At 40.6% G+C, this 132985-nt stretch overlaps 1 protein-coding gene across 2 annotated transcripts; it reads left to right on the forward strand.

Annotated features, from left to right (window-relative positions):
• Positions 1–54465: 54465 nt before the first annotated feature.
• LOC131258157 (E3 ubiquitin-protein ligase UPL1) lies at positions 54466–118299 on the forward strand. 2 transcript variants are annotated; one of them, XM_058259269.1, is made up of 16 exons: positions 54466–54703; positions 82038–82133; positions 82275–82481; positions 82583–90661; positions 91135–91452; positions 100713–100914; positions 101011–101300; positions 101393–101685; positions 106978–108109; positions 108210–108356; positions 108458–108538; positions 108806–109031; positions 109167–109306; positions 111194–111300; positions 111432–111602; positions 117866–118299. In XM_058259269.1, exons 1-15 carry the CDS (start codon positions 54671–54673, stop codon positions 111532–111534), a joined length of 11454 nt encoding a protein of 3817 aa, XP_058115252.1. In that variant the 5' UTR covers positions 54466–54670; the 3' UTR covers positions 111535–111602; positions 117866–118299. The 2 variants fall into 2 exon arrangements, with proteins under 2 accessions (XP_058115252.1, XP_058115253.1); XM_058259270.1 differs by having other exon boundaries at positions 82586–90661.
• Positions 118300–132985: the final 14686 nt, after the last annotated feature.

A 132985-nucleotide genomic window follows, 5' to 3' on the forward strand; every position in this document is an offset into this window, starting at 1 on the left:
TTGCTTGATCAGTGTGGTTTTAGGTATATGCTCTATCCAAAATTGGACCCGAAATTTGGATGGTATAGATAGCTGTACATCGTGCCACGTATGAGAAGTAGGAGTGACCACCGCTTTTAAAATGGTGTAGAACGAACATCAGAACCTACAGAGTGTCCGACCTAGCCCGCGTTTCATCAAGCCTCTCGTGGGTCAGATATGGGGCCATCTACTCGAGGCCACGCCCATGTTAATGTCGAGGTATGCGCAAGCCCAGCCAGAAAGTGAAACCTAAGCTGAAGCCCCTGCCGAGGTGACTATGCTCTTCCACGTTGGATTGCATGAGGCCCATTAGACCGATATGGACACACGCACGTGTTTATTGAGCATTGTTGAGTTGATCATCTGATCTATGCTTTTACACACATGCAATGAGGTGATTACTCCATTCATATGATGATGATGTATACATGTCTTTTATTTGGCGAGCACGATGGGGTGTTGGCATGGGTGGCAATGCATTGGATTCAAGAAGGATTGGGATCATCTCGAGCTTGAGCCATTTAATAAAAGGGCTAAGAAGTTCAGTATGAATTTAGCCCCAACACAGTTCCCCTTTGGCCCACCGGAGCCACTTAAGATCCATCAAGCCCTTGCTTGCGTGATTTGACCATTTACTCAACTTAAGTTTTAAAATGAAATATGCCCTCTCTAAGTTAGTTAAGTGGATACCTATGCACATACAGGATGTTTCAAAACAAAATAATATTTACTACATTTGAGCCTTTCAATCGAGGTGTTTCTCTCGTTTCTTTTTTAGTGATTCCTCTCCTTTTACACATTGCACGTGTTGCAGAAAACATTTACGAAGCTAAAATACAAAAGAAAATGGTTGAACAAAAATTAAAATGGTCAAACCAAAACAATAGATCTTTATTCTTCACTAAAAATAAGAGAAAGATAAAATACATGGCTTCCCTCTTTCCCACTCATACAATGAATTTCACACCAAGAAAATACTCAAAAGAATTAATACAATGAAATAATACTCTCTCTGCAAAGTGCTCTTACTATATAAACCACATACACATGAGAGAGTATACAGCAAAGACTTATAAAAACTATGCTTCACCTACTGTACGTATATACACGAACAAGAGAGAGAGAGAGAGAGAGAGAGAGAGAGAGAGAGACATATAAGAGGTGAGGAGATAGAAGGAGATAAGAGAGATATATTCTCACTAGGAGACGTTCCCACGTGAACATCTTCACTGCTACAACATTCTCCCGCTTGAATACTAGTTTCTCTAATACTGCGAAAAACATTCAAAATAACAACTGTCTAGATGTCATTAATCGTTAGGTAACAACATGCCCAAGAAAAGTCATGCACCAAACAAACTTCTCCCTTACAATAGGCTTTGTCAGCATGTCCGGTACATTGTCGCTGGTGTAAATTTTATGCAAGGAGATCTAACCATATTCCACTACGTCAAAATACAAAGTGATACCGAACATCAATGTGCTTTGCCCGAGCATAAAATACTGCATTTTTATCAAAGTGTAATGCACTCTAACTATCACAGTAAATCACCACCACTTTTTACTTCAATTTCAATTTTTCTAGTAACATCTTCAACCAAATATTTTCTTACATACTTGTGTAGCTGACATGTACTTTGTCTCTGTAATAAATAATGTCACCGATGACTACAGCCTCTACAGCCAAATAATCACATTATTGACCAAATAAAAAAAATCACATGTAGTAAATCTTCTCTTATCATGATTTCATACGTAATTTACATCCACAAAACCAACCAATTTTAAACTTCGACCGCTATAACAATTAGCCACCTCAAAAGTACCCTTCAAATAACGAATGATTCACTTCACAACAGTCTAATGATCTATTCTTAAATTGAACATATATTTACTAAATACTCCTACTTATTGCACAATGTTCGGTCTGGTGCACACCATGGCAAACATAAGGCTTTCTGGAATTGTGTGGTGGGATACCACAATTATATGCGAAAGATTGGTGAACTAATGAATGAATGAATGAATAACTATATCACAGAGATTAACGCGTACACATCTCGTGTCTGGTGAATTCAGCCTTACACAAGAGCATAGGTCCTACATAAGAACCTATCAAGTTTGGGTTATAAACTCTTACCCTTAATCATAAATAATGAAAGAGAGTATAGACTCATACATGACACTTACTTGTCAAATTGAGCTCGATTGATGCGTTATTCTTGAATTGCTTCTTCAAAACTCTCACATGCTTAATATATGCTCCTCAAATGCTCCCCCGATCGTTGATGTCAATGCTTGCCAGTGCTTCAGCTCAAAGATCAAGCATCTTGCATGTGATGTTCCATTTAAGGTGATCAAGGTAATGGGAGGGTGGTGAAATCTCATATAACTAATGAGATAATTAAACTTCTAAGGGATTCACCTTGATGGACACTTTAAAAGTTGATAGGCACTAAAATTTACCAATAGAATCGATGTCATGCCCCAAATCCGAAAATCAGATTCACAGGAATCCCGATCACCGAATCCAGTGCCAACAGCCTCCATAGTACCCTATTCTCGGCTCCTAGCATCCATACGCCAGATTCCGATCCTGGGATCCTACAATGAGATTTTTTTTTTTTACATTTAACTCGTAATAAGCATAACCACAAGATTACCCAATTCACAAAGGCAACATTATCATCACATATCCACTAATATAATCATTTGAATACAATGCTGAAATGAAAATACATCAATCGAAAATCAAGCTTCAGAAGACCGCTGCACTGTTGCAACCTAACATCACCTACATGCATCTATCGTGCATAAGCTTATAGAAATCTTAGAGGGTGGTGTAAGTGTGTGCACAAGGTAAGTACCAAGTATTCAATACAATGTCATCATCATACAATACGAAAAATACTAGTAATCTATAATCGTACAATATCGGAATGAGCAGAAATACTGACGAGATCATGAATTATACGATAACAGAGTAAGCGAAAATACAGACAAGTTCATTAGTCAATCAATATCAGAATACGCAATATAGGACAACTATGCAAATGATGAGTCATAAAGAGCCAAATATCAGATGCCAATGATGCGATGTAATATGCAATTCCTAATGAGTTCACAAATAGCGTCAACCGTATCTGCACCATATAAATGCAGAAACACAGTAACCCAAAATGTCATATGCCACGAACGTAATGCAATATTTGGTGTGACTAGAATGACCATGCTGGAGTGTGAAGTCGGGATGATAGTACGTAGTATCGCAGGCTACGGGATCTATCACAAGGGAATTCTATCCAAACCAGTCCCACACCTAAATTTGGATAGTTATACTCGATGTGGTAAACTCCTGATCTTAGGTTAGTCGCGTGTCCCAACCGAAATCCTGCCCATTGCGAAGGTACACGTAACAAATAGTTGCGCACCACCGGCCCGAGTGGATAGTGAATGAATGAATGAATGAGTATGCAACTCCTGCTCAATAAGTCCACATATCAGTATTGTTCATCTCTGGAATCATCACCGGGGTTTAGTACACTCCAAATGGCACTACCGCGCTCCCAGCCGCATAGTCCAAGTGAGCGTAAGAAACCTCACTATCTGCCTGACCAATAGTCTGCCAATACCTATTTGGTATGTCGATAGCGGACCCATTTACGAGCTAGTCAAACTCAGCCTAGCAATGCCCCCTACGCTCGAGCGGGTAAGGCCACACCCCCTCCCAACCGACCACGACACAGTGGGAGACGCGGCCTCCTGGTATTCGGCACTCGGGCGCTCATGTGTCCACTCGATCTCAATGTTGGGGCGTCTCCTGGCCATGGAGGTTTAGGAATTTTCACCTAGGGATATTTATGGCGCTCGTATACTAAAACCAATCATTTTCGGTGTCTCATCCGGCCATCCACGATATGCCTGTGGAGGCTATGGCCCTGATATCGCTAGGGCGTACAGTAGTCATATCACAAAATGCGTGATACATGAGTCATACAATCCAGTCATACATCAATCTACGCATGTCGTGCCCTCATATGAAATAACCTCCGCCTATCAGGAAGTCTCATATCAACCTACCCACTGACATATGCAATGGTCAATCATATCTCATAACAAACATACAGATGATGCGTATGGGCATGTATCATGGTGCTATGCTATCACATACTCATAATCAGTATCAATAACCGACATTGATAATCGGCCTCGACTTAACCAACATTGCATCCAAGAAATGACTTACATAGAGCCTAACATATAGTAGACCCATGACCTCATGCAAAGGCAAAATATATAACACCATGGGCCTCACTCAAGAGCTTAATACATCACGATGGGCCTTTCACATGGGCCTAACATACATCACTATATATGAGCCTCATCACGTAGGCCTCATATACATCACATTGGACCTTAAACACGGGCTAAATGTACATCACAATGGGCCTCAAATATACGCCGCATATACATCACATTGGGCCTCGACAATCAGCCTTTATCGACAATCGGAATCGGCAAATCAGTCACATCAATCAGAATCGGCAATCGGCCACGACAATTAGAATCAATCGATAATCAGAATCGGCAAATCGATCATGTTAATCGGAAACGATAATTGGTCATGACAATTGGAATCGGCAAATCGGTCACGTCAATCGAAATCGACAATCGGTCATGACAATCGGAATTGATTGATAATCGGAATCGGCAAATCAGTCATGTCAACCAAAATTGGCCTCGATACTCGACCTCGACAATCGGAATCGGCCTCAAGGGGGGTTCATAGATGGTTGGCCGATAATGGTCCAAGCAATATCAATAGGGCCTATTCATTTGGGTTAACCCACTAAAGAATGATGAGAATGGGCCTAACTAGGCCTAAGGGAAGGTCACAATGTGGACTTATCATTTAACTATCATTGCCCATCAATGTGGTCCTTTAACCAACATTGCTCCCAAGGAGTGGCCCACGTAGGGCCAAATAGATAGTGGGCCCACATCCTCACACAAGGGCCTAGTATAGATCATCATGGGCCTCACTCAAGGGCTTAGTACAATCACAATGGGCCTCACTCATGGGCCACATATACATTAAGTGGGCCGCATCAATGGGCCGCAATAATAGGCCTTATATACATCACGTCGAGCCTAATCATATGGGCCTTATACACATTAAGTCGGGCCTAATCATATGGGTCTTATATATAACACATCGGGCCTCGCCAAATGGGTTGGAAATATATCACAATGGGCCACAACATATGGGCCGGAAATACGTTACAATGGGCCTCGACCCATGGGCCGAAAATACATCTCAGTGGGCCTTACCAAATGGGCTACAAACACATCATAATGGGCCATAACCATGGGCCTCCAACATATCATAACAGGCCATAACCATCGGCCTCAAACATATCATAACGGCCATAACCATGGGCCTCACATACATCATATAGGCCGCAATACGCGAGCTTTAGATACATCACAATGGGCCCCAACACTTGGGCTGGGTATACATCTTATTAGGCCTCGAATATAAGCCATATATACATCACATTGGGCCACGCATATGGGCCTCAAATGGGCTTCAACCACACCAAAAAAATCACTTCACTAGTTGCAAGTGTAACATGTATATCGCTGTACACTATCATTCTACGGGGCACATGGCACCAGTGATGATCAGCACTGTCTAACATTATCCATGAAAAATCAGCACCTACCAGACAAATTCCAGCACCGTCCAAACACTATGGACGGTGTGGATAGAATACATACATCTAGGTGGGGTCCACAGCACCGTCCAAAGGTGGTCTAGCACTATCCAGACACTCTAGACGGTGTGGATCACAAAACATACATCATCAGGGTCCTATGGAGGGACGATGTGGGTACAACGCATACCACAAGGTGGGCCCACACAAAACTTGTTGATGTCAGTCAGCAGTGGGACCCACCGTCCTGAAAATCAGATGGATGGTAGGGATATAATAAGTGCACCAACCTGGGCCCTACCCGTCCAGAACGGACGGATGACATAGATAAAGCAAATACCTCATGGTGGGGTCCACACATGTGGCCCACCAAATGAAATGGACGGGCGGTTTAGATTTCCCACGTTCAGGGCAAAGGCCCCACCATCCAGAGTACATGTACCGTGGATATATATGTTATATACAACATGGTGGGTTCTCACATGGGGCCCACCATAATATACTTTATATTATACATATATACACATACCATATATTATATTATATAAATTATAATATTATTATATTACTTATAACAACACGTCCTGCCTCTGCACGTTGTAATATAATATTATTATATTATTACTTGTATAAGTCCAGCCTCTGGACGTTGCCAATGGATGGCTTGGATATGGTGGGACCCACTGTCCTGATGGGTGTGGGTATAAGAATACATACATCATAATGGGCAACCTGCCTGTCCCAAACGGTGGACAGTGTGGATAATACATTCATCAAGTGGGCCACAGCACCGTACAAACTCTGTCCAGCACTGACCAAACATGTCCAGCATTGACCAAACATGTCTAGCACGGTCCAAACATCTAGATGGTGTGGATGAAACAAATACATCACGGTGTGACCCACATAGCAAAACAGGTGGACGGCTTGGAGATCCTATGCACCAAATGGGAGCCACAGAACTTGTTGACATCAAGTACAACAGTTATGCCAGCTGGTGCGAGGTACTCCAGCGGACCCAGCCTCCCGCCGTCTAGAGGTTGGACGATGAGGATGCAACACAGCCATCGTGGTGGGGTCACACGTGTGGTCCACCATAACGTCTATTCTCCATCCAATCTGTTAACAAGGTCACGAAGAACTGGATTAAGATGAAAAACAAATTTCATAAAGATCCAAAATCCCTCTAACCCAAAAAGGGGTTTTAACGGTAAACGTTCACTCTCATGCTGTTAATGGTGTGGACCACCTGAGTGACATTAACGGTAGATTTTTGGGGTAATCTCATGCCCAAAGGGGACCCATCAAATGTAAGGTGTGGATACTCCACATGCATCAATGTGAGGGCCTGAGGTGGGGCCCACTCTCCCTACTCGTTTACATGCATTAGGACGCTGCTGGCTGCAGCGTCCTCTGGACTCTAGCAACAGTAGCGTCAGTTATGTATTTTTTTTGTTTTTCGGGAGATTTTTGTAGGTGGGGCCCACATCCAGAGGATCCACTCCGTTGATTGGGTTCTCCGGCTCGTGACGGGTCTAACAAGCCTTATATTCAACATTTTTTTTATGCACAACAACATCATGGTGGGCCCTAATAGTTATTCACTATTACAATAAAGGTTTTGATGGTGTGGCCTACTGGAGATTTGGATTGGCTCCTTTTTCTGGCTCAACGCCTAAAATAAGTTGGGAAATGGGATGGGCGGTGTGGATCAAATACATACATCATGGTGGGGTCCACGTGATCAGGCTTTCAGAACATGTAACCTTAATACTTCAGCAATAACTGCCGGGTGGTAGACAAGCCAATCCCCTTTTGCGATCAAGGTGGGTCTACACGTGTGGCGCACCTCATGGTGGATTAAGATGATATTTGCATTTTCCATTCGTCCAGGGACACTGGATGTCAGGTGGACGGACAGCCTTGGATGGGGCACGCCATCAAGGTGGGTCCTATGGTTAGAGGGCATGGATGTAACACATGTTGGTGGGCCACACATACACACAAACCAGGTGGGCCATAAACCTCATCATCAACGTGAAAATGAAGGAGAGAGGAAGAACGTGTGAAGGGGAGGGATCCCCCACTATGGGCCTTCCCTAAACAATGCATACATTAATATGGGTCCCACCATAAGTGGGCCCTCAAATCATCAAAATCACATAAAACAAACCTTGAAGAGCACCCACCTTAGATCTTCTTGAACTTTTTCTCCCATCAATGCGTATTAGAGATCAAATGGATGAACCTCAACGGTTGAGATCGACTTAGGATGGTGAAGATGGGAGATAGGAAGGTGGGCCACAAAAGCTCTATCCATGGAGCTTGCTTGGACGTTGGATCTCATGAGGTTTGCTTGGAAATGAGAGAGAGAGAGAGAGAGAGAGAGAGAGAGAGAGAAGTGGTGAGGTGGAGTGATGGGATGAGATGGTATGGTGTTTGTTGACTTGAGGTAAGAAATGAATGAGATGGGTATGGGTTATGAAAGAGAGAGTTGACTTGGGGAATGGGAGAGGGATGGACTTGGTAAGGTTGTGTACTTGACATTTATTGAAGGATTGATGTGACCTATCGTAGAGATTCTCTCAGAATTCGCAACGCGCGACGTTTCATCGAAAAAATACGCGGGCCCACATCTCCTGGCCCGGGTATCAGATCGATTGGCGAGTCGCGGCGTTGAAACTGCGATGACGACGCGATCGCTAGGGTACAAGTTTCAAGTCGAGTCGATTCCGATATGCAAGACTCAACTTAGGATCACGTGCAAACATTGGATACAGGTCGAGGGTCATCGAAATTTGACCAGGAGGACCGTGGAAGCCTACGGAATGGTACGGGTTAGGATACGAGTCTCACAATCGATGCCTAAACTCTAAAAAGGGCATGAGATCATGATATTATTATAGAAGAGTTTGGAATGCTCATTATAGCAAGAAATCACTAAGAAGATAGCATATATCTCATTATGATAGAGCATAAGAGGTTCGGTTGAGCTTGGGATACATTAGGGTCTCTAAAATATCAAATTTCACAATTTTTCCAAAGATCTGATGCAATATATATACATATATATATATAAACAAAAAAGGCTCCAATGGAGGCTAAAATAGTCCAGTGAACTCACCGAACTATTATGTTCGTGTTCGATCGCTCAAGAGAAATCAAAGATTCGAACTCGTGCCTCGAGCACATGAACTCCATAAAATTTGTTTTAAAAGCTTATTGGGCAGTTTTCACCTAGTTTGGTAGATCAACTCGATCGATCAAGCTTTGCTCGAGCACACTGATGAGTCTGCTGGTTTGGCCAATTTATTTTTCAACAGCTCGAGACCTCTATAGACTATCTTATCATGTTCTAATTAAGTTTATAAGGCTAAGAGATGATCAGTCAAGGTTTTCCTATTAATGAAATGATCATCTAGAAGTTCAATGGTTATTTTGAGTCAATGTTAAAGTCACCAAGGCACCTCATATACACGTTATTTACTTCCTTATGCTCCTATCTTCATGTGTTTTGGTATTCAACTTACATGGGCTTAACCGATTCCCTGACATACAAACGCACGTGATTGACAAAAAATATGCACAAACAAGTGCACTAACACTCCTTACCTTTGATGAATATGGTTAGGTGTGTTAATGGCTAAGCTCGAGCCTGCAAAATCAAAATTTTAAACAAGGCCGACTCGAAACAGTTCAAAATTTGGGTCAAGATCAACCAACCCCATGCTTGGCTTGTTGACAGCTCTAAATATGGTACCTAAGATGCATCTGTCTTCTCTGCTTTTATGTTAAGACATTGATCTGTAGACAACTTATAACTAATAAGGAATAAACTACTAATTAAGTTAGAATTATGTATGGTGAATCAGCACAAAACTCTTTCAAAATAATCCTTACAGGTTATCTAGACTTTCCTATTCTTCCTATCTCCAAGTATGGTCATCCCAATAATTTGATTAATGGCACCCAAATCCTTCATATAAAATTCCATAATCAAACAAGCTTTTAATGTTGCAATAGTATTTCTATTAGTATATGCAACCAACATGTTGTCTACATATAAGAACAAGATAATAAAGCCACCATTACCATAGTTACGAACATAGGCACAATGGTCTGCATCAAATATATAAAAATTTAAACTTACAATGAAGGAATCAAACTGCTTATACTAACATCTTGGTGCTTGCTTTAAACCATAAAGCAATCTGTCAGTCAATAAAATATTTTCTTAATATTTTCCTCAATAAATCCTTTAGGTTGAGCTGTATAAAATTTTTCATTAAAATTTTTATGCGAAAAGATAGCTTTTACATCCAACTACTTAAGCTCTAAGTCAAGCATTGATATCATACTTAACACAATATAAATAGTACTAAAACAGACAATCAAAGAGAATTTCATTAAAGCTAATACCTGATTTTTTAACATACATTTTTACTACTAATCAAGCTTTGTATCTTTCAATATTCCCATTAGTATTATTTTTTAGTTTGTAAACTCATATGTAATTAATAGCCATCCGCCCTTTAGATAATTCAATCAATTCTCAAGTCTTATTCTTATGCAGAGCTTCAATTTTCTCCTTCATAGACACTATTCATTAGCTATTATCTACAAATTCACATACCTCTTGGTGTGAACAAGCCTTGTGCTCTTCTATCACACAATCATAAGTAGTAACATAATCATTGAGCTAAACAGAAAGTCTTGTAACTCTCTTCTATCAACTTTTATCACTTTGAGTTTCATCACCCGGTATCTCATTTGTATGCTCTTCATTAGCTTTATCTTTAACGATATCATCAACTTACTGATTATCTGAATTAGTGGGATGATTTTAAACATCATTTAAATATTACAATTCAATTATCTATCGTGACTCTCAGCTCAGTAATTCTATGTCTTTCTTTAACGAATTTGTATAAAAAATCACATATTGGCTAATTACTAACGTATGGGTAGTAGGTCCCACAACTTATACTTATTTTATTTCATTTGTATAGCTAAGAAAAATATACTTTCTCGACCTCACATCCAACTTAGTCATTTACTCTTTAGAAATATATAAACAAGCATCACAACCAAAACTACGAATATACGAATAATTAATAAAAAAATTTAGACCATACCTCTTCAGGGATCTTGCAATTAAGTGTAATCCATATTAATGGCTTTTGCCTAAAAATAGTACTTGAACTAGCCGAGCTAAACATGCTCCTAGCACGATTTATAAATATATGATTCATAAGTTTTGCAACTCCGTTCTTCTGTGGAGTACCGATGACTATGTAATGCCTCTCAGTGTTATGCTCATTACAAAAATCATTAAATTATCTTGAAGTATATTATCCTCTGTTATCAGTTCTCAAACACCTTTTTTTTTTTTTCATTTTGATTTTCAATATATACTTTAAAGTTAATAAAACAAGTAAAAGCATCACTTTTCCCTCTTAACATGTAAACTCATACCTTCTCGGAGAAATCGGTAATAAAGGAAATAAAGTACTTAGAAACTTTCAATAATTTGATCGGAGCTTCTCAAGTATTAAAATGAATTAAATTTAAAATATTATTACTTGTAATAATAGATGAAGGAAAGTGAACTTTATAAAGCTTTTCAAATAAGCAATCTCCTACAAAAATTTAAATTAATAGACTTTAAAATATAAAGTAGATTTCAATCAAGAAGTACTTTTAGTCCTTACTTGCTCATGTAGGTTAACCACCTATATCAGATTGTTGCAAAGTCTGTCACAATGGCACAACAATAATAACATCGCCAACCACAGTATCTCCAATAAAACGGTATAAAATTGCCCATTAACTCTCCTTTTGCCACCTCCTTTAACAACTTTCAATCAACTATTTTCACCATAAATTTTATAGTCATCTTCATTGAACTTTCGCAATGACAAATGACTCATTCACATGTTCAGTATGTGCTGCACGCCAAAATCATGTGTGATACTTTGACATCTCTGGTCCCTACAATTTTACATATATTACATCACCCATGTAAATTATGTTGTCATCACATGATTGATACATGCAAAAACAATTTCTATATTTCATGTAAGTGTTTTAAGTAGCATACGCTACAATGGGGTAGTGTGTAGCCCTGATAGCGTATGCTACCACATACACTTCTTGTAAATACTTTGGAAATGATGGTGACTAAATTACATCACACATGATAGTATGTTAGGTTAATCTGGACCATCCAAAATGTGGTCCTTATCATTGATAGATCATACCTCGATTATTAAAGCCATCAGACAAAGCAACTACTCTTTTTAAAAAATAAAAGCCGAAGGGTTTTCAAAAACCCTACTCGACTCTAACATCATCCAACCTGTTGAAAGGGTCCCATGGACCTGATTATAGGGAGAACCCAAGTGGGCCACATATCAGAAAACAATGACCAAACCTCTGCCATTGAAACCTATCCAAATGCCCATTGTAATGTATGCGTTTGATCCATGCCATCTATCTGTCCTTCTGGTGATGGACCATAGAGATGTCCATGACAAATCCACGTTGTTCATTTATTTTGACAAACCTCAATACGACAGAATTTCAAAATTTAAATAGATCTAAATTTCAGGTGGGCCACACCGATAGGCAGTGGGGACAGAAATGTCCACCGTTGAAGCATGTGCAAGGTCTTGTTGCATCATAATAATAAAAAGAAAAAAAGAAAGAAGAAAATAGAGGGGAAAAAAAGAGCAGAGGGGATTGAATGCTTTCCATTCAAAACTTTCTTGGTCACACCGTGGTGCATGTGTAGCCCACCCAGGTGCATGTGTTGTATACCCACATCACCCATCTGCTTTCCAACCATTTGAGAAGTGGGCCTACCACGTCGGTAGGCTCCACTTTATAATATGTCATAAACCCATGTCGTTCATTAGTTGATCCATATAATTTTAGGGCATGGTCACAAAAATGAGTTAGATCCAAATCCTAGATAGACTACGCCACAGGAAATAATATTGATTGAATGTCCACCCTTAAAAACTTCATGGAGCTGCAGTAATGTTTGTGAGAAATCCATCTATTTATCCATTTTAACTGATCATGGCCCACATAATGTACTTGTTTTCCTAGCCATCCATTTATTTTGTTAGATCAGTTTTTGAGTGTGTGATTGTGTGACTAACCGTATGTTTATTGCTACCTAAACAATTGTCATGGGACCCATTGTAATGCTTATTCCTCATCTAGCTATGTGAATTGGTAGAAACCGTGAGGGCCACCATACCATAGGACTTTAGAATTTTGGGTGGCTCACCTAGCCGTGTGAATTGTTGGAAGTTGTGTGGGTCACCACGCCATGGGAGTTCATGATTTTTGCTGCTCACCTAACTATGTGAAATTGCGACAATTTTGTGACCACTGTCCAGTTGGATTTATAATAATTGGGGCCCTTAATCATGTGATCATTAATAGGAATATAGCCACTAAATTTGGCAAAACTGTGTTGAATGTGTGGCCATAAATCAGGTGATCATTGGTGACATGGATAACCCTAAATCATGTGGATAAGTGCGGAATGTGTGGCCCAAGTCATATGATCATGTGGCCCTTAGGCAACTGCCAAACTATGTGAACTTATGATATACAAGGATCTCTAATCACGTGATCGTATGATGATTGGATGACCTCTAAACCAAGTGAACTTGAGATGTATGTGCTGCACTAGACCATGTGAAATTGTGCGGCATGTGTGGTCCACCATCGAATGATCATGAGATGTGGGTTCAGCCCTAAATAGTGGGGGACTACGTTGCAGCCCCTAATTGAATAATTATATGACATGTGGATTGCCATTGTCTATGTGGGAACATAACTGGAGTGTGACCCTAAGTCGTAGGTTTGTGTGATGTGTTTACTCTTTGAAATGTTTTCGATTATAACATGTGTGGACACTTGTTATGTGAGGATGCATTGGAATAAATGGGTATGACTAATGCAATGTAGTGATTTGTGTCTGACCCCTTAATCATGAGTTCATGTTGCATAAATATGGCTACCTAATCATGCTCAATGGTGATGTGTATGTAGCCATCTAACCGTACAATTGTGAAATGCACACAAAGCCACCTAACCATATGAAATCAAGTGGCATTGGTGGCTATCCAACGGTGTGGCCTTGTGCTTATGGACATAGACATGGCCACTTAAATCATGTACAATCAGGTTCTATTAGTTGAATTGTGGTGAAAGGTTGGGTTACACAACCTAATGATATCAAGATCCTTGATTTGGTGCGATGTGATTTCTAAACTATAAGTGGCGTGATGAAATGTAACCCTTGACCTCTTAATCAAGTGACACCGTATCTGAGCCATTAGCCATGTGAAGTGTGAGGCAGTTGTAGTATACAACTTAGTACAATATAGTGTAGCCTTGTATAGTGGTGAGAGTTGTGATTGTGTAACTATGCTTGAATGCTTTGAAATGCGGTCACTTGACAATGATAATAATTGTATCTCTACTAAACTATGTGAAATTGTGTCACTGGGCACGGGAAAGTTTAATAAAACGGCTATGTGAGATATGTAGTACGAAGAAGTAACATGTGATCTTGAATTCTTAATTATGGCAAGTACAATGGCACTATGTGGCCACTTGGCCTTATGATCTTATGATAGTGGAGTGACCATGGGATCGTGCAGACCTAAGATAATCGTGGGGTCATCCGAACTTATGGACAATGCTAATTACGTAGCCTCTTGGGTATGTAAACTTAAAATGTGTGTTTAATTGATGGCTAGACCCATATGGTTAATAGCATTGGGCTTGGTGTGGACTCTACTGATGTATTCATAAGAGCATTAGAGCGGGCACATTAGCTTTAAAGCTCATCTTGAGTGGATGCCTTGTGGGCACATTAGCCTTAAACCCCACCTTGAGTGGATACCTTATATGCTCATTAGTTGTAGACCTATTGGGCCATCGATGGACCTCTTTATGTCAAGTGTGTAAGATTTCATGTGATGTACATATTGGGCCATGAATTGGGCCTTGGCATTAGTGTGTTTAAGCCATCGAATAAATCGATTGTGGTGATCACTTGGGCCATTTAATAAGCCAAAAGGATGGGATGTAGCTTTTCATACTTATTTTGACCGAGTCCTGCTGCGACCAATCAAAGTAGGTTACGTGTGATATTTACAGGCACGCATGCTGCGCCCAGGAATTTTCCTTTAGATATGTACGGCGATGCCTCGGAAAGTGGAGCCACAACGTATCAGTTGTTGCCGTGTATCACTAGAGCGGTCGAGAGGAAGAACGACCAAGGTCAAATGATCATATGATAGATGATAGGCGATCGAGCTCGCACAGTGGCATGACAAGTGGCTTGAGGGTAGTAAATGAAGCAGAACGTGGGAAGCATTTAGAATTGTAATGGAGAGCGGTTACAATAACCGTCAGAACATGGGAAGGATCCAGAATGCCTGGATCAGAGCTATAAATAGCATTACAAATCAAGATGAAAAACAATTGTCGCATACAAACCCAATCAAACCAAAACCTATCTTTCAATTACCAATTAATTTACATTCCATAGTGTAATATTTTACTTTTCCTGTCAAGTAAATTACATTTCTTAGTATAATCATTTACCTTTCAGCATGCTATTTACATTCCGTAGTATAATCTTTAGTAGTAATCAAGTAGTTAGTATTTTTTAGCTGTAATTTGAGTTCATGCTCGTACGCTAGATTTAGTTCATCATTTGGAAAGGTGTTGTAGCTGCTCTTCATGACCGACTGTAAGAATCTCTTTTTCATTTTCATTTTCTGTATTGAAAAGTCATTTCGTACAAAAGGTAAAGGAGTTACCCATCATCAGAGGATGAACCTCACCCTCTGAAAATCGCCCGATCCAATTTACACATCGAGTGAGTTGCTGAATAAGTGACCGATCTCCTTAGATCTCGGTCATACACTACGTGCCTACCTACCTCGACACTTGGGGTCATTGTTTTTCAGTTCGAATTGGAGCCGCAAATCTAATTCTGGCACGCCCACATAGTTATGTGAGAAAACAATGATGAATAATTTTCTGGCACGCTCGGTGGGACTCTATCTATTAACTACCAGTTTGAATTTTGCCAAAATATATAGAAGAGAAGCGCTCGTATTGTCGTGGTCGAACCCTTAACACCGACCACTCCACCTCCAGGGGAGGATGTGCCATTTCATGCATCTCCTGAGGCGTCAAATATGAATACTAACCTGACCAAAGATCAGGATGGGTCATTCATGTCCTGAGCCGTACTCCCGGATAAAGCATTAGTAGTGCTTCGAGATGTTCAAATGAGCATCCAGATGGTATATGAATATGGAAGAGCTCAAGTCGAGCAATTTTATATCCAGGCCGATAGCACGAATCGCTACATGGCCAGTCAGACTGAAGCCATGCAGAGATTGTTGGCTATAATAATGGAATAAATACTGTTGGCACCGCAACACAATGTTAATGGAAGCTTGGTCGGCAATACAATTTTATTACCACCTATGCCACCTTTACAATGTAACCCACCATCGATTCCTCCTCCAAAGGTCAAGAATGTGCCACCTCCTATAGAAGTCAGGCAACCTGAGTGGGAGGTTAGGAATTTTGCACCTGAAAATAGAAATCATGGACCACCAGTTGGATTCAATCCACAGCAGGGCCTCAAATTTCCTAATAATCTTAACTGATTTGGTCTAGATCATCCACCAACTGTAGAACCTCAACAGGTCGACCGTGACTAGATAATATAACTTGTTCAAGAAGTTGCTAGCCAAGTCCTCGACCGTAACACCATCCATGTGTATCATAAACCCTACCTCGAATCGGTAGATCAACAACATCCACTGCCAAGAAATTATCGACCGAATTTTTCCCTATTCTCGGGCAAGCCTAGTCAATCGATTATTGAACATGTCGGGCATTGCACGATGCAGTGTGGCGAACTTGCCAACAATGATTATCATAAGTTACAGTTATTAGGTCACTCATTGATGGTTGTGGCCTTCACCCGGTATTCAAACCTACTACTAGATTCAGTACACACTTGGCAGGAGTTAGAAGAGAAATTCCATGCTCAATTCTTCTCCAAAAACAGGGAGATAACCATGGTCGATCCCGCACGATTCCAACAACTTTATGGGGAATCATGCAAGAGTTATATTGTGCGATTCAAGCTGGCGAAGAGCCACTGTAAAGTAGTCATGACCGATGTTGAATTTGTATAGCTCGCACAAGAAGGACTGGAATACAAGATCGGCAAAAAGTTCATAGGTACGGAGTTTGTTGATCTATATAACCAACTAAAAATGTTTCTCGCTATGAGGAACTCCTACAGGAAGGGGCTTAACAAATGAATTCGTCGTTGGGAATGTACTATAACGACCCTAATTACGAAATTGCAATTGTCGAAGTAGTGGCTAAGAAGCCACTAGTATGGCTAGCATTAGTCAAAGTGGATTCGATCGCCTCGACCACAAAAAAGGTTCAGAAGGTGTATACCTTTGATATCACCTGAACTGAAAAAATATTTTATATCTTGTTGGTTGGAAATTTTATTAAAGTTCTTAGCAATCATAAGGTATCTCCGGCTGATTACTTACATAGAATCGAGTGCTGCAAATGTCATGGAACTCGGTCCCACAACTAATAAATGTGTTGTTTTCTGGAACGTTGTTTAGGACCATATCGACCGTGGGCTACTGAAGTTCCCGGAAAAGGATAAGGAGGCAATGCTGATCGACATTGATCCATTTTCAGCTAATATGGAAGTGAACATGGTCACCGCCAATCTGAGAAATCGAAGATTAATCTCTGCTCAAATGATCAGCGAAGAATGTCCGGCCGACCCATGCGAGGGCATTATTGGATTCCTTATCCTCAAGATGATCGGTCTATCACCATCAGAATAAGACATCAAGGTCCTCGAGTTTGTGACCAATGTATTGGGGGCCTTGTACAAAACCTTAGGATCTAGCCTCCCAAAAACACCAGAATTATGGGATAATAAAGCAATGAAATAAATCAAAGCACAAACCACACAACAGGAGAGATTTTTACATGAAAAACCCTCAAAGAAGTAAAAACCACAGGACGAGTACCTCTTGGACGGCTGTCTGTCCCTAGATGACCTCCTCACCCGTGGCTTAACAGGTAAATTAGGTGGGGGCTGCTCCCTCGGTCCATCTTCTGTAAGAACTCCCTCATCCTCCGCACCTTACTGTACTCCCCCGTCATCAGGCACCACAGGAGGAATAACCGGGTCCATGTCCTCTAACTCACCTGAACTAGGCTGGTTCTTCTCTGGCTTACCAATGTCTTCTATATACTGATTTTCAAAGAATACCACATCTTTGCTCCCGACGAGCTTCTTCTCAGTCAAATTCCACAATCTGTAACCGAACTTTTCATCACCGTATCTCAAGAACACACACTATCTGATTTTCATATCGAGCTTGGACCTCTCGTCCTTTGGTACGTGAACGGATGCCCTGCATTCAAACACCCTGAGATGACTGTACGATGGATCCTACCTAGTTTACACCTTCTCAGGTACTTCTCCATTCAACGGGGCTGATGGAGACCTGTTTATCAGATACACCGCCGTGTGCATTGCTTCTCCTCAGAACATCTTGGGCAACTTCGCATGGAATAACATGCATCTGATTCTTTCAACAATGGTGCGATTCATTCGCTCGGCCATACCATTATGCTGTGGGGTCTTGGGAACCGTCTGTTCATGCCGTATACCCTGGGACTTAAAATACTTATGAAAGTCATCAATGTATTCACCACCATTATCAGTGTAGATGCACTTTAATGATCTACTTGTCTCTCTCTCGACCATAGCATGAAACAATTTAAACACACCAAAGACCTCGTCCTTGGATTTCAAAGCATAAACCCAGACCCTTCTAGATGCATCATTTATAAAAGTGACAAAATATAGTGCCCCACCCAAGGTTTTTGTCCTTATAGGACCACAAACATCAGAATAAACCAAACCTAATGCACGTACTTTATTAATATGAGAAGCAGTTTTAACAAATGAAACTCTATACTTTTTACTTGATAAATAATCAATACAAGTTTTAAGAGGTATACCTGTCACGTCTAGAAGGAGCCACTTCCTCGCTAGTACCTGAAGCCATTTTCACTCATGTGGCTTAGATGCCAGTACCGCATGTCAATAGCTGAATCTTCTACTACTTTCAACCCACCCTTACACATACTGACACTTTCTTTGTAAAAGGGTGCAACACTTCTTTTCTCTGGCCGCGATCAATGAACATTTGATGAGCTTCCAGCGCCCACCAACAAATCGGCTTTCATAGCCATCATCATTTAACCTTTCTATCGACATCAAGTTGAGGTGAAGGTTTGGGATATGCCTACATCCCTAAGAACCAATGTGCAGCCTACATCGGTCTTCACATAAATATCACCGACCCCTACGATCTTCGATATACCAGAATTTTCCATCTTCACGGTCCCAAAGTCACCTGACTTGTAGCTTGTGAAGAAGTCCCTGCGTGGAGTCGCATGAAACGAGGCTCCTGAGTTTATCACCCAGTCGGTCTCCTGACCCGTAGCCGTGAGACAAACATCATGATCTGCTGAAAGAATAATCACAACGTCGCCATCTGAAGTGACTATAGTGGAATCTGATTCATCTTCATTCTCCTTTTCTTTTCCTTTCTCATCGTTTTTATTCTTACGACATTCATGCTTATCGTGGCCTTTCTTTCCACAATTCCAGCATTCAACATCCTTCCTGGTACTTGACTTACCTCTTGATCTATCTTTGGCCTTCCCGCCTTTTTTGTTCTTTCCTCTCCCCCGTTCTTGTGTCACAAGGGCCTCTTGCTGAGTAGACCTCTGAGACTTCCTCATTGTCTCCTCATTGAAGAGACAGCTAGTTACCTGTTCCATAGATACCATTCTGTCTGGTGCGGAATTACTTAGAGACACCAACAATGTCTCACAACTGTTAAGCAATGAGCTAAACAATAGTAAAACCTATAATTCATCATCCAAGACCATATTCATAGTAGAGAGCTGGTTCAATATATGTTAACTTCATTCATGTGCTCAGCCACAGAACCACCATCTTTGAACTTGAGATTCACAAGTCGTCTTATCAGAAAAATCTTATTGTCGGCTATCTTCCTCTCATACAACCCTTGCAATTTCAGTCATAGGCTAGTAACTGAGGTCTCCATAGACACATGGTGGAATACGAAATCGTCCAATCATTGTTTAATAAACTCCACCGCCTTACGGTCCAATTTCTTCCAATCATCATCTGTCATATCCTTTGACTTTGCTGATATACCTTGAATTGGAGAATACAAGTCCTTACAGTAAAGTAAGTCCTCCATCTTAGCCTTCCATATGGTCCAGTTCGAACCATTGAGACTGATCATCCTTAATGAACCACCTTCCATAATTCAGAACCGATCCCACTCCGTTCAATGAACTTAGCTTTAATACCACTTTGTTGGGAGCCTTGCACAAAACCTTATCATTTAGCCTCCCAAAAACACCATAATTATGGGATAATAAAGAATTGAAATAAATTAAAGCACAAACCACACAACACAAGAGATTTTTACGTGGAAAACCCTCAAAGAGGTAAAAACCATGGGACCTCGTCTAGATCAACAATCCACTATGAAGTAGAACGTTATAACCGATCACAAGCACACACCGCTTGAATCAAACTTCTTCACTCACACATGAGTGGATGAACAATAAGAGAATAAAAGAAAACGGAAAAATCTCATCGATTACGAGGACGTTGAAGAGCTGAGATGTTGAGTGCACAGTAGATCACCTCTGAGAGCATAACCTCCCTTCCACAAGCTTACTCTCTTTCTTTCTCTCTTTCTCTCACACCTTTGATAGCCCTAAACCCTTTAGCAAATCCTTGTAAAGCTTTAAGAAACCCTCGTCCGTTACCTAGAACAGCCCTAAGTACCCATATTTATAGATTTGGAAACCTCTTTCCACACCTATATGAAAACCGTCTCAAATTTACGCAGTCCGCACAAAATCCGGAACGAATCTGCATAAGCTTAACTGGTTGAGCAAAGTCCTCGACCAGTCGAGCACCACAGAAAAAATCCAACTAAGCTCACTGGAGTTTGAGTCGAGCCAGTCCACGACTGGTCGACTACCACCTTCGATTAGTCGAGTGAGGCTCTCAACTGGTCGAGCCTGAGGAGAAAACTCCATCACGATGCACTCGAGAAATGACATTCCGATCGGGGAATGCCCCCAAGAAGGGAAGGAAGGATTACAATAACGATTATTGACTGATACAATCGGCCTTTGATCAATCTTCGTGATAGGGACCACCCTTGTCAAGGATGATCAAACCTCCTACCATACAAGAGGGGATATGGAAACGAGTCATCCATCCAAAGTTTCCAGGGATACCGAAATCTTTGACAAAGACCTAAAAACACCGGTGGCAAAGATAGAAAACTGTTGTAAAAGGAGAAATGGAAGGGGAATGGACACTCCCTTGACCAGAAGCAAAAATGCCCTGCCCTTTTTGGAATGTTCCCATTCTCGATGAAAAATTAACAGTAAACGCAGTTGAAGTTGTACTACCAGTTGCGATAAAGAAAGACCCGGATGCCCTCAACAATACGGCTCGATTGGGGGACTTCAAAGAGGAAGATAGTTGCAGCAACTTGTCAGAATATCTCAGCGAAGACTGCTTGCCGACAGAGGAATGGCTACCCAACGAATTTGTGTCAACCATTGACACTCTGAAGAGTTCTTCGCTTATTGATCTCTTGGCCAAACCCACGGCTAATGAATACCTTAGTCAAATCAAAGAAATCAAATCTAAAACACTAGGGGGGTAAAGTTCAAGTGGTAAAATTGTGTTTGGTTCATTGTTGTCAGTAACATTTTATTGTAATATGGTTTTCACATAGACGTCCAGCTTTCAGGCAAGGCCCACTTAACCAAACACAATGCCTAAAGATGTAGAAGAATATGTTCCTCCAATAATCATACAACATGCGTCTTTCCCGTTTGAAGAAGGCAAGAAAAATAAAGTTAAGATTGCAAAAACATCACATATCAACATGGTCACTGTTGCGGCCGGGGGTGCATCTAAAAGGGTGATTATCGACAAACTCACCAACGACCTGATACAACACCTTAAGCCCTTATACATATCGGCTCATCTGGATGGATGTCCTGTTACCAGAATTTTGGTTGATAATGGGGCTACAGTGAATTTGTTACCAAGGAGAATGATGGTCAAATTGGGGAAGACCACGACTGATCTAATCCCATCGGAAGTGATCATTAACAATTTTGTCGGCCACATCACGAACACATGCAGTGTCTTACTGATCGATCTGACCATGAGTACCAAGACAGTTCTAGCACCGTTTTTTGTAGTAGATACTTCGTCAAGGTATAATGCGTTATTGGGAAGAGACTGGATTCATTCTTTTGCATGCATCCCATCTTCTGTCCACCAGTTTGTGATTTTTTGGAACCAGGACAAAGTCGAGCTAGTCTTAGCCGACAATAAACCTTTCTTGGCTACATTGAATGCCAATGAAGCTTATTACTATGGCGAAGAAATAAGACCTATTGGATTCACAGGGAGAAATAAGCTCGAACGCTCTATGGAGATCACGATAAAAAAGAACCCAGACAACATTGTGCAAGTTATTCCGCAAGTTAGTCAGCCAATGACACTCGGCCGAAGGACATTGTCCTTCATCAGTCGGCCTCTCATTGTATCATTGAAGAGGTTCCATGATCAAGACATTAGTGAATGAAATAAGTGGAGCCGAATTCACGGCCAGAATAAAAAGGCTTGAAGAGAGCCCGAAGGAAACTGATCAAGATTGTTTTATGAATTTGGCCGAGTTAAAAGAATCGACTAAGGGAGATAGTTTCGAGTTTGAAGAAGCATTAAAAAAAGAAGAAGATATTTGACCACAGGTCTAAGACTAGCTAGTCAAGATCAACCTGGGGACGGATCATGACCTGAAGCCAACGTTCATAAGCAACTTGTTGCGACCACTTGAGAAGGAGAAGTTAACAAAGTGACTTTTGGAGTTCATCGACTACTTTGCATGGGATTACCATGAAATTTTAGAGTTGGATAGATTCCTAGTTGAGCATAGATAACATGAAAGAAGGTTATAGTCCATACAAGTAGCCACCTAGGTGGATGACGACCAAAGTCACCTTTAAGATCAAAGGAGGAGATTGAGCGACTACTAAAAGACAGTTTCATCCGACCAATCAAATATGTGGAATGGATCTCAAATGTGGTTCCGGTGATAAAAAATAATGGTAAGTTAAGGGTATTTATCGACTTTAGAAATCTAAACCTAGCTACACTAAAGGATGAATACCCCATGCCGGTGGCCGATCGGGCTACTGAACATGGGATTGTGTCTTTTTTGGATGGACATTCTAGATATAATCATATCTATACAGCATTAGACGATGTGGAAAATGACATTTAGATGTCCAGGGCCTTTGGAAACTTATTGTTGGGTAGTGATGCCCTTCAGATTAAATAATACAGGGACCACATACCTAAGGGCAATGAATGCTATTTTCCATGATATGATCAGCCACTTTATAGAGGTCTATACGGATGATATGGTAGTTAAGTCGACCAATGCAAATGAGCACCTGACCCACTTGCGCAAGTCCTTTGAATGGATAAGTCTCCATAAATTGAAAATGAACTATTTGAAACGTGCTTTTGGGGTCTTGGCCAGTAATTTCTTGAGATTCTTGATACATCAAAGAGGAATTGAAGTCGATCAAAATAAGGCTTATGCCATGATTAATGCGTAACTGCCAAGAAACAAGGATGAACTACAAAAATTCTTGGGCCACATCAATTTCTTGAGGATGTTTATATCTAACTGTGCCGACAAGACTAATATCTTCTCTCCACTATTGAAGTTGAAATAGGGAATCAAATTTGTTTGGGAAGTGGAGCACCAGCTGTCTTTTGATAGAATCAAGGAATATTTAATGAAGTCGCCCTTGTTGATGCCTCCTATCAAAGGTCTATTACTCAAGCTATATGTCGCAGCCTCAATAGAGTCGATCGAAGCTCTTTTAGCACAAGATGATGACATGTGAAAGGAGCGGGCAGTTTATTACTTGACTCAAACGCTGCTCGATGCCGAAAGATGATATTCGACCATGAAGAAATTATGCTTGTCATTGCATTTCACGTCCATTAAGTTGAGGCATTATTTATTGGTCAAGAGAGTAAATGTAATAACAACTATTGATTTAGTGAAATATATGGTAAATTGGCCAATTTTAAGTAGCCGAATTGGTAAATGGGTAGTGAATTTGTCTAAGTGTAATTTACATTACGTGTCACATAAAGTAGTGAAAGGTCGAGCCAAACTGACTTCTTAGCCGACCATCCTTCGGATCATGAGGAGCAAAATCTCCAAAGTATCCTAGATCTGTATTATGTGAAACTCATGCCATGGAAATTAAATTTTGATGGATTAAGGACACATGATATGTATGGGGCCAGAGTCATTTTGATCGCCCCTAATGGGAATCATCGGGATTTTGCATTCCAACTAGAGTTCGAATGTACTAACAATCAAGCTGAATATGATGCTATGATAATTGGCCTATAATTGTTATTGGAACTATAAGCGAAAAATGTAACAGTTATTAGATATTCACAGTTGGTGATAAATCAAATGGCAGGATTATTTAAGTGCCCCAGACCATCTTTATAACCATACTATGCCTTAGCGGTCCAGTTACTCGACCAATTCGAAGAGGTTGAATTGATGTATGTTATTAGGGAAGATAACACGAATGCCAATGAAATGACACAGTTAGATGCGGGACTTAAAGTCTTGAGAGGATCGACCGGTCGGACGATCGTCGTCTAAAGGAAATCCTTACCTTCTATATTTCAAAGAGAGAATGCAATAAAAATGTGCCAAATAGAAAGTTGAGGAGTATGATTCGAGGGCTCCTCTCATAGGCTATTTGCAAAGCCCACGTACCAAGACCAACAGGAGTATACGAAGGTTGGCCGTAAATTATGTGATGGTCGATAGTGAACTATATCGAAAAGGAGCCGACGGAGTTTTACTTTGCTGCTTATCAAAGAAAGAAGCTATGTTAGTCATGGAAGGGGTCCATGAAGGGATTTGTGGGCCCACCAAGCTAGGAGAAATTTGAAGCTCACACTCAGATGTTACGGCTATTTTTGGCCGAGAATGATGGCTGATTACATTCAGTACGCAAAGGGCAGTGAGACATGCCAAAGGAATGGACTGATCCAACATGTGTTTGCGACCGAAATACATCCTGTAATAAGGCTATGGCCGTTTCGAGCATGGATGATCGATATGATCGAGTAGATTCACCCACCCTTAACTCGCATGTATCCATTCATCATCGTAGCGACCGATTACTTTATCAATTGGGTGGAGGAAAAGCCTATGAGGAAAATCGATCATACAGAAATCATTGGTTTCATTGAAACAAATATTATCAATCATTTTGGGATACCAAAGTCCATTACTATGGACCGAGGTACGGATTTCTCGCCCAAGGAAGTACGGGCAATGCAGATAGATATGACATCAAAATTTTGGATTTGAACCTGTATTATGCTCAGGCTAACGGCCAGGCTGAGGCTAGCAATAAGGTAATCAAGAATATCCTAAGGAAAATTATTTGAGAATAACATACCAACTGTTTGAGGCTCTATGGGCTTACAGAATGTCATCTCGTACCGGTATTGGGGTTATTCTATTTGCATTAACTTATGGACACGATACAGTCCCACCTCTAAAAATTGCGGTCTCATCACTGTGAACTGCATATCAGGCTTAGTTAACCCCTTCGAAGTTCATAGAGGCAATCTTGGTTGAGCCGAGGAGTTGTGCGAGGTCTGTATTAGAGCTCTGGACTCGATCATTGCCAACAAAGCAGCCATAGCGCAAGCATATAACAAAAGAGTAAAAGGAAAGTCTTTCGGGGTAGGCGATATGGTCTGGAAACTGGTACTGCCGTAAGAAATGGTTACCCACTTCGGAAGGGTCATATGTTATCGACCAAATCCTTAAGGGAGGAGCTTATGTCCTTAGGGATATGGATGAGAAGACTGCAAGGGCTCCTATAAACAGCCGCTTCTTGAAATGTCACTTCCCTTCACTGTGGGAACTCATCAGGGATCGAGCCGAGCCAAGTTAGTAAAATAAATAGTTGGTTTGAATAAAAGCTTTGAAACAAGGGCTAGTTGAGTGCATGATAAGTGAAATAAATACAAAGGTAAAGATAAGATTTGGCAAATTGAACGGTCGAGCTATAAGTTGGCCGACTTTAGCTCTTCGAATCTTTTTGTGGTTGACGCTTTTGCCTCCTTTAGCAACTTTCGTCTCTCGGTCTACAAAGTGTGCTAGCTCATGAGCTCTGTAGAGGAGTAGTCAATCCATGCAAGACGCTGGTTGAAGGCCACGTAGTCTAAATCGGCTGACTTCTTTTCGGCTTCACTGGATTCTGTATGGTCCTGATAAAGTGCCATCTGAGACTCGATGAACGAGACCAACTCCTCATTTTCTATTTGATCACGGCCCAGGTAAAGCCGATAGGTCTCTACCAAGTCAGTAGACAGATTGTTGCACGCAATATTCAACACCTGTAACATCTCCCCATTAAAGTTATGTTCGCAAGTCCAGTGCAGTCTGTTCTTCCAATCCGCTTCATGATAGGCTAATAGAGCTCTACATTCAATGCTAAGAGTTGATAGACGTGATAAAGAACCAATGCATTACTTAAGCTCTCTGCCAGCCTCAAAGTATTCTTATCCAAGTTACCGGAGTTCTGAAAGAATATTTAAGATCTCCTGGGGAGGCCAGTGATCTTCGAGATGATCACTCGTATTCCTTAGGAAGGGATAGTGGTCACGCAAAAATGAAGAGTGTGAGAAGGAGTCGAGCCCTTTTATGAATATTTCTTCCATGATTTTAATTGGCATATAAAAGAAATCCATGAAGGTCGAAGTAGTGGTGGCCAAAGTTTTGGTTTGAGTTTGGCCAAGGTGCATTTTAAAATATAAGGTATGCTTTTATAGATAGGAAATTCACCAATTAATGCACATAGGGTGTAGTGTGACGGTTGAGTACTTGAGACTAAAGGTCGTTGCAACGAACCGTTTCCAGGATAGTGAGGAATGTAGCAAAATAAGTGGGATTTCCTCAAAAGAAGCGGCGTCATCAGTATGGCCGAGGTATGACTCGTATAGATAAGGGATGACTAAGTACTGCATGTCCGTACTAAAATACAAAGGGCAAGCCAACAACTAAGGTACTTTCAAAGTCAAATGGCACTGCTGAAGGAAAAGTATGCCATTTCTCATAAGTTTTTATTTGTTTTTTAGTTTATTTATTCATCGCCTTGCTTGCCATCGACCGCATTGCAACAAAAGGAAAATAAAAACAGAAAGGTAAAAAATAGTCAAGTAGCCTAAATTTTCATCCTCTCAAACTCTTCGAGGAGGGCCTACATCCCCACTTCACCATTTTCTTGGATAGAGCCCAGCTAGGCCCTTTTTCGATGACGAGTAACAAGAGATGGAGTAGCTTATCGACATGAAAGGCGGTCGAAGAATACTTCACCCTCAGCAGCTTTCTTGGCACTGCAACTTGCCTTTGACCGTGCCTGATATAAGGCAATCTGTCCATCGAGGAATGCGAGGTCGTCTGGGGCACCCATCTCCTTGGCAAAGTAAGTAGAATCTCGTTCATCTAATTCCTCCATTAGCCCAGCTCGGTAAGACTGTAGCATCCTCAGCATGGTCCGATTGAATTGATGTGTTTGGACACATTGCAGTATCTTATACAAAGCTAATTCTTGTTTGTTGCTCATCAACGAAGAATCCTCTTTGGCCGCAGCTTGCTGCTAAGGTATTCCAAATTTACCTAATTGGTAAAAGTTAGTTCGCAATACCAATTGCCCATGGCATATAAGCGCTTCAGCTTTTGGACAAGATTCTTGAGCGTAGAGTCTGATTCGGTCGTAGATGAAGCGGTTATTGTGAAACCATTGGCATTAAATAACATGTTAGAATGTGAGTATTCCTTAAAGCCCCATTCAAAGATTTCCTTCAAATAGGACTTGACACATGCGATAAGGGCGGAAAGACTGGAAGCCATTGAGACAGTGAGAAAATGACGATGTGGAATTTGAATAGGCATTGGACAGTGTTTAAATGGGCATTCTTCACATATGATCTGGTGTAATCGTGCTGATAATAACATCATACGTTCCTAGTAATTAGGAACGTGGGGTTCGTTAGGGCAGGAAATTCGGAAATCAACCATGTTTTTTGAAATTTATAGTAAAGTCAGCAGGCGAGGCATGTGAAATAACAGAAAGAAAAAGTAGAGAAACAATGAGGGACAAAATGGCTCAAAGGTTGTTCGTATAATAAGAGTTATTACAATCAAAACTCAATAGTCAAAAATCGCTTCAACAAGTCCTTTGCCATTTCCAAGTTTGCCTTCACCGCTTGCAGCGAAGCTTCTTTCTTGGCCCCAGACTGAAGAAGTCGACTGAAATTCGTCATTTGGGAATGCACAATAGTGGCCAATTGTCGAACTTCCTTATTATATTAAAGGTGTTCTGCATGTTTCTCAGTGTACTCTTGCTTCAGCGTAGTCAGCTTTGCCTCCAAGGCCATAATCCTAACTTCCAGATTTTCTAGCTCCACTTTGGAAGTTTTCATCGCATTATTCTTGGCCTCAAGTTCATGGGCAGCCTATGCATAAATCCTTCTGAACACAATCGTGGATTGTTCAGTCTCAAGACGACTAATGATAATACCGGCGTGGTAACAAGTTTTAAGTAGTCCTTGGAATTCCTAGAGGATAGGCACCTTGCTGGCTAAAGCAGGATCCATCCAAGAGAAGATGCGATATAGTTTGACTAATCAGTCGAGTGTCTCGACCGATTCGATGTCAAGAGACCTCTCCAAACCCTTACGCAAGAGAACTTGGAGTTCAACTCTTACATCTTACAGACTATTGGAGGGAGAAGGAGATTCAGCCATAATTGCCTCCTCAACTAGGACCTTTAGGAAGGAAGAAATGATATCGTCCATGAGAGAAAGATCTTCGCTAGTAGGGACATGAGTAGTGTCAACCGGAATCATCTCCGTAATCTCGAACATCATAGGCTCTGCAGGGTTAGTTGGAGTAGTCTCGATAACTTCATCCGCAAAAGGTTCAGTAGTTTCAGCCGAAACCGTTGCAACGACTTTATCTGTAGTGGGCTCGATAGTCTCGGCTGAAGCCACTTCAATGAACTCAACTACGGTGCATGCAATCTTCTCCACCTCGGCCACAGTCCTTTTGGTCTTGACCATCATCTCAACCACCTCTTTGGTGGCCGCAACCTCAGGTTCAGTCAAGGTTGAGATCTCCTCGAGCAAATACTTTGTTTTAAAATATGTTTCGAAAGCAGATATGGCATCGGCCGAAGATGTAATTGACAGTTGACGAGGCCTAATAGATGATGGCATCACTCAATTTGCTATTATTGGAGGTAGTTTAAGAGGACCGACATGTTGGAATGAGAGAACATGAGTTTTAAGGGTTGATCGGAGAGATCTCTCAAATCCGAGATCTTCTTTGGAGCTATCTTTTATTGTCGAGCAGGTGCTAGAGCTTCCAAATCCTCCATCGTGACCTCTTGGCTCACTGGGACTGCAGCCTCGGTCGTGGGAGCTAGACCAGAAGGGGTAGCGGCCGATCTGGTTTTAGGCGTACTCGCCGCCTTCATGACAGAAGAAGCTAACCACAGAGCAACAGTTCTCTTCTTACTCTTCACCTTTAACTAGGATGTACTTTCAAAAGTGACTAGTCATGGGCCACTACGCATGTACTATATGTACTTTCTCTGGTGGTTGGTCTTGTTTTTGTGAGATTGGTCATTACGCATTAGGGGTGTACAACGAGTCGAAATGAGTCGAGCTGGCCTCAGCCCTACTCGGCTCGGTCAGCAGACACACCCAGCTTGTGTTCGGCTCGACTCGGTGACCGAGCCACCATATCCAGCTCGAATCGAATCGGTCAGCAAATCGGACCAGTTCGAGCCGAGTTCATGTTTGAGTTTTCGAGCCGAGTTTGAGTTATAGTTTTCGAGTTTTCGAGTTATTGAATTTGAGTTTGAATTTAATTTTTGAGATGAGATCAAGTTCGATGTTGGAACTCGAAAGTTTCGAGTTAAAATTATAACTGTACATAACATTTAATAACATAATAAAGCAGAAAATAAAAAATAAATTATAAACTGAATACTAATTACTATTATAGAAGAGATTCATTTGCCGAGCTCTAATTGCTATTCAATTTTTCATATACGTACTCGTCCACCTCTCCCGAATCGGAAAGTGGAGATAGCTTTTTTTATTATCCTCTTATATAGTTTGAACTATATTTTTCAAACTTTCTTTGTGAAAAGATTTATATATAGTTTCCAACACCCTGTAAAATGCACCAAGTTCTTGGATGATTTGTTACTCTTCTTCTTTTTATTTATGCAGCTTGAACATGTTTCGACATCATGTTGTTTTGGAGGACATCGTTGATGTGTAGAAGCCTTTTCCATTCTACGCTTTAAGGCGAGTTGAAATTGTTCTTCTTCCAATACTAATAATCCAGCTTCTTCCTTTGCCTTAGAAAGTTTTGATGGGGGAGTGGAAGGTTTTTTATTCGAATCAGTAAGTGCTAGAAAAAGAAGTTGTATTTCATTTAGAGCTTTAGGACACGGTTTTGCATCTCCACCCCGACATAATAAGCTTAACCTAAGTCAGTTAGTTTTGTTAACAAACTTGGCCTCACACAAATGACACAAAATTTTCAATTTTCCTGACTTTGGAGAATGGACTAAAAAACCATAATCCCAAACGTCAGTCGATAGTTCACTTGAAGACATATGTACATATTGTGTTGAAAAAATTAGTATTTTAACAATAATGAGATATGGAAACAGATGATAGAATAAAATATTTATATGAGATATAAAAGTAATAATGAAAATGACATATAAAAGCAACAATAAAATGTGACATAAAACAAAAGCATTATATGAAAAAAAAAACCATTGATGCATTGCACTTATAGCATCCATCAACATAACATAAAATAAAAAAGTACACATTACATCATTTTCATATTTAAATAAATTAACAAGAAATGTTAACATAATTTCATTCATGTTGCTATTATTACATGTGCTGCGTCTTTAAACTCAATCTTATCCTCATCTTCCTCATTAGTATCGAAACTATTACCTCCCAAACTCGAACACAACTAATCTTGGGTACAAATTAATACTTCAACTATATTTGGTGCAAGGGAGCTTCGAGTCTTGCTCATGACCCTACTCCCTGTGTTAAAAGCATATTCTGATGCTACCATTGAAATAAAAATTGACAATATATCTTCTGTCACTGCCGATAGTGTAAGGTATATTCACTAACTTTCATTTTCTACCACTCAAAAACATGGAAGTTTAAATACTGTCATATTGTGATTGACTATTTAAAATACAAGTCTAGCTCTGATTCTTTCTTTTCAGTGTTTTTATTTTCTTTTGCTAAGAAAGACATATATTCATCGTTGAGCATAATGTCAGAGCTTGTAATAACATGAGATCTAACTTCTTTATCACTTGGCATAGATCATGTGGTTATGTACTTATTGTACAATGCTTTGATTACGTCACGAACCTTAGAGGTTTTAGTTACTGCCTTTTCATCAAAATGAATCTTCATAAAGATGAACTTAACGTAGCTCATCTTGCACCGAGGATCAAGAACAACAGCTGAGGACATTAACAAATTGCATTCATCCCAGTACTTATCAAACTTCATTTGCATACCAAGTGTCATAAGTTACACAAAATCTTGACCTTCACTGACACTTTTTCTTAGGGCTTCCTTGATATTCCAAATAGTTGGAAGAAACATGTTTGTTGTGGGAAACTTATTTTCAAAAAATATCTTCATGCAGTCATAAAAAACCTTTAAAAACTTGTGAACTTTTTTTACTTTCATCCAATCTTCTTCAGTGGGCAACCAATCATATATTCTATCACGCATTGGATATTCCGAAAATGCAATTTTCAATTTCACGGTCGAATTCAACATTTCAAAAGTCGAATTTCAATATGTGTATTTATCTAATTTTAACATTTTTGGAGACTTCACATTCAAACATTGGACTATATAATTCTATATACTCAATCTTGAAGGTGAGCCCCTTATGTACTTTACACTCCCCTTGATAGTTTGGTCAATTATTTTCAGCCCTTCTTGTACAATTAGGTTTAGTATGTGGGCACAATATAGAACTTGAAATATTTTTTCTTCAAACAATAAATTGTCGGTTGCCTTGAACTTGTTATATAAGAGTGATATTATATTATCATTTTTTGAAGCATTATTTAAAGTTAATGAAGAGACTTTATTTTTAATACCTTAATCTCGTATATAGTTATAAATGCAATCTGAAATAACTAAACTGGTATAGAAAGGTGAACGGTGGTAGAAGTTTAATAATCTCTTATAAAATTTCTAATTTTTAGTTAATGAAATGTATCTATTTATTTAATTAGATGTCGTTTATAAATTAAAAGTCAAACTTACCTTTGAGACCAACGTCAAAACTGCTTTCAGTTTCATTTTCTCATTTGTGTACATTTTCATGCAATCCCTCTTCACAGTAACATGAAAGACCTTCTTAATATGAAGATTAATGAATTTATTATATCTCATGCAAACTTTACTTTCTATCATTTTAAATGGTTGTTCATTAATGATAAAAAAATTTGCATATCACTCATTCAACTTCTCTTTTTCAAACTTATAAGTGGAGAGTTTACCTTGAGTAGTATCTCCTTAAGACTTTATAAACGATATCAACTATTGGGCTGGAAGTGTAATTCTTAATCTTTTCGAACAACTTTATCTATATTTATTTAAATGAATAGTCGACTCCCCAGAATTTTTATTATACAGAGCTTTGCAGTGCACACATTTGATCGTAGCCACATCATTGACTATAATTTCTTCAAAATCATCCCACACAACTAACCATTTATTTCCTTTACTTGCAGTTGCAGCTGAAGACCCCTCTCCCTCAATAATAAGAGGAGATGTGGCTGAAGCACTGGTATCAGGGGTAGTTGTGATTTCATTCTCACTTGCCATCTCTAAATAATTAAGTGTAAAAATATGAAACTAACTTTTAGGCACTTATTAACACAAGTGGTGCATCGTGTGTGTATAAATGTCCTTTAAATTTTTAACAATTTTGTAAGTGTTTAAATTAGTTACACATTCAATGTTGAATAGATTATGATGCTTTCATTATTCAATTTAAATGTCACGCTAAAATTTCAGCAGCATTTCTCCTTATCCCTCCACAGTATATTAATTTGTATTTGATTCTCATGTCAACTATCTATACAAAGTGTGGATATTTGATGAAGAAATAAATGCAAGAAATATATCCAAAGATAATTAGGAGAGACGAACCGAAACAAGCATGTGCATTTAAATTAGAATAAATGAAAACATTGTTATCTATCCAGCATTGAACTGTCCAAAAATGGACAATTTGATTATTTCTGTGTATTAAAAAAAATACACTGAATTTATGTCTAGTAACATAGAAATTATCAAATAGGCAGCTGATTATCTTACACCACAACAATAAAACATTTTAAAAAATAATGTTACTGATTAAATAATAAGAAATTGACAATAGTCATAACATTAATTAAATTAACAATAACATTAATATTAAAAACTAACATTAATAATAACAAATTAGCAATAACAATAAAATGAACATTACTATACTATGAAGATTGGGCAACATTTAAAATCAAATAATTGTAAATGATAACTAGTCTAACAATAACATTAAGTCATATAATTACCAATTTAATATTAATTTAATATATATATAATAATATTTATATATTATAATATATTTATTATCCATGATTCAACCATCCAACTAAACCAATCATCCATCCATCCATCTAACCAAACCAATCATCTATCCATCCATCCATCCATCCATTAATCCATCCAACCAATCATCCATCCATCCATATATTTATATGTAATATATAAATATAATTATATAATATATGTTTTAATGTTTGGAATTTTATATTTAATAAGTAATATGTAATTAATTAATTATGTATATTATAATATATAAATATAATATTACAACTTACAAGTGTCAAGTGGTGTGTTTTTGTTCATTGGTATTTTTATTACTATATAATAATATAACATCTAATATTTATTGTTTTTATTGCTATATAGTAATATAATATATAGTATTTACTGTTTAGAATTTTCTTAATTCATAAATAATATATAATATATTTTTATTTATTATTTTTATATATAATATATTTATATATATTTATAATATATAAATAATATTAATAAATTATAATGCTATAAAAATTAGGTTCGATTTGAGTGCTTACTGGTGGGTAGGGCAGATCAGGGTGAGGTGACGGCTGGATTGGTGAGTGGCAGCCGGAGGAGGGCGAGCAGCAAACGGCCGGGTAGGGCAGGAGGAGGGCGAGCAGGAGAGCAACAGACGGCCTGGCAGGGCATGAACCACCGGATAGCGCAGGGCGATGGACGGGCAACCGAGCAGGGCGACGGTGATGGGCAAGCACCAAGTCGAGCAGAGAGAGAGAGAGAGAGAGAGAGAGAGAGAGAGAGGTTATAGGATCGTCGGTCGCACATGCTGGGTTGTTTTCAAACAAAAGAAAAAGGGTATCGTAGATTTAAGGTTTTTTTTTTATACTACCTGACCGAGTCGAGCCGAGTTAAATCGAGTTCGAGCTATATATTGAACCGAGTTGAGTCGAGCTCGGGCCAGCTTGAACTTGGCTCGAAAATTTTTTCGAGCTTTAAAAACTAGCTCGACTCTGATCGAACTCAGTTTCGAGCTGAGCCGAATTGAGCTTTTTCTAGCCGAGTCGAGCGAGTTGATCGAGTTAGCTCAGTTCGTGTACACCCCTACTACACACGTCTGGGATGTACTTTCGCTGGTGATTGCCACATGCATGGGGTTTACCTAAAAGCCAATTGAATGAGCATCCCTAATTAATATGTACTTATACATTAATGCATTTTATAAGACTGCATCGTGTATTCTTTTAAATGCCTTATTGTTTAAAACTATGCTTGATTAATGCGGCGGTATGAAATCTTGAGGGAAATTCACACTGAACTAGCTACTCATTCATTTAATATATAACCGTACAAGTAATGCAGGTGGCTTAAATGATATTCATAATCAGATTGATGAGGAGCAGGGTACGATTGTCAGGGATGCATGGTTATATTTGCCTAGAGAAGCTGCGTGATTTTACAGCTCAAGACTAGTGGTAATTTACTTTGTTTCGCATGCTATATTATTTTATTTTGTAATTGTAAGTATTGAGACATTGGTTTATATAAGCCATCTGGGCAGCCACTTGTATATTTTGGATGTATATGAAATTTCCTTTATGCTTGATTTGTAAATTTTTCGCTAAGCTTCTAATTCTGAAAAATGAAAAAAAAAACCCTAAAATTTGACTATCTTTAAAGGTTAACACTCGGGTTTTTGGAGAATGAGCCACATACTCAGGTTCCGAAAACTAAGGCGTTAAAAGATTGATGACGGTCTCCAAAGTAGGGCTGGTGAAGACCTTGTTGCTTTGATGTAGATAGGTATGGGTCGGGCTATGACCGATGGGTAGCTCGAGATAAATTGCTAGTTTCGAGTGTGGAATAATAAAAACAGAGTTTACTCCAAGTAGTGATAGTCGATAAATTTTAGGTGAATATCGACAGTTTTATAGCCAATTGCAGAGGAGTGAGATGCCAAAAAAAGCTCTGTCAGATACAAGCTGCAATGGACAACAAAATCACCATTGTTGATGATAATGGTGCAAAGGCAATTGTAGAGATGGGTTCTGCTACAACTATCCATGTATGACACCATCCAACATTTCAACAATGGGGCTAGTTCAATTTTAACAACAAAGTTGGACAAAACTTAGATTCTTATAGTAGTTGGGGATGGGTTTGGTAGAAGTTGGCGCTAAAGGGAACGGGTCCGAATTTTTGCATTGAAATTGTGGGGGGAAATGTCTCAAATCACTTACTGCAAATTAATGCGTGACATACTGGGTGTCACGCCCCGAACTCGGAGACCAGACTCATAGAGTTCCCGATCACCAAATCCGGCGCGATAGCCTCCGTAGTACCCTATTCTTGGCTCCCAGCGCTAATACGCCAGATTCCGATCCTGGGATCCTATAAGGAGGATTTGTAAGTAAATTTTTTTTTTTTTAACATAACCACAGGTGCACCCAATTCATAAAGGCAACATCATCATCACATATCCACTAATAGTAAATCATTGATTACAATGTTGGAAGACAATACGTGCATATAACAAAATCCCTACAAAGCTCGGCTGCACGCTCCTGCTCTTGCTCAGCTACGACTGTCCAAGTGTCGCCTGCACGCATTTATCGTGCATAAGCTTATAGAAAGCTTAGAGGGTGGTGTAAGTGTGTGTGCAAGATAAGTGCCAAGCACACAGATAACGGAGTAAGCGAAAATACTAGCAAGTCTGTAGAAATATTACAACAACATTCAGGATATGCAATGCAAATACATAATAAGCAATACCATGAACTAAGAAAGTAATGTAGATCAACTAAACAAATGCAGAAACATAGTAAGCCAAATATTAATCACCAATAATACAATACAATATGTAACACCTAACGAGCCACGAATACCATCGGCCTCATCTAGGCCATGCAAAAATATAGAAAACCAAATGCTATGTGCTGAGGATAGATCATATGATATCAGAGTATGTAATGCGGATGACTGAGCTGTAGTGTGTAATCGAGAGGATAACGAATAATATTGCAAGCAATGGGGGCCCATCACAAAAGGTCTTCTATCCAAACCAGTCCCATACCTAAATTTGGATATCTAGACTCAATGTGGTAAACTCCTGATCTCAGGTTGGTTGCGCGCCCAACCGAAATCCTAGTCATTGCAAAGATACACATAATGATTTGGTTGCGCATCACCAGCCTAAGTATATAGTGAATGAATGAATAAATGGATCAAGAGCTAAGTATGCAACTCCTATTAGCAAGTCTGCATGTGACCGCCACAGTGTTAGATGTGGGGTAAGGTTCCACCTTACTGTATGCACAGTAACCTACCAGCACAGTAGCCTGCCAACTACTGGTAGCTCGCCCAGGCCCTTAGGCCCCGCCCACATCAGCGTCCGCCCACGTGTGTAATAGTGACGAGTTATCACAATATCAAAACCGTACATCTCAGGGATCACCACCGGGGTCTAGTACACTACCAGCTAACTACTGCTCTCCAAGCCACACAGCCTAGCGAGTGTAAAAGACCTCACTACCCGCCTATGGACAGCCAATCACCAAAAGGCTCGACGGTAGCAGACCCATTTACGAGCTGGTCAAACTCAGCCTAGTTGTGCCCCCTCACTCAGGCGGGTAAGGCCACACCCCCTCCCAACCGACCACGTTACAGTGGGAGACGCGGCCTAAGGGTCAAGGCACTAGGGCGCCTATGTTTTCCACTCGGTCTTGGCGTTGGGGCGTCTCCTGGTACCATGGAGGTTTAGGGGCTTTCACCCAAGGACATCCTAAGTGCCCTAAATGCTCGATAACATTTCTGGTGTCCCAACTAGCCATCCACGACATGCCTGTGGAGGCCATGGCCTTGATGTCGCTAGGGCATACGGTGGTCATATTGCAAAGTGCTGAGATATATACGACATATCATCCAGTCGTGCAATAATCCGCCCAATGACATGTGCTATGATCACTCCTCATAATATGCATACATATAACGCGTATGACATGTAACATGAAGCTATGTATGATTATCGAACTTAACAATGATCGATCACACAATCACAATGTGCCTCTCACATCACAATGGGCCTCACACAAACATATCGAGTTCGCGCCCTGGGCCTCATACAATCATAATGGGCTCACATAGTCACGATGGGCCTCATACAATCACAATGGGCCTCATGCTCATATATTCGCAATAGACCTCATACCATCAGAACACCATAGTCTTCACACATAGCAATGGACCTCACATTATCACAACACAAAGGTCCTCACACAAGCAATGGGCCTCATACCATCATAAGGGGCCTAATCTCATGGGCCTCATGCGAACATAATGTTATGTTAACACATACCCAGTGCGTATACTAACATAGTCGGAATCAATAATTGGCCTATATACGGCGGGGTCCCTAGGAGGACAGAAGATCTAATTCGTAACATGAGGATCGGTCCTCAACGGTGGATATACCAATTCTAATACCACCTATCCTACCATCTATAGTGATGATGTAGTGGCTTCACAATAAGGGTCGATCTAGACGGCCTACTCATGAGCCAGATAATGGGCTTCCAGGTTTGTGTACTTCTACAAAAATCAATGGAGACCCAAAGAATTGGGATAGCCCAATAAGGTGAGATGGATCATACTAATAATAGTGGGGGCCCATCCGTTTGGGCTAGCCCACTAAGGAGGGAATGAGAACGGGCCTAATCAATGGGCCCTAGGGAGGATCACAGGATGGACATTTAACCACCATTGCTCTTGCAATGTAGACGTTCAACCATCATTGCTCCCAAGACATGGCCCATAGAATCTATCTCATGATGGGGCCCAAGGTTTATACTAACCAAGAGAATGATTAGGCAAACATAATTATAGTGGATTTACACATTACAATGGCCTCATCACATGGGCCTCTCGTATATCACATTGGGCCTTAACAAGGGTCATAAATACATCATATCAGGCCTCTCTCAAGGGCCATAAACATATCATATTGGGCCTCCCACAAGGGCCATAAACATATCATGTTGGGCCTCATAGAAGGGTCATAAACATATCATGTTAGGCCTCATACAAGTTTCTCATGAGACAACCCATGGCCCACACAAGAGCTGAAAAATTAATGGGCATCATCCACAATATTTTACATGCCATGTTGGGCTCCAAGTAATGGCCCAAGGCCTAAATACATCAAAATGGGCTACATGAGGGGCAACATCTGGCCTAAAAACATCATGGCCAAGGAGAACATCCTACCCATGCATTATGTTATACTTCATCGGCAACCCGCATGCCCCAATTAAATAGCCAAGGTGTAACCAACATCCACCAACGTGTGCTTTACAATTCCACCCAAAACTAGGCAAGTTGGGTGGGCAGCAAAGATTCAGTCATATATATCATATTGGGCCTTATGGGGCGGTCCACAAAATCCAACAAAATAGATGGGCAGCATGTGCAACACATACATCATAACATGCCCTCATGGGGCAGCCCGTGGCCCAGAAAACAAAGAGACAGTGTGTTTCCAATACACACATCCAAGGGGGCCTCACAACTGTACCATGGGTAGCCGATCGTACAACAAATAAGGCCCTTGCACATCATAAATGAGCCTCACCAAGAGTGGCCAGCGTGGATATGGTATATGTACAATGTTGTACGACCCATTTGGAATATGGAATTTAACTCGTAATGGGGTCTACGGCCCATACACAATCTAAATAAAAAAGATGGACAGCATGAGCATTCTACTTATATATGGTGGGCCTCACAAGGTGGCCCACTGCCCCCAAATTGATGAATAGTGTGGATATAACATATACATTATATTGGGCCTCATAAGACAGCCCATGGCCCAGGAAAAATGGATAGACAGGGCACGTATAGCACATACATCATGGTGGGCCTCGCAGTGCAGCCCATGGTGGGCGCTCAATCATCATTGCCCCTTGGTGTGGTTCACTTGGGATTTAGATATGCTTCTCAATGGGGGCCCACGGCCGTGCAATGGCGGGAAAAAAATAGGTGGATAATGTATACACAACACACACATCATGGTAAGGCCTGAGACTTAAAATCAAGTCAATCTGTGGCTTATGTGGGCCACACCATGCACACATGTTGAGAGGTTACCTTCCATTAAAGCATCCATAATCAGTTGTTGGGCCCACCGAGCCGTGGTTCACAAATCCAATCCATCCAATAAGTGTGTCCCACTTGGTTAAGGGGTTTGACAGAGTTTCAGATGCATCCAAATTCAGGTGGGCACTAGCGAGTGCATTTATGAGTGTTAACATGTCATCACACGATTTCAAATGGTGTGGGCCACCTGAGTTCCATGTACGGCTAATTCTCAGGACATCCCAATAACAAAAGGGGACCCATCAAATGGACGGTGTGGATGCTCGACATACATCATGGTGGGCCTGTGGCTGAGACCCACAGTCCCAGCCCATTATTACAAGCAGCAGGACGTTGCAGCTCCTCTGGACGCTGGCAGCCGCGTCAACATTTTATTATTATTATTATTTTTTTGTACTTATGGTTTTTCATAGGTGGAGCCCACATCAGGTGGATCCACTCCATTGGTTGGGTTCTCCGGCTTGTGACGGGTCTAACAAGCCTCATATTCAATATTTTTTTGGCATACAAAAACATCACAGTGGGCCCTGACAATTCGTCACTAATAAAAACAGTTTACTTGATGATGTGGCCCACCAGAGATTTGGATTGACTTCATCCTTCGGCTCAACGTCTAAAATAAGCTGGGAAGTTGGATAAACGGTTTGGATGTAACACATACATCAAGGTGGCCCACCATCCAAGCAATGGACAGTGGATACAACACTTACATCGTGCAGGGGCCCAAAACTTGCTGGCTTCAACATACCAACTATATAGCTGGTGTGAGATACGTCCAGCCAATCTGCTTCCATCCCAAGGTGGGTCCACACGTGTGGCCCACCAGTCCAGTAGAATGGATGTAACACATTATCATAGTGGGCTCGCTGGACAACGCCCAGCTGCTGGACCTGGCCCATTTTGGGTGCCTATCACATGGACGGTCTGGGTAAAATACATAGCCATGGTGGGTCCCACTTACACATGGATCATCCCGCAGGTGGCCGATCCCAAACATCCCAAATCAGGTGGGCCCCCACGTTCAGGATGTGGTCGGCATGGATGTAAAACTGCATACATCAGGTGAGTCCCAGCAGCTGCTGGACGTCAATCCTCACTGTCTACCATGGTGTAATCCGTTAGAGCTTTGGACCTTCCTTTGCTGTATAAAGGATGGATGGTGTGGGTTTTTCACACGTGTCATTCAAAGGGGGCTACAAAAACGGATGGCAGCATGGATAACATGCATGGACGGCCACGGTGACTCCAGGAAGGTTTCAACGGTAGGTTTCATTTTTCCCAAGGTTAGGGTCGTTGGATGGTAAAACAGACATCAAGGTGGGCCGTATGTTTCAATGGTCAGGGCTCCCTGAGCACTCAAAACGGATGGACGGCGCGGATTTCCCACATGTCAGTGGGCTACACCATCCCACATACTGGACATGGAAATAAAACACATGCATAAAGGTGGGTGTCCCTCCAGCTACTGGATGGTGTCCAGCAACGTCCCACGAATTGTCCAAATACAACATATGGAAGTGGGGTCCACGTCCAGAAATGGGCAGCATGGATGTAGTACAAACATCAAGGTGGTCCCGCGTCCAAGCAATGGACAGCGTGGGGACCACGTGTGCAGGTGGGTTCCACCGTCCAGAAATGTTGGACGGTGTGGAAATATACATCTAGTGGATCCCACGCTAATGGGTGAAATACATAAATCAAGGTGGGTCCAGGTAGTGGCCCACTAGTCAGCTGGGAATCCAGCTGCTATTTGTGTTTTTTCCCCTTTACGTCCAGGCCTATCCAGACGGACAACCAGGTGGGCCATCTGGACAGTCAGCAAGGCAGGCCCCATTCGATAGTCGGACGACGTGGATGTCAAGATCTACAAAAGGGCGGGCCACCAGCTTGGACACAAGTTGATATTAGTATTTTCCCGGTGTCCAGGCCTGTCCCAAAGTAGACAACAAGGTGGATAAATGCATCATGGTTGGCCTATTGGCCCTAGACGGTCTGGATGTGCTGTGCACATCAGGTGGGCCACACATCATAAAAAAATAATAAATAAATAAAAAATAGAGATCCATGAAAGAAATAAGTTCTAAGAAGCACCCACCTTAAGGCTCTAGATCTCCTTCTTCTTCCACACTTGGGTTCTATGGCCTTCTAAGATCCTTTCCAATGGTGGAGATGGGGTTCTAAGGGCTAGATTCGAAGGGATAGATAGTGGAATGTGGCTGAATTTTTGATGAGTTTCTCTCTCTAGCTTGGGATGTTCATGGCTTCTCTTGCTAGGGGAGATGAAAATGAAGAGAGAGGGAGAGAGATAAGAAAGAGAGATGTGTAATAATGGCTTTGTAAGAGCCTAGGGAAGAGAAGAAAGCATGCTTGTACTTATTACATGTAAGGCATGCTCATAGGGATGATGTCATCAATCTAGTCTAGATGGGTTAGGTTATAGGTAGCTCTCATGGGAAACGCTGAACCTAGGGTGGGTTCACCTAGGAAAATGTGCACGAGCATAAGGTGGGCCCCACATCAAGATCAATGGTCTCAATGATGTGCGGCCTACAACTTTTGATCTATAACTCGGATTGACGCATGAGACGCGGCGTTGGAACCGCGGTGATGATGCGGTCGCTATGACACAAGTTTCGGGTCGGATCGGATCAGGTTTACAAGATGAAACTTAAGGATAATCGCAAATAAAATTTATAGGTGGCAGGTTGCCGGAATTCGACCGGTAGGACCGCAGGACCTAACGGAATAGAACAGATACCGGGTTAAGGGTCTGACACTGGGTGTTTGTAAAGGATGGTGCCAATGACCGACAACAACTGTCTATTAGGATGTCAAATGTATAGAGTCGGTGAGTTTTGAGTAACGTTAAATATGGTGATAACGCAATAGTTTTGGGGATCGCCAAATTTGGGGATGGAGATTGAAAAAAATATATATAAAAAAAAAACAAAAGGTCAAAATCCAACTTAGAAAATATGGTAGATAGTTTAAGGCTTCTTTAATTGGATGCTCTTATATTGTGATAAAATTTAAAATTAATATATATATATATATATATATATATTAATAAGAAATTAAATAATTGTTTGGATTTCATTGAATGTAAGGCCTTCAATTAATACACATGATGACATCCACGAGTACATGATAATACAACAATACAAAATCTAATCCAATTAGAGGGGAAGCCCTTCCACACCTCTTATAATAAAAGAGAGTTAGATATTATAAGGGGTAAACTTAACCCATACATAATGCATTTATGTATGTCCCACTTAATGCTATCTAAATGATCTAAAATGTCCATTTCATTACACGTATGGCTCATTCCAGGTGTGGCCAATTAATTCCAACATGAACTTGTGCACCTAATATGTTGACATTTAAGTGCACGGTAACACTTTCATCCAACCAGTGCAAGCACCTGATTTGTTGTATTAAGGCCTTTGGTTTAACTATTGCTCTCCATTGGACATGAGTAACCAAATAAGATTAACCATTGTCACTTTGGGGTTGCATCCAACGTGCACCCCATATAATGATATCACCCTATGACTAGAGCATGATTTCAATCTTGTCCGTTCATAGGAGTAAACTAAGTGACATGCCACCCCATCGATGGGCTAATAGCAATTGATTCTGGATCAAATGCTCGTATTTTCTACCTTATAGACTTGTGGTTGGGGTCTATGTTCAATCGATGGACCGCAACTCTCATATCCATTCCAGACATATCCTGGTGTGACTAGGCGAATACGTCGACGTGTTGTTTCAACTGGTCAATTATCTTTGCCTAGATTTGTGGTTCGAGTAGCGACCCAACCTGGATAGTGTGAGATGGGTCAGCCTTGGAGAGCTGCACTATAACGAGATCCTCCACCGTTGATCCTCTCTCAATGATGTCTTCTCAAGGATCTAGGGAGGTGATTTACATTGCTTTTTGCTATTGTGCCCTCCATCGGAGAGTCTTTGAATAACATTGTCGAGTTTCGTGTTGTTTGCCCTAGACCTTACCGACCCCATGCTCGGTTGAAATTTTCATAGTGAAGTAGTATGTGGAGACTACAACTCACATGACGTTTAAGGATGGCCTACCTGGGATCACGTTGTACACTGATGAGCAATCTACCACCAAAAAGTCGACCATGGCGATGACCTGGTTGGTACCTTCTCCAGCCATTATTGGCAAAAGAGCACTTCCTTGGAGGTCACCTTTTCCCATGCGGAGCTGAGTAGATGGCTTTGCACAGGTTGTAATATGCACCTTCCAACTCCCATTTTATCGAATGGGGTGGCGAATAAAATGTCCGTCAAGCTTCCAATGTCAACCAATGTTCGATGTACTCTATGGTTGGAAATGGTCATGATCACCACTAATGCATTGTCATGGGGATGTTGAATCCTTCGTGCGCCTTCTTCAATAAAGGTGACGTTACATGAGCCCATCCTGTGTTCTTTCCTTGGTCGCCTGGCGAGGTTAACCTAATGCTCTTCTCCAATACCATTCATATTCTACGCATGGGCTTGACGTGCTTGGTTTGAATCTCCACCTCCAGCGGGTCCTCCATGGATGGTGCGTATTTCGCCTATTGCTTCGTTGTTGGTCTGCTCGTCCCGTCATTCCTGTTGCCTGACAGGTCGATCCTCTCTACCTATGCCAACAAACTCGTGTAATATCCCCTTCGGATAAGGGATTCAATCTCCTCCTCGAGGTCAAAACATTCATCCGTAGTATGACCATGATTTTGGTAAGAATGGTAATATTTATTCTTATCACTCTTTTCTGGATCAACCCTCATTTTATCTGGCCACCTCATAATTCTCTTGTCTATGACTTACACGAGTACTTGTTTTGGTGTCGTGTTTAATGGGGTATATCTGTAAAGTTGGTTTTCCAGGGGCCTACTGGATCAGGGGACACTGATTTGGTTGTCGTCCTTTCTCCATTTAGAGCTTACACCGGGTGCCTCATTCCCTTTATTTCTTTTCATGTGTCTTGTCGAGCTACTCTCACCTTGAGTAATTTTATGCATGCTGAATAACTCTTTAACGTTAAAATACTTTTGAGCTCGGTTGAAGAGATCAACAAAAGTTATCAAGAGATTCTTCCTGATCGAGAAAAAAGAACTTTCCTGTAGCACCTTGGTCCCTGAAACCCAAGTACATTACTCCTTTTCCAAAAACCCGAGTGTTAACCTTTAAAGATAGCCCAAATTTCATGTATATTTTTTTCTTTATCAGAGTTAGCAATTTAGCGAAATAGAAACAAATCAAGTATAAGAGAGAGTTCAAATATACCAAACCAAATATTCGAGTGGTTGTTCGAAAACTTATACAAATCAATGTCTCAGGACTAAAATTTTAAACAACTAAATAAGAAAAGTAAGCTAAAATTTGGAGCCACATGATCATCAAGCTCTCCATGCTCCACATCAGAGTCAACATGTACATCATTCACCTATCATGTACCTACTGAATGTGTTTTGATAGCATCAACGGCTATCCCACTGAGGTATAACCCTCAAGATTTATCGAAGCATCAAGATGATTAAGCATAATTGTCAATAACAGTCTATAATGAATATTTCATAATGACCATCATAGTAATAAAACAAAGTTTATCAGATATGCATACATTGAATAAATTCTGCAAAGATATTCTTATTTAAATGCATGAATGCATGCACATGCTCACAGACCTAAGGATGCACATCCAGCTGTAAAAAAAGTCGCCCAAGAAGAACAAACCACTCGGAAAAGTATTCAAAGGTATGTCATAAGGAGAACTAGCCACCCAGAAAAGACCATACAACAAGGACACCTAAGGTGAATTAGTCTCTCAGAAAAGTACTCAAAAATACGCTCTGAGAAGGACTAGGCACTCAGAAAAGTCCATACAACAAGGACAACCCATAACGGTTCGAATGCACGTAATAATAACTTAGGATCACCCGGGAAAATACTCTATGGTACAACCCATAGTGATCCAAGAAACCCCCATGTCTTATATCGACCACTCGGTAAAGTCCGTATGCCATGAAAATGCATGATTAGCCCAACCATTATTATTCCAATTTCAAATAATCATTTTAAGGAAAATCAAAGGTCATTATGGGGGGCTCGTCACCCAGCATGGGCTGACAACTCGGGCATAGTGTCCCATATCACTATCATCGGCTCATGAGACTCTATCAAATACGATGTTTAAAGGTAACCTTCTCAACTAGTGGCCAATTATAGTTCTATAAGTGGAACTTACCATCACAAGGTTATACGAAGACGATCCATTAAAACCATATATGACAAATATTCCATCAAGCCGCACAAGGCAAACAGTCCATCTCAGGGATGTGATAAAAATGTATTATCCCAAAAGCCACTTGGGCAACAAATGATCCATAAGATGGTAAGTCCACCATATAATTTCATTTAATCCATTACACAAATGACCACTAATTCGAAGACTTCTAAATACACCATAAAGTAATCACAAGTGGTTAAACAAGTCACGTGCGATATCAATAGTACTTGCACATATAAAGTGTTCAAATTTAACCATAATAGGAATATTTGAGATCATATTTGAATTCTAAATCTAGCTATCAATCATTTATGAAGAATTACACAAATGGAAATAACATTTATCATCATCTTCAATGAATATTAAATTAAGCAAATAGTGAAATAAATGAACTAAGGTAACTATAATGATGTAGAAAAAGCTTGAAGGGTGATCCGTACCTTTCAAGAGTCGAAGTGGATTCTTATGTTGTTGGAATTGTTTGCACACGTCCACGAATCCAATTTCAACCACACTTTAAACCGTTTGATCAATTAGATCGCAACACCAATCCCTAAGATCAATCCTAAAGATTAAATAGTGTAGGATTTGAGTTTGAATTTATGATTAAGAGGAGGTGATTCGAATTCTGATATAAGAATAGCATGATTAAATGTTCGTTGTATTGAAATTTAAGCTAAAACTCTAAAATCAACTTATATGAGTCACGGTGTGACTCGACTCAATTCAATTTTTGCTGCGTCCAACGAAAGAAATTTAGAGTTTCTTGAATCAATTCGGTTGTGACTCGATTAGATGTGAACCCGCCTCTCTACTCAAACCAAATATTATAGCACTACCTTGTTAGGATCAATTAATTGTGATGGAATTAAACTTAGTCAAAACAAGCCCAACTTAGCGAGATGACTCGATGAGCCGCCAAGTTTATTACAGAAACAATGGAATCCTAATTTTCATGAACTCACACTTGTGTGAAACATTGTATTTGGGAAAGGCTGCTGACCTGACCAGGCTTGACCTAGCTTGCCATGAACCAGCGAGTTGACTGAGTGAGTTAACTCAGTAGAGTAGAAACCCTCTTCTTCTTCTCTTTCTTTCTCTTTCCTCTTTTCCTTACTTCTTTCATGTTTCCATTCAACTCACACCTATCGCCATGTGTACTCGGCCAAGGCTCAACCTAACTTGCACATCTCGACTCAACGAGTTTCGGTCAAGTCAACTCGGCAGTACGCATCGACTCCCGCTCCTCGTCTTTCCTCTCCTCCTTTCTTTCCTATCCTTCTTCCTTCTCCTTTCATTTGTTCTTATATTCTCCTCTTCTTCTGGAAGTGTCGACCTAGCCCATCCCAGTTAGACTTGACAGAGAACGGTCGAGTCAGCGACCCATGATTGGGTAGCGAGCCATGCTCCCGAACTCGTCAGAAACCCAATTCGACTCACCTTCTCTCTCTCCATTTCATTTCTTCCTTACTCTCTCTCTCTCTCTGTCTCTCCCAAGGCTTTCACAGGTTATGGACTCGAGCAGAGCTCGACCTGACTCGGCAACATTCGGCCTGACTCAGCTAACTCAATGCGGCATTGTTGAGTCGAACTCTCCTTCTTCCTCACTTTCTTCTTTCCTTCCTCTTCTATTTCTCTGCTGGAAACAACCAGGTGAAGCCCTGGACTCCCTCCGAACTTGCAGCGACTTAGACTAAGTCAAATCAACTCGGTGCGACAACAGATGGGCGGCTCTCTCTCTCTCTCTACTTTCTCTCATTTTCACTAACTTTTAGGGTTTCTTTTTGGGGTCTTTCTATAATTGGAAAGTGAGCCTTTATAGCCTCCACAAATTTCTTCCAGAGGCTTCAAACATAACTAATTTGGGATTAGTCATTTGGTTTAGCCATTTTAACAAGTGTGTTTAAGTTGGTTGAGCCATATTCTATTCGCATGGTAATATGTTGACGTCATAGATGATCTTCTAACAATAGGGGCCACTAGGTGGACGTTCTAGATTAGAGAATGGACCCCATCGCCAGATGATGGGTTTTTCGAGTGAACAAATGAGATGACCCGAGCTACAACGGTGGATCGAAAACGAAGGGCTATCCTTCAAGTTTCTTTGCAATGAATGACTTAGATGGGACCCACCAAGCTTGTGGGACACACATCTTGGTTGTACAGTCATGAAAATCCGGTGGGTTCTTAGTTTCTAGGTTGTAGCGGTTCTTTCATTGCGATGGAAGCCATAACTCGTGCGGAGAGGAATGGATGGCTAGGATTGAGGGAGAATCCCGCACATGGGTTGCCAGCTAACGTAGAAAATGGATTTTCATTTTTTGAAATAAACCGTGCATGCAGCATCACTCACGGCCAAGATGGTTCGCCCGAGTTTGTGTGACTTGCCTGAAAACATTGAGGGTTTTGGTTAGACTTCCCATCCAGACCAGATGGACGGTTTGGATCATCCAAACGGACGATGATGTTGGTCCATTGATCAAAACAGTGGACGACTATCTGTCGCTGATGGGAAAACATGAAAGAAAGAGAGAAAATTTATCTTTTATCGGGTCAGTGCTCCTTTAGCCGGGCAGGCTAAACGTGTGTGCTGCCGACGGACATGCTCTTGGTGCACACGCACCATGATCATAGGGCCCACAGCTTCTTGAGGAATCCACTCCGCTCAATTGCTTTTACATCTACTATTACAGTTGACAGTCCAAGGATGATGTAGATCTGAAGTTCAGTGGGTCATACAATGAGGATTTTAGTGTTTAGTTGATGGCCACGGACAATCCAATGATCGATTTTATAATCAAATGGCTAGATCATTATAAAATTTCTCTTCGATGGTCCTAATTATTATACCGACTATCTGGAGTAGATGTGTGTGTGTGTGTGTGTGTGTGTGTGTGTGTGTGTGTGTGTATTCTGTTTTATGGCTAGATTATGCAACCAAGCAATGGGTTAATGTGTGGCCTACAATTCTTAATTGATTTGTCTAATTGATGATTACTGGCAAGTTTAACACGGTTGGGTTCTTACCTGATTTGATCATTAACTATCTATAGGTTCTTAGGGCCTATTTATGTGAGTCCCAACTGTATATTCAATTATTAGAAGTTGGGATAGGGATGGTCAAGTAGTGGGTTGTAAACTTGAGCATTGTAGGCCTAATGATCAGTAGGTTTGGCAAATTGGATCCCGCTTTAAGATGATTTAAGGTCCCAATAAATGGTGGACTTGATGTTCTGATGGTCTAACTCAAAAATTTGCGGATGGATGGCTTCACCTATAGGTGAAGATTACTTTTAACCGTCAGATTTAGGCTAGAATGAAGATGAGTAGTTCCATAAGTTCGGTTATCGAGTAACACCGAGTACTGAAAAGTACAGGGTGTTACATTTCCTCACTTACGACCGGCCATTATAGCTGCAAGAGCAACCTAGTCAAAATAGCCGTATACCTGAACAACCTCAACGTTAAATCAAATGATATAGTCCTTCATGAATTCGTCTTCTACTTGTGTTATTATAAGTAGGTGGGTTGTGGGTTTCCTTATATCTTTTCTCCCATTGGTTAGAGAACGCCCTGCTAAGTTAGGCGAATGAACTAATGGATTTTGGCTTCAAATGTCTGTACCACTTCCAAGCAACTCCAGTTAGCATTAAGGAGAACGCCCTGCACATCATAGGTCCAGAGGCACCACGAAGCTCCATTAATGCTCTTAAGGATTCCAGATGCTTGGCCAGATCCCCCGAACCTAAATAGGGCAATATTTGAGGCTTTTAGAATATAGACGACAATTGCGCTTGCATGATGTCGTCCGTAAATAGTGGTTCCGTCTGTTCAAGAATGGTGTCGATGGAGGTTGGGGCCTTTGCTCGGCATGCTTGTTGAATATCCCCGAGCTGATCTCGGAGTTCTTTCATTTATGCTCCCCTAGGGAACCTCACTTTCAACAATGATTTTCGAAGCCTTTCTTCGAGCTAGCATTCTTTTTTATAGTGCATGTCGCAAATCCGACTTGGTGAGCTTGGTGGTTTCTAGGGTTTACGTTGGGACATGCATACTTCCTCCTAGTCAGGCCTTCGCGGCATGCGGCTTAGGAGCGTACAGGTATTAGGAGGGATTATTCAATTGCTACTTCCAACCCTACCTGTTGATCAGCGGAGAGCACGTGCTGTCTTTCTAGTAGTCTTATGATGCAGTCGATGTTGCCGATCAAAGCTCCTTCTACTTTTCGAGGGAGACAAGCCGGCTTCCTCGGTTTCATGATCTTTACACTATTACAAGCGATGGTGACTGAGGATTGGAAGGGGGGGGGGGTGCGACTGCAAAGCCTAGGGGTTCTCAACCTGCTCCCCATGCGCAGGCTCGGCCGCGACCAGTGCCCTTCCCTTCTTTTTATCTATTGAGGGGAAGATGGGAAGAATTAGAGGTGTACACGAACCAAGCTAACTCGGTTAGCTCACTCGATTCGACTTGAAAAAGCTCAATTCGAAGCCGAGTCGAGCTGATTTTTTGAGCTCGAAAATGAGTTCAAGCCGAGTTCGAGCTGGTCCCATCTCGACTCGACTCGGATCGAACCCGGCTCGAATCGAACTAGGATCGAACCAGTTTGGTGACTCGGTTACTTTAATATTGATATTGCTCACTAAGTATTTGATGAAATGACTCAACGGAGTGTGGCTAGTGGCAAGGAAGATATGTATATGAAACTAATACCCTTTTTTTTTCCTTGATTTTTATGTTGCTTATAAGGTGTTTGATAAAATACCTGTTAAACCATTGTTGTTGTCTCAAATACAATGAGATTTTGAAGGTGCAGTCCAGGTGTTTATGAACATGCTGCACAGGCAAACTCGACTCGATCTTGGCTCGAACTCAGCTTGAACTAGCCCGAGTTGCTGACCGAACCGAGCCGAGCTGGCCAATCAAGCTCAAGGACCGAGCCGACCTGAGTTCGAGCTAAGGTCAACTAGTGGCCGAGCCAAGGCTAGCTTGACTCGATTTGACTCGATGTACACCCCTAGGAAGAATGATGATTTGCGTTAATGTTAATGAGAGCTTAATGGCTTTGCTATCGTTCCCACAGATGACACCAATCTGTTATTGCTCGAATACGGATGAATGAATGCGACACTTGCAAATAAAGGTATACCCATAATAAGAAAAAGGACAGTGGGGTGTCGATTGTGGTCAGGGACCCTCCGATGCCTAAGTCGAGCGGGCAGATTGAGAGGAGCAGTGAGACTTGAGTTATGATTTTTGGTGCTTACCTTTCTTCAATCGCAATTGGCGTACTTATAAGATGTTTAGAGGGCTTCTATACTTGCGTATCTTGGTAGGATACGCTGAATTTGCTGAAGGGTCCTTATTTCGAGAAATCCTCTTTCGAAAGTATCGCCGACCCACTTCGGTCGATGCGATTTTTGGATAGAATCATGTCATATCTTTCATTTCTTGGTTTGAAGTGGAATTCTCTCTAGATTTTCCATATTTCTTTGCTCGGGGTCAATTTGGTCAGCTTGAGAGGTGCTTCCTGTTACTAAGCTCTGCTCTTAAGCAACTCAGTTAAAAGTCAGCCAAGGGGTCATCTAACCGTTGGTGCCTCATCAGCTTAGGAAGTTCATCCCCCTGTTTTGATTGGCTAACATTAGGGGCGTTTGGCGCATGGTATTAGATGGGATTAGGTGGGATGGAATTGCATTTGGTCCTGTGCTAATTCCACTCAATGTTTGGGAAGAATGGAAAAGCTTGGAATTAGATTAGATGGAATTACATTGGGTCCCGTGCCAATTTCACTCAATGTTAGCAAGTTGTGCAGGTCCCACCGTGATATGTGGGCTATATCTATATCGTCCACCCATTTTTCAAGATCGTTTGAGAGCATGGGCCAAAAAATCAGGTAGATCTAAAGCTCAAGTGGACCCCACCATAGAAAGCAGTGGGGATTGAATACCTACCGTTGAAAACTTCTTTGGGGCCACATAAGTTTTGGATCTGCCTCATTTTTAGGCCCATGCCATAAAATGAGGTTACAAAACAGATGCTATGTTGGGATGGGATTCAAAAAACATAATTATTACACATGGCAGGGATTGTCCCTGGTACCTTGGGATAAGCTTAATTCCCTGCTATGTTTGTAATATGGTGGTACATTGAATGGATATACCCACCATCGTTTGAAACTATTGGGATTAACACATATGTGTTATATCCAAACCGTTTATCTGTTTTGTAACTTCATTTTATGGCATGGGCCTAAAAATGAGGCAGCTCCAAAACTTATGTAGCCCTAAAGAAGTTTTCAACTGTAGGTATTCAATCCCTGCTGCTTTCTATGGTGGGGTCCACTTGAGCTTTAGATCTACCTGATTTTTTGGCCCATGCTCTAAAATGATCTCGAAAAATAGGTGGACAACGTGAATATAGCCCGCACATCATGGTGGGACCTACACAACTTGCTAACATCGAGTGAAATTGGCACGGGACCCAATACAATTCCATCTAATTTAATTACAAGCTTTTCCCATCTTCCCAAACATTGAGTGGAATTGGCACAGACCGAATGCAATTCCATCCCACTTAATCCCATCTAATAGCATGCGCGAAATGTCCCCTTAGGGCCTGTTTGGCTCATAGCATTGGGAAGGATTAAGTGGGATGGGATTCAAAAAATATAATCATTCCACATGGCAGGGGTTGTCCCCCGAGGGATCAACTTAATTTCATTTTTGTAATACGGTGGTAAATTTAATAGATATACCCACCATCATTTGAAAATATTGACAATAACACATGTTTTATATCCAAACTGTTCGTTTGTTTTGTAACCTCATTTTATGGCATGACCTAAAAATTAGGTAGATCCAAAACTTATGTGGCCCTAAAGAAGTTTTCAAGGGTAGGTATTCAATTCCCATTGCTTTCTATGGTGGGGTCCACTTGGGCTCTGGATCTAATTGATTTTTTGGCCCATGCTCTAAAATGATCTTGAAATATGGGTGGACGGTGTGGATATAGCCCGCACATCATGGTGGGACCTACACAACTTGCTAACATTGAGTAGAATTAGCATGAGACCAATGCAATTTCATCGAATCTAATTCTAAGCTATTCCATTCTTTCCAAACATCGAGAGGAATTGGCACATGACCAAATGCAATTCAATCTCACTTAATTCCATCAAATACCATGCACCAAACGCCCTCTTTAACTTATTCCTTCTACAATTGATAGCATTTTTTGTAAATATGTATGTTGAATTTTCCCCACAACAGCACTTATTGGTAGCCATTGGATACATGGACTGGTTTTTGGACCATGGCTCAAGGCTTCTCCTGACCTGCAAAACTAGGCAATGATCAGATTACAAACTTGTACGCATACAGGACCCAAGGATGGTCCAGTGTTTGGACGGTAGGGATCTATCACCAGATGTTACCAGTCAAGTGCCCATAGACGCCCATTCGATCGTAAAACCATTATGGCAGTTTTCATCACTTCTCATAGAAAGCGTAAATCGCGGCATGCATGTACGGAAATCCTGACCATCCAAATTGTGGACCCACAGTGGATGGAGCGTATCTAAAAGACAGCACTAAACCGATCATCCACCATACACGTGGCGTTCATGATATTCTTTTCCTCGAGTCTTTTGCGTGCTTGCCGTCTTTTGCTTTCTGCTTTTCCTTTTCCCCTGTCTTTTTAATGCAGGTTACTCGCATGAGTACCTCCAAATCGTAGTTGGCTGGCCTCCACCCAGCATTGATTGAATGAAGTTTAATCGTAACCGTTAATCCAGTGGGCCTGCGTTGGGTGATCGAAAATTCAGACATCCTATGATTGTGATTATGCCCTACTATACCCTGCAAGCCCATCAATTTGACGGTGGGCCATGTCAAGGCTAAAAAGAAGAGAAACATCTATCAAGAGCCCATCCATCTGGGGCCGTCCATCCGACCGCACGGCAGCTCCATCCGTGATGAGATAATTAGAAAGAATGAAAGAGTTCCAGCAATTCACTATTAATGATCAAGATCCATTGAATGAGATTCTGCATCACCCGATGGGAAGGCCATTCTCCGACCATCAGAAAGTGGGCCCCACCCCATCACTCAAGGTGGGCCCAAGTACTGAAGAAGGCTGGAGAGTACGAAACAGGCGAGTCCCGCGGACTACTAACCTCTCCGGCCTTTTCTATGCACACGATAGACTCTTCTACCGCATTTTAGCTTCACGCCTCAGTTAGAATTTCTCCCCTCTCTCTCTCTCCGATCGGATCGCCCAAACTCACCGCCTTTTCCTTCCAAAAACCCTAACTCCTTCTCCAAGAAAAAGCCCCTTCTTCGATTCTTCTCTCCATCACTCTCTCTGCGATCGGACTCGGAATTCCGATCGCTTTTTCTTGCATTTCTTTCGTCAGGAGATGCTTCATCTCTCATCTAATTCAACATGAAGTTGAAGCGGCGGAGGGTTTTGGAAGTGGTACGCAAGAAACCCCAAATTCTTTTCTTTCCATTTTCTGATTTTTCATGTTTTAGTTCTAAATAATCGCAATTAGATTGTTTCTGTTGTTGATTTTAGAACTCGAATTCTTTCTCTTTTGTTTTGGGCTTCTGATTTTAGATTTATCAGGAATGAATGGAATGCGGTTTTATTTTTTATTTTTTGTTTTTCTGTTGTGATTCTTTTGGAAGATGGGTTTTTTTGTGCGAAATTGTAATTCTTGTTTTTATCTTAAAAAAATAAATTGATGGTTGATTTGTTTGGTAGAATTAATGATATAAAATACTTACTTTAATGCTGCTGTTAATTTTTTATTTTAAATATATTCTCCTTCTTAACATTAATAGTTAGAAAAATGGATTTATTCTCAGGTTTAGGATGATGCGTGGCGTGCTTGCCCGTTTATCCAGACCATCCAAATCGTTGGTTGTGGATGGACATGGATTGGAAGTATCATTTATGTGATGATTGCTACTGTTTGATATCACCTGTTGAGTTTAGGTTGTTGACCTGTTCTCTTTTCTAGATGTCTATTTGATGGCGAGTATCAGGCAGCTCGGACTGTGTAATCTTTGTAACCATCAGGCCATGTGCGATCCATAGCGGCCATTGATTTAGAGGTTTATATTGATGTATATTTATGCCAAGTTTATTTCGGATGTGCGGATGTGCGTGGTCCACCATACTCTGCAGACTATGGTGTAGTTCCTCTTTAAAAGAAGGGTACTGATTTTGTCTCGTCTCTAGAGTTCCAAATGGAAATTTTGGGGTTTTTGGTGTCTATGTTTAAAATCTGTGTGGTGCTTGGTGATGAAAATTGAGTTCATTGACATAAAATTGATTTCTTGTTGTCATCTTTTATTTTGATTATGCGTCTTTGGTTCACGCGACTCCATGGTTATTTTGATTTCAACAACTCAATTCACTGAGGCAGTTCAGATTTATTTAAGTGGGGGGCTGTTATTTCAGTTGGATTTTTTTGAATTCTATGCAAATTTATTCGGATTCAAAGGTTTTGCATAGGAGCCCTTACTTGGCAAATGGTTGGACCAAAAAGGACATGAAGCTCATATGGTCCTCAACAAGATACATTGAGTGGAATTTATAGATTGAGTAAACAATATCAAGATTAAAAAATTTCAGTTAGTCTTCTCTATATGTCGGTTATAGATTGAGTAAACAATATCAAGATTAAAAAATTTCAGTTAGTCTTCTCTATATGTCGGTTATGGAAGGGAAAACAACAAGAAGATTGTCATTCTTATTAGATAAGCTAACTAAAAGAAAAAGAGGACCAAAGAGAAGCATTTGCATTATGGGCCCATGGGGGAACATGGAAATCAATTCAATTGGATTATGTGAGCTTCCCCTCCATGATCAATTGACACCTCATCAGGCTTGCAAAGATCTTCACACCCGTTGTAATGGCAAAAAATTCCACTATTATAGGAAAGGGTGGCAATAGAATCTTCAAAAAAGAAAAAAAGGAAAAAAAGGCGGTGGTGGCAATATGCTGGGTGCCCGAACCTGGCTCGAAACAGGCTGGGTATGGGGATGGTTAAATGGGTGCAAGTGCAGGTATGGGTATTAATTTAGCCCATTTGTAAATGAGCTGGGTTTGGGTATCCTTGATTTTCTGTTGCCTTTCAAAAAAAAAATAAAAATAAAAATAAATAACACTAGTTAGTTTACAAATCTATGTAATAAGAGGTTAGTTCTTACTCTGTGGTATGTAGTAATTGTGTATACCATCTAACCCATCCTACATGCCGGACCCACCTTGAAAAGTGGGCTACGTTCGTTTGTGCATTATGTATACCATCCAACCCATCCAATAGGGTAAGCCCCCCATGAAATGTGGGCTCACATTGGTGTGTGAATTGTGTATACCATCCAACCTATCCAACAGGGTAAACCCACCATGAGTAGTGGGCCCACCTTGGTGTGTTCATTGTTCATGGCATACAATCTGTCCAAAAGGTTTGACCCACCATTAAAGTGGGCACTCCAAAGTTCAGCAGATCCAACCATAGTGTGGGCCACGTGTACAATACACAGTTTAATTTGAGTAATTGCATGGCTTGTGTTCTGATGCAGGACATGAAATTTAAGTATGAGATAAAATAATTCAGGCTTAGATTATACTAATTCAGAAACAATTACACAAATTCCACATCCCACATGACAATCTAAATCATACAATTAAAAATGGGAATCTATGCGGGTCCAAGCCGACACAGGGTAGGATTGGACCAATAAAAATTATAAACCAAACGATGTTAAAGGGAAATAGAAATCAACCACACATGCATAAAAATCAGTCCCTAATCCAAGGGATTCCCCAATTTCAATTCAAGGAACCCAAGGGTGAAAAAAAGGGGCAAATAAATTAGGGCTAATGCAAACTAAGGCTATGGTTTAGGAAATATGAATAAAAAGAGGAAAACCAGAGGAAAACCTGACTCGGAGAAAGCTTCTGTGTGTAGATGGCGACCCGGGGCTGATGCGCGTGCGCGGGTGGGCTGGCCGCACGTGTGATGGAAGCCCGCCTCCCCAAAGTGACACCTAGGCCTTGGTCGGCTAGGGGAGACCTCCAATTCCTTCAAGTTTGACGACGATCGGACGTAAGGTCGATGCGTAGTGCTTCGCCAAAGTTTCAGCTCTCCTACAGGTCCAGATTTTGGAAACTGACTGTAGGGGGGTGAATAGCTGTAAGAGCTGAGAAAGTTGAAGCAACAATGATGATAGAAGATGAGAGATATGGATGGAAGAGGGTAGGGGCGGATGGGGATAGATGTGGCTTTGCACCACGGTAGTTAGCCCTTCGCACCCAATTTTGAATTCTTCCACAACTCACGAAGAGCGCAGAAAAATAAAGCAGGAATTTTTATTAAACTTGTATGAATGAAAAGAACTACATGGGGTGCCTATTTATAAGAAAAATCGTATAACTCGCACCATGTGAAAACCTATTACTTAGTGGTGAAGTAAACTAAAATAAAAACCAAACAAAGAAATCCAAAGCGTTCACGATATTCTAAATAATAACAATAAGCAAAACCTAAAATATGACATCAATCCGACGAGTGGGCCATGGTCATGAGATCCCATGATGGGCTTTTCTTGACTATCGGGCCCACCCTTTTGAACAAAAACTTTGTTTTCTAGCTAGAAGGCCCTCCTTGGACGTCGTCGTCGAGCTAGATTGATGGTGGGGCCCTCCTTCTGCATACGTACGTGCGTAGGGGGGTGGTGTGCGTGCGTATGTGCGCATGATGTCCCCATCAATTTTTCCTGGCTGCGAAGATTTCGCCACTGGCGAAATAAAACTCTTGAATCGATCGAGGATGTCAGGATCAAGTCTCTGAAGCTCTTCCTCAGTGAGCCATGTGCTGTTTGAAGCTGGGCGTGACTTCCATTTAACCAGGTACTTATGAAACCCGCCGTCCGCCATGAATATTATCTGATGGTCCAGAATATCCTTTATTTCCTCTTTAGGTGTGGGAAGGGTAGGTATGTGAGGTAAAGGCTGACAAAATGGGTCGGGAAGGGTAGGCATGGGACGTAGTAGCTAGGAAGATGGGTCAGGATAGGTAGGTATGAGAGGTAGAGGCCGGGAAAATGGGTCGGGATGGGTAGGTATGAGAGGTAGAGGTTGGAAAAATGGGTCGGGAGGAGTAGGTATGAGACGTAGTAGCTGGGAAAATGGATCGAGACAGATAGGTGTAGGAGGTAGAGGCTGGAAAAATGGGTCGGGAGGGGGCCATGGATCAAAGGAAAGGTCTAATGAATCAGGATGGTTAGGCGAAAAGCTGGACAATACATCAATGGCCCCTTGAAATGCAACTAGATCCTCCACATTGAATGTAAAACTAATTCCCATGGAGGGTGGAAGATTTGCCACATACGCATTGAGACCGTTTCGTTTTATAATTTTGACTGGTCCAGCGCTGCACACCTGTAACTTACGAACGGCCCCCGGAGGATACCGCTCGGGCCTGATGTGGACCATCACAGAGTCCCTTACATTGAATTCCTTGAAACATTATGCATGTCTGCAGAAAATTTGTAATGTTCATTACTAGTAGTGATCTTCTGCCTGATTTCTTGATGCCATGAATGAATGTGATGCACAAAAGACTCTGCAGGCTCTGACGTCCTATGGGACAGTGACATAGGGACAAGATCAATTGGTTTCTTGGGTTTATAACCAGTAACGACTTCATAAGGACTGAGACTTGTGGACCTATCGATAGAACTATTAAACGTAAACTCAGCTGTAGGTATTACGGTGTCCCATGTTCTGGTGTGCTCCATATCCCTCTTAGGGGGAGACTCATTCGGTAGATCATCAAGAAAGACATTATGAAACTCATCTACTACCGGAATAGCCTCAGTAGGTAACTCTACACTAGCCTCTGGTGCACTCTCTCTAGCCACGAAGCCGCACATGTTGTTCCCCTCAAAATAATGGTCTTGATGTCCCTCATAGGGTGGGGGTACAGGTGCACGCCCATGACTGATTCCTTGGCCACCTTCATTCATTGGTCTATCCTCTTGGCCACCTGCCTGGGATTGATCATCTTCTCTAATGGTAGGGTTTGTCCTTAGGGAGGCCTCTATTTGGTCAAGGTGTTGATTTATGTCTTGTTCCAAGCGCTTACCATCTTCTCTAATGGTAGGGGGTACAGGTGCATGCCCATGACTGATTCCTTGGCCACCTTCATTCATTGGTCTATCCTTCTGGCCACCTGCCTGAGATTGACCATCTTCTCTAATGGTAGGGTTTGTCCTTAGGGAGGCCTCTATTTGGTCAAGGCATTGATATATGTCTTGTTCCAAGCGCTTACCCCAAGACTCAATTTGCTGTGACAGCTTGTTTAGTGACTCTAGCAGTTGTTCCATGTTTAGTAGAGGGTGTTAGCCAAAACCATGACCTGTACGTGTGGGCGTACAACTTGCAACTCCACCCAAGGACTTTCTACAACGACTATATGAGACTAAATGATCCTATGAGACTCTATATGGGGAAGCTACGCAGTGCTACTAAAATCCAGCAATATAGTTGTTAAAATAAAGGAATAACAGAAAGTTACGGCAATGTAAATTGCTAACTTCCTGCTAACAAAAATTTCAACAACTAATATCAGGGACTATGGACTCCTAAAAGCTACATATGATGAACTGAATGCATGATGGACTCAAACAAACTAACCCTAAACATGTAATATATTCCCCTATAAGAACCTTAGCTTTGATACCAAATTTGATGCATGACATGAAATTTAAGTATGAGATTGAATAATTCAGGCTTAGATCATACCAATTCAGAAACAGTTACACAAATTTCACATCCCACATGACAATCTAAATCATTCAATTAAAAAGGGGAATCTATGCGGGTCCAAGCCGACACAGGCTAGGACTGGACCAATAAAAATTATAAACCAAACAATATTAAAGGGAAATAGAAATCAACCACACATGCATAAAAATCAGTCCCTAATCCAAGGGATTCCCCAATTTCAATTTAAGGAACTCTAGGGTGAAAAAAAAGGGGCAAATAAATTAGGGCTAATGCAAACTAAGGCCAGGGTTTAGGAAATATGAATGAAAAGAGAAAAATCAGAGGAAAACCTGACTCGAAGAAAGCTCCTGCGTGCAGATGGTGACCCGGGGCTGACGCACGTGCGCGGGTGGGCTGGCCGCACGTGTGATGGAAGCCCGCCTCCCCAAAGTGACACCTAGGCCTTGGTCGGCCAGGGGAGACCTCCAATTCGTCCGAGTTTGACAACAATCCGATGTAAGGTCGAGGCGTAGTGCTCCGCCAAAGTTTCAGCCCTCTTACAGGTCCATATTTTGGAAACTGGCTGTAGGGGGATGAATAGTTGCAAAAGCTGAGAAATTCGAAGCAATAATGATGATAGAAGATGAGAGATATGGATGGAAGAGGGCAGGGGCGGATGGGGATAGATGTGGCTTCGCACCATGGTAGTTAGCCCTTCGAAGAAGGGAGGGCTTCGCACCAACTTTTGAATTCTTCCACAACTCACGAAGAAAGTAGAAAAATAAAGCAGGAGTTTTTATTAAACTTGAATGAATGAAAAGAACTACAAGGGGTGCCTATTTATAGGGAAAATCGTATACGCCAAAACTCGCACCATGTGAAAACTTATTACTTGGCGGTGAAGTAAACTAAAATAAAAACCAAACAAAGAAATCCAAAGCGTTGACGATGTTCTAAATAATAACAATAAGTAAAACCTAAAATATGACATCAATCCGACGAGTGAGCCATGATCGTGAGATCCCATGATGAGCTTTTCTTGACTATTAGGCCCATCTTTTTGAACCAAAACTTCGTCTTCTAGCTAGAAGGCCCTCCCTAGATGTCGTCGTCGAGCCAGATTGATGGTGGGGCCCTCCTTTTGCGTACGTACGTGTGTAGGGGGGTGGTGTGCGTGCGCATGATGTCCCCATCATGTTCATTTATTAATTCTGTGATGGATCAAAACATCATTAATAGATTTTTATTTTTATTTTTTAGTGTTTAATGTAAAATGTCATTTTGCTATCTCTTTATGTTTTTGAAGAAAAAACCATAATTTTTTAATCTGTGCTATAAAATCTATTCTTTTTTTTTTTTGGAACATTAAATCTAAACCTTTTTAAAGTTAATAGTATTTTTTTGTTGTTGAAAACTTGAAATGATAAAGGGGTACCCGACACCCTAATGGGTATGTGGGCACCCAATGGGTATGGTTGCCCATTTTAGACGCAACATGGGTAATGGGTGCAATATCATTGGCAGGTATGGGTATGGGTACCTCTACACTCGGCCCAAACTTAACCTGTTGCCACTCCTAATTCTAAGTTCCTGATCCTATTGGCCTAGAAAAGGTAAAACAAATATTGTCATTCATCCTTGAGTGCACCATCAATTTTGCAGGGTCTAAGATTTCAAAGAGTGCTTCCACGATCCCAACTGCAAAGGGGTCCAAGTGATCATGATTGTTGGAAGCTCCTAAAAGTTTTCTTACAGCCCTCTCTAGTCATGATGAGATTGGAAATGGCGCTACTCTTAAGAACTGTTCCTGATTAGCCTTGTCGACTACAAGCGATTAGAAATTATATAAGTTTGGTTTAATTGGGGCGGCTAGTTTTCAAGGGTTCTTTATTTAATTATTTATTTCTTTCTAGATTCCCTGCCCCAGTTGCATGTGAAAGCATTCTTTGAAAGATCTTGCCTTTAGCCTTCCTTTTTTCTTTTTAATGGCAACATTAGAATTTATGAGCACTTAACAAAAGGTGAATATCAAAAGGGGGAGAAAACGAGAAGGACAATGCGAGATCATCCCACACAAGGGTGTCAACAGGCTGGGTGCACTGAATGGGTACCTGAGCCCAACCCGACATGGCCCGGGTATGGGTTTAGCTTAATGTGTGTGGGTGCGGGTTCAGGTATTTTTTGAGCTCGATTAATAAACAAGTTGGGTGTGGGCATACCCCAACCTTTACCTGAATCCCACTTGAACCCTATTATAAATAGATATACAATCAATAATGTACATATATAAATTTCATGCGTTAAAATAGTGGACCGTCTAGATGAAACCTATCAACCATCTATTTTGACATAGACATGTGGTCCGTTAGAGGTGCAAATGGCCTGTGGTACAAGTGCAATCGGGTCGTATAATTTGTATACCAAAATTAGAAGTCTCGGTGTAGACGTAACATGCCAAATCAGGAGTCAATAGTAAAATTGGGAGTTATTTGATTTTCATGGTGTTTATGACAATTGATATGTACGCATTCAAGAGTTGTACATATGGCAAACAATATCTCAAATTAAACAGAGGAAATTGTGGAAATGACCGTCGAAGTAACAGTGCTAAAATCAGATTGGTTGAACAATCCTAACCTCCAATTCATAGACACCTGTTTGGTGAAAATAGGACTCGGATATTTTTCCCTTTTAATTGTCCAAAAATTTTCAGCAATCTGATTAACTTATGATCAAGCCAGTTTACTTTTTGGTTCATTCTACATGTAATCTGGGATATGCAATTTGGATGGTTTACATTTTAATTACTTTTAGTTGTACCCCAAGTAGGCCATTTCATTGTGATAGTTTTTAGCTTTCAATCATGTGACGGATTAAAAACAAAATGAAGAAGGGTTGTTTTTCATTAAAAAAAAAAAAAAAAAAATCCAAAATAGCATGGCATCATGCTAAATGTTTTTGAAGAAAAAACTTAGTTTTTTGTTTCTGCTATAAAATTTTATCTCTTCAAGTCAATGATGGGCATGTGTGTGTGTTTGTGTAAAACAATCTTAAACCATAAATGGGTATGTGATATGCTAACAATACCCCAACACCATAGACTACAGGGATGGGTGCGCAGTTCAGGCCCTACACGAGTATGGGTATGGGTACCCCTATACTTGGCTTGAACCCGGCCCATTGACACCCCTAACCCCGCAACCTCCATTAACCAATGATTACAAGATGCAGGCCCAGGAAAACTCCCCCCTAAAAAGGTTAAGCCCTAATGTGCAATACATAACCTTGTCCTTAACAACTTGGAATGCATGCTCCGCGTTGTCAGATCTATTGTTAAAAGTCCTGTCATTATGTTGTTCCCATATAAAGCACTTAGGTTCAACCCAACTTGCCTATAAAAAAGGACCGTACCACAAAAAGCAAGGAAAAATGTCAGAGAGATTTTTATTTCATTTTACCTTTTGCTTTGAATTCCCTAGTTCCAAGCTTGAAATAAGATGCTAATTGATCTTGGCATTTAAAGGTTAACTCGTCCATCTGTCCGTTGGTTGTTCGCTAAAACTGAATCAATCTCAATGAGTCTAAAGAAATTGGATCAAATCTTCCAACCCACTCATCAATGGATGAAAATGTGGCCCATGGGTTCCTCTTCCTTCAAACACAAAATGCACTCTCAGTTACATAAAGTGAGGATCTCATTGCTTGTGGCTGCTCGATAAAATGCCTCGACACAGGAAGCATACAACCCCCAGACTTCGACCCAAGGAGGCTTGGAAGTCAACACTAGAAACATTTCCACAAGTAGGTTCTTGGAGAATAAACACCTTTGGTACACGTGGCCTCTACCCACTTGTCCACCTCAAATGGTAAGAGAGCCTCCTGATTAAGGAGGTCGAGGATGCTAACCACCAATTCATTTTCATGACCTAAAGATTTCCACGAAATCGCAAAGACTGCACAGTTTGATTGCTGAATAAATCATTCCTTAATAAAGGTATTGTTTTTGGTATGGGAGTTTACCCTGGGATATGAGGGTGGAGTCCTCAAATAATTATCTTCCTAAGAGCAAGTCCTTTTGCTATTTCTCATGTTAGGTCTGCTCTTTGAAAACATGTGGCCCAACCTTACTGAAAAACGGTTAAGTTATGACTTACGGCCATTATGTGGAGAAAATAACCATTATGTGATATAGGGTTGAATCTATTTAGTATGAAAATAGTAAAGAGCAAATAAGGAAAGAGTCCAAATAACATAGTTCTTTAAGATAAATGCGTATAAGGAAACTACTCAAAATGAAATACCACCCCATGCAATTAAGTGGGGCCCTATCTGTCCTCTTCTTCTGCACACATGTGGAACATGCATATGTGGGACAGGTGTGATCGCATCAATTCCCCCTGATTTGAAAGAGCTCTACTCCGTCGAGTGTAACACAATATTCTCCTCATAAAGCTTTGGGTTGATGCACTTGAAATCATCAGATGAAATCCGCGTGTTGTATGATCTCGGTTGATGCTCCACTTAACTAGAAGTTATGAAACCCACCTTGACTTGCTAAAGCAATCTGAACATCCAACACATCTTCAATAACTTCCTTGAATTGGCACAATACTTCATGTATCTGAATAGCTCATTCTTTTGTGTTCTTATCTTAATGATGTCCAAGGAAAATTGCGAGGCCTTGCACATTGAAAATATGTCTGGTCTTCATTTTGAGTGGAACTTGATCTGGTATTCATTATTACCCAACTTCTTTAGCACACGTTAAGGACCTATGTTTCTAGAAAGGAGCTTGTTGGAAACCTCTTTGGTTTGAGGTATACCATGACATCATTCCCTTACTGAAATTGTGTAAAGCATAGCGAAATGTCCACATGCCCCTCGTAATTTCATTAGTAAGGGTTATCTTTTGCCTGGCTTCTTCGTGTATTTCCTTGATATGCTGCGCAAAAGCCTTGGTGCCCTGGCTTGAGGTTGAAGGCCAATCATAATCTCGAAAGTGGAACTAAATCAATAGGCTCTTGAGGTTGAAGGCCAATCATAATCTCGAAAGGTGAGAGTTCCGTATTGCAGTTAATGGAACTGTTATAGGAAAATTTGGCATGAAATAACAAGAGATCCCATGGACTATATTGATCACCAATCAAGCATTGAAGAAGATCCCAAGACTCTGGTTGGCGACCTCGTTCTTTCCATCTGTATGTTGGATGACAAGTAGTTGAGAACTTTCGATTTAATTTCCATCTTGACCACAAAGCTCATTAAGGTAACTCATAAATTTAACATCTCAGTCAAACACCATCGGCTTTGGAAACCCTTTATAGATAACTAACCTTGAAGAAATCATTGGCTATATGTAGAGCTTTCAATGTCTTCTTATAAGGGACGAAATGAGCCATCCTGGAAAATCTATTGGTTACAATATAGAAAGAGTCATGGCCACATAGAGTCTTAGGTAATCCGAAGACTAAATCCATGCTGATATTGTCTCATGGGGCATTTGGCACTAATAGTGGTGTATAAAGATTGGTGGTTTGCTTGCTATCCTTGCCTAACTGACACACTCAGCATTTCTGAACAATGACATCCTTGAAAAGAAAAGACACTGCCAGGCAATGATTCTGACGTCTTTGTTCAAATTTGGTTGGCTAGTAGAAATGGTCCTCAACTAATCAACTATTGCCTGAATCTTTTCTAGAACCGTCTTAACTGCTTGTGCAAGCACAACAATCCTGGGAAAATTTGCTAGATTCATAAAGGTGCACTTCTTCATATTGATGAAGAGGTGTTCTTTTTGTACTCTCATCACATGTTGAAGATACCTTATATGGTCCTCGTGCAAAAGGTGGTTGTCCATTGCCAAAGGATGTGTTTTATAAGTTTGCGAGGCTATCTGGAACAGTTTATGGGCAGATTGGAAGCTATTTTTTAGAAGGGGGTGGAGTTGGAACAGTTATAGGTGGTTCTGAACCTGAGGCTAGATGTTGGAAGGCTTGTGTACTTGGTTTGGTAGCAGTTAAAAGCTTATTTGGACTGATTTCCAGCTGGTTTGGAGAGTTTCTGCATTGCAGATTTATGAGTAATAGGTGGTCTGTTTGAAGGCTAAAAGGGACAGGTTTTGGGTAGCCTAAAAGCTGCTGTTTTGGGCTGGAGGCGGGGTCAGAATTTGGGGAGGAAGGAAGGGGGAAAAATAGAAAAAGAAAAGATGAAAAGAACTCTCCCAAGAGCAGAACATACTTTGGTGCCAAAATAATGCAACACGAAGTGAGTGAAACTAATTGCATATTATGTACCAGATTGAATGATCAAAATCACAAACAAGCATAGGAAGATCCACACAGTAAATAGAGAAATAAGACTCCAAGCTCCACAGCTCTTTATCTGCTTGAATTGGCTAAAAACTCAAATAGTTTTAATTAAAAGGACAAAATATAATGTAGTTACTATTCACTAAAATGATATGATGTGCAACTGGGCATTTTGTAAGATAAATTTTCAATTGTATTTCATGTAAAAAAAAAAGGGTATTGCTGATATTAGATTGCATAGCTTGTATTTTATAGGACCTTCCTCAATCTTGCAAGTTCATTATCCATGTGCTCACCTGTATTACTTGCATAGAGACATTAACTGCCTGATCTAAGACCTTGTATTGCTTTCATTGGTATGTATTATGAGGAATAAGTAAAGATTGCTGACCAAGGGGTACTCTAGAATGACTATTTTCGATATCTTGGGTCAATGATTTAGAGATTGTAGAGATTGAGAAGGATGTTGATCAATGATCATAGAATTAGAGCTGGGTGGCTGAAGTTGAGATGTGCCTCGGGAGTTTTATGTGGCTGCCGCATGCTAATGAAGCTAAAGGGGGGATTTTATAGGAACATGCACATGTGGCTGTGGGTGCATCACTCTTGCTCCTTTACAAACCCCCATCGATGCTTAGCAAGGAGCATTTAGTTTCCTTCTTTGATTTTACTAATTCCTAGTGGCTATCTACCTTTGATTTTTGTTAATCTTCTCGCCCAATGAAATATGGTTTGCGAGCTTTCTTACCACCTTCCCATAAGAAATCTCTCTGAATTTTATTGACTTTATTTCCCATCGATGCTTAGCAAGGAATTACATGTGGCTGTGGTTGCATCACTATTGCTCCTTTACAAACCCCCATCGATGCTTAGCAAGGAGCATTTAGTTTCCTTCTTTGATTTTACTAATTCCTAGTTGCTATCTACCTTTGATTTTTGTTAATCTTCTCGCCCAATGAAATATGGTTTGCGAGCTTTGTTACCACCTTCCCATAAGAAATCTCTCTGAATTTTATTGACTTTATTTCCCACTCTTGCCATGATTTTAAAGACCTCTATAGGTAGTGGGCCCCTAGTAGAAGGTAAGAACTCTTTTAAGAAGCCAATATTTCTTGGACTCTCGATGATTGGGTTATTTGAAGTATCCCCGATATTATCAAAATATCCTTGATATTATCCGTATCTCTAGCTTGGCGATATCGATAACACTTGTAGTATTAGAAATTCCAGGCATCGAGGTGTATCGATATTTTTGACTATGTAAATTCCAGGTGTTGCTTGTATTGCCAATGTATCAATATCACCAATGTTTTCGATTGTGTAAATTCCAGGTGTCGCTTGTATTGCCAGTGTATTGGCGATATTAATATCACCAATTTACTGGCATCACAAAATAAAGTCTATTAAGAAAATTTCCATTTCAATTTTTTTTTTTTTTAAATGGCCGCATGGTTGTATGCAATGTTTTATTTGTCAAAGATAGTATCAATAAGATTGCAATATTATTGTTATTTTAGCATGGGCGATATCGAGACCACAGTCTTTCATTTCCTTTCAAGTTGTCGACTATTTCTCTGTGAAATATCGTGTGTTGCCGATATTTTGAAATATTGATGGATGTTTGGATGGATAGATGGGATGGTTGGATGGAATGGTCAGACTGATTTCTTACGACAACACATGCATTTAGGTCCCCATTAAATGAAAACTTATTATGTATGCATTCTTTTTGCAAATTTTTGATTCTTAAACATGCAAATATGCGTATTTAAGCATCTCCTCAAGTTTCACTAAAAAAATCAACCATTTTCCCATCTTGCCCCAATGTTTCCCTGCATTTCTGGTTATCAACGATATTATCAGTGATATTGATGTTATTTCCGTATCCTCGGCCAATGAAACTTGTAGCATGCTGATACTTCGATTGGCCTTGAAAGGTATCCTTGATAGTTCGTAAAGAGCGATTTAACCTACAACTGAAAATAGAACCAAGGAAATTCACCTTGATCTGATCAATTCCAACTTCTATAGTGCTTTTGCTAAAATTGATTCAGAAAGCTGAAGTAGCTTGAAAACATTTGAAAATACCTTTGATTGCATCTCTACTTATGAGGGGAAGGCTTTGTGTGTGATAATTGTGTCATCTGCTACCTTTTGGGATGTATTGGAGTCGTAACTCGGCATTCAAGGAGTTGATTGATGGGTGGTCTCTTGGTCCACTTCTAACAATACAGAACATTATTGGAGGATGATCATGTGGTGTCTCGTGGGGAAGGCTAGGGTTTTTTAAGGAGTGATGAAGAGGACGACAAGGTTAGGTGGGTGCCTCCTAATTCTGATTTTGTAAAGCTTAGTTTATGTGGGTGTCCCTTAGGAAGCCCAGGGCCTTTTATAGTTGTAGTCGTTTTGAGAAATGAGAAAGGGGTGGTGGTTGTGTACCAAGGAAATTGGTATCCTTGATAGTTTGTAAAGAGCGATTTAACCTACAACTGAAAATAGAACCTAGGAAATTCACCTTGCTCTGATCAATACCAACTTCTATAGTGCTTTTGCTAAAATTGATTCAGAAAGCTGAAGTAGCTTGAAAACATCTGAAAATACCTTTGATTGCATCTCTACTTATGAGGGGAAGGCTTTGTGTGTGATAATTGTATCATCTGCTAACTTTTGGGATGTATTGGAGTCGTAACTCGACATTCAAGGAGTTGATTGATGGGTGGTCTCTTGGTCTACTTCTACCAATACGGAACATTATTGGAGGATGATCATGTGGTGTCTTGTGGGGAAGGCTAGGGTTTTTCTAGGAGTGATGAAGAGGACTACAAGGTTAGGTGGGTGCCTCCTAATTCTGATTTTGTAAAGCTTAATTTCTGTGGGTGTCCCTTGGGAAGCCCAGGGCCTTTTATAGTTGTAGTCGTTTTGAGAAATGAGAAAGGGGTGGTGGTGGTGGTTTTTTTTTTTTGAGCCTTATGGGGAGTTTGTTCATATAGAGGTTGGCAAACTTGGGACTCCGACTCGACTTGGTGCTGCTTTTAAAATTTGACTCGGATGAGTCAACGCAGTGACTCATATGAGTTATGTTTTGTAGGATGTGGGGCCCAATGTTCCTTATTTAGTGATCCATAGGAATGATGTGATTTGGTAATGACTATACATACCTGAGTTGCATGATCTGTCTAACTAGGTGTCTCTCCCCCTTGCTCTCGCTTTGAATCCCCTTTTTTTTGGACTCTTGCTCTCGCCCAATGTTTAAGTTATTGGCGAAAGTATCGAAATATTGTCGATAATTTTGTTGTCTGTGGCTTAGCAAAACCGAAAACCACTTATTTTGTTTCTCTTCTGGAAATCGATGAGATTTTGCTGATATTTTCAAATTTTCAATAATTCGAAAATATCGTAGATATTTTTAGTTGCCACCTACAACAGGTGGAGAAATTTTCGCCATTTTCGTCTATGGCTGTAAATACTAAAAAATGGAAAATATTCAAGAAAATTAGAAAATATCTTTTTTTTTCTTTTTTTCCCCTCTTATATCCATTTGAGAAAGTAAATTTCGGTACCTTTTAAGGAGTTTCGGAAGAACGAGAATTGCTTTTGCTGGTTGGATGGCGGATCAACAACCCAAAATCCCTTTTTTCTCGTCGATTAGGTAATGTATTTGAGGGATTTCAGTGCTTTGGTTGGGATTTTCCATAAAAAATTTCTCCAATCCTAGAAAGATTCGCGAGTTTTGCGTTGGTTGCTTGAACAAGCTACTTCCGAACTTCATTATAGGGTTAGGGTAAAAAGAAGTCAGCTTTCGGTTCCCCTTTCTGTTTACAGACACGACTTAAGTTGTGCACCCAAAATGTGTGATGTGTGCGACTCTGTGGGGCCCGCTTCAATGTACGCGTTGTATATCTACATCGTCCATTCGTTTTGCCATGTCATTTTAGGGCATGGGCCGAAAAATGAAGCAGATCCAGATCTTAGGTGGACCGCACCACAAGAAACATTGGTTATTGAACACCTACTAATAAAAAATTCCTAGGGTCCACCATAATGTTTATTTGCTATCCAAGCTGTTCATAAGGTCGCACAAACTTTTGTGGCGCATAAAAAGTTTTTAATAGTGAGTGACCACTGTTTATTGTGGTTTGGTCAGTGGTCCACCTGAGATTTTGATCTGCTTAATTTTTCGGCCCATGCCCTAAAATGAATTGGCAAAACAGATGAACGACATAGATATAAAACACATACATTGAGGTGGGCCCCATGGCCAGGTCCCATCCCACCCACAATGCTGGTCCAACGGCAATGCAAGCCTGTGATGCCGGACAATTAATCACTTACTTTAAAAGCTCGAACTGTTAGAGTGTGGCGAATTAATCCCTTTATCTCATAGCCCAGGCCCCACATCTCATGGGTTAAGACCTCGGCTGAACCCCCCTCGTGGGCTCCAAATTACATGGGTACTGCCTCACACGGGCCGCCTACCTCGAGTGTGTCCACGCATCCCACAGGCTACCCCACTCGAGCCCGGTGTAAAATGTGCATTAATCACCCTCGGTGAGGAGTTTTGAACACGAGACCTCCCCCGTGGGCCCCGCCCACCCTGAGTGTGCCCCTGCATCCCACAGGCGACCCCACTTGAGCTCGGTGTGAAAATGCCCTTGCATTAGCCTGCCTTTTGTGAACTTCTTGCTAGGTGGAGGCCATGGGGCCCAGTATGATGTTTTTCAGAAATCCACCCCATCCATCTTTTTTGGCAGATCATGTTAGGTCATGGGCCTAAAAATGAAGCACATCCAAAACTCAAGTGGGCCGCACGACAATAAAAAAATGGGTAGGGACGTGCCCACTATTGAAGCCTCCTTGGGGCCCACCATGATGTTTATATGCCATCCAAACCGTTCATATGGTCATTCCTATGGGGATGAACTAAAAACACAATAGTATTAGCCTGGCCTAAAACTTTTGTGGCACTATGAATGATTCAATTGTGGATGTTCGATCTTCACTATTTCCTGTCATGCAACCCACTTGAGTTTTGAATTCTCCTCATTTTCGGTCCCATGTCCTAACATGATATGAAAAAGAATGGATGGACCGGGTGGATTTCTCACAAACATCACGGTGGGGCCCACCTAGTTGTGCTTTCACAGGAAATCCGTATCTAAGATAATTCACATGACATCAATCAATTGTACATGTAACCAGCCCTCTCTAGCAAAGTCACAATCCCAAGGACAAATTGATTGTACAATCCTAGCCTCTGATTCATGGGTGCTTGTTTATGAAAATAGGGCCATTGTTTTTTTTTTTTTTTTAATTTTTTAATTTTTATTTATAAGTTTAACCGTCCGATAAATGTCCACCCATCTAATACTTGGGTAATAAAATAAGTTTGACTTTGGCTTCATGATATAACGATGTTGGGTACCATAATTTGGACGGTTTAATCTGACTACTTTGTGTGCCTCATCACATGTGCAATTTCTAAGCGCCTGTATATAAAATCCCTTTTTATATATTTTTAAAATAAAAATAAATCTATTTTTGGGATTAGTTAAATTATTATTCCTTTTTTGCTTTAAATGGGGTCCATTTTATTATATGATGAGGATGGGCTGGCCTAATGGGGCCCATTAGGTTCCATTGGGCCATTTAAAGAAAATAAAAGATTAAATTATTTATTTTTAATTTTTGTAATTATTTTTAAATATTTTTGAAAAATAAATTAATAATATGTTTAATGAAAAATAGTTAAAAAATTTGTTTGTATGGATTATGTAATGAATTATTAGATTGATGGGTGGATGGGATGGATGGATGGTTGGATGGATGGATGAATGGGATGAATGGTTTAGAAGGTTCGATGAATTAATGGATGGATGCGATGGTTGGATGGATGGATTAGGCATTGTCGCTCAACTTCCTCTTGACTTGGCATGGATCGATTTTCTTAGACTTGAGCCTGTTACAAGTTCTCATCAGAAACCTTTCTTTGGGAGATAAAACTATGGCCAAGTCATCTTATATATATATATATATATATATATATATTCTCATGGAGATGAACTTGCTTGTTGAAAATGACCATTGAAAATTTTATTTTAACCATCTAATAAATGTCCACTAATTTGATAGGCAGATAATTGTATAAGCACGATTTCTGTTTCATGGTACATCTAAATTGATAACTATAATTTGGATGGTTTAATTTGAATTATTTAGTTACAAATTTTGGGTAATCTCTAAGTGTCGTTGTATCATCCGCCATGCCATGCTAGGGTATCAAAGTTCTCTAAGAGGTCAAATGCCTATTACTATTTTAAAAAAGAGAGCCTAAAATAGGCTAGAGATGCATTGTGAATTTGCAATTGTTTTAGCATTGTCACTCACCTGAGTCATGCATGAACTTGTTTGACTTGGCCGGGTCATGTTTCTAAAACATGCCATCCAAGTCCTCATGAGTCACCAGGATTTATCACTCAGAAGAGTAACTGAGTCGCTCGAAAACACAGTCAGATTCAAATGGATCTTATTTGATTTTGACCTCCATCAAGTCAACACTTATTTTGACTCAGTGTGCTTCAAAAACGAGTGGACTCGGGAAAGTCGCGGTGAGTTGGCCAACCTTGGTTCATATGTGGCAGATATTCTTGCCATGAAGAAGGGTTGTGCATTTTTGCCTCTTGTTCCAGAAAACTATTTCTCGAAGGAGATGCTTAGAATGCCATCTAGTGGGTTGTGGATGATTTGACAAAGCCTTGGAGGTTTGTGGGGTGTATTCTTGAGTTTATTTCTTCTTCTTTCTTTCTTTTTCTTCTTTCTTCTTCTTCTTCTTCTTCTTCTTCTTCATTTTTTTTTGAGGAGCTTCATGTTTCATTTTTCCAAGGGGTGCCTATAAGGTTGCCAAATGGGCTAACTAAAGAGGGTTTGGTGAGTGGGTCACTTGAAATTGGTCCTTCGATGTATTTGTAATGTTGTTCCTTTTTGTTGCTAGATAATATTTTAGTTGCCTTTCTTTCAAAACACCCCCACCCCCCCCAAAAAAAAAGGAAAAAAAGAAAAGAAGAAGAAGAGAGAGAGAGAGAGAGAGAGAGAGAGAGAGAGAGAGAGAGAGAGAGAGAGAGAGAGAGAGAGAAGAACACACAAAAAAAGAAAGAAAGAAAATGGTGCTGGAGTGGGGGAAGCATTTATTTAGAAAGTTGACAAATGTAATAGCCTAGGAAGTGGGAGCAGGAGTGTGAGTTTGGTGCGAAGTTTTTAGTAGGAGCGGTGCCTCTAGAATAGTCAAGAGATTTGTATTTCTTGATGAAAAATAAAAAATGAATGCACATTTATCTGTATTTATAGGATCCATGGCTATATCTAGGAAGATTCTCGAATGCTTAAGAGGATTCTAGAAATCTAGAAGACTATCTTTAAAATGCCATGTCCAATCTAGAAGACTCTTTAAAATGCCATGTTCGTATTTATGAAGAGATTTTATAACCGCATATTTACAGGAAGTCTATGTCTATGTTTAGGAACAATATTCATGCATCTAACCCTTATTAGTTGGGATATGGCTTTGATGATGATGATTTTTAGGAAGATTGTGCAGAATTTTATGTTTGTATTTAGGAAGACTTTCAGAATTTTGAGAAACTACATATTTACAAGAATGCCATCATAGTGGTACACATCATCCGTTAACAATCCTCTCTTAGTTGAGTTCTTCTCCCTTTAGGATAGTCAACTTGCCCGTCAGCCACTAAAAATAGTAATTCGAAAAGACTTTGTGAAGTTTTCAGACGGATGATGGCATGAAGTGATAAAAAAGAACCTTCACATCACCAACTAAAACTTTTCTTGAATCTTGTCAATTTCAATATACTTTGTGCATGCACGAAAACACTGGATTGGAAGCCATAAAAAGTATTACTGGTAGGAGTCAATGTTGCCAAAATCGTGGTTGTATGGCAAATTGTAATAGGGGTGAATCGTATCAAATCTTGCTAATTGTATCATAAATTGTAAGATATATATATATATATATATATATATATATATATATATATATATATAACATCAAAAGATCTGAAAAATATAAAAACTCAACAATATTCCATTCCCATCAATACGCAAAAAGTAATAATGGCAATTGCAAACTTGTATACGATATGCATGTTGTGATCATAGTTTTCGAAGTCCTAAGATTTATTATTTAAGTCGAATATTTGGCAAAGTGATTTGTAGATGCATGCAGTGTTCGCAATATCAATACTATCGGCCGATATATCGGTCGATATTATCGGTATCGCAGTCTGGCGATACGAAACCTTCAGAAATTAGAAAAAAATAAAGAAAATTTGATAAACTCCTTCGTATCATACTATATATTGCAAGATATAGCAAAATATCGGCCGATATCATCGATATTGGAGAAAAAAATATAGAAAAAATTTCTCTTAAAGTTGTGATCTTTCTAATGGAGCCACTTTCTTTTGGATTTGGTGGGCCGCTGTCGACATCGCCGGATCATGTAAGAAGATCCCTAAAACCTTTCTTTTTTCCTTCAAAGATAATTATTTTTGAAGAAAACCATATTTCCAGTGAGGTTGATGCGGATTTGGGTTGGTATTTGCAAAAAGAAAGATTTTTGGGAGAGATTTTTGGAAATATTGCGATTTCGGCAAAATTTTGGGATGGATTGCACCATTCTCTCGACCGTATTTAACGGAGAAGAGAGTTGAAGGACCCTCTCTCTGTCTCGTCTTTCTCTCTCTGTCTCGTCTTTAACGGAGAAGGGAGTTGAAGAACTCTCTCTCTCTTAACTCAGGGTTACGCGGATTACAGCCGAGGGGGTGTTAACCTTACCGTGTGGGGCCCATCTTGATAAGTGCGTTTTATATCCATGCCGCACATCATTTCTTTCCGATTAGTTAAGGATGTTATCCAAAAATGTAAGCAAATCCAAGTCTTACGTGGGCCTTGGGAATTTTTAATGATGAGCGTTCAGTAATCACTGTTTCATGTGGTGTGGTCCACCTGAGATTTGGATGTGCTTAATGTTTGGAACCATGACCTAAAATGGGCTGGAAAAACGAATGGATGGATTAGATATACATCATATCATCAAGGTGGGCCCTTAATTAAGGTGAACACCCACTAAGCTATTATAGGGTAACACCTAATCCACACCCCTTAACTTAGGATGCGGACTTACTCACTACACACTCTGTAGGGTCCACCTTGATTTATTTATTTTATCCGCTCCGTCCATCCATTTTCCCAGATAATTTTAGTGCTTAAGCCCAAAAATGAATCATATAAAATGTTCAAATGGACCATACCACAGGAAGCAGTTGATTTGAACGTTTACCGTTGAAAATTTCTTAGGGGCATAGAAGTTTTGGATCAAGCTTATATTTTTGTTTACCGTTCATCCATGTTTTTATGATCTCATGAACAGGTTGGATGACAAATAAACATCACTGTGGGGCCTAGCAAGGTTTCAACGGTGGAAATCATTATACCCACTGTTTCCTGTGGTATGATCCACTTGATCTTTGGATATGCTTCAATTTTGGGATCAACCCTTTCAATTAGATGGAAAAATGGATGGACGGCGTGGACAGTCCATATACATTCAAGGTGAGCCCAATTGAGTTTACTCAGTACAATAAGAGTGTACTGAGTAACTCAATACGCAATCCGATTTCCTTAACGTAAGGGAGAGTGGATTCAGTACAACCTGATTGCACAAAGGACAGTGTGGCCATTTCAGTGGGGCCCACCTTGATGTATGTATTATATATCAATTCTGTCCATCCATTTAGAGATATCATTTTAGGTCATGAGAAAAAGAATAAGGCAAATCCAAAGCTCAAGTGGACCCTGCAAAAAAATATATAGTGGGGATTAAAGGCCTACCAATAAAAACTTCTTTGGGGCTTGAGCCACATAAGTTTCCAAGCCCCAAAGAAGTTTTGGATCAAGCTGACATATGTGCTTTCCCTTTGTCCATGTCTACCAAAACTTATAAACAGGTTGGATCTCAAATTAACATCTTGTCGCCGCCCCCCCCCTCCCCCCAAAAATGGTTTCAAGTTTCAACGTTACCCATCAATGTCTCCACTATTTTATGCAGTGGGTCAATCAGCCTCATTCTTTAGCTTATGATCTAAAATGATATCTCCAAATGGATGGATGGTGTGGATACAACACATACATCATGGTGGGGCCGTAATCAGGTCCCACCTAAATCCCAGTTCGGTCATACGCACGATTGGGTGCTACCCCCACCTGGTTGAAATTGGATTGTGTACTAGTTACTCAATACACTCTTACGAGTAAACTCTATTGGGCCCATGGTGAATGTATTTAGTTTATCCATGCCGTCCATCCGTTTTTCCAGCTCATTTAATGGGTTGAGCCCAAAATTGAAGCATATCCAAAGCTCAAGTGGACCATGTGGACAAAATATATAAATTACGGTGGACCCCACGCCAGTAGCGAGGTGGCTTTTGGACACTACTTTGTGAGGGCCACCATGATGTGTTTGTTTTATCAACAAGCCCATTTATTTTTCTGGATCATTTTAGCCCATGAGCCCGAAAATGAGAGATGTAAATTCAAGTGGACAACATATTAGGTAGGTTGCACTGTATCAGACCATTCTTTGTCCATTGATTTCAAGTAGGCCCCACCTGATAAGTGAACCAGCTCAATTTATAGGCTGGAAAGGACGTTAAGAGATGCATGTGAAGGTTCATATATGTTGTGTATGTGATTATTTATCTATTCGAACTATTCGCACTTTTGAAGTCGATCATGTGGGTCCACCTTTGGATGCCCATCACTCTAAATATTACTTTCTATTATTTCATCTACTTGTGAATGAATTGGATGTGATTTCATACATGTCTTCATACATTTATAAATGTTATGCATTATATTTTAATATAGTTGCATTTGTTCAGACAAACAACGCATACTTAGGACCCTATGCAAAGGAAATCTATTATGTGTACTTTTTTTTTTTTTTTGAGATGTTATGATTTAAAAGTGTGTATTAATGTCTTTTTTAATAATCCTTGAAGTTTCATTAAAAAATTCAACCATTTTCCTAATGTTTCCCCATGTTTCCCAAAAGGTGCAATAAATTACGCGATACAAATGATATATCCCATGCAATAACCGATATGTATCTGTATCCCAAGGGTGCGATACATTGTGTGATACCAATATTTCAAACACTGGATGCATGTAACGTCAAAATGGATGACATGTCAAATGATGATGATCATTACACAATACATAAAAGTCAACATGATTGCAACCCTCTATAAAAACATTCCACATAAGCTGATGACCAATTTAGTGTCTTGACAAGTTAAGTAAGAATCATAAGGAAAAGCTTCACAATTTAAGGTGGAAGAGAGGATCCGTTGTTTAATCTTTTATAAAGAATATAAGAAAAAAGTGACCTGTTTTAAAAGATTCTTAAAGGCCCACCAATTTGATGAAAGCTAAATAAAATTTCAAAAAGAAGCGAACAAGTGTAATTGGAACCATAATCATAGGATTTAAATGATAGAATTGTAGGATTCATCTAAAAAGGGATCCCAGGCAGGATTCAAATCGTTTTGCCTAAGATTCAACTTAAATCGTAAATTGTTAGTTGTAAGATCTTGACCACTGTGCCAGTATTATAGCAAATAGAGTGCTCAGTTTAGAAAGTGAGATGCCTAAGTGAAGCAGCGACTGACAACAACAAAGGAAGCTAACAATCGGTATTAAGCACTATCACTAAGCAGGGAATTTTGGGTTGATTTAAGCATACCAAGAGATCAGGTCCAAGATAGACACTATCCAGTGGTGGAATTAGATTTACTATACACATTGTCTGCAAAAATAGAATCATGGCGAATGTAGCATCCATGACTGACAATGCCTTTAAACTAGTGAAGAATTCTTTCAACATCCATAAGTTGTCTTACTACAGGCGCATGCATGAATTGGTGGTATGCTTTATTGACATAATTGGTTGAATAAGATTTAGGTTGATGTAGTAGAAGTTTAAAGCATTGAACCAGGATAGAACGTTTTTATTGGCAACAAATAATTTATTCAAAGCCCTGAGTGGGAAAAGGAGGGAAGATTGATGAAGGCAATGGATGTGTCTCATATTCATAGATAAGATCTATGGATCCCCTTCCTTAACCAAGGAATTGGTATTACAATTGGATTCACAAGGATATGAAAATATACAAGCCTCAATAGAGTGGAAAATCATTCATCATCATCATCGTCTTAGCCGTATCCCAATTAATTGGGGGCAGAAAATCATTCACACTTCATTTAAAATACAGGGTAGCTTCTGGGCATTTTCCAGAGCCCCAAGAAAACGTGTTATGGGAGTCCCTATCCACAGTCAAAAGACTGGCTACTTGGAAAAAAAAAACTCTATCCTAACTCTGATGGCTACAACCTCCATCTGGTTTGAGGATCCAATCCCATTCACACTAGGTTTGAGAAAGAGAATCTGATGGAACCATGTTCTTCCTTAGAACTTCCCTATCCGGAAAATCCTAGTTTCTAACCTTACTCCTATTAATCTTAAGCTTCCACCATCCCGAAGGGAGAGGATTTCAAGATCACACTTTTACAAAGGCCTTCGATGGTTAAGAACACCACCTCCAACAATGAAGAAGATCGGATATGGAGATGTTGGAAAATTCTCTTGAGGAACTCACCTAATTTACAAATGCTCTTTTGATTATATTGATTGGCTATGGAATAAGGCCTTGTTTAACCTATTAGCAAGGGTGGAGTCTCAAGCTAGGGTCTTCCCGAAAACACACCCATTTATCATTTCCTACTTTATATTGCACGCCTTTAAATAAGATTCTAACCAACCCCTTTGGATCCTCACTAAACTTTGAAATAGCTTTCCTGACAAATGTTCCATTTCCCGTTCTTACTAATCTTGGATCGTAATCCCTCTCCTTCGAACTATATTCGCAAGCTACAATTTCTCCAAAGCGCCTCTTGCTCCTCCCCCTTTAGATTTAGGCTTTTAAATGCCTTATCATCTTAGGAGGTGGTATGGCAACCCCAAAACCACAAACAAAAAGAAAAAAGATAAAAGAAAAAAAAAGTCTCGTCTTTTTTGTAAGTTTATTCCCTACTTTAACTGGGATGTTAAAAGGGAGAGGTAATCCATTGGGAGATCAGAGTGTTGATTTGTTGAGAATTATGTGACCTCCGAAGGAGAGAGATATCCTTCTCCATGAGGCTAGCTTTTTCTCAATTTGCCCGACTCCGAGTATCCCAAGTTGACCGAAAGCACGCTCTATTATGGACAACCCAATCGATATGTAAGCTCATTCACCTCCGGCCAACTAGTACCCACTTGTTATGGCAATCCAGATGCCACTTCGAAACATCTTAAATACCTTTTATGCAGTTACTAAGGTGTGACCTTGCAATACAATATAGTGTATCCCCACAATGGAGGTAGGAAATGGCAATGTCTTGGATGCAACTGAAATTTAGAACGCCCTTATTACATGCTGCATGCACAAGCTTGTTCAAACCTTCTGGCATGATAGAGAACAAAAAGGGTGAGAGCATATCCTCTTGCCTCGGGCTTCTGACACACTCATTAGAGTCGCATTTTCCAATTGCTTGTTTACTTCTTGTCCCTTTCGTTGCCCTAAATTTGTTCTGGCTAGGTTGGATAGGCTCATAAGAAACTTACTTCGGAGCAGAAGTGCCGATAAATGCAAATTTCACCTCCTTAGTTGGGAAGAGGTGTGCAAGCCAATCTTGGTAGGTGGTGTGAGTATTTGGGATCTGGCCTCCTTGAACTCGACCATTCTTGGTAAATGGATTTGGCACTTTGGCTCGGAGGGAAGCAGCCGGTGGAGAGATCATTGCTTGTAAATATGGGACTTAAAATGGAGGGTGGCGAACCAAGAACTTTTTTACAGTCTCTCATTTGTGGAAGGCTATAGCTAAAATGGGCCCTTGATTGCAAGAAGGCTTTTCTTCTCTCTTGGTGATGGGTCTTGAATCTGATTCTTGGAGGACCTTGGATTTCTGATCGCCCTCTCCAATCTATCTTCCTCAGCTTGGCCTGCGATGCCACGGATTGATCCATTTCTGTTGTCCGCCGCTTCTTGGATCTTGGGTTTGGAATTTGGTCCCTCCCTTGTAGGAGAAATCTCTCGGTCGAGGAGATGGAAGAATTCCTTAGGCTTCTCGAGTTCTCAAGAGGGTGTTTGTTTTTCCATTTACACATGTAAATGGTTGTAAATTTTTTTTTTTTTTAATTACTTACCAAAGGAATTCATGCCAGCGCCCCCCATGACGTTGATAACTATTAGCTTGTGGCACTAATATTGAGGAGAAAAATCTATGGTGCCCACCGTGATGTGTGTCCGATCTATGCTGTCCATCCATTTACCATCTCATTTTAGGGAATGAGCCCCAAAATGAGAAGGATCCAAAGCACAAGTGGACCACACCACATGAAATAGGGGGAATTGAACGCCTACCGTTGGAAACTTATTTGGGGCCACGGAAGTTTTGGATGAAGCTGATATTTGTGTTTTCCATTTATCCATGTCTGTCTGAACTTATGAACAGGTTGGATGTCAGTAATTCCATTAAAAATGAGTATTATGACAAATCAATACAGTAAAACCAAAACAATACAAACTTTAAAAACCTTAAAATCATGCACCAAGAACAAGATAAAACCAAACTGTTATAACTAATTATTAACTAAGATGTGGAAAGTGCTTTTAGTCTAAAATATTATACAAAGCATATAATGGTGATCATGAACCATTCAACCTTCAAGATTTGAAATTGATGCACGTCCTTACCAAGCCATGACAAGCGGAAGTCTTAGCTCTTAATGCATGTGAAAAGAAATTGTATTATGTTCTTCGATTGTTCAAAAGAATCATCCAATGCAAGATAAAATATCAAAATAGAACTACTATCATTTTCATCCATTTGATCAGTTAAAGAAAGAGGGGATTTTGGGGGTTTAGGTTAGAATGAAAGCCCTAAACTCATTTCTATGTTTTATAGAGGTTATAAAACCTTTTGGCTATATCTACCTTGGTTTGCCACCCACTGCTAAGGAGATTGCGCAAGCAGCACACCACCCTTGGCAATCACCTGGGCCTGCAATATTCCATGTGGCAGACCTAGGCCTGACTGCCTATGTGCCCAAAGGAATCATCGTGGCTGTAATATTTCATACATTAGCTACCGAAACCATTGAATGAAATGAATATGCATGTGCAATTTTTTTTGGAAAAGGAGTGGCGCAATGATATTTGGCTGCCTTCTGCTATAAAAATGTTGCTAATCTAGTTATTTGCAGTTCCAAAACATATTCCACATAATCCTGCCTTGTGGAAGCTAGATGTCTTATGATTGGTTAATGCTGCTGAACTAATGATTTCTGGAGAACCATTACTAATAGAACTTGGTATTTGTTAATGCTGCTGAACTTATAATTTTTGGAGAAACTTAACTAATAAAACTTGGTTTTGAGTTCCATTCAGTTTCTCTATCTTTCTGGAGATTGTTTGCTCCTTGGATTATTTTCTCCAGCTGTTGTGTTTGATCCAGATTTATTTCGTTTAAAGAGATGAGTATATGCATACCATGTCTGCATTCGGGACCTAGAAAAATAATGATTACTCAATTATTGCCATTTCAGCCTCCAAAAATCAAGTCCTTCATCAACAGTGTCACTGCTGCTTCTTTTGAGAATATAGAAGAACCCCTAAAAGGTTTCGTATGGGAGTTTGACAAGGTATTTCCTTTATCCTATTATTTATTATTATTATTTTTTATGTAATTTAGAGGATGCCGTACTTCTTTAATCCTATACTTATTTTTATGTGATTTTAGAGGATGCCATGCTTTTTGACCAGAAGCAAATTTCATTCTGCAGGGGGACTTTCATCACTGGGTTGATCTTTTTAATCATTTTGATTCATACTTTGAGAAGCACATAAAACCAAGGAAGGATTTGCAGGTTGAGGATAATTTTCTGGAAGCAGATCCTCCCTTCCCTAGGGAGGCAGTTCTTCAAATTCTCCGCGTTATAAGGATAATCTTGGAGAATTGTACAAATAAGCACTTCTATAGTTCCTTTGAGGTATGCTCCATTTCATTACAGAGTTCTCTTTTTCTGGTGTTAGTTCTTATATTCTATACCAGGTTCCCAATTTTTACATCATTGGTCTTGTGACAATGCAGCAGCATCTTTCGTCTCTCCTTGCTTCCACTGATGCTGATGTGGTTGAGGCTAGTCTACAGACTTTGGCTGCATTTCTGAAGAAAACAGTTGGGAAGTGCTCGATACGAGATGCTTCTCTTAATTCAAAGTTATTTGCTTTTTCGCAAGGTTGGGGAGGCAAGGAGGAAGGCCTTGGATTGATCGCATGTTCTGTGGAGAATGGGTGTGATTCCGTTGCATATGACTTGGGTTGCACCCTCCATTTCGAGTTCTATTCTGTTAATGATTCATCGAAGGAGCCCAGTGATTCAGAACCTTTGGTTCGAGGGTTACAAGTCATTCATTTGCCTAACATTAATTCTCGTGATGAGAATGATCTTGAGCTTCTGAATAAATTAGTGATGGAGTATAAAGTACCTGCTAGTTTAAGGTTTTCACTTTTGACAAGGTTGCGGTTTGCAAGGGCTTTTGGTTCTTTAGCATCTCGACAGCAATATATTTGCATACGATTGTATGCCTTTGTAGTTCTTGTTCAAGCTAGTAACGATGCTGATGACTTGGCTGCTTTCTTCAACAACGAGCCTGAGTTTATTAATGAACTGGTGTCCTTATTAAGCTATGAGGACGCAGTTCCTGAAAAAATACGCATCTTGGGCATTCTATCACTGGTTGCTCTTTGCCAAGACAGGTCTCGCCAGCCAACGGTATTAACTGCTGTGACATCTGGTGGGCACCGTGGAATCTTACCCAGTCTCATGCAGAAGGCTATAGATTCCATCACCAGCAGTTCCTCAAGATGGTCAGTTGTTTTTGCTGAGGCACTTTTATCACTTGTGACTGTTTTGGTTTCGTCATCTTCGGGTTGCTCAGCTCTACGGGAAGCAGGACTGATACCTACTCTTCTTCCACTTCTTAAAGATACGAGCCCCCAACATTTACACTCAGTCAGCACCGCAGTTCATGTTCTGGAAGCTTTCATGGACTACAGCAATCCGGCAGCTGCTTTGTTCAGAGACTTGGGGGGTTTAGATGACACCATTGCCCGCCTGAAGGTAGAAGTGTCCTATGTCGAGAAGGGTTCCAAGCAACAAGTTGAAGATTCTCATCGTGATAGTAAGGGCAAGCAAGTCATTGGAACTTCTGATGAGCTAGATACACAGCCTCTGTATTCCGAAGCACTAGTTTCTTACCACCGAAGGTTACTGATGAAAGCATTACTTCGAGCTATATCACTTGGTACGTATGCCCCGGGCACTACTGCCCGCATTTATGGTTCAGAAGAGAGTTTGTTGCCTCATTGCCTGTGCATTATCTTCAGAAGAGCAAAAGACTTTGGTGGTGGGGTGTTTTCACTTGCAGCGATTGTCATGAGTGATCTTATTCACAAAGATCCTACCTGTTTTCCCGTCCTAGATGCAGCTGATTTGCCTCGTGCATTTCTGGATGCTATTATGGGTGGTGTTCTATGCTCTGCAGAAGCAGTAACGTGCATTCCACAATGCTTGGATGCTTTATGCCTGAACAACATCGGCCTTCAGGCGGTGAAGGATCGTAATGCTTTGAGGTGCTTTGTTAAAATATTCACTTCCAGAACGTATTTACGTGCTCTTACCGGGGATACACCAGGAACCTTGTCTAGTGGATTAGATGAATTGATGCGCCATGCTTCCTCACTTCGCGGTCCTGGAGTGGACATGCTGATTGAGATCTTGAACACCATTTCGAAAATTGGATCTGGGGCTGAATCTTCTTCCTCTTCAATAGATCCACAGGGCCCTTCCACAGCTGTTCCCATGGAAACTGACACTGAGGAGAGGATTTTGGTTTCATCCGATGAAGGGGATTCGTCCAAAATGGACAGTTCTGAGCAGATAACTGAGGTAGATACTTCATCTGTGAATATTGAGTTGGTGAATGTTGAATCTTTCCTTCCAGAATGCATAACTAATGCTTCAAGACTTCTAGAAACTGTTCTCCAGAATGCTGACACATGCCGCATATTCATTGAGAAAAAGGGCATTGAAGCTGTTCTTCAGTTATTTACTTTGCCGCTACTGCCTCTTTCAGCATCGGTTGGCCAGAGTATTTCTGTTGCTTTCAAAAACTTCTCGCCTCAGCATTCTGCTGCTCTGGCTCGGGCCATGTGCATGTTTCTTAGAGAACATCTCAAATTGACAAATGACTTGTTAATTTCAGTTGGTGGTTCTCAGCTTGCTCAATTGGAAGGTGCAAAGCAAACGGAAGTCTTGAGATGTCTTTCTAGTCTCGAAGGTCTTCTATCACTAGCCAATTTTCTGCTGAAGGGGACAACTACCATGTTATCTGAATTGAGCTCTGCTGATGCTGATGTTTTGACGGATCTGGGGAAGGCATACAAAGAAGTACTTTGGCATATTTCTTTATGTAGTGATTCCAAGGTGGGTGAAAAGCGGGAGGTTGATCAAGAAACTGGAATAGCAGATGCTGTAATTCCTAATGCTACTGGAAGAGAGAGCGATGATGATGGTAACCTTGTTCCAATTGTCAGATATATGAATCCGGTCTCTCTTAGAAATGGTCCTGGGTCCCTCTGGAGTGGAGAACAAGAATTCCTGTCTGTGGTACGTTCTGGTGAAGGTGTGCACCGTCATGGCCGGCATGGGTTAACGAGGACACGGGGTGGGAGGACTGGCAGACAGCTGGATGTGTCACTCAATGATTCAGAAAGTTCTGCAATTGCATCAGAAACCTCATTGGTCCAGGACGCAAAAAAGAAAAGCCCTGATGTTCTCGTCTCAGAAATTTTGAATAAACTTGCTTTTGCCATCCGTTCTTTCCATGCCACTCTCGTGAAAGGGTTCACGGCCCCAAACCGTCGTAGAGCTGACTCTGGTTCACTGAGTTCTGCTTCCAGGAGCCTTGCAACTGCCCTTGCCAAAATTTTTCACGAGGCTCTTAGTTACTCAGGGCATTCTACCTCAGCTGCTGGCCTTGAAATGTCATTGTCAGTGAAGTGCAGGTATCTTGGAAAGGTTGTGGATGACATGGTGGCACTCACCTTTGATAGCAGACGGCGTGCATGCAACACGGCATTGGTGAACAACTTCTATGTACATGGAACATTCAAGGAGCTTCTGACTACATTCGAGGCCACAAGTCAGTTGCTCTGGACACTCCCCTACTCTATTCCAGCCTCTGGTTCCGATCAAGGAAAAACTGTTGAAGGAAATAAGTTGTCTCACAGTTTGTGGTTACTGGATACATTACAAAGCTATTGTCGTATGCTGGAGTATTTTGTAAATTCTTCCCTTCTTTTGTCTCCAACCTCTTCATCTCAGGCGCAGCTGCTCGTTCAGCCCGTTGCAGCTGGATTGTCGATTGGACTGTTCTCTGTACCAAGGGATCCAGAAGTTTTTGTTCGTATGTTGCAGTCCCAGGTTCTGGATGTGATTCTTCCTGTATGGAACCATCCCATGTTTCCTAACTGCAGCCCAACTTTCATTACCGCCATGGTTTCTCTTGTTACTCATATATACTCTGGTGTTGGAGATGTAAAGCGGAGTAGAAATGGTATCACAGGAAGCACAAACCAACGGTTTGTGGGTCCTCCTCCTGATGAATCTACTATTGCTACCATAGTTGAGATGGGTTTTAGTAGAGCCAGGGCTGAGGAAGCTCTGAGGCGCGTGGAAACAAATAGCGTGGAGATGGCCATGGAGTGGTTGTTTAGCCATGCCGAAGATCCTGTGCAGGAGGATGATGAGCTTGCTCGGGCACTTGCCTTGTCATTGGGTAATTCATCAGATACATCTAAAGAAGACAGTGGTGATAAGACAAGAGATGTCATGGCTGAAGAAAGAGAGGCAGAAGCGCCCCCCATTGATGATGTTCTTGCTGCAGCTATGAAGCTGTTTCAGAGTAGTGATGCTATGGCCTTCCCATTGACAGATTTGCTTGTGACACTTTGCAATCGGAACAAAGGGGAAGATCGTCCGAGAGTGGCCTTGTATCTTATTCAGCAACTAAAGCTTTGTCCATCGGATTTCTCGAAGGACACAGGAGCGCTGTGTACAATCTCCCATATCTTGGCTTTGCTTCTTAGTGAAGACAGCAGTACACGAGAAATCGCTGCGGAGAATGGTATCGTCTCGGCTGCACTAGACATCTTGACAAACTTCAAGTCGAGAACTGATTCAAAAGAAGAGGGTTCAGCCCCGAAATGCGTAAGTGCTCTGTTTCTTATCCTGGATAACATGCTGCAGTCCAAACCTAGAGTTTCATCCGAAAACACTGAAGGAAATCTGTCGGGGTCTTTAGCCGACTCTTCTGGAGAGGATGCTTCTTTGTCACTCTCTGTATCTGTTACCGAGAGTAAATCTACTTCACAGGGTCATGATAAAGAAACTGGCAATGTATTTGAGAAGATATTGGGGAAGTCTACTGGGTACCTGACTCTTGAGCAGAGTCACAGGGTACTGGAAATTGCTTGTGAGTTCATAAAACAACATGTTCCAGCTATGGTTATGCAGGCTGTTTTGCAATTATGTGCACGCTTAACAAAAACACATGCTATAGCTATGCAATTCCTTGAAAATGGAGGTCTTGCTGCACTTTTTAGTCTTCCAAGGAGTTGTTTCTTTCTGGGGTTTGACAGCGTCGCATCTGCTATCATCCGGCATCTCCTCGAAGATCCTCAAACCCTACAAACTGCTATGGAGTTGGAGATACGACAAACCCTGTCCGGTACTCTTAGCCGCCAAGCAGGTCGTCCTTTGCCAAGGACATTTTTGACATCAATGGCACCTGTCATCTCAAGAGATCCTGTGATTTTCATGAGAGCTGCAGCTGCAGTTTGTCAGTTGGAGACATCGGGTGGAAGGATGAATATTGTCTTATCAAAGGAAAAGGATAAAGAGAAGGAGAAATCAAAAGCCTTTGGTGTTGAAGTTGGAGTTTCTTCTAATGAGTGTGTACGGATGCCTGAAAGTAAGCTACAGGAAGGATCTGGCAAATGCACGAAAGGTCACAAAAGAATTCCTGCCAGTCTAACACAAGTTATAGACCAGCTTTTGGAAATAGTTATGAGCTATCCGTCAGCAAGAAAACAGGAGGAATGTACTAGTTCCTTAGCCCCTATGGAAGTTGATGAACCTGCTACAAAGGAGAAGGGTAAATCGAAGGTTGATGATACAAAGATGGAACACGACAGCCTCTCTGAAAGATCCACAGCACTGGCAAAAGTCACTTTTGTTCTCAAGTTGATGAGCGATATTCTTCTCATGTACGTACATGCGGTGGGGGTTGTTCTCAGACGGGATTCAGAGACTTGTCAACTTCGGGGATCTTGTCAGCTGGATGGCTCTGGACATGGCGGGATATTGCACCATGTTTTGCACCAGCTGCTTCCATTATCTTCAGATAAAACTGCTGTGTCCCTGGACAAAACTGCCGAAGCCTCAGTCGAGTGGAGAGACAAGCTGTCGGAAAAAGCCTCATGGTTTTTGGTTGTGCTATGTGGTCGTTCTGGTGAAGGGCGCAGGCGTGTGATTAGCGAAATTGTAAGAGCCTTCTCTTCATTCTCTAGCTCAGGAAGCAATTCTTCCAAAGGAATTCTATTGCCGAATAAAAAAGTTCTGGCTTTTGCTGACTTGGTGAATTCCATTTTGTCAAAAAATTCATCTTCAAGCAACTTACCTGGTCCAGGATGCTCACCAGATATAGCAAAGACCATGATAGATGGAGGAATGATTCAATCTTTGACCAGTATTCTTCAGGTGATCGATCTGGATCATCCTGATGCTCCAAAAATTGTGAATCTTATACTCAAGGCTTTGGAGAGCTTGACAAGGGCTGCTAATGCTAATGAGCAAGTGTTCAAGTCAGAGGGGCTTAATAAGAAAAAGCGTTCTGGTATGAATGGAAGAGCTGAAGACCAGACAAATGCAGTTGCTGGTGGCGAATCTGTGGAGCATGATCAAAATGCTAACAGTCAACATCAGACCACAGATGCAGTGGGAACTGAACAGCAGCTTCAGGGAACCTCTCACAATGATACAGTTCGGGATGCAAATCTAAATCAGTCTATGGAGCCAGATATGAGAATAGAGATGGAAGAGACTATGACTGCTCATCCACCAATGGAACATGGGGTTGAGTTCATGCGTGAGGAGATGGATGAAGGTGGTGTGCTGCATAATACAAATGTTGGGATGACTTTTCGAGTTGAGCGTAGGACAGATGATGACATGGGTGATGAAGATGATGAGGATATGGGGGAGGATGGTGAGGATGACGATGAAGAGGATGATGAAGAGGATGATGAGGACGAGGATATAGCTGAAGAGGGTGCTGCTCTGATGTCTCTTGCTGATACTGATGTGGAGGACCATGATGACAATGGTTTGGGAGATGAATATAATGATGACATGATTGATGAAGAGGACGATGATTTTCATGAGAACCGTGTCATAGAAGTGAGATGGAGGGAAGGTCTCGATGGTTTAGATCATTTACAAGTTTTGGGGCGTCCTGGAGCTGCAAGTGGTCTCATTGACGTTGCAGCAGAGCCCTTTCAAGGGGTAAATGTGGATGATATATTTGGTTTTCGCAGGCCTCTAGGTGAGCGTCGCCGCCAGACTGGTAACAGGAATTTTGTTGAGCGATCCGGCTTAGAAGGAACTGCTTTTCAACATCCACTCCTGCGGCCATCGCAGTCAGGGGATCCAAACGTTTCGATGTGGTCCTCTGCTGGAACTGGATCCAGGGACTTGGAAGCTTTATCAGTTGGAAATTTTGATGTAACCCATTTCTATATGTTTGATGCTCCTGTTCTGCCGTCTGAGCATGCAGCAGCTACTATTTTTGGTGATCGTTTGGTTGGTGCACCCCCACCCTTACTTGATTTTTCGCTAGGGATGGATCCTATGCATTTGGCAGGAAGAAGAGGGCCAGGTGATGGTCGATGGACTGATGATGGTCAGCCACAAGCAGGCAGTCAGGCTGCTGCTATAGCACAAGCTGTAGAAGAACAGTTCATATCCCAGCTGCGCAGCGTGACTCCTTCCAGTAATCGTCTAAATCAGAGGCAATCAGAAAATCCTGGAAGGCTAGAGAACCAGCAGTCAGACATTACACCATCTAATGTCGACAGTCAACCACAGTATGCAGATGATAATGTTGCTAGCCAACAAACTGAAGCTCAACATCAAGATCTAGGAACCAGTTCAGTGCATCCTCAAGAGAATCCAACTGTTGAAGGTGACTCTTGTCTTCCTATCTCATTCCTTGATGGATGTGTCAATTCAGAGTCTGTTCTCAGAGAAGCAGAAGGGCCACAAGCAGCAGAACCTATGTCAACACATCCAGATGGTTTAAACAGTATCTCGAATGAGAGTGAAAGCATGCAAATTGGAGAGGGTCCCATCACTAACATAGGAAGGTTGGAGACCATTCCTGAGTTTGTTACAACATCAGCTGATTTACACAGCATGGATCCTCCGAGTCGAGATGTTTCCGAAATGTTTGCTAACGCTCACGATTCAGGGCCTCTTAGCACATCTGGTGATGTTCTGTTAGGAACAGAGAGCCAGTCCAGTAGTCAAGCACTTGTTGGTTCCAGTGCAGAAATGCTGCATGCAGGTGATGGTGCTGCTTCAGTTGAAGTTGGTGTTGATGTTGATATGGAAGGTGTACCCACTGTGAGGAACCCAGTTGAACACACTGTGCCTGTTTCTTACAATGCTGCAGACGATCCATCTGCTCTGCAAAGCACAGAGGTTGCTCAAGATGCCAATCAACCTGACCAGATCAATATTAATAATGAGGGTTCTAGCACAAATACTATTGACCCGACCTTCTTGGAGGCACTGCCTGAGGATCTTCGGGCAGAAGTACTAGCTTCTCAACAAGCTCAATCTGTACCAGCTCCGACTTATGCACCTCCTTCTGCAGAAGACATCGACCCTGAGTTCTTAGCCGCTCTTCCTCCAGATATTCAAGCAGAAGTTTTAGCACAACAGCGAGCACAAAGAGCTGTGCAGTCTCAGCAAGCTGAAGGGCAACCGGTTGATATGGACAATGCATCTATTATTGCTACTTTTCCTGCTGATTTGCGTGAAGAGGTATTTTTTTATTAAGGGTTTTGCTAGTTCTACAAATGTGTAGATCCCACCTCATGTACATGCCACCAAAAAATGTCCCAACATTTCGTGTGCAAGATCCAATACGTCTGTCAGGTTGGCCCCACAATGTTGCTGCCCCAGCCCAAATATCAGGCTCGTCCATCATTTGTTAGCCATGGTTTACTAGCTACAAAGGACATATTCAAATTTCATCTGTTAAAAACTGGCCCACCCGATGAGCAGACTGGCCAGATTTTTTGGTTCAGGTAATTACATGGTTGGGCCACCTTCAGGACTCTACCTGGATGTTCCATACAAGTGTCAGCTTAGGATGTGTTGTGGAGCGTACGAGGGGATGAAATTTCGTGCATGTGGAATTAGCAAATGTCTATGTTTAAAACTCTTAACTTTAAGCTTTCCCAGTTGAATCTTCATAACCATGTCTTTTTTTTTTTTTTTAATTTTTTTTTCAGGTGCTCTTGACATCCTCCGAAGCAGTTTTATCTGCATTACCATCACCTTTACTGGCAGAGGCCCAAATGCTCAGGGATAGAGCAATGAGCCATTATCAGGCTCGCAGCCTTTTTGGAGGCAGCCACAGGCTTGGCGGTAGAAGGAATAGTTTGGGAATAGACAGGCAGACAGTGATGGATAGAGGTGTTGGAGTTACAATAGGTCGGCGTGCTGTTTCTGCCATTGCAAACAGCTTGAAGGTTAAAGAAATTGAAGGAACACCTCTTTTAGATGCAAATGCTTTGAGAGCATTGATCCAGCTCTTAAGATTAGCTCAGGTAATTCTTTTCCTTTTTCCTTTCAAATGGCGTGATTTAGTTTCCTTGCCCATTTTCAGAAATCTTTTGGTTAGGTTAGTCATTGATTTTTTCACTCTTTATTTCCCGCTCGCACTAGTTAGCTAAATAATGGCTTGACGAAAAATAACCACCATCTCATAGTATATATTGCTAATATCTTGGCTCCTATATCCGTTTCGAGAATATAAGAGTTTTGTCAGTGATTCTTGTTCCTTATGGGGTGGTGTCGTTGACAGGTTAAATCTAGAGGATGTAGTATTCCACTCTTAAGCCTTTCTGGTTCCTAGTTCTGCTGCCTTGAGCTCATTCCAACATAGACTTAAATATTGACTTCTCCCTTGCAATTGAAACTCATTTCTGAATAGATCTTACTCTGAGAGTTTCTAGCTGCTGCCTCAAAATATGACGAGGAAAATATGGAGTTGGACTTGGGTTGTTTTCCTTAAAATGGTGAGTACCACCAAAAAAAGAAATAAAAAAGAAAAAGGAAAAAGAAAAGAAAAGAAAAAGGAACATAAATTTGTAGCGATTTTCATTCTTTAAATGTTATGTGTGTGTGTGTGTGTGTGTGTGTGTGTGTGTGTATATATTTATTTAAGAATTAGAAACTTAAAAGAGAAGCAAAATATGGGAAAATGGACATTGTTAGGATAAATGAATAAAAGCTAAAAAGAAAAACATGGAAAATGCACATTATTATGACAAAGGAAAAACGTTAAAATAGAATTAACATGTGGAAATGTATTTGAACATAATATGAGAACAAGGAAATGGGTAAAGTAATATGAATATGTGAATGCTTTGAACCAAAATAGGAATAACTCCCATTTCATCTGTTTATTCGGAAGAGATCCCATTTCATCTATTTATTTGGAAGAAGTGCGGAGAATCTGATATCGGGTGAAATTTCATATTTACAAGGATTGCTTGCCTCTGCCTGAGAGTTCTTTCAAACATGCGATCCAGGAGAACTATTAGGGGAAGTTCAAATTAAAATCTGAGCTTAGTTCTCAGCAGGTCAAGAAGCTGATTTTTGGGGACACTATGTGCACATGGCCGGAGAGATGAATCTTGATGTCGGAGAAGTGCCAGGCATAGTCAGATACCCATCAGGACAGATATACAACGAGGAAGGTAGGGAAAAATCAAATGGCTCGAACGACTTGGCAACTGGAGATTGGAAATACGTCAAAGACAAAAAAAAGGGAGGTAAGTAGAATGATAGAAAGACCAGAGACGTATCAAGCTACCCAACGCTGTTTATCAAGGGGTTCCCAGAAGGATGGCTCCTTGTAAACTTCTCAAGAGTGTTTGGTCGGGCCGGAGCGGTGACAGATGTGGTGCTACCAAGGAATAAGGCAAGCGGAACATATAGGGGTTTTGCGTTAGTGAGGATGAGTTCAGAGGAAGAGTTAACAAGGGCGGTACATATGCTACATGGTGAAAGTTTCGGAGGAGTAAAGCTCCTAGTCCAGAGGGCGAGGTTCGGCCTTGAGTTAAAATGGAAAAATAGAGGAGTATCCCAAATGCAAAAAAAACAAGGTTATCTCAAACTGACATCAAAAGAGAGCGTTACTCACAAAAGGAGAAAGGTACTTCATCTCCCCATAATATTCCCTCGTTCAAGGAGGTGCTATCAAAAGGGCTATCGAGACTAAAAGAACGGCAAGCTAATTTGGAGGGAATCGAAAAAGAGACAGAATCAGCCAGAGGAGTGGAAAGAGGAAATGAAGGGAAGGAGATGGTGGTGCATATAAATCAAGAAATGCTCTAAAGATCAAAACAAGCGTTACAGGGATCGCTAGTATTGATAACCAAATAAGGAGCATCGATCGCTCAAGTTAGAGGCTGGATAGACGAATGTTGTAGGATTACACCGGAGAAGTACATCATAAAACCGATTGGATATAATGAGCTCTGGATTCGTTTGAGTCTAGAACTTAATTCGGATTTACTTATTGTGGCAGGAGTGCTGCACAAAGATGGTCCAGTAAGCAAAATACTTAGCTGGGACGAGTTCTCACTGTTCGGAATGGAGGATATTTGGATGCTAATTTGGTCAATTCCTTTGGAACTTTGGTATGAAGACCTTTTTATATCAGCAGCTTTATGCCTAGGGAAGATAATAGAACTGGACCCAAAGACGAAGTAGGGAGAGGAGATGGGGGTGATAAGGGTCAGGGTTAGGCGAAAGAAGAAAGAGGTTTCGCCATTACATATCTAGGTATTCGTCGACGATAGGTATCTTAGTCCACCAGTTCGAAAGGAGGAAAAAGATGAGCCCGCTCCTAGATGGTGAGATCTTTGGAATATCAGGGAGATAGCACCATCAGTAGCAGGAGCTAAGTCTGCCCTAACAGTGGAAGGACCACAGCGACGATACACTGCAGGAGCACCAAATGCCTCGTTCAACAACTGTTATCAAATTGTAGATGGCTATTATGTCGCTGACTGTAGCAAGTACAACAGTGCGACGCGTGGCAACGATTCCCTAGATATTTACTCGCGCCCATCGAGAGAGAACTAGTTGCAATCTCCTTCGTCCATGCAGACGGAGGACAGGAGATCGTATCCTCTTTGAATCCCGGCCGTGCCGAAGAATATCGTCTTTCGTCAGTTTCTCGGAGACAACAACACACGTGGCTGCTTTGGAGAGGAGAGAGAGAGAGCATACGAGAGGATCGGGAGCTGAACCTATATCAAGTAATTCCATCCGAACTCGGTTTGGAACCCTTAATGCTGGCGAGGGTGAATCTTGACCCCTCGTCAGATGTGAAAGTTGATCCGAACCGGGGTTTTGTCTCAATATCGGGTCTTTTGGGTCCCTCGGAGGCCTCCAAGTCAAATGCACATATTAGAGAGCTAGAGACACGTGTTGGTATACTCCCTCGTCCGTTGCAAGACGACATGATCTGGAATCTCAAACCACATGTGCGAGTACCTCCTAATACAAAGGGTAGGTTTGGGTCAGTACGTGCGGATACCAATACCCCCTTAAGTGAAGATTTTCCACTCATGTTGGACGAGAACGCCTCTCTCGCATATGATATAGAGCATCTCCCTTGGCACTCAGAATGTTCAGAAATTCTAGAACGTCAATCTCCTCGCTTCGTGTCATCCAGGGATACAACGTCGGGTCAAGTTTTGGCATCCGTATTCACGGAAGAAATCGGTGAAGGGGTGATCGAAGCGGAACCTCTACAGTTCAGGTTCGGAACAACGACAGAAGAAATGTAGGCCGATCAACTCGCAAGGGCTGATTTTGAAGAACAGAGGGAAAAGCTAGTTGATGTAATACAAAAAAAGAAATGGATGAGAGATGCAATGGGCCATGTAGGAAGATCCATAGAGCTATCATTTGTAGTTCATCCAGAAGATTATGTAGCACTGTTCCATTGTGTTGAGACCCGTAACAGACCTTTTTCGGGAACAAGATCTCCTAGAACACTCCACTAAAATAAGGGCAGCATCAATGAGATGCAAAGTAAATCAACCAGTCCCTTAAAGCTCGGCGGGTCTCTGTTCAATAAAGGGCCACAAGTTTCATGGGGTAGATATGTTCCCATATGAAGATCTTATCATTGAATGTGAGAGGAGTGGGGTCCAAACAGAAGAGAAGGGTAATCATAGATATTTGCGGGAGAAGCAAGTCGGAAGTGATCTGCCTGCAGGAAACAAATGCACAAAATTTTAATGATAAGTTAATAGGGACTCTTTGGAAGGCGACAAATGCGAAATGGGTGGCCTTGGATGTTGAAGGCAGTTCAGGTGGAATTCTGGTAGCTTGGAAATCTTCATTCTAGTCGTTGAAGACTACTTGGAAGGGAGTATACTCAATATCGGTAATTCTGAAGAACGTCTCTATTGATCTCTACTGCCTCATCATCTCAATCTATGGCCCAACTGAAGAAGAAAAGAGAAAAGACATCTGGGAGGAATTGAAGGCCACAAGACAAGTTTAACAGTCCCTGGTGCATAGGAGGAGATTTCAACATAGTGCGATATGCGGAAGAAAAGTCAAATGGTAGAAAGGTTACCCCTGGAATGCGCGGTTTCTCACTCTGGATTGAGGATCAAGAATCAGTCGATCTTCCCCTTCTTGGATCTAGATTCACATGGTCTAACGGAAGATCGAATCCAATAATGTCAAGTTCGGATAGATTTCTGGTGTCGACAGAATGGCTGGAACTCTTCCCTCTGGTATCGCAGACTGTCCTCCTCAGACCAACATCAGACCACAACCCGTTAATTCTCATGGTAGAAGACAACAACTTGGGTTCGGAGCCATTCAAGTTCGAAATGTCATGGCTGAAGATGGAAGGCTTTCATCCGCTCATAAGAGAGTGGTGGACAGATTTTCAGGTGGAAGGATACGCACGTTTTAGACTTACCCAAAAATTGAGGCTTCTGAATGGTAAATTAAAGTTGTGGAAAGAGGTGGTTCTAAGGAAAAGGGAAAAGGAAACAGATGATATTCTAGCTGAGTTGCAATCTATTGATAAAGAAGCAAAATCAGTCACGATGGCAACATATAAGTCGAACAAAAGACTACAGTTAATCCAAAGTTATGTGTCCAGGGTGTTGGAGGATGAAATATCATGGAGGCAAAGAGTGAGGATCAAATGGATCAAAGGAGGAGATAAAAACATCAAAATTTTCCACAATATAGCTAGTGCTTGAGCAAGAAGTAACAAAATCAGCAGCTTGATTGTCAATGAGACTAGGATAGAGGATCAACAGATTATTTCGGAGGAAGCTATACGTTACTTTAGCAGTCTCTTCTATGGAGAAGAATGGAGATGACCAATGTTGGATCAGCTCCAGGTGGACAACCTTTCTGAAGAGGAAGCTAACGCCCTAGAAGCCTCTTTTTCGATGGAAGAGGTGAAAGGGGCAGTGGAAGCATTAGGAGGAGATAAGGCCCCGGGACCAGACGGATTCTTGATAGTTTTTTTTTTTTTTTCAAACTTTTTGGGAAATCCTATAGATTGATGTCATGGATTTTGTCAATGAATTCTACATTGGAGGCAGATTATCAAAAGACATTGGAGCAACGTTCGTGATGCTAATCCCGAAGGTGCGGACCAGTGTTTTAAATAGCGGTAGCGTGATGCGTAGCGCTCAGCCCTCTATAGCGTGTAGCGTAAATACGTAGCGTGTAGCGTAAGCTACACGATACTTCTATTTTTTTAATTTAAAAGTAGGTTAAATATAATAAATAGTGAAAAAGAAAAAGAAAAAAATTATAAAAATGACTAAAAGATGATTCATTTTATCAATTCTAAGCATGTTCAAAAAAGTTATTAGTTATGATTTATCAAAAGCCAATCCACATATATAAGCCAAATCAAATAATTATCACATCAACAACTTTCTAAGCAAACCACTTTAATTTATAATGTCTAATTGAAACCACAAGTCACAATTATGAAAAGAAATAAAAATCCCATAGGTTAAAAGTATCAAGTATAATATAAGTGTCACATTCCTCAACATTAAAAACAAAGAAAATGTGAAAAAAATAATAAAAAAATAAAATAGTAAAAATATACATTGTAGCTTACGCTACGGACGCTACGCGCTACGTAGCTGTAGCGTACGCTACGACCCGTGTAGCGTACGCTACAGGGGATTTACACTATTTGGAACGCTACGTAGCGCTACGGCCACGCTACGCTACGTAGCGTACGCTACCGCTACGCTATGGGCGCTATTTGAAACACTGGTGCGGACTCGCTAAAAGACTTTAGACCAATCAGTTTAATCGGTGGCCCATATAAAATTCTAGAAAAAGTCTTGGCATCAAGAATGAAAGAAGTGATAGGAAATATTATCTCTGATAATCAGAATGCATTCATCCCAGGAAGACAAATCATCGAGAATGCACTCATAGTGAATGAATGCTTGGATTCAAGTCACAGATCCAGGAAAAAAGGTCTATTATGCAAGCTTGACCTAGAAAAGGCATACGACCATGTAGATTGGGGTTTTCTTCAATATATGTTACAGCGGATGGGCTTTGGGGATAGATGGAGAAGGTAGATGGGGGAATGTGTCGGCTCTGCCTTTTTCTCGGTTCTTCTGAATGGATCTCCTAAAGGTTTTTTTAGAAGCTTAAGCGGGTTGCGCCAAGGAGACCCGTTATCCCCTTTCCTTTTCCTAGGGTAGGTGAAGCCCTATCCAGAATGTTGAACAAAGGTCAGGATGAAGGCATTATCAGTGGTATCAGAGTGATAGGAATGGATAAACCGATATCTCATGTTCAGTTTGCGGATGACACACTCCTATCTTGCGAAGTAGATCAGGTAAAAGTTAGTAATATGTGAACCACTATTCGGTGTTTCGAGGCAGTTTCGGGCCCAATAGTGAACATGACAAAGTCCAAGATGCTTGGGGTGAATATGTTGGAAGAAGAGGTAACGTGGTTGGCAGAGTATTTCGATTGTTCAGTAGGCCGCCTCCCGACCACTTATGTTGGTTTGCCGCTATGTATAGGGAAGCCCCCAAAATTCTTTTGGGACAAGGTCATTGACAGATTCGAGAAGTATTTAGCTAGATGGAAATGTATATACCTATTGTTAGGTGGGCGAATCACTTTAATTAAGGCAGCTCTTTCGAATCTTCCTTTATACTTTATGTTGATGTTCAAGTGCCCGACTTCGATTCTGGCAATGCTAGAAAAGCTAAGAAGAGATTTTCTATGGCATGGTAAAGAAGAGAAGAAGAAATTTCATTTGGTTGATTAGAAGGATGTATGCAAGCATGTTCAAGAAGGTGGGGCTGGTATAAAAGATCTTAAGAATATGAATCGGACACTCTTAGGGAAATGGACCTGGATACTAGGGACAAAAGAAGGGACCCTCTGGAATACGTTAATCAAGAAAAAATATGGGCGGTTAGAGGGGAGTTGGTGGACCAAGGACTCATACAATTACAGAGCTTCGACGATTTGGAAAGGGGTGTTATCCATAAAGGAGGTCCTGAAAAGGATAGGATTGGCGATAGGGAAAGGTGACAGTACTCGTCTCTGGCATGATATCTGGATGGGTGACGCTGCATTGAAAGACGATTTCCCACATTCCGCATTGCCTCCAATCAGTCCATTGATGATGCGGACATTAGTGGTGCACCCTTTAGAGTGTACCAGAGGAGGAGGCGTCGCCGACAGAGTACTGGAGCAGAGGAGTTGATGTGGATGGACGTTGGGTCCATTGGACCCATTTTCTGACGTGCTACGAGTGTAGGAGCGGCATGACCGCACCCTGACTATAGATCCATGGGTCGGATTTCACACCCTACCACACGGGTGTTTTAGTTTTAGGCGTTTTTGTTCTTTTCCTTATTTCAGGGGCTTTATTGCACTTTCTTTACTTTTCATATTTTTTTATTAATTTTCTTGTTTTCAGGCGCTTTAGTGCACTTTTACTTTTTCCATAGCTTATATATATGCTGTGAGAAACCTTTTTTTTTTTTTAGCTTGTTAGTACACTCACTGTCAGTTCACACTTCACTGTTTGCCTCCCCCACTAGGGAATTGATACCAAGACCTCAGTGTTGAAACAAGATATCTTTCACTTAATGAGAAACCCTATTTTGATTATTATTGAATGAATAGAAATTCGTCTCTTTTCTTCCTCTTTATTCAAAAGATTAGAGTTTCAGGATTGACCCTTGGGTGTTGAGGATTCCACCCTAATTTCAGGTTTCCTTCTTTCTAGATCTTTAAGGTGCAGGAAAAGGTAAGAATCATCCTCCTTATTTTCTTTTGATGGCAAAAAGACCTGTACCTTCTTCATCTCGAACCTTTCATTCTTCGTCCCTTTCGTTCCTCTCTATATATCCCCTTTCTAGTTTTAACAGAAAAGATGGATGGTTAATCAGTAGGATCAGATCCAAACTTGACTGTGGACTGACTTATGCTAGATCTGGGATATCCTCATATCCCTAGGTCCTTCCTTTTTTACTGTTTACGCGATTTTAATGGATTGACCTCATCTTTGTTTTGAAATTTACCTAATCCCTTTGACTGGAAACGGTTAGTTAATTGGTGTATTTATTTGAACATTCTTTAACCTGATTATACATGCATCTAAGATTAGGTCATCATATGTCCCTGCATCAATTGTGGTAGCTAGATGCTATTCTGTCCTTGGGAGTGAAGTGGTGTGGAATCCAGAATGTAGAAGAAATCTCAATGACCACGAGGTTCAAGAATATGTAGGACTTCTTAACCGCATCCAAGACGTCAAACTGGATTCGTCTACTGCGGACAAAATAGTTTGGAAAATCGATAAATCTAGAGAATTCTTAGTTAAATCATTCTATAGGAGCATTGACAGGGTCCCCTCAATGGGAGAAGAGATCCACACTAATCATGTTTGGAAATACAAAACTCCCCCCAAGATAGTGGGTTTCGGTTGGCTAGTTGGTAAAAAGAAGGTCCTTATAGTTGATAATTTGAGAAAAAAGGGGTATGATTATCACAAACGTGTGCCTATGCTGCATGGTGAGCGAAGAAACGGTGGACCATCTCTTCATTCATTGTCCTTTCATCAGTCGAATCTGGCCAGATCTTCTTTCCCGTTTTGATATCCGCTGGTCCTCCCCAAATTCGACAGGCAGTCTCCTTAAGGCCTGGCATGGTCCAAGATTGGGCAAATAGAGGACCGAGCTATGGAGAATGTCCCTCCTTGCTCTCTGGTGGAAAGTGTGGGAAGAAAGGAATGGAAGATGATTCAATGGTGTCTCAAACTCCCTGGAATCCATAGCGTTTAGAGCAAGGCGGTTTGTGGTCGAGTGGGCTTCTAATGTAGAAAAATTAAAGGGCTATAATCTTCCGTTTATAGGAGTGTAGTTGTCCCGCTACCTCAGCGGTTAAGCAATCCCTGTATTCCTCTTTATCTTTTAATATAAATTGTGACTTTTCAAAAAAGAAGAAGGAATAACTCCAAATCAATTCAACACCACCCGACCAAGTTTGTTGGCTTTACCGTAAGGGGTAGTTCCCAAGTTAAATTGGCAATTTGCTTGCAATCTTTTAAGAAATTTGTTTTCCCCCCTTTTTACGAGTATAATTAAGTGGGATGCCAATGTTTATGGATTATGGACCATAGTTGATTAGATAGCTGCTGTCAGAGCCTGCTATAGGATATTGAATGATGTTATGGTCTTCACCTGTGTTTTAGAATGTTCAGTTAACATGTGGCCTTTTCTCCCTCTTGTTCTTTTTGAACTTTCAGCCCCTCGGGAAAGGCCTTCTCCAGAGACTCTTGTTGAACCTCTGTGCACACAGTGTTACACGGGCTATTCTGGTTAGCCTTTTGCTTGATATGATAAAACCAGAAGCTGAGGGTTTTGTTAGTGGACCTGCAGCTGTTACTTCTCAAAGGCTTTATGGTTGCCAATGGAATGTTGTTTATGGTCGATCACAGCAGTTGGATGGTACTACTTTTGCCAATGGAATCTGTTATTTCTGTACAGTTCTTTCAGTTTAAAGCAATGCCATTTTAACTTGGAGTTTCTTTTGTTATTGTCAAGGTCTTCCACCTCTTGTGTCACGTCGAGTCCTTGAGATTTTGACTTACCTGGCAACAAATCATTTGGCTGTTGCAAATATTCTTTTCTACTTTGAATCTCCGTCAGATCTAGAATCTCCAGTTCCTCCACATCTGGAAGCCAAGAAGGAGAAAGGGAAGGAGAAAATTGGGGAAGGAATGCCTTCATCATGCTTGATTGAAATGTCTCAGAAGGGATCTATACCTCTAATATTGTTCCTGAAGCTCCTAAACCGGTCACTGTTTTTACGCAGCAATGCTCATCTTGAACAGGTATTAATGAGATACTGTAGAAATAGGTTGCTTTCTCTGCTATATATAAAGTGGCTTAGGTGCACTTACTGTGTTCTAATTCTGGTGTGCAGGTCATGGTTCTCCTCCAAGTAGTAGTTAATAATGCTGCCTCAAAAGTTGAGTCTCAGCCTCAACCTGAACAGGTTCCTGCCAATTCCCAGACTTCATCTGAAAAGGGAGCTTCCGATGAGACTCCTAAAGATCCTCTCCCATCCGATCAGATTTCCGGTCAGGATTCAAATAAAAATGCAAGCGCTGAGGCATTCACATCTAGCGGAAAGAAAATTGTTAATCCATACGATATCATCTTGCAGCTTCCAGAATCCGATTTGCGTAATCTTTGCAGCCTTCTTGCTCATGAGGGGTAACTTTCTTCCCTATTGCTCTCAATGGTGCTCTTTACAATTTTGTAGGATATTGTGTTGCAAAATGCATCAATGCCATTCGACTTAAGTCATGGTTTCAAGTGTTGATTATGATACGGCTGTATCGACTGTATCATAACTGCAACAGCCACCCTTGTTACACAGTATGAGGATGGATTGTTCCGTTAAAAAAAAAAAAATTGCTCTATCGGCCCATATCAGTGGATGCAACCAGTTTTTTAGGTCTCGACAATATCAGCCGATACATCCCACCTTTGCGATACGAAAAACACAAGTAATGGGATATATCCCACTTGTTCGATTTGGTGAGCATTTTTTATTTTCCAACAAATATTTTTTTTTTTTTTTTTTCTGTAAATCATGTTAAATCAATGTCAAATTGTTACAAATCTATGATCTTTCATGCAAAGAGTTTCGATTTCAAGATTTGGAGGAGATGTGCTAAGTTGCTGAAAATTGAAAAAAAATAAAAAATTTCCAATTTCTCGCAAATCGGATTCAATCTGTGTCCAAACATAAAATCAAATATGTATGTAACCTGATCTAGTGATTCTTCTTTTGCTTTTGAATGTATTGCTTGTGTTTCCACACGTCTTCTTACATTTATAAATTGTATAAATAGACTTTGAATATACTTGCATCTATTCAGTTAGACAGTGCATAGATTAGGATCTCATACAAAGAAAACCTATTATGTCAAATTTTTTTATTTTTATTTTTTGATTTATAAGTGTGTATTGATGTCTTTTTTATTTTTTATTTTTATTTTTAACAATTACTGAAGTTTCATTGGAAAAGTCAACCAATTTCCCATTGTTTCCCTATGTTTCCAACAACAATGATACATTATACGATACAAGTACAACTGATATATCCCATGCGATAATCGATACATATCCGTATCTCAATGGTGTGATATGTAACGTGATACCGATATTTCAAACACCGGATGCAACCATAAATCTCCATGTAGAAACTTTTATTTACAATTATCTCTTTCTCTCTCTCTCTCTCTCTCTCTCTCTCTCTCTCTCTCTCTCTCTCCCTTTTCACTTATTCATTTCAACAATGAAGAAGCCTATGGTGATGATGGAAGTACAAGACTTGAGTGAGATTCGATGAGAACTAAAATGAAATAAGACCATTTTGAAATGAGAAGCAAACCATCACCCTTTTCTCATTTTCTCCATCGTCTTTTTGTTGTATGTCAATGTAATGGGCCCACATGCTTGAATTGTGATTTGAAATAAGGAGCAAACCATCACCCATTTTTCACTTTCTCCATCGCCTTTTTGTCGTATGTCAATGTAATGGGCCCACATGCTTGAATTATGTTCTTTTAGGGCCTCTGTTTGGTTCCCTTTGTATAGGCAACATTCTCATCAAAGGATGGTTTGCTGCACCATTGAATACATGCTAAAAACACAAAAAATGATAGATTATAGTGTTTTGCATTTTTATTATTTATTTATGTATTTATTTATTTTTTGCATATTTCCCAATAATTGATCAAGATTATTTTGGCCAAAAAAAAATAAAAAATAAAAATTGCCAATTTGGGTCTGTATCTTCTGATACTGATCTTAAAAAACTTGATAGATTAATGTTTTTGTGTCTGGTGACATTGATATTCAAAAACTTGATTTCATTCCACGATCGACAACTTAGGATTCATCTCTATTGTATTAGAGAAATTATATGATTGCCCACTTTAGAATATGAATACTATCTCGGGCGTTGAGTTTATACAACTAGTGCTCATAGCTTGGTACCCATATGCACTTGATTGATTTCACCTTTGGTAGACCATTTGACAATAATATGCCAGATTGGAAGATCCTAGCCATCCAATCTTAGGCCTCCATCTCAAAGTGGATTGCTGCTGCTATTTATTTTTTCTTCAAAGAATTGACAAATTTACCAGAGACAAACAACATTAGCAAACAACCTATTGATACCAACCTTCTTATGAGTAACTTGAGACCATAGAAAAAGTGCGCACCCCCCCACAACAAATACAGAGCAAGGAGGGAGACTCATGCAAGGTATTCCATATCAATAATGGTGGCCATAACGGTCACCACCATTACCGATACGGGGGCATAACGATCGTTATGACCCCTGTAACGGTTGAAAATTTTCTTTTGCCCGAAAAATTCTAAAAAAATGTCTAGAAAATCCAGAATAATGTAAACATTCCAAATATGTATTCAATTTTTTTTTTTTTTTTTTTTTTTTGTTCTTGTTCTTGTTTTTTTTTTTTTTTGGATATATTTATGGTAGTGTAGCAGTCCACTCTTTGGTGAGTGTTGTATCGAGTTGTCTAGTGAATTTGTGAACATGATTATATGTCTCTAATGTTTACACATCACAATTAATCATTAGAACTAGAAATCATAAAAAAGGCATAAATACTACTTTTTCAATTTTTTTTTGAAAAAAAGGCCCTTAGAGCCTCTATTCGTTCCAATCACTTTAATTTATGGTTTTAATCTTAAAAACTATAGTAAGAGTAGTCGAAATCTATTATAAAATGATCTAGGAGAATTTTTGGAATGAGAAAAGTGAAAAAATGAGAAAAATTGATTTAAATAGAAATAACAAAAGTGGTTGTTTTTTGACCGTTACAGGGGTAACAGTCGTTATGCCCCATAACGGCATTTATGGCCACTGTAACGGCCGATATGGTCCGAAAAAACCAACCGGCCCGTTTGACCCCCATATCGCATAACGGTCATGGCCGTTACTTATATGTATCGGCCTTTCCGAGCGTATCATAACGGATACGGAACACCTTAGACTTATGCCTCTCGCACCACTAAACAATGAATGAAGAAGTGGTTAACACATTCTTCTTCTTCTTTTTTTTTTTTTTGGGGAAAGGTAACACCATAAGGGATTGAACCCTGGATCACTCACACACATTACATTGGCTCCACCAGCTCATCTAACAAGCCGGAGACAGGTGTTTAACACATTCTCTCTCATTTCTATGCAACCTACATATCTAACTTTATAAGCTTTTTGTCCATAGTTTATCAAGCAAAAACTTTCACTCTTGATGGAACAAGTGCCTTCCATGGAAAGGAGAAGTCCTCTCACACTTCATAAGCACACCATAGAAAGAGCCGAAAGCTCTCCACTTGGCTACCATTTCCACACATTCCTGTCCTCAGTCAACACATTAATATGCACGCCATCAAAATTGGTTAGGAAGTTACTGAAGAGGCCTGCTTCGTCATCCGATAGGTTCCTCCATAGTATAATGATCCCCATCACACATCCCCACCTGTAATTCATACAATCCTGAACTTCCATTGCAAGCTTAAACAATACTTGAAATGAAAATTCAATGGCTTCATCATCCAACAAAGCATCCTTCTAGAACCACACAGTGTCCCCTTTGCCAACCAGAAATTGAATACGTGGCTAAATTCCGTGCATTCTCAATTCCGTCAAGGAAAGATGCGATCCTTTAGCCAACTTTTTCTCAATTTTTATTCTTCCAATAATGGGGTCCTAAAAAAGTGACATTCTGCTTGTCCCCGAGTGGAAGACCCAAGTAAGTGCAGGGAAGCTCCATATGCACGCACTGTATTCTCACTGAAAAAGAGCTTACCAAATCCTTATTCATAACCACACCTGTCATGGGGCATTATTTATTTATTTATTTTTAAGAATAACCTGGAGGCCTGAGTTCGGAACACCTAAGAATACTGTTCAAATTGACAACTTCCTCCATGTTCACCTTACACATCAAGAGACTGTCATCCATGAACTAACGATGCAAGATTTCCAGTTTTAGATTGTTGATTCTAACGCCCTTGATCATACATATGGAAGAAGCCCTACGAACGATGAGCTCACATCTTTTGCCGTAGGCTCACAACTAAAATTAAAAGGGGTGACAAGGGGCCTCCTTGACGAAGACCTCTTGAGCTAGAGAAAAAGTCGGCTCGCGAACCATTCACTAAAAATGAGAATGGAGCCTTGGATATACATTCTTTGACCGCCTCCATCCTTTCATGCCAAAATTTCACGCAATTCTTCACATTTTTTACTAGAATGCCGTCTAGAATCTGCCTATCCATGATGAAAGCTCCTTGAAATGGGGAAATCATGATGGTTGAGGCCGCCTTTCTTAATCTAACAGAAAAAAGAATAGATAAGATTTTGTCTACACCTCCCAGCAAGCCGATAAGGCCCAAAGCTTCCAATTTCGATCACCTCCTTGGTCTTTGGAATAGGAGTAATGAAAGTTGTGTATAGGTCCTCAATTTTCCAAAATGACCACTTCCAATATCTTGGTTTGATATTTCATGAGTGGAGAGATTGAGGAGGATGTTGCCCATAGAATTCCAGCTGGGTGGAAAAATGTGCTTCTAGAGTTTTATGTGATGTTGTGTACCACTCAAATTGAAAGGGAGATTTTATAGGATGGCTATAAGACCAGCCATGCTTTATGGGACAAAATGTTGGGCAGTTAAGGAACAACATGTTCATAGGGTGAGTGTAGCCGAGATGAGGATGTTGAGATGGATGAGTGGGAAGACAGCGAAGGATAGAATTAGAAATGAATGCATCCGAGGGAATTTAGGAGTAACACCAATAGGTAATAATATGGGGGAAAAGTAGATTAGATGGTTTGGTCGTGTACAACAGAGACCAGTACCTTAGTTGCGAGTTAGTTGGTATGAGTTGAAGGCTCCAAAAGGGCAAGGGGAGGGCCCAAAAGAATGTGGGTGGGGGTAGTAAGAAAAGACTTGATGAGCTAGGATAACTGAAGTTATGGCCCTTGATAGAGTGGAATGGCGGATAAAGATTCATGTAGTTGACTCCAATTAAAAGGATAAGGCTTAGATGATTATGATGAATTATCTCGTCGGGGAGATTTCTGGGGCATGGCCATCCACAGTGGGCGCATGATATCAAAGATCTAGATTACCATGGGTCCACTTGAAATGAACTCAAGACTTGAGGATAATAATTATTGGGAATGGATATTCAAGAGCAGGTTGTATGGTATGACCCTTTATGTTATGCCTTTTGAACTTTTGTTTCTGCTTTTTACTTTGAATATTGGATATTTTCAAGGGCAAAATGCTTATATTAATGTGTAGTTAAGTTAGCCCACCAACGGTTATAGATTATCAGTTCTCCTAATTATATATTATTCCCATGTTAAAGATTATATGGTTCCTATCTTCTCCTCTATCTCAAAAACTTTTTTGCCAAAGCAGGGTGACTCATTTGATCTTTCAACTTGTCAGGCTTTCAGATAAAATCTATTCACTTGCAGCCGAGGTACTGAAAAAGCTGGCCTTTGTTGCTGCTCCTCATAGGAGATTCTTTACTTCTGAGCTGGCAGGTTTAGCCCATGGCTTGAGTGATTCTGCTGTGGGTGAACTTGTCACTCTAAGGAGTACACACATGCTAGGTTTGAGTTCTGGTTCGATGGCTGGGGCTGCTATCCTGCGTGTGCTACAAGCACTTTGTACACTCACTGCTGTTATTGTCGATGGAAGCAAGGATCAAGAGAATGATGTGGAACAGGATGAGCAGGCTATCATGTGGAAGTTAAATGTTGCCCTTGAACCATTGTGGCAAGAATTGAGTGAATGTATAAGCACAACAGAGACGAAACTGGGACTGTCCTCCGCCTTCTCCTCTCCCTCACCAACTTCAAATACAGGAGACCATGTAGGAGGGTCTTCTTCTCTGTCGTCACCTCTTCCTCCTGGCACTCAGAGGCTTTTGCCTTTTATAGAGGCTTTCTTTGTTTTGTGTGAGAAACTTCAGGCAAATCATTCCATCGGTCAGCAAGATCTTATCAATGTGACTGCCAGAGAAGTCAAAGAGTTTGCAGGGAGTTCTTCAGCACCATCTATGAAGTCTGCTGGTGGACATAAACGGGTTGATGGTGCTATGACATTTGCAAGGTTTGCGGACAAGCATCGGCGTCTTCTGAATGCTTTCATCAGACAGAATCCTGGCTTGCTGGAGAAGTCGCTTTCTATGATGCTGAAAGCACCGAGGCTGATTGATTTTGACAACAAGAGAGCATATTTCCGCTCAAGAATTAGGCAACAGCACGAGCAGCACCCATCTGCTCCACTGAGGATAAGTGTTCGTAGGGCATATGTCTTGGAGGACTCCTATAATCAGTTACGTATGCGTCCTAGTCAAGATCTCAAGGGAAGGTTGACAGTGCAGTTTCAAGGAGAGGAGGGGATTGATGCTGGTGGGCTGACAAGAGAGTGGTACCAACTACTGTCAAGGGTCATATTCGATAAAGGAGCTTTGCTTTTTACTACTGTTGGAAACAACGCAACATTTCAACCTAACCCCAATTCGGTTTACCAAACTGAGCATCTTTCCTACTTCAAATTCGTGGGTCGTGTGGTAAAATTTTCTTCCCTTTTTGCTTTGTCATTTTTGTTTTCCTTGTAGCTATCGCCTTCAGGCTGATTTTTTTTTCTTTTCAATCTGATGCCCTTTGCAGGTTGCTAAAGCACTGTTTGATGGTCAGCTTTTGGATGTTTACTTCACCCGCTCCTTCTACAAGCACATTCTTGGCGTGAAAGTAACTTACCATGATATAGAGGCTGTTGATCCTGATTATTACAAGAATTTGAAGTGGATGCTGCAGGTTAGTAACTTCTTTCTTACATATATTTTCTACATGTAGCTCACTGTGGAGGTTCTCGTTATGTGGGGATGATGACATTGTATTTGTAATATTTCATCCAGAATGACGTGAGTGACATTCCTGACCTGACATTTAGCATGGATGCTGATGAGGAGAAGCACATTCTTTATGAGAAAACTGAGGTACCAAGCGTTTTTTTTCTGCTAAATGTGAAATCGGATTATGGGCAAAACCTTAAATCAAAGACGACCTTTAGTATAGTTTTCCAGATAAATTTATACACCCTTAAATTGTTTATAATTCTATGACATGTGTGGTTCGAGATCTAATCTGACTTCATATTCTGATCTGATTCGTGTGTTCTCTTGACTATTCTAATTGTCAGTCCTTTTCCTATTAACTGTGCGTGGTGATTGGACTTATTCTGTTTAATGCCTATTTTTGAGAAGGTTACCGACTATGAGTTAATACCCGGAGGAAGGAATATCAGGGTGACAGAAGAAACTAAGCACGAGTATGTAGACCTTGTGGCCGAGCACATTTTAACAACAGCCATCCGTCCTCAAATTAATAGCTTCCTAGAGGGCTTCAATGAATTGGTGCTTCGAGATCTTATCTCAATATTTAATGATAAGGAGCTCGAGCTTCTAATCAGTGGACTTCCAGAAATTGATCGTAAGTAGTAGTAGTTTTTGTTTTGTTTTTTTGTTTTTTTGTTTTTTTTTTTTTGAACATCCTTGCAAATGCTGTAGGTTTGTATTCATGTTTGTCTTACAATCTCTCTCTCTCTCTCTCTCTCTCCCTCTCCAGTCGACGATTTGAAAGGCAATACAGAGTATACTGGCTACACAGCTGCCTCTAGTGTTGTTCAATGGTTCTGGGAAGTTGTCAGAGCATTCAACAAGGAGGACATGGCAAGGTTGCTGCAGTTTGTTACTGGAACATCAAAGGTAATCAGGCCATATCACATTAACCCATCTTCTGATTTTTTTTTTTTTGTAATGTGAAATAATTAGGTAAAACTTAATGTAGTCATCCTTTATCTTTCATAAGCAAATGGAACTGAGAGTGGGTAGAGAACTACTTGTTGTGCTATAGAGGACTTTGTGCTGGCATATAGGAGTGCATGGGAGTGACTGAAAAGTTGAGTTTGGTTACTGACTTGCCTGAGGCTGGCTGCCATGTTTGGTTTATAGACGATATTTTTTAGGGCATTCAAAATGCAATTGAGTTTTGGTCTATTAGCAGCTGAACCTTGGCCGTTGTGACATGGAGGCAATGTCTTAGGCCTGGTTTGAATGGACTAGGAGAGTTCTGAAGTGAGTTGGAGTTTGTAAATTGTGAACTAGAGGCATATCTGCTTGAGTTGGCAAAAAACTTAGTATTAATTAGAAAGGACAATATAATGTGCAACTGGACAGTTTGCAAGACAATTCTTCGATGGCATTCTGTGTTAAAACAGGTATTGCGGATATAAGATTGCCATGGGTTGAATTTAATAGCACTGTCCTCAATCTTTGAAGGTTATTATGCATGTGTTCACCTGTATTATTTGCACATAGACATCCACTGCCTGATATTGGAGCTTCCTGTATTACTTTCATTGGTATGTATTAATGAGGAATTCATTAAGATTGCTGACCAAGATGTACCCCCAAATGACTGTGTTCGATACTCGATTCAATAATTCTGGAGAGCGGAGAGATAGAGAAGGATGTTGCTGAGTTTTATGTGATCTCCGCATGCCAATGAATCTAGAAGGGAAATTTTATTGGACAGAATGTTGGGCGGTCGAGGAACAACATGTTCATAGGGTGAGCGTAATGCAAACAAGGGTGTTGAGATGGATGAGTGGTAATACAAGGATAGAATTAGGAATGAGTCCATTTGTGGGAACTTAGGAGCAGCACCAATAGGTAATAAGATGAGGGAAAGAAGACTAAGATGATTTGGCCATGTGCAACGGAGACCAAGAATTGCACCGGTTTGGAGTGTGCCGGTTCAAGTTGAAGGCTCTAAAATGGCAAGAGGAAGGCAAAAAAGTACATGGTTGGAGGTGGTAAGAAAAGACTTGAGGCCTATGGTTTAATTGAGGATATGGTCCATGATAGAGTGGAATGGCTTAACAATTTTTGTGTAGCTGATTTTAGTTAGTTGGGATAAGGCTTTGATGATGATGAAGATATTGACGCCATTCACACACACATACATACATGTGACGCCCACACTAGTGCATGCATGTGACGCGTTAAAGATCATTTTCTTTCACAGCAATGGCAATGTTATGCTACTTTTAGCGCTTATGAATCCTAAAAGCCCAACTTTTTTTTTTTTGTGTGCCCGCGTTTCATTTGGAATGGCCTGATTTTTGGTGTCCTTTCATCCTTGTGGGCTCCACCAAATTGCTGGTTAGATGCATATACACAATATGGTGAGCTCCACGGACTGTGGAAGGTTTTTATGGTGGGTGTCCCTGTCCCAACCATACACTATGGTGTGGTCCACCAGAGTTTTGGATCGGCTTGATTTTGGGCTTCAGGCTGAAATATTGGAAGGGTGCACATGATTAACGTAGTAGATATCATATACACATCGATGGTGGGCCTTGTTATATATGTGAACATATCACGCGTGTGTGCGGCTCACACTTGCAACAAAAAGATGTGAATGCGTCATATACGTGCGCACACACAATGATGAAATGTGAATGCATCAATCGATTATATTCATCTCAGTGGAAATCAAAATTTTGCTTCTATTGTATCTAAATGATCAATTCTAGTATCCCCATATCTTCATATTTTGATGGAAGTCATTTGTTCTAATGGAAATTTTAGGTTCCCTTGGAGGGTTTTAAAGCACTGCAAGGGATCTCTGGCCCTCAACGGTTTCAGATCCACAAGGCATATGGAGCCCCAGAAAGGCTACCATCAGCTCATACCTGGTTAGTTACTACTTGATGGATCAATATTGAATTGAATTTATTCTTGATTTTTTTTAGTGGAAACTAGATTCTTACAGACCATAAAATTTGAAAGTTGCAACTCCTAATGTTCTCTATTATATTTTCGACAGTTTCAACCAACTAGACCTTCCAGAGTATTCGTCCAAAGAACAACTTGAAGATCGCTTGCTGCTTGCCATCCATGAAGCTAGTGAAGGTTTCGGCTTTGGTTGACACTGCTTCCATGATGACAATTCTACACCAGCGAAGCCATCAAACTCTTTTCAAGTTGCCATGTACAGGTTAGATGCACATTCCTTTCCCTTGAGTGTTTCCTAAGCGTCCTTTAAATCATGGGATTTATTTTGCAAACGCTTTCCCTGCCTTTTGGGTTGTGGTTTTTGGTTCTTTCTGTTACTTGTGGAGTATTTTCATATGGCTATTATCTTTCAAAAAAGAAGAAGAAAAAGTGGTATGTCTATTTCTGCGAGCCGCTATGAGACCATGGTAGTGGATAACCATAACGTTCTTCCAAAGTCTTGGATTTGTTGTCCTTATGATGCCCTGGTGTTTTTAATTTCAATGGTATCATCTTGTGCATTTTTTTATTTTTATTTTTATGAATATCCGTATGTCCTATGCAATTACTTTGGTTTTAGTCAAAGAGGGTGGATGCAATGTACGTCTAGTACCATTAGGAGGAAAGCTAAGATGATGATGAGTAAGATGGTAGTTGCGCGCCTGGACACATGCATTTGTATATGTGTAGGGCTGCAACTTTGGCAGGCTTGGTGGGATTGAGGCCTGAGGGTCAACCCAAGCCCAACTTAACCTCAAGGGTAGTTGGCCCAAGGCCCAACCCAACTCTAGACCAAACCCAAGCTACCAACCCAAAGTATTGAATCCTTGACCCTATCAAAATTTGGGTTGGATCAGGTTAACTCCCGCAACTAGTAAAGTAACACAAAGTGAAACATCTCACCATCAAATAACATCATTAAAGTAATAACTCTTGAAATAATACTAGCAAAATGAAGTCTATTATCACCACTCGTAAACAAATAAAATTATAGAAATGGATGGAGTGGTTACACATATGACATGGTGGGCCCCACCAGTGTTCATAATATTGGTATCGCATTACGTATCACATTCTTGGGATACAAATACGTATCGGTTATTGCTTGGGATATATCGGTTGTATCGTGTAATGTATTGCTATTGTTGGAAACATTGGGAAATTGGTTGAATTTTTCAATGAAACTTTGGTAATTGTTAAAAAAAGACATCAATACACATTTATAAATCAAAACATTACAAAAACAAGTACACATAATAGGTTTTCTTTGTAGGGGGTCCTAATCTATGTGTTGTCTAACTGAATTGATGCAAGTATATTCAATGTCTATTTATATAATTTATAAATGTAAGAAGACGTGTGGTAACACCAGCAATACATTCAAAAGCAAAAGAAGAATCACTAGATTAGGTTACATACATGTTTGATTTGATGTTTGGACATTTTGCAAATGATTTGCGAGAAATTGGGAAATTTTGTTTTGTTTTGTTTTTTTTTTTTTTTTTTTTCAATTTTCTGCAACTCGGCCCATTTCATCCAAATCTCGAAATTGAAGCTCTCAATCGTGATTTTTCATGCAAAACATGAAAAATCATTGATTTGTAACAATTCGACACCAATTTAACATGCTTTACAGAAAATAGAAGGATCGAAATTCGAAAATGCTCACCAGATCAAAGATGTGGGATATATCGCACTACTTGTGCGTTTCGTATCGCACTGGTGGGACCAGTGTTCGAAATATCGGTATCGTGTTACGTATCGCACCTTTGGGATGCAGATACATATCAGTTATCGCATGAGATATATCGGTGGTGGGCCTGTCCGATAGGCTGATCTGATCATCAAGTGGGCATTCCTGGAAATCTGACTGATCCAATCACCAGGTGGGCCACTCCATATATGACAATGTACAATCAGCTGAAAGCGGGGCCAATTGTGCTGTGTATATCCTCTTAACCTGTCCAACGGGGTCGCCCTACCATGAAAATGGGACACCCCAAAAATCCGGTCGGATCCAATCATCGGGTGGGCCCGTGTGTAGTTTAAGCACATTGGGCTGATTTCCATCATCTTCTATGCATGGCCCTCATGGTTGGACCAGCGTTCTTTTTGGGGAACTGTTGGATTCACTTGGATGGCATACACATGCCATGTGGGCCTAAAAAAAGCCAGCAATTTGACTCCATGTGATCATTCCCTTGTATATGTGTTCTTATGCACTTTCTTCATACATATCAGAGTTTAAGAATTCGTTGGGTCGACCCAAAACTAGACCACGTCAAGTCGACTCCACTGGATTTGTCATTCGATTTGGGTCAAACTTATTTATTGTGTTTTTTACTGAGGGTCTTGAGAAGCAGCGGCTCTAGAAGGGGAGGATTTTTTATATATTTGGGATGGGTATTACCGAGGGTCTTGAGAAGCGGCAGCTCCAGAAGAGGAAAATTTCCATGGCTCAAGATATGAAAAGGATAAAATCGGTGACAATGGATATCACACATCTAGAGGGGGTATCTCTCGGAGACAAACCAGGGGACTATGTAGCCTTATTTGAATTTGTAGAGGAAAGGGGAAGACAGATAGTACAGACTGATATCCAAGATGGCATCCGAGAAATAGTGTGATTAGGAATCAACAACCAGAATGTAGAAAATGTAAGGAGAGCAGCAGAGACGAAGGCCACCAGGGAACCGTCTGATCCCAATGAAGATTATGAGCTGGAATGTCAGGGGCCTGGGATTTTCACATAAGTGTGGACTGATAAAGGATACGTACAAGAAATTTAAAATTCAGATAGCAGATTTTCAGGAAACCAAGCTACAAGTGATAGATTTGCAGGTCATTAATTCATTATGGTGGGGGCAACAAAAAGAATGGGAAGCGCTAGATCTGTGGTCTTGAATTCTGCAATATGGAGTAAAGAGGACTGCTAGAAAGGAAAATATTCTATCTCAAAAGTGCTTAAAGATATTTCCTCGGGATTCAGGTGGGTGTTCTCAGCTGTTTACTGGCTGTGCAAACCAAAACTATGCGATGAATTTTGGGAAGAGCTAGATCTGTGGAGAAGTAAATGGGGATTACCATGGTGCATGGGAGGAGACTTCAATGTGGTAAAATTTTTGGATGAAAGATCGAATGGAGGGCGAATTACTAGAAGTATGAAAAAGTTTTTAGATTGGATCCTTCCTATGGGAGTAGTTAAATTCACATGGTCGAATGGGCAAGCTAACCCGAACAAATCTAAACTAGATAGGTTTCTCATCTTCCCGGATTAGGACAATAAATTTCTAATGATACATCAAAGTGGGCTACCTAAGTCATTTGTTAATCATTGCCCAGTATTATTGGAGCTGGATGAGGCGGACTGGGGACTGGAGCCTTTTAGATTTGAATCGGCCTAGCTAGAAATAGAAGGTTTTGCGAATACGGTGGTTGAATGGTGGTCTTCCTTCTCGGTTCATGGAGGTGCAGGTTTTGTGTTATTCCAAAAGTTGAAACTTGTTGAAAAAGAAAATTATTTGTGAAAAAAGGAAAACCTACAAGGGCGAGAGGAGGAAACTTGTAAGTTTTTGCAGGAAATTCAAAGGTTGGACTTAAAAGAAGAGAGAGGAATCGTCGGAGGAAGAAAGAGGATAGTGTGAGCTCTACTGTGCAAAATATATGCAAGGCTGCGGGAGGAAGAAAACAGATGGTCGTAAAGATCAAGAACAACATGGTTGAAAGAAGGCGACAAAAATACAAAGTTCTTCCATGCAATAGCTAGTGCTAGAGTGAGATCCAATAAGATTGAAAGCCTTAATGGTGGATGGAGAAAAGGTAGAGGGCAAGTCAAGGGTTTGTGCTTCAATAGTTAATTTTTACGAAGGCTATTGATGGAAGATGAATGGCAAAGACCAATGTTGGACAATTTACAGTTCAATTCAATGTTGGTAGAAGCGGAGGAATCTTTGGAATAGGCCTTCTTAGAAGAAAAAATCAAGAAAGCAGTGGCAAAGTTAGGAAGTGATAAGGCCCCTGGTTCGGATGGATTCCCGATAGTGTTCTATAAAATTTTTTGAGATCCGGTTAAAAAGGATGTGGTAAGCGTTTTGAATGAATTTTATGATAGCGGTACAATAGCGTCGAAATTAGGGGCTACTTGTAGTAATTTCTGAAAAAGAAGGTGCCAATTGCCTTAGAGATTTTCGTCTCATTAGTTTAATTGGTGGTCCATATAAGATATTGGCTAAAATGCTAGCTTCTAGATTTCTTGGGGTGTTGGAACAAGTTATTTGGCTTCAACAAGGGGCATTTGTGGAAGGAAGATAGACCGTGGACAGTTCTTTATCGGCAAATGAATGTATTGATTCTTGTAATAGAAGAGGGGAGGATTAAATGGTGATATTGGATGCAAAAATGTGTTAGGTCGGCTAAATTCTCCATGTTGGTCAATGGGTCCGCCGAATGGCTTCTTCTCAGCTTCAAGAGGGCTTTGTCAATGTTATCCGCTTTCTCTATATCTATTTGTGATGGTAATGGAAGAGTTTAGCAAAATGATAGAAAGAGGAACAAGTCGACACTCTATTGTTTTGCAAGGTGGGTGATTTAAAAGTGGAGAATCTTTGGTTGATAATTGTTTGTTTTGAGGTGGTCTCGAGTATAAAGATAAATATTAGTAAAAGTGAAATTTTGGAGGTGGGTGTATTGAAAGAGGAGCTACGGAGTTATGCGGCATTATTTGGATGCAGGGAGTGCTCTTTTCCGACCTCATATCTTGGGCTCCCATTATGTATTGGAAGACCGGTGAAGCATACGTGGTACAGGGTGATTGAATGCTTTGAGAGGAAGCTATCTAAATGGAAAATTAGGTATCCATCTATGGGCAGAAGAATTACGCTCATAAAAACCACAATGTCAAACCTCCCAGTATATTTCATGTCACTATTCAAATGCTCGAAATCGGTTTTGGCAAAAATGGAAAAGCTAAGGTGGGTTTTCTTATGGAAAGGGGCGGGAGATAGTCATAAATTCCACCTAATGAAATGGGAGGAGGTATGTAACTGTGGGAACTAGGGGCAGTAGGGTTTAGAAAGCCCGAGGAGTTGAATCTAGTGCTTTTAGGAAAATGGGTTTGGAGATTTGGGGTAGAATTGGGAGCTTGATGGCGAGAGGCGATTGGTAGAAAATATGGAGTCGAAAAATGGGGATGGTGGGTTAAGTCTTCTTCTATGTCCTGAGCTTCCTACTTATGGAGGTTGATAGCATCATTCAAACATAGGGTTTGGGAAGGAATAGGTTTTCAATTGGGCGATGGAAAAAAAAAAAAGATTTTGGGAGGATATATAGGTAGGTGATAAAAAGTTGAGTTAACACTTTTCCAATGTTAGCAGCGATATCTAGGGGGGGCAGACTTGAAGGTGGAAAGGTGCTTTTCTAGGAGGGGTGAGGAAGTTGTCTCTGCTTTTGCTGTGTAGAAGGAACCTAGAGGATGTAGAAGTTGTAGAACTTTGCGCTCTTCTAGAACTGCTAGCTAAGGAGGCTCTGGTGCTAGGGAATGCTGACTCGCTCTGATGGCTTCAAGATAAATTAGGCAAGTTCTCAGTGAGGTCTTTCTATAGAATGGAACGTGGGCATGATGCTAGTGTAGAAGTGTGTTGGATGTCGTTTATTTTGCGCTACGGAGCTCTGCAAAAAGTGGCAGCATTTGCTTGGTTAGTAGGCAGGAAAAAGGTGCTAACTATAGATAATTTTCGTAGAAGAAACATGATTCTTCCGAATGTTTGTTTGCTTTGCTATCAAGCTGAGGAAACGGTGGACCACCTTTTCATCCATTGTTCTTTTGCAAGAGAAGTGTGAGAGAATTTCTTCTGATTATTTGGGGTCTTGCCAAATTCAATTGAAAACTTTCTTCTGGCATGGCATGGTGAGGGATCAGGAAATTCGGGTAGGAGAATTTGGAGGTTTAAGTATGCTAGCTGTATTTTGGGCTCTGTGGTTAGAAAGGAATGATCGATGCTTCAGGAACCAAAATAAGTCAGCTTCAGTTGTCTTTATAAGGGCAAAAATTCATGTAATGGAATGGACAAGGGCTGTAAAATTCGCAGATCAAATCCTGGATTGTTGGCAGTTTTTGTAGGTTTGTGCTCTATATTTGTAACATGGTGGCTTTGACCTTTATAAATAAAATCGTCATTGTTCAAAAAAAAAAAAAAGAAAAAGAAAAAGAAAAAACTCGACCCTGTTGATTAAGTTTGGTATTTTATGGTCTTCTACGTTTTCTATTGACTATTCATATCTTTTAATAGTTTCTGTATTTTATAATACATTTGTATATTTCAAGTAATCATAGTCAACATTTTCTACTTTTGATTCGAGTTGAATTTTTGACCAGTTCCTTCTGTCAAGTCAGACCCAGTAAATTCTGGAGTGTAGTGAAGTTTCTTGGCTTATTGGATGATGACAGATGGAACACAACATTCTGATAATAAGTTGCTCGTATTGCAGATTTGGAGGTGATCAGTTGAGGCCGTTAGAGAAAGATTATTGTTTAGAGAAGGCTGGATTTTGTAGAAATTCAAGAGGCAGCAATATGTGAATAGTTCCAAACATCTCTTGACTTGCAAGCTTTGTGAGCTCTAGGGCGAGTGGTTGAAGCTTCAGTGAGGACTGCACTAGGAACGGCAGCAGCAGCAGCGGCTTGCAAAATGTATTTTTTTCTTTTTTCGGCTTCTCTGCCAAGTATATATACATAAAAGATGATCATCTGCCTCCTTTTTATGTTTAATTTTGTTCAGCTGGTGTCAGTCTTTGGCTGTGAATCGTTCTTTACTCCGCCCGCAAGATCTCGTGCTGTTTGTACCTTCTTTTTTGGGGACAGGTGGCTCAGATTGTGAATGCTAGCAGCTGGTGAAATGAAAAATAAATGCTTGATTTATTTATTCCTTTTTTTTTTTGCTCATGTATGAGAAGCCTCATCACCCAAGAGGAACCCATGTAAGTGGCTGGCCTCACACAAACAGCGTGAAAAATATTGCCAGGATTTTGAAAATCTTGCAATGATATGGTTAGAAATACCCTGAAATATTATCGATATATCATTGCAAGATTTTGAAATATCGGAAAGTTTTAAAATGTCATTTTTAAAAATTGCAATACTATATATATATATATATATATATATATAATTTAGATATTAATTTGCAATAAATATTTTTATTTTTGGTGAGATTTTTCTGATAATAATGTGAAAAACCCCAAAATTTGGAAATTCTGAGTGTCACCATGTGCAAGAACAGTCCTCGTTATTCGACAGTGGGGATGACATTTATTTGGCATTGCAGTATATTGATTATGGATGTACTTTTGGAATGGTACATGGATTGACATCCATATGACTCTTGCCCATGAACTCTGCTTTGGAGGAATTACAGGCTCCAGCTCATTGTTAAATTGGCCAATTGATCTGTGCGATAGATACGGTGGACCTCATTATGGATGGAGTACGCTACAGATCTCCCAAACTTGATGAAGATCCACCCCTCCTGACATTGTGACATGCACATATGGTTGAGCTGGGGGGAAACAGTAAGGGTCCTTACTCTTGCTCGGGTGGTAGACTCTCTGGAGTTTCAACACCCGGTCTAAGAGACCCTCCCAAACTATAAATTCGCTGATGATCAGGGCCCTGCAATTCCTAGCAAGCAACCTGATATTCTGAGACGGTGTTTTGTCGTCTTCCAACGTAGATAGTCTGTTCCTTAATGAGATCCAGACCATTCATTCTGCAATGGGTATGTGCCCTAGCCAGAAATCAGTAGGGATGTATACTGGTCGGGGTAAATTTTTCATATTCATTTCCAATTTTCTCGGTTAATATGGAAAGTGACAGCAATCGGATGGTCCAGAACATTTGTGACTTATCTTTTGTGAATGATGGTCTGTCCGTTTCCGCATGCCACTAAATGGTTGGGTCATTGAATCATTATTATTATTTCCAAAGTAGTAGAAGAAGAGTAGAATAGTCTTAATGGACGGTCTGGATAGATGCCATGGATGGCAACAATTCCAAAACCAACTAGGTGCATTGAAAGGCTTCTATACACTTGACTCTCTTGGTCATTTAAACTTACATTTTTCAGTATTTGCTAGATTTCTAACTCTTCCAAATTCAGATGGGGGGATTTCTACTCCAAGAAATCACTAGTTATCACCTCACAGAAACTTCACCCGCTAAAGATACAAGCTCCTTGAACTGCGATTCAGGTCGAACAGCCTAAATGCAGTTCGAATCGCCCATTCGTAGCAACCAATTCAATTGATTTTGATTTTGTGGTGGAGCAAATGGGGTTTGATTTTTTACATGCACAACAGCGCATGTACCATATATATGTTTGTGTTGGAGAAGTCACAGGCATGCTGCACCATGAAAATCAGAGGATGGTCGATGTTCCTTGGATGTAAATTTGGCTCTCCGATCTTGATGGTAGTGTAAACACCCTACCTCGGGGTGACAAGCTAATCAAGTTGGATGGAACCTAAACCTAGCCCAAACCATAATCCAAACTTTAAACCTTGTCAAACTTGATTAACTCACCGAGTCAACTTGCTGAGTTGAGTCACCGGTCAGCTCACCTAATTAGCCTACTCAGCTAACTTACCTTGTCGGAACAAGCCTAAAACAATCCTAAACCAAGGCCACATGGTCAGGCCCATTTAAAAGTCTTGGAGATGTAGCAGCTGACATCGGCCAAGACAGAGCCTCAACATGCTTGAGGGAGCTCACCTATCAAAGCAGGGAGTCTTTGTGTGGCCTGGGCGGCACCTAGTGTGCCACCTACCACGTGGCACTTTTCCTGCTTCGGCATGGGCGCAATACATGTGCTCCCCCTCCCTTTGCAACCTCTAAAGTGTGACAACGCGAATTGATTCTCGATGCCGCTCTCTTGCATTCCATATTACAACCCATGCCATCCGATCCATCCCTTGAAATCTCACCATATAGCAATCTTAAATCCAGGCCACCCAAACCTTATTTACCCCTGGACTTGCCTAGAGTTACCAGAAAACCGGGCTGAGAGGCTATAAATAGCCCCCTCCCCTTCACATTTCAATCATCCAAGAGCATTAACACACCTTTCAATCCTAAACCAAGCATCAAATCATCAACCTAGAGTCTAAGAAGTCCCTTAAAGCTTCCCCTTAAGCCCTTAATATAGCTATTCCATCCCTGCACTAAGAAGAAAAAAGAGCCATATGAAGAAGAGCCTAGCACAGGTCTAGCCTAATCCAGTTAAATCCCTAGCCTCCTAAGCACTCTAAGCCTATATCCAAGTCAGTCAATCCAATCCTTGTGACACTACCTTCCGCCAACAGTCCAACTTCTGGAATCAGCTTCGTCAACCTTCATATTAACATTGTGTAACATCAATTCCCTTCTCAACTCCCCTGCTTCTCATCCATCAGTACTGTATTGCATAACACTACACATCTAATTGATTTGAATGTATGCTTTATGGCTCGCCGATATAATCTGATCTTGCCTATGAGAAACTCTTATCGATTAGTGTATGCACGACAAGTAGGCAGTTAAGGTGGGTTTTTCTAGCCAAAACTAAAGCCCATCGTTGGTGTTGCATCTAACACAACATTATACACATAACATTACATATATAGTCTTGCATGCATAGCACTAAACACCCAATTAGTTTCAACATATCCTCTACCACTCGCCGAGTTAATCACATATTGTCTATTAGAAACTTAGATTGGTAGGTTTATAGCTTCGGTAAGTGGGCAATCAATTCGGATTTATCTAGCCAAAACTACAGCCTATCGTAGGCATTGCATTTGATGTAACATTACATACACATCATTAGCATGCAAGAACTAACCCAATCGTTAAAAGTTTGAGAGATCTCGTGAAGTAGAGATCGTGCGTTTGTATGGGCATAGTGAGTGCGTAACACCTTCATTCTCTGTAACCATGGTTCCTTACTCATAATCTTTAGTTGCATATCAATGAGTCATCTTAGGACAGAGAATCCTCAGATTCCTTATCCTGATGTGTCTACAAGGTCTAACTGACTGTGGAATTGGATTAACTGGTTAGTGGTGGTTCCAGTCAAATATAACCTCTTTTCAATCATACACTCAAACATTTTTAGATCCATTGTTAGCGTGAGCGCAATCCGCATTCCGAGATCCAACGTCCATAGAATGATGAGTCCACCGGGAATTTGCTAGTCCCACTAGTCGTAACCTGACTTAAAAAACAAGATCTCTCGTATTTTTGATGATCAATAGCACTTGCACATTCATATATGCCTTTAGTATTTATCCAACCATAAAACCCAAAACAACAAAAAATTCAAAAATCATTGCACCTCTTTGGACCAGGCGTCCCTGGAAAAACCTTTCTTTCCGAAACATAATTCGAATTCGATCTCAAACTTCCATGGCCAACCACAAGGAAGATGTACAACTATTCCCCGTTGTCGACATGAAAGAAGCTCAGCCCGCGCAACTACAACAAGCAGAAGTTGTGCTAATAACCTATTTCCAAGAACTAGCCCAAGGAGTGAAAGCCATGTAAGAAATGTTCTTGTAATTCATGTAGGCGCAAGTCGCCTTAGTCAGCAACCAAGCACCACAACAAGAAACAATAGCTCTAGTTTTCTTTCCAGCATCCATTTAAGTTCAAGCACAACCGTCAGATTCCGCGCAAGATTCCCAACATCAAACATTCCAACCCTCCACCATGGGGCATTTCTTTCGCTATCCTCCCACAACCGGGAATCAATTTTAAAACAATCTCGTAGTTGAAATTTCCAATCAATTTTAAAACAATCCCTTAGCCGGGATCTCTAATCAATTTCCAACCAACCTTGCAACCAGGGTTCTCAGTCAATTCCCAACACATCCCGCATCTGTGATTTCAAATTAATTTGCTGTCGCTTACCTGTTCAAAAGCCCACGACCAACAGTGGCGGATGCCTACAATGGGGATTAGTGTCAAGTCCATCTCAGCCAGTAAGCAGTGACGAATACCCACCAAGGGAGTCACTTCCTAACATCTCAGCCTCCACTAACCGGGAGTGCTTTTAATTTCCAACAATTTTTTATAGATGGGAATACAATTGCTTTCCATCAAGCTCCCCCTAACGGGAGCCATAGGGTCAAAGAAGTTAACCACTATGCTGAAGAAGTGGAACATGTCTTGCCCTGTAAAATGCCAGTTCTACAAACGAGCCAAACCAAAATAGATGAGTTGTAGAAGCAACCCCAAAACGTGCAGAACCAACTTTAAAAATAACAAGGGGTAGACTTATTCTCAACAAAGTTTAGGGACCTGTGTCCCTTCCCAAATGCATAAGTACCTCACAACTTTGAGGTACTCAAATTCAAGAGATACGATGGCAGTGGTTGCCCTACGACACACTTGAAGGCTTTCTGCGGTGAGATAAATGCAATGGTAGAGAACGATGTAGCCCTTATCCGCCTGTTTAAAAAATCTTTGAAGGGTGATGTGTTGAATTGGTACACCTCCTTAGACTATCACCACATCCGGACTTGGGAATAACTTTTCCAGACTTTTGTTGATCGATTCGCGTACAATCTCAACATGGCTCCCTAGGAGAGTAGACTTGGAAACCTTAAGACATAGGAGCAATCGGATGTTGTCTGCTTATGTTGGACGTTGGCGAGCTATAGCCACTTGAATGAGAACCCCTATCGACGATAAGGAGCAGATCTCCATGATCATCCACTCGGCAAATCTAAGTATTTTTAGGTACTTGATCTCGCACCTATATGCCAACTTTACTCAACTTATTCGCGAAGGGAAGTAGGTCGAGCCGGAATAAGGGCTAGGACGATCTCCCCTTGGCCGCACCAAGCCGTTTTAGAAAAAAATGGAAGAAAATTGAAAGAAAACCCACGATGTATGGGAATGGAAATGGTTTCGCCCAATGCCCAACGGAAGTCAACAACATCATTGCTACTGCTCAAAGAAACCAATATGCTCCCCAATAGGGAGCTAGCGACATCACCAGTACCATCCTTAGTAGCACCAACATGGATATCAACCACGCTTACCTCCACCACAGTAAATTCCACAACCAGCCATAGCAAAATAGGCAGATGGCAAGGAAACTTAGGAAGTTCACCCTGCTCACACAAACGTATAGTCAGATCTTGGCTACATTGGTACAGAAGCAACTCCTTTTTCCCTTACAACCTAGGGCACCTCCAAATCTTTTACCTCATAAGTATAGCGAGAATGAGTACCATGCATACCATCAAGGTCATAGTTACACCACAAATCAGTGCTTTTCATTAAAGCATGTGGTCCAAGATCTAATCGATAGTTGAAAGATCATGATCTTGGCTGCGAAAATAACTCCCATTAACATTCTCTAAGATCCTCTGCCACAAAATAAAGCAAGCCCCAGTTCATCAAGTGGCCCTGTTATCAATTACATTGAAGAAGAGAACATCGACCACTTCTTCTCTCCCATACAGTCCATCCACATCATCACATATGAAAGTACCATTACGCCTTTGATTTTGCAAGGGGCCCCTCAGGCTCCTCCCCCAACAACAGAACTAGTAGTCCTCCAAGGGGCACTTTCCCCTCATGCGTCCTCGCTGCCATTAGTTCAACAAGGGATGTCCAGGTATCATCAGAGCCGGGAACTTATGGTCCTTGAAAGGGCCTTACTAGCTTCGAACTAGTCGTTTTGCAAGGGTTACCTCCAATTTACGAGCCAATAGTCCTAGAAGGGGCCTTCTCTCTATAACCATCATCACTCCCATCGATCAGACAAGTGGTAGTTTACAGAAGACCAAATGAAGAGCCAATAGTCATAGAAGGGGCACCCTTAACATACGAGCCAATTATCCTACAAGGGGCTACTAGGGCTCAGGCCATTAGACTTTTTGGAACACTCCCCCTCATGCCAAATCAACTAGCCCGTGTCGGAAGACCCATCGAGGAGCAACGAGCGATAATGAGGAAATGCTTCATCAGACTAGTGGTCATTCCTTGGGGAGCACCTACAGCCAGGGTAATTAACCTAAAACCTCAAAATAACATCAACAACATGATTGCAAGTTCACAATAAAGTTTGCCAGTTTAGCTAGCATCTCCCTCCGAAGCTCAAGTGGTTCTAGAAGGAAGGGAAGATCCTTCTTACAATGTGGTTCCCTAGCATTATCGGAAATGTGCCGAGGTGGGGAATATAAAACCCAATGGGCATTGTGTCCGAAGAGACAACTCGAATAGAGGTGATCACAAAGGTGCCCTTTCAGGCCAAGGAAACAATGGAGAAGCAGCTTATGACGTAGCAACCCAACTGAAGACGATCTCGGCACAAATTTCTATATGGGAGCTACTTTGCACATCGCACATGCATATGGAGTGATTTGTAAAGGTTCTGAATGACACTTACATTGCTTCAGATACTCTTGCATTTCACATTGCTTCATATACTCTGCCTGAAATGATCGCCCTCATGATCGGACAACTTCCGACTCCCCGAGCTATCATGTTCACAGATGATGAACTTCCTCCAAAAGGATGTAACCACGGATGGTCATAAAACATAACCATATGCTATAAGGATCTTCGAGTCCCGCTAGTTCTCCCTAACAACAACTCAAGTATAAATGTGTGCCTACTCAGGACCGTTGCCCACCTCGGAATCGAGCCATCTTCCTTTTAGCCAAGCAACATGAGTATGAGGGCATTCAACAACTCCCACAGGACCGTATAGGTGGGGATAAACATTAAGTGTAGATTGGCTGGGACATCTCAGTCATCACCTTTTAGGTCTTCAATATATCTGCCTCTTTCAAAATGTTGCTAGGGAGATCGTGGCTTCATAAGGTTGGAGTTGTCCCCTCTATCCTCCATCAAAGAGTGAAATACATCATGAACAACAAAGTGATCTCCGTCCTGGCCGAACCAAAATTCACTATTCTGGCTGTCCTGGCACGAAACCTGCCCAAGGGAAGTCGACGATCATGAGAAGCAGCTTCCTCTTATGCCTAAGTGGAGATTTATGGTCTCCTATCCAGTGAGAAACAATCTATGGACCATTGGGGTAGGAACCACCCATACAAGAAGGGGAGAAGGAGCTTAGCCAAGTAGAAGATCGGGGGGCGAATCCCAAAGCAAACTAGGATGCATTAGTACCTACCCTAACTGTAAGAATTTCTTTATCATTTCATTTCTTTTATATTGAAAACTCCTTTCGTACGAAAGACAAAGGAGTAACCCATCATCAGAGGATGAACCCCACCCTCTGAACATTGCCTAGTCCAATTTACACATTGAATAAGTGGCTGAATAAGTGACCAATATCTTTAGATTTGAATAGGCGACCAATCTCTTTAGATCTAGGTCATACACTACGTGTCTACCTACCTTGACGCTCGGGGTCATTGTTGTTCAGTTCGAATTGTAGCCGAAATTCCAATTCTGTCACGCCCGCATACCCAGTGCAAAATACACTCTTATCTTTAAAAAGAGATAGAGAGAGAGAGAGAGATGCCTTAGGAAGGTCTCTTGGAAGGGAATCTAAATGGATTGTAAGGTGAAGTGATGAAAGAGTGAAAGAAAGAGAAATGATGGAAATAGGAGAGATTTTATTTTATTTTTTATATAATTAGATTCCATGAGAAATTAGAGAGAAATTGAGGAGAAATTAAAAGAGGAATCATGGAGGAGAGAAAATTTTTGAAATTTCAAAAAATTTTCAATAAAAATTGGCATCGATCGCGAACATCAATTAGCGATGCAATGGGCGAGATCATTTCCAAAATTTCTAAAAATATTTCAATAAAAACTGACATTAATCATGATAGTTGATTTGCAATCTAATGGACTGGATCATCTTCAAAATTTTTTTAAAAATATTTCAATAAAAACTCACATCGATCATAACCGTCGATTCATGATCTGATGGATCGAATCATTTTCAAAATTTCTAAAAAAATTTCAATAAAAGCTAGCATTGATTGCGACCATCAATTCACTATTCAATAGATCGAATCATTTCTAAAATTTTTAAAAATATTTTAATAAAAACTCGCATTAGACGTGACCGTCAATTCACGATCCAATGGACCAGATCATCTCTTCAAAATTTTTAAAAAATATTTCAATAAAAACTAGCATCAGTCATGACCATTGATTCGCTTTCCAATGGACTGAATCATTTTCAAAATTTTCAAAAATATTTCAATGAAAACTGGGATCGATCACGACCATCGATTCACTATCTGATGAACTAGATCATTTTCAAAATTTTAAAAATATTTCAACAAAAATTGGCATCGATTGTGATCGTCGATTCACAATCTAATGGATTGGATTATCTCTTAAAAAATTTTAAAAAATATTTCAACAAAAATTGACATCAATGGCGACCATCAATTCATGATCCGATGGACTAGATCATCTATTCAAACTTTTCAAAAAATATTTCAGTAAAAACTGACATCGATTTTAGCCATTCAAACACGATTTGATGGACCTGATCACCCTTCAAAATATTTCAAAAATCCTTATAGCCCCGATCGTGGCTCAAGTTTTTCCAAAACATCCCTAATGGATCCCTGAACCTCGATAATCCATATGGAATTATACTACAACATTGAGACAATGGAATCGGTCAATTGTTTAGAAGATTAGAATTTCAATCATGCTTACCGAACCGACCTCGATCATGGTTAGTACGCATGAAAAGATGGTCTTGATTAACATGCTTAATCATTATCCAAGTGGTTCTATATCCCGACCTCAGCCACCTGACCATAAAAAGGTTGATCAACCCCTTGTATGTTTTCCAATAAAACCCATCTCGCGAAACCCATGGGCATCCTTGGTGGAGGTGAACAAGCGAGTTAAACTTATTTACAAAATCATTTGCAATAAAAACCCACACAGAATGTCAGTCCCTAGAGTGTTGTGACTTTTAGAAAAACTCCAAAATATAGTTTCCAAAGTAGAGCGCCAAGCTTATGAGGAACTAAGAAATATTTTATATCTTTAGGTGGGGACCGACGTAAAATCAAATAAGGCCTGACGCCACTCAGTGTTTCGAGAACCATCAGATCTGCATGCACACAAAGTATAGACGAATGGTTGTACCAAATGTCAAGGTAAGGATGGACGATAGGCCAAGCTTTGGTAAGAAGAAATGGTAAAAAATGATGAAATATTGCAACCTGAGTATCGAAATCAGCAGATTGCATGAAAAGAGGTCACTCACATGTACCTAGTCCTGGATACTTGTGAAACATGATCGAGTCTAAGTCGACATAGTGAGTTTTCCGTAAGGCTACAGAAACCAAGGGGCAACTAACCACTTTGACGACCAAGCAAAAACAAATACTCCTAGGGTGATATGAGAAACAATAGATATTTCATCTCCAGTTAATATCCTCATAAGACCTTAGAAAGCACATGTGCTCTACTGTATTGAGTTCTTCTAGTCATAGTACCGATCAGGAGTGAAAGGATTGTAATTGGTCACCCGTAATGCCGTAGAAAGCGCATGAACAATTGTAACATTTTCCCTACACCCTCGTGATATGTGCGAGTTACCAACTTTCGAACAATCAACTGACACGGATACAAAGGCATGAAATGTATTCAAACCATGTTCAAATTTGACTAAGGGTGGGGGGTGTCCACTCTTTTTGACATTCGGTTGCACACAACCTCTTCCAAAGAGGGCATATGTTGAGAACCCACCATGGGTCGACAAGATGATTAGTTGGATGGGAACTCTAAACCTATTCCAAACCCTAATCCTTGTCAAATTCGGTCAACTCACTGAGTCAACCTGCTGAGTCGACTCACCCAATTAGCTCACCTAATCAGCCCACCCAACTAACTCACCTTATTAGAACAAGCCCAAAATAACCCTAAACAAAACCCATTTAAAAGTCTCTGAGATACAACAATTGGCACTAGATAGGACAGAGCCTCCACATACTTGAAGGAGCTCACCTACCAAAGTAGGGAGTCCCATGTGGCATGGGTGGCACCTAGTGTGCCGCTTGCCACGTGGCACTTTCCTTGCTTAGGTAGGGGCGTAATACATGTGCTCCCCCTCCCTTTGCAACCATTAAACATGTAACAACGTGAATTGACTCTAATACCCCTCCTGCATTCCAAATTACGACCCATGTCATTTGATCCATTCCTTGAAATCTCGCCATGTGGCAATCTTAAATCAAGGCCACCCAAACCCTATTTGCCCCTAGACTTGCCTAGAATTACAAAAAAAAAAGACCTAAGAGGCTATAAATAGCCCCCTCCCCTTCACATTTTAATCATCCAAAAACACCAACACACCCTTCAATCATAAACCAAACATCAAATCATCAAATAAAAGTCTAAGATATCCCTAAAGTTTCGCCTTAAGCCCATAGCCTTCCCATTCCATCCCTCCACCAAGGAGAAGAAAGGGCCATAGGAAGGAGATTCTAGCCCAGGTCTAGCCTAATCTACTTAGATCCCTAACCCCCCAAGCACTCCATGCTCATATCCAAGTTACTTAATCCAATCTTTACAACACTACTATCCGTTCAACTATCCAACCTTCCAACTTCTAGAACTAGCTTCATTAACCTTCATATTAACACTATAGAAAATTCATTCCCTTCTTAACCCCACTGCAAAGAGAGAGTGGAAGTTGTTGAGGACAAACTAAGAAACACTGAAGGTGGGAGGTCATGTTATGAAGTTCTAAAGAATTGATGCCATTTTTTAGGCCAATAATCCGGACAATTTGGCCTTGACTGGGACTGGAAAACATAATCGACAAAGATGCCTTGCCTTCTCTTACATATAAAAATTACACCTATGGTTGAGAAAATATTAGACAACGAGGTTATCTTTTTTCATATTTGTATTGTTGGATTCCTTTCTCTTGATCTTGTGGAAGAAATTAAGGTAACTTTTTTTTTTTTTTTTTTTTTTTTAAAGTTGACAATGGGCTCTAGGAAGGTTTCATTAATGGTGGGTGTCATTATCACTACTACTTCCTATGGTGTGGACTACTTGAGCCTTTGTTCTGTTTTTTTTTTTCTTCTCATGTCCTATAAATAATTTGGCAAAATAAATAGACGAATAGATAGACGACATTCATCATGGTGGGCCCCATAGATCCCTTGCTAGGTTCGATTTTGTCCTGGTAGGGGCAGATTCAATTCGCGTCCCTAAAATGCTCCCACTCAATGGATGCGTTGTAATTTTCTTATGGGGATTTTGACCAAAGTAACCTCGTGATATAGCCAAACGCCCTAAAAATTGGAACCTTTTAAAAAAATGCCCTAACTAGTCCCCTGACACCTTTCTTAAAAAGTTTGGGATGAAATTGCCCTTGCTTGGAGCCTAGTTCCCATACAGACCTTCTTCTTCTTTCATTATTTCTTTCTCATGACTCTTCTTCTTTCTTTTCAAGCATGTCTTCCAAGGACCTACTACCACTGCCTCTAATTGTATTTTTCAGTGTACGATCACTGCCATTAACTTCTTCTGTATATGAGTACTACCAATAACTTATATGACCCTAAAAATGAGTATTATTTTGCTCAAATGACTATATTTCTTAGAGATGGAAGCCACTGATAGGTGGAAGCCATTTTGAATGGATTTATTTTATTTTATTTTATTTATTTATTATTATTATTATATTTTACAGAATAGAATTTCTTAGAGATGGAAGCTATTTTTTTTTATTGTGGAAGAGAGGGATGGTCGTGGTTATTATTGTGGGAAGAAGTTATTGTCAAAAGAGATTTAATGTGGAGATAGATGGTTACAGTTGTAATGTGGAAGACAATACATGAAATAGAATTGGATTTTATAATGTATTGCCTTGGAAGACAATAAGCGTATATCATTTGTTAAGGGTTGAGGTTGTCATGTGTTAGGGGTCTGGGTTGTGTATGTCTTGTGTTAAGGATCCAGGTTGTCATGTGTTAAGGGTTTGGGTCATGGTTGTCATGTGTTAAGGGTCGAAGTTGTTAGGGTCTGGGTTGTAATTGTCACATGTTAAGGGTCAAAGTTATCATGTACTAAGGGTCGAGGTTGTCATGTGTTAAGGGTCTGGGTCGAGGTTGTCATGTGTTAAGGGTCCAGGTTATCAGATGTTAAGGATTTAGGTTGTCATGTGTTAAGGGTTGTGTGGCCCACCATAGAAAATGTGTCGAATCCACTCCGTATATTGGATTCAGAATTTAAGTTAGCATCATGGGCCAAAGAATGAGTTACATCAAAAAATTCAATGGCCCACAAGAAGTTTTTAATGGTAGATTTCAATCTCACAACATTCTATGGTGTGGTCCACTTGAGCCTTTGATATGTCTCATTTTTAGGCTCATGCCCTGAAATGATCTTTCAAAAAGGATGGACAGAGTGGATAAAATATATACATCATAGTGGGCCCCATAGGACCATCCATCTCTAGCTAAGTCCTGCTCCCCAATTTGTATTATGGCCCATCACGTTGATGCAGATTTTAAGTAAAAGCCTTTTCGAGGAAGTTCCTGCCACGAAAGCTATGTTGGGCCCACGGTGATGTTTATAGTAAATCTACTCCATCCATCCATTTTGAAAGATCATGTTAAGACATGAGACCAGAGATTAAACAAAATTTGATACTCAAGTGGGCCATATGAATGGAAACAATGGAAAGGGCAATCACTATATATATATATATATATATATATATATCATATATACTATATATATATATATATATATATATATATATGGGAAAAGGTACTATGCGCTCTACCTCACGATAAGCTCCCGTGAGGTCGAGCTGTGTGGGCCCCACCGTGATGCGTGTTGACCATCAACACTGTGCATTTGATGGGTCCCCTCTAAATTATGGGATATGCCAAAAATCAGCCATATACGGAACTCAGGTGGGCCATACCATCTAAAATCATGTGAAGACATGCCAAAAACATATAAAAGCACTTGGTGGGGCCCACCTGAGTTTTGAATGCTGCTAAAACTTGGTCTGAACCCTCATCCAAGTGGGACACACATAATGGATGGGCTGGATTGGCAAACCACATCTTGGTGGGCCCAAAAAATGATTATGAATGTTTTAATGGTGCACGGCCCCTCCCCACTTCTGTATGTGGTGTGGCCCACAAAAGTCACGGATTGACTTGATTTTTGAGACCTAGGCCCACGATGGAATGGTGCATCTGACTGATGGGGTAGATGTTCGAAACGCATCACGGTGGGGGCCCCACACAGCTCGACCGCATGGGACGGTCCCATCAGCTCGAGCCCATAGTACCTTTTCCCATATATATATATTAAAGTTTCAATTTTTGGGGCATTTAGCATTACTGATGGTATTGCCAAACGTCTCCAAAAGTTAAAGGTCTAAACAAATGCCCTGGCTAGCCCCAGACACATTAAAAAAAAGGACGAAATTGCCTTCGTCTACTTTTGCGTTGAGCCTGTGATGGCGAGAGGGATTCAGATGGGCTAAATATTGTGTGGCCCACTATGGTGTTTGTGAGAAATCTACACTATTCACATGTTTTGCCAAATAATTTTATGATATGAGCCCAAAAATGAGGTAGATCTAAAGATTAAGTGGGCCACAAAACAAAAAACATTGCAGATCATATGCCCATGGTCGAAACATTCATAGGGCTGCAAAAGCTTTGGACTAGGCTAATATTTTTATTATTTCGGTCCATTCTCATGGTAAGGACTTTATGTCCATTTAGGCCACTTTATGAGCGTTTTGGATTACATATAAACATCACAGTGGAGCTTAGAAAGATTTGAATGATATCCAACTCCTTTCCACTGCTTCTAGTCGTGTGGCCCACTTGAGTTTCAAAACTGTCTAATTTTTTATTTTATGTCTTAAAACGATCTTTCCAAATGGATGCATGGAGTGAATTTCACTCATACAACACTGTGGGCCCAAACATAGCTTCTGGTGAAACGAACTTCCTACCAGTGACTTTTGCTCTTGAAATCCGCGTCTACGTGATGGGATGTGACGTGGGCCCATATATATATATATATATATATATATACACACACACACGTTGTCCATCTACCATCTATTTTGAAAAATCATTTTAGGGCATGAGCCTAAAAATGAAGCATATGAAGGCTTAAGTGGATCATACCACGAAAAGCAGTGAGATTAAAAGCATATCATCCAAAACTTCTCAATGATCATAGAATATTTTGATATAACTCATTATTTTGCCCATAATGTTAAATTAAATTTCAAATGCAATGAATATAGTGGATTCGACACATATCCTGTGATGACCGTACAACCCAATACACATGACAACCTAAACCTTAAACCTTTTACACGCAACAATCTCGACTTTCAACACATGACCACCTAAACCTTTAAACCTTTAACACATAACATTATTCATATCTTTAATCCTTAACAACCTTGACCCTTCACACATCAAAATGATGAACCACTTGAATTTTGAACCTCCCTTATTCACAGTGTTGTCCCCCTACCATGACCCGTACAAATAGATGGACTGCAATCAACGCACACAATATCGATAGACCAACTTCAAATCTCCTTGGGAGCC

The sequence above is a fragment of the Magnolia sinica genome, chromosome 10 (assembly GCF_029962835.1).
Source record: "Magnolia sinica isolate HGM2019 chromosome 10, MsV1, whole genome shotgun sequence".
Taxonomy (NCBI): domain Eukaryota; kingdom Viridiplantae; phylum Streptophyta; class Magnoliopsida; order Magnoliales; family Magnoliaceae; genus Magnolia; species Magnolia sinica.

Bases quoted from the DNA above. Each gene is read 5' to 3' on its own strand.
- LOC131258157 (XM_058259269.1), top strand. From the start codon at position 54,671: ATGAAGTTGAAGCGGCGGAGGGTTTTGGAAGTG. The intron at 101,686-106,977 runs GTAACTTTCTTC...TCAACTTGTCAG, and splicing joins AGCCTTCTTGCTCATGAGGG to GCTTTCAGATAAAATCTATT. The intron at 109,032-109,166 runs GTAAGTAGTAGT...CTCCCTCTCCAG, and splicing joins TGGACTTCCAGAAATTGATC to TCGACGATTTGAAAGGCAAT.